The sequence below is a fragment of the Cyanistes caeruleus genome, chromosome 13 (assembly GCF_971803275.1).
Source record: "Cyanistes caeruleus chromosome 13, bCyaCae1.hap1.1, whole genome shotgun sequence".
NCBI classification, from domain to species: Eukaryota; Metazoa; Chordata; class Aves; order Passeriformes; family Paridae; genus Cyanistes; species Cyanistes caeruleus.
In genome coordinates this window covers 4,767,174-4,904,308 of record NC_141713.1, presented here as the reverse complement: position 1 = coordinate 4,904,308, position 137,135 = coordinate 4,767,174, and the positions used below count along the sequence as shown (strand labels likewise).

The window sequence follows — 137,135 nt, the reverse complement described above, 5'->3', positions numbered from 1 at the left end:
TTTCCATATTTAGTTTATACTTTATTTTCAATATTAAATATGGATTTACTCACACACTGATTTACTCACAAGATACAGAGAGACTAATATGATTGTAGCCCCATACTCTTTCTTCCCCATTAGCCCATTAAATCCTGTGCCATGTTTGCCTCTAACCATATCCTAGATCTCAGATGTGCATCTCTCCTCTCTCCTCAGCACAGTCGTGGATCCAGTCCATGTAGGTGGAAATGCATTAGCTGACAAGCAACTATGAATGCCAGAAAGAAAACATCCTTCAATTTCCTTCATATTCCTTGCTCTGGGAAGGAATAGCCCTGCTTTGGTGCACCTTGCTCTCCCCTCATCAGGGATTTTAGGAGACACAGATTCCTGGCTGTCAAAATTGGCTCTCTAACAGCACATCACCCTCTCACATGAGTTTGCCCTAACTCCCCCCACTCAAACTGATCTGTCTTAGCCAAGAGAGTCCATTAAAACTGTTCTGCAATTTTTTCTCACCATTTCCGATTCAGTTCCCTGTGTAAAGGCATGATCCTGCAAACATTTATGTTTAAGCATTAATTACCCAAATAATCTCCTTAAAGTCAATTGCATGGCAAAGAGGGGATTCTCAACACAACGTGCTGGAGCCCCTTTTCATGATTATGGGCACTACATCATTCCCTTTCACCACATAACACCTGCGTTGTTTTGTGCACACATGCCATATATGTGTTTTGGACTTTTCCCAAACTTTAGGTTTTTTTCCTCCACAAGTTTTAACCTTTCCACTGGAACACCCTTGATACATCCCTAATTTGCTCTGAATAGTAAACAGGGTGGGATACAGGTAGCTCCTCCCAGCCTTGCAGGCAATCTAGTGGCAAGAGGACCACTGCTCTGGATATCTTTAAAGCACCAGGTCTGTAAGTCTTCACTGCTGTTGTAACACCATAAAGCTCTTTTCTTTTGTTCTCTTCTTGAGACTGGTTCCTAGTACCCTTCAGACATTTTATTGATCTTTCTCCCCCTCTAGCTCATACATGCTAATTGTACCTCTGTAGCAAAACAATCTTATTATCATGTTAATTAGTGGGAGGGTTGTTGAGGGTTTCCAGTTCATTACCTGCTAATTTCAAGATAAATGAATCCACAGGTTACTAAGTAAATAAGGTCACCTATCAAGTACTTGTAAACGTGTTTGTAAACAAGGAGGGGAGATGGGGAGCGAGAGAAAGGGAAGCATGTTTAGCGTGGATGGTGGGAAGTAGCTTTGGATACGGATTTGGCATCCCATGCTGGGGTGACTCCATTTCCCTTGAACTCATTTGTAATGGAAAGCGAATGTTTGCTGTCCACCTGGTTCCCCAGTGGGACGTTTCCTCCTGCAACTACTTTGTGAGCTCAAAGGGCTCTTTGTGAGCAGATTACTCACTCGGAGGTTTGGTTGATTGTTGCTGCCTTTTGTGGTGAGAGCCAGGAGTGAGGACATGCACTAGGAAATACAGCACCAAAGGGGGAAGAAAAAAGCATGGTAGTGTGAGTCACAGAAACCTCCCCCTCCACATGGCTCAGGGTTATTCATATTGCCTTTATACACAGGGCACCAGCACAAAGGAATTCAATGGGAGAGGGGAAATAAACAGTCAGATCCTCTGCTGGGGTAAAGTGACATGTGGCTTTGAAATCTGTGCCTTTCCACCACACCCCAAATCTCCAGGAAAATTACTCTCCAAGAGGGGCAAGTGGATGAAAGGACCATGTAGAAAAGCATGTCTGAAGCACGGGGATTGCAGATGTAATGTATCAGGGGTCAAAATGAAAAGTGATACTGAGCAGGGTCCCCCTGGGCTCTGTCCTCGGACCGTGTTCCTTAGTTGGTGAAATAAAGAATATGTGTATTAAATGCTCAGAGCACACAGAGCTGGGGAGGGCAGCAAGCTCACTGGGAAGAAGGAGAGAAATTCAAAGAGTTATTGATAAATTGCGGGGGGAGAAATGGTGTGCCAGTCCCTATGGGCAATTTCAGAGTCCAGGTCTGAGTCGGAACAAGGTACACAAATAGAGAGTGAGACAAGTGGTGATTCCTCATTACAGTTTGTGAGGAATTGAGCAGATCCCAAGTTAAAAAGAACACTGTTATGATGCTGTGGACAATACAAAAGTGACTTTAGCATACATAAGTGAGAGTTCTGCTTGCCAGACTCCTGGGTGACCTCCAGCCCATGCAGCCCTGGCTGGAGACTGGTTTAGAGAGAGAGCAGAGCTCTGACCTGTAGAAAGAGACCAAATGAACACAGTTGTTTGAACTGAGGGTATTCAGAAATTTAAAATATGAAACATGGAAAATATCTGCCCTCCAGAGCTCTACTGGCTAGGCTAGAAAGTAAAGTGTAGCAAGGATTCAGATTAGGGGGAATACTCAGGTGCTTGCATATAAATATTTATTGTCAGTTTAGGGACCCAAGGACATCCAAGTCAGGCTGGCAAATATAGTAAAGGACATGTGGGAGGCTTACTCCCATTGAGATGAGGCTCTAGATTTGGTGAAGTCTCATAAGAGGTTTTAGATAGCAGTGGAGACCCCTATTTTGATATCTGAGTCATTCCCCAGGTAAAACTTTTAGCTATGGGTAATGAAACACTGGAGCAGCAGCTGGCTCTAAAGTCTTCCTCTCTGGAAGCAGACAGGACAGCCTGCCAGCCTTGGTGCACTGGGATTCCCATCAAAACCACCTCAAGAACTTCTTATTTTGTACTGAGGTGAGGATTCACCAGCAAACCCCTTTTTCTGGCTGGGATGATCCTGGATTCAGCTTTCTACTTGACCCAGGTCTGAGTCTGCTTCAGTCTCACAATGGTTCACAGAGGATTGTCCAGTGGGTTGGACCTGCAGGGACAGGAGATCTGGGAAAATTGCAGTGACTAATTTATCCCACCCATTTTCTCCAAGGGAGAAATCTGCAAACACTGTTTGTTAGATTTGATTCAAATTCCATGTAGAAGATACACTTGTGGTAAATTTCCTTTTCCCTAGTTGCCTTTAAAATTTGTTATTTGTGCCAGGAGCTCTGCCATTTGAGTCACCTGATCTTCTTCCACCAGCTGGGTGAGCATATAGCAATTTATATCATCAGCTTCCAAGGGCGAATGATCATGAAAAACAAATTTAAAGTTGCTTTTTGTGAGCATGCAAGATAGAAATAACCATATGAATGTTTGCTAAAAACAAGTGCAAAAGCACCAGAAAAACAGTCCAGGCAAATCCATTTAGTCTTTTATTTTTTCTCCCACTGCCACTGTATTTGGAGAGCTAAGGATTTTTCTACTTTACACAAATTACAAATTAGAAATAGCATTTTTTTTTCTTTTTTAAGTAGTGGTTGTTATCAAATGCCTGTGAAACATAGAAAGCCCTTCATGGAACTCTGAATTGCTTGTGCATTTATTTGGATACCAGGAAGTCAAGGATTTTAAATTTCAAGAACAGCAGTTATGAGGAATATTCAGCATGATCTTATTATTGTAACTAAGCAGCTAAAATATATGCATGAAACATAATCAAAGGGGGTTCCATGTATGTGTTTATTTCGTTTTCACCTGCTTCACACAGGATCAGAACAGACTTTGCAAAGAGATGTTTTCTGTGTTCATTTTTTTAGTGTGCTTGGGAATTTTGGGGGTTTTTTTCTGTGGTTAACTGCATGATTAAAACAATGTTTATTAAGATAGGCTGCAATGCTCGTATCATCTGGTTTTGGCTTCCCTTTCAGAACACCTTTAAAGTTTCTGATTGTGTAAAATGTAGATACTCCAGAGGCATCTGGTTTAGCAGTCCAACTGGCTTCTGAAACACTGAATTCTCCCTTCTTCTTATTTTTAATTAAGATAATAAATTGGTCTTAAATTATCCCTGAAATCAGACCAGTGTTGATTACAATGGGTTTCATGCTGTGACAGCTCAAGATGATGTTATTTTTATTCCTTTTCAACGAGATCTTAATCTCTCCCTGCGTGTAAACAAATTGTCACAGTAACCTTGTTCTTTAATCTCCCAGCTGAAGACCTTTAAAGCATTGGGAGATAACAGATCTAACTGAGATTTCATCAGCTTTCAGGCTTTTACAGATATGCCGCATGCCTCTCCCACTGCTGCAGTCTTTAAATGTTGAAGGAGAGAAGTGCACATTACACTCGAAAGCTTTCCTTAAACGTTTGAAAATAGTATCCGCCTAGCAACACGCGATCCAGGGCTCAAATCCACCGACAAAATTTGGATGCAGGCACAGCAAGCCAAATTGGTACCTGTTGTACCAGGTGCAGAACTTTCCCCCTGCCTTCCCTGAGTCTCTCCGGCTTGCACCAGCCAACCTTGCTCCAAAGGTCAGCGCATTTTAATGCTCAGAGGAACATTGTATGTCAGGAGGGAACAGCAGCTTGCATTTCTTAATCTCCTCCTAGCAAAGGAAAGCAATTTCAAGGGGCAGTTGGTAAAAAGAGGAGTGAAAAGACCAGAGGTAACTTGCTCATTTTTTTTCCCTCCCTCCGCCTGCTTTGCAAATATGAACTAATTTATCTTCTAAAGCAACAGATACATAATTATACCCAGTCAGCTCTTACAAATGGGGTAAAAGAGGCAACAGGCAGCAAAGTTATTTGCCTAAGGCCCTGCAGCCTGTCTCACAGGCAGTGAGCAATTGCCCACCCTGGGGAATCCAAATCTTCAGCTTTGCTGCTCTCCCCTGAGTGCTTTAGAGCCAACCTTGACAACTGGTTTTCTGCTAAGTTCCCAAAACTCTTCCTTCCACTGGCACATGGCTGGGATAATGCCATCAACTCCACAAGTGAATACTTCTTTAAAAAATAATGTCAACAATCTGTATGTCAGGCTATTTCACTGCATTCAGATGAGCATTTTTCATGTCTGAGGGCATGTAAGCATCATTATTCATAGTGGTAGGACTGGGAATACTCAATAGCATCCATAAACCTGGTGTGCATTTCCTTACAGGTGAACATTATTTGTGAGTAGACATATGGGTACATTTTCCAAACACTATACAGGAGCCACTGCACACACACAAAAAAAATCTGTTCCTGTTAAAATAGCTTTTGCCCAGGCATCTATTGATGTTTGGAAAATGTGCTCCATTTATTTACTGGCATGCCAGTTATTTGTCTATATAACAATGTTTTCTGTCAAGTCAAAAAATTTACTGTTGCTGTAGTTTAAATTCTTTCATTGAAAATTCAGCCAGAACTCCTCTGACAGAAAGGCTTCTCTGCAAAAAACAGAGATATCTGCATCAGGTTTGCAATAATGTTGTCCCAGATTTACTACTGACTTTCATTTGTTTTAATATGCTTCCACATCAAATTTAAAAGCACTTCATATATTTCAGAGTATTTTAAAGTTCTAACAGATATGTGTTAACAACATATAAGTATTTATTTATAAGTATATGAATAAATATATATACATAAATAGATTTACAATGTAAATTAGGTTTTATTTATTAACATTATCATCAACTGAGAGCTATTTATTTGCTTCTGAGTGTTTGGCTTCCTGAGAAATCTGAGTAAATAAGAAACTTTGTGAAGGAAAAGAGGCAAAGCTCAGGCAAAGAATCTTAAGCTGACAAGGCATATTAGATCCAAAAATTCCTCATCAGGAATAACAAAATTAGTCAACAGTGATAGCAAAAAATAATCAAGTTTCTCCATATAAATTATTCTGCAAATGTCTCTCAGATTTGTCAAACTAATGATCAAGAGCAGAAAGAACCACAGAAAAAATTAATCTGAGGAAAAGTTCCACTCAAAATATTTTAAACACCTACTTTTTGTTCAGGGGGATTTTTTTATTATTATTCTGAAATTCCTTTATTTTTATCATCTTCTGCAATGGAAAATGCAGGTAAATGGATATAATCACCTCAGGAATGCTTCCATGGAATCACTTACAAGTAGTTTTCTGAAAATATTTTAAGTAAATAGAAAATATTTCTTATTTGTTTGACGAGAAGCTGATAAAGTGACCACATGCAGAAAGGATTTTGGGCACACTTACTAATTAATTTGAAAGCAACATGAGGGGGAAAATCATTACTCCCTAGTTTTAAATTTCACAATTTCAGTAGGTTTAAAAAAAACCCCAAAAAACAAAAAAGCAAATGAAATACACGTCTGAAAGAGGTGTGATTGCTCTAGAGGGACATTGTCCCTGTGACTGTGAACCTCTGAGCGTGTTCCAAACTCGAGTACTGAGCCTCCCCGTTCTCTCCACCCTCGCCAGTGACCAGAGGAGGGACAGCCAAAAGCAAAGCCTGCTCCATGGGCTGGGACAGGAGTCTGGCCTTTGACAGCTCTAAGAGAAGAATATCAAGTTGTCCCACTGCAGCAGAGCAAACTGCACCTCCCTCAGCTGCTTCACCGTGGATAATTCCTACCTGTCCTAGGCACATGGCAGAGTACCCAGGATACTGCTGTCACCACCTGAGTTGGCCTCATCACTTCTGTCCTGACAGCATCCACAAGTTGTAGTGCAAGGGAACAAAAATACAGTTTTCTCCCCTCCTCTGAAAGTATCTCCCATCCTTTCTCCTTTTAATCTTTCCAGAAAGAGGAACTCCCTATTAAAACATTACTGAAAATGAAGAGTGGTTTTAAGAGCTAAAGGGAAGGCTTTTAATGTAAATACCAGTGAGAGTCCCAGTTTCTGCAGCTGCAGTTCAAGTCTATATACTCAGTACCAACTACATCTCATCCTAGCACAGGCTAGCAAAATACCACAGCCTGAAGTAAGCATAACTTGTCCTGCAACTTCTGTAAGAGTGAAGATCAATTTTCTCCCTGAGCAACAGACTAATTCATCAGCAGAGACTAAGATGTGGCAAGAACAAATAGCAGAGAGCAGAGAAGAGAAACAGAGGGAAAGGAAGAGAAGATACTGGAGGGAAAATAAAGTAATTTTCTAACTAATGTGACTCGATGGAGCCCCCAGTTCTGTGTCCCCTGGAAGGGAGGAGGATACACCTGTGAGCAGCCCCACGTTACTATTTGCATAGCATAAGCCCCAGAGGCAGAGTAAGTGCCAGGAATTGGGATCTGTCATTCACTAAACCCTTGGCATTGCTTTGCTTTCCTCATATAAACACATTCTTCTCTCTCATCAGTGTATTTTGAGCCCTCTGAAATGAGGAGAGCCGGATATCTCCATCCACCATGCTGAACTGACTTTCCCCGTGGTGCTGCCAACACAGTTTTAAAGCAGATAGTGTAGATGATTACTTAAGTGAATTTACACATGATGGCAAATAACTATGCTTAATAAAACTGAGAGAGCCTTAATGATTTCATTTTGGTGATTTAATTTATAAAAGAAAAGCTTAATCATTTAATAGCATCATTAAGAAAACACCACAGGAAGTTTAGAAATAAAGAATCATCCATATCTCCTGAGAAATGAGTTTTCTTCTAACATTCCGCTCATGACAAAATAAAACGGAAAGCTTACAGCTTTCTAAATAATTGCACTTGAAATATAAGCAATCCCTAAAGAATCCATTCAGCCTCATCTTCTGCAACACAGGAGAATTGCATTTCTGTTCACCACAGTGTGAAAGAGGCTTCAAAAGTAAAAGGCACCATCGGTGATGGGATCACTTATATATTTCTTTTTGTTAAAGACTGCCTTGTGAACAAAATGCAAATGTCAGAGCAATTAAAATTGTTTGTTTCAAAAGCAGTAGTTTATAATAAAATCATATTATGCCACCCCATTTGACAATGGAAGCATCCCTTACCAGCACGTGCACCCTGTGTGTGTCTGTGCATACCTGTGCACACACAAGTGCTCCCAAGGTCCAGGTGGAAATCTCCAAGGACTGGATTAACCAAGAGTTTGCATTGGGGTAATGGAAAATATGACCTCATTAGCACCAGGTTTGTCATTTGCTCCATAATACAAAAGTAAATTACAATGTATTAATGCAGTTAGTGTTGTTTTTAATGTGCGCTGGGATACAATAAAAGTTTTTATTGGGGAAGTGTGATGGCATGTTTTCACTATGGCATTAGCACTGGTCTTCTGATAGGGCGGCCAGTCATATTACCCAGTGGAACACTCCTATAATGATGTAGTAAAATTTGACTCTGATATAGTAAAATCTGTTTATGGTAAAACTGCTTTTTCACACAATTGGGCTGGGGCAGGGAGCAGAGGGGATGGAGCTAAAGGAATTATTTTCCAGCTGTATTTTCATAGAAATTGTTCAAAGCCAAACAAACAGATATTCCTAGGCTTCAGACTGACCAAAGGAATTACCATGCCATCTTCTCTGTTTTCCTTTGCCTAGCTCCTTCTCTTCTTCAATCCATCCCTAGGTTTGTGATCCAGCAGCTGCCATAAATTAGTGCCCACATCTTGGTGAAAGAGCCTAAACAGGAGCATTGCAATTTAACACACTTTTAATAGGCTTGTCGTGGAGTTTTGCATGTACAACCCGGCCCATGTAAAACAACCTCAGGCACATTTGTGGCTTCAGAGCAGGAGGGTGATGGTGGAGAGCAGGGCTGGGGTGGGATCCTGTCCCTGCTGAGTACAGAGCTTGCTTGTGTGTGCAACCTGCACCCTCCTGCCCCTGCTCCTTTATTGTGTTACCAAGAACAGGTTTGTGCTACTAATGAAGGTTTGCAGGTGCTACGTTTCAGCCGTGATTTTGTCTTTCATTCCTAACTGGACAAAGAGAGTTTCATGCATTTAAACTCATTTTCATTAGGTTTAAGCCCTGGCTACCAATGGCCAGCTCATTGTCGTGCCCCAACCAGACTGCAAGTAACACCAGTCAAGGTTGCCAATCCAGCTGCCCACCCCAACAAACCATGGTCCACAATTCCTTCATTTCCAAACTCTTGGTTCTCAGCTTGTTTCAAAACTGAGGATGAATCTGGGCTTCTGTAAGCTCAGTACAGGCTGAGCCTGAGCAAATGTGCCACCTGCACCATGGCTGATGGGTGCTGTGCCCTCAGAGCCCCAGAAAACAAGGTTCACTGATGATGTGACATAGGCAGCAGTTGCTATCAAGGGTGGAAAACATCATGGGGATAAAAGGGGCTCATTGCAACAGCAGTGTTTCCATCCCTCCCTGAAAAAACACCAAGAGATTCAAGCCAACAGCCCAGCTCCCATTCACTGCCTCTCTGCTCCTTCTCCTTCTCCCTACCCTCAACAAGACCCAACAACTTTGTGGGGAAATTAGCCTGAATTTTCTTTTGTTTCTGAGGTGTCTTGAAGTGGGTTGAATATCGCTTTGGAAGGATAGATGAAAATAAGAGCTGGAAAGGAATATTTGCTAGGACAAAACTGTGAGAGGCATTCATTAAAATAAAAATAAAAAGATATCTGTGAACTCATGGATAAGGCTTTGTAATGAATGGACCCAACTAGCCTGTGCCTGTGGCTCTCTCGCTAGACTAGTGACAGTAGTTGAAAGTTATTTATTTGTTTGTAATATACTTTTCCACCGAAACACTTTAGTAATAAAGAGACATGAGGGGAGACACATTAGAAAGTGTGCCATACATCAAAATGAAAAGTACCACATAAGCTACATGATAAACGTAGGATAAAATGTACTTTGTTTTCCACAAGACAAAGCAATAAGGAAAATGCTGTGTCTGGAGTAATTCTTAGCTTGGAACTTCTGCTGGTTATTTATTTTTATTAAGCAAATACACAACCCTGTAAATGTACCTGGTGCTAACTAAACAAGAACAGCACACAGTCCCAGGTCTGAGAAGTTCACAGCCCATAATGGAGAAGACACAACAAAAGCCGCCGATTCAGGGAAGCACCGAGATATTTTCAGTGAAAACAAGCAGAATTTATAAAAGAAGAAAATAATACGGCTCTTGAAACTCCACATAATCATTAACAGGTATAAACATATCTCCTCTCCTTTCCATTTATTGATTTATTCCCCGGTGGCATATTGTCTAAATCCTGCACGGCGAGTCCCGAGGCAAGGACAGCCTTTGTGTTATTTGTACAGTGCTTAGCACCGCTGGGCCCCGATCTTTCACGGGCTCTTTTCTATTTCTTTTGCCAGCATAGCTAATATAATGAGCAGATCTGAGGATGAGGGAGGGAGGAAAAGCATCTGCAAGACCAGAGTCAACAGAATCTGTGAGTGACACCAGGGGATTCTGATTGTGAAGTAAGAGAGGGGGAAGAGAGAGTTAAAGCTGGGGCAGAGACACTGGTTACCTGATTTTCTTACTTATTTACTTGAGAGCTCTTGCTGTTTAACTTGAAAATGTACAAGGAGACAAGGCAAAAAAAAAGTTATTTTGACTTACAAAAGCGTGGAAAGGTCATTAGGAAGACTTGAGAACCAATAAAGCTCTTTAAATCCTTCCTACTTGTAATGCATAGAGCAAAGCTTACAGGAAAGCTGCAGCTAAGAAAATTACAAATGGTAATGCTATTATTTGGCATATAGTTGCCAAAGGCATTCAATATAAAGATTTTACAGAGGTGTCAACTGATATATAGCAAACACACAAACAGTCTCCAGCTCTGTAACATGCAAGGAGAGCTGAGACTAAATATTAAGCATATGAATTATATATTCTTGCAATGTAAGGCTGAGAAAATGCTTGCTGTGCACCACAGTTAAAATGAGCAATAAATACCAGGGTTAATGCTGGCAATGTCTTGTTGGGGAAGGTTTCCCTAAGCCCCCCTCTCCCAAGTTTGGGTTTGAAACCATTTTCTGCTGTGTTGGATAATGAAGTGATTAGACTGCTCCTTTCCGAGACTGTTACATATTTAAAACAGGTTCCACCGCTGCCTCATTTTAAACATCAGAACCTGTTTTGGGCGCCAGAAATGTGAAACATGAACATCAATAGCTTTCTCCTGCCAAGATAAGAGCTTGCTGCAGAGGCCAAACATATGTCTCTCCTTCTTCCCCTGAGGAGGTTTCTGGATAAGGAAGAGGTGTGTCGGTACCTGAGCTGCTTAAAATGACTCAGACACATATGGGCCTTTTGTAAACTTCCCTTTGCTCTTTCTCTGTGGGGCAGCAAGAGATTTCAGTCCCAAAGTTGTTGCCATCTGGGTTTGAAAGGCCAGGGCTCAAGCAGAGTGGCCTCCCCAGCAAAAGTGGCTTTACCTGCCAGAGTCTGATGTCCTTGGTGGGTGCAAGCCCTTATGGAGGCAGCAGTGTGGGCTCCTTTGCTTCCTTGGGAAGGGTTATCCCAAGGTTCCTTCCACACTGAAAGGGGCAGTTTTATCTCACCATAAAACACTCTGTGCTTCATTGGTACCTGCCTTGGCACCGGCAAAATTCAGGTGAGGGAGCAAACGTGAAGTGCTGCTGTCTTCCAGACAAAAGCTCTCAGAGTGGGCCAGGAAAATCAGGACCTTGCTTTGCACAGCAGTCAAAGCATGGCCTTTGCCAGCTCCGAGGTGCCGGATGCGCTGGGCGAGCGCCCGCACAGACACGTCGTGCGAGCGGGACAAGGCACAGCTTTGTGTTCAGCAACCTTGCCCAAAAGGCAAATTAGTTCTTGCAGCTCAGGTTTAATGAACAAAAAGTGCTCGTAGTAACCAGACTCTTGCCTTCCTCAAACAAGGTGGGGTAGTGTCAGGGCAAACCCAGCTGGGGACCTGGAGAAAGATTTTCCTTGTGTTTTGCTCTGCTTGACCGACTCTGTGCAACTGAATGTCGATGTGAGCCACCCTGGCTGCCTTCCCTGCTGTCTCTGCAGAGAGGAGAGACACCTGAGACAGCCTCTCTGCTGCTGGACTGGGATGTGTGCCCTCCCACAGTGGCTGCCACTGTGTTTTCCTCCTCTCGGGCACAGAAAGAATCCATTTCATGTCATGCCCTCACAAGACAAGAGTGACACAACTTAGCAGCTCCCCACCCCAAGCTGCTGGCTCCCAGCCCTGGGACACTATCTAGAGACAGAATTGCAACCCTCAACTGCTGTTTCCCAGCCAAGTCAGCAGCTGAGATTCCTCCTGATCCGCTCTAGTGTACCACTGTGTGTGGGGAGCTCTGCCCTTTCCAGAGCCATCTCTGTATTCTAGGCACTTGCTCATGCCTTGAAAGCACAGCCCAAAAAAAACAAAAGAAAATATGTCAGGCAAACCCAAGCACTCCGTCTGAGTGTAAAAAGTGTCAGTATTTAATTTTTACTTCTTTAAACATATGTCATCAAAATCAGCACTTCATCAGGCCACCCTTACTGTGGGGACTCGTGGGGACTCACACCTGGGCTGAGGGATGGTGGACATGAAGCCGCAGGGCAACTTCAGCTTCTCCATTTCTTTAATATTTAAAAAGCCTTAAGCATGGTCTGGCCACGTGTAAACAGCAAATCCTTCCCAGGCACTAAAATACAGCTGCCTTTAAAGTGGAAACAGCAGTAAAAGACCTGGACAGACACAGCAAACAGCCCCCAAAATATAGGGAGTTTTGGACAGGGAAAATGATGGTTGCTTCATGGGATTTTGGCTCTGGTGAAGAGCCAGGGCTCCTAAATCTTCAGAGTCAGCACCATCCAATTTTTAAGCAGTTAGGCAGTGACAAATAAATGCACCATTTAACTGCCTCTTATTGAAATTAATAGAAATGAATCATCCTGGCATTTTTGAAAAATCTTTCTGAAGCAGCTTAGGTGCCTAAATATCTTTAGCAGCATAGACCTAAGCAACTTTTCAAGTACTAGTTAGCTTCTGCTTCCTAATGTGTCTCATAGCACTAAATCACACAGAATAAATGGGGTTTTTAATTAATGTGAGAGGACAGGCCTTCAGCTGCCAAATTCCTCTTAGCCTTGAGCAAAGAGTGGCAGTAGCTGTGAAGCTGGCCCTCCCTCAGCCAGCTGAAAGTCGGGCAAAAATGTTGCACCCTAATTCTCCCAGCCTGCTGGAAGCACATGCATCAGTTTTACTGCAGTGCTGCTCTTGCTGCTCTTATTTCATGAGGTTTCCTGATGCTTTTTCCATTTTTTTCCTGGGATCCTGGGCATGCAACAACCTCACCTGCCTCTGAGGAGGGTGGCACCAATGTCTGACATGCTCTGTCCCACAGCACAGCAGCACAGAGCAAACCACAGCCTGGGCCCTAAAACCCTGCCAGACAAGGTGCTTCTTCACACAGGCCTCCTCACATTCACCCCTTAAGCTTCTGATGGACCTGAAATAGCTAAAAAATAAATCCAAGCTGCAGCAAACACATTGGCGAGAGATGGAGAAAGGCTGCTGGAGTGAGAAAGAGCAGCCAAATCACTGCTGTGGCCATAAGTTTGTTCTCAGTCAAAGGCTTTAGTCCACTGGAGTTGCTGTGAGAAGAGAAGTGAAGGGAAGGCATTTGGGAATGCTTTGCATCCTTTTGTGTTTGATTTTGGATGGTTTGGGAGGCACAGCACATTCAGATCCCAATGTCATTGTTTAAGGGATTGTTTGTTTTCATTCCTCTCCTCCCTACACTGAAAATTAAATTTGGCACACAGAGACCAGTCACTGATGACTCTTCAGGGATAGATTTTTATTACATTTAGGAGACATACAAAATAGTTTTTGACATTATTTTATGCTAGGAATTATAACTGAGACCCCAAGGGATGGAGACATGCAAAGCCCACAGTAAAGCAGTGGGAGATGCTGATTGCCCAAGGCTCCTTTGAAATCCCAGATTATGTTATGGATATAGTCACAGAATTGAAAGTGATCCCTTTGCCACAATTTAACCAGTTGCTGCCTGCCAGATGAGGCAGGGGAACCACGGCCATGGTCTAAGAAAACGTGTCAGGTCCCAGGCTGGGCTTGCTGTGGCTCAGTCCGTGGGAGGTTGCTGGTGGAGCAGAGTCATCCCCAGCCCTCTCAGCCATGCGCCTGTCCCTCGTGGAAAGGACACATTTCACATTTCTTCACAGAGCTGCTGTCAAATGTGTGGTGGGCTCAGTGTCTGCTGTGTCTCCTGCTTGTGCAGCTCATGGTGCCGAGAGCAAGGGCAGCAGGGGGAATGGACAAACCAGTGGGTGAAGGGCAGAAGGCAGTAATGGTACTGGGTAGAAAGAATAATAGGTAAAAAAATATTTTCTACAACTGCTGGATGCTCAGTCTTGTGATTCTTTACTAAATTTGAGGAAGAACCACTCCACCCACTATGGGCATACAAATATATTGTAGGATTGCTCCTTCAGACTCACTCCAGTTTTGTTTTGGGGAGCAAAATCTTTGCCTCTTTTTGCTCATAATTGCAACTCTGCCTGTATGAAAAGGATTTCCACATGTAAAAATTTTTTAAAACTGAAAACATTAAGTTATATTTTTGGAGAAACTTGCATTACTTAATCTAACATTTGGAATATCTAAACCAAACTCTCCATATTTTTGGACCAGAAACTTCAGCTGGCTACTTGAATTAAACTGGACAGCTACATCTTTTCCACAGATCTGTATTCAGTTAATAATAGTAGTACTTTGAAGTTAGCCAATTCCTTTCCTCTAGCAGTCTCACAGTGTTTTTGAAATGGATCTAGATGTTATTATTCCCATGTATTGGCTCAGAATGAACTGTGAAATAAATGATTTGCTGAAGGCCACAGAGTAAGCTAGTGGCAGAGCCTTGCTTTTTCATGTCTTAGTCTATTCCTGTAGGCCAATGAGATCCAGTTTGGGGGTCCTAAAATGCCATATATTCCTTTGTCACGTGGATACTATGGGGCTGAACTGGAGGTATCCCCATCTGATAGGGCCAGGTGGCAGATGTGTGTCCCACATCATGTGAGGGAGTAACTGCTGTGGAACTCAGGGCTAAAAAAAAGAAACAAAGGTAGGAATTGACCTGATCATCACAAAACCTGGCCAACAACTTGCTCCCTGACCAAAACAAAATGTCAGGCAGAAATGAGGGCTGCAGAAAGCATGGTCTGAGAGGGATAAATTGTTGTGATGGGCTGGAAGCAATAGATATGACATTTCTGTTTTTACTAATACACCTGCCATCATTCACTGTGTTCATTATCACAACGGTTCTTGTATTTTTATTCATCAGTGAGAGCAAAATGACCGAGCTCCTTGATGCCTTTGTCTGTGAAACACCTTTGTCTGCTGTTTTTGTATCACCTTTGCCATCACAGCTATAACAAATCACCTTGTTAATGTTACAGTGCTTGTTCTTGTGGCCCAGGGTGATCCCGTGTAGACTGGTGGGCAATGTGCACATAATTATAATCCACCGCGTTTTCGTGCAATTAGTATGCGGCAGAATTGTTCTCAGATACTCACAGACATACAAAAAGATTAAATAAAACCCATTTAATGTCATGAATTGTCCTGTTAGGAGTTAATGAGGTCTGGTAGGTTGCCAAAGTCCAGCACACAGAAAGCTCAGGCAGGCCAGGAGGGAGAAAGGGAGGAGTTGCTGGGTTCAGCCAGATAGACCTTGAAGTGCAACAGCTGTGCCTTGTCTTTGAGGAGAGGATCAAGTAGAGAATATGAGATAGGCAAACGTTGGCTTAAACTTTCTTCTCTCTTTGATTGTCCTTGGACATCTGCCTCATCTCCTGTCAAGAATGTTTGGCAGCTGTGAGCCCAGAATAACAGTGCCGCTCAGCCAGGGCGCTATCGCAGGCGTCTAATACTTTAAGCCAACTACTCTGTGCTGTGTGCCTTGCCCGATCCTGAACTATGCTAATGCCTTGAGCTAACTGGGCTTTCTATCAGCCCGGGAAACACATAGAAGCGGGCTCTGCGGTTTATTTTCCTCACGTGCTAATTGGCTTTAATTGTTGGCCAATTGGATTTCAAGTTTAGAAAAGGGTGCCCCAGACAAAAGGAAAAGTGTTAACTTAAGACCGTGGGAGAGACGGGCCATTCTGTTCAGTTTCTAATGTAGCAGACTTTATGCAGATGCATAAGTCTCAGGGCAATGGCTGTCCTAGAAAGATTTCTCAAGCATAACCAATGTGGTTTCCTATAAAATATATGCTTCCATACGTGCTGAATGTCATTAATGTTCAGCTATTTCCTGGAGTGCAAATTCCCAGCTTTCACAACCAAAGTGCTTGTGCTCATTTTGCCTCAAGAACAGAGGGGTAGGTAAGAGGAATACCAGGTTCATTTTGGTATTTAAACTGGTTTACATAGTGGCTTTAGAAGTGTTTCTGCAAAATCCAGCCTTGATTTGTCTCCACAGTCATGTCAAAAGAGAAGAAGGAAGAAGGGGTTCCATCCTCGTGTACCTCAACACTTGTCCAACAGAAAAAAGCCCTCTCTGAATAAGAGGTCCCTCAGGATCTGCACCCATTTCTCCTCTGATCATCATATCACATCATAACATTCATTTTCTGGTGACACCAGTTTTATGACCACTGCATTTCCATTTATTTCAAAAGAGTTCATGGGAAGAGAATTAAGCCATGTAAATACAGCTGTGAGATCAAGCAGCCTAAATTATTTCTGTGTCATCTTTAATGTACATGTCCTGCCAGCATCCCTGGTAGTTAGGATTGTGCTATTATCCATCTTTTCCTGAAGACACAGAGGGGCAAGTCCTCTGAGGTAGCTGGGATCATAAATACCTATGAAAATATGTGTTAGAGAGACTAAAGGCCAGCTTTTCAAAACTAAATTAATAGGATTTGGGCACTTAACCTGCTTAAGCGCTTATAAGAACTTGCTGAAGAACTACTGAAAACCTGATCAGAAGTGATTTGCCTAGGTCATATTGGCTGGTTTTTGCAGAGGAGGAATACGTGTCCTAAAATCCTGATGGGACTTTAGTGCCATTAGGACCCAACCAAGCTCCCAAGAAAAACACCAAACAAATCCTCATCATTATTACCACATAAAACATCTAGAAACAGGAACAGATTATGGCATTGTAAAGATCTGCTGATCAGCAGTGAAGTTTTCTGCCATCCTTTATTTTTCTTGTTTTCTAAAGTGAATCCTGTACACAAAGCTCAGCTCAAACAATTTTCATTTACCCATCCAGAAGAAGGCAGAATGATGCTGTTACAAAGAGACAGCAACTTCTTTTAAGAGCAATGCAACATCCATTACAGGATGCTGATAAATCAGGCTTCAAACTTTCTCTTTGACATGATTTTTCAAATTGTTAAGAGATCATTTTGTAGTAAAGGCCCAGATTTTTTCCATTACTTCATGTTAATGAATACTACCCAGGCAGCATAAAAAGATGGTGTTTGGCTCTGAGAAATTACTGGAGAATCCTTGCCAGGGAGAGATTTTAACAGAGGGATTTTAACATTGGAGATGGTCTTGGTAGAATAACATATGATATTCCAATTTACAAGTAGTCTTTGAAGGGCTGTAGCTAATGGCACCACATTTGTCAGACTGCCTAATTTAGATCTGTAAATTGAGGTTAATGCACATGCATAACAAGAATTAAGAAAAGCAACTCTTCTGTGGAAGATCCATGCATTTTTGTGCAAGCTACACTTGTTTAAGGATAGAAAATAAAGGTACAATTCAGGCACATGCTCATTCTTATGCAAAACTTTATCAAGATTTCTCTGTCCTTTGAATTCTAGGGTAGTCACTATGTCTCCTCTGTGCCTGTATCCTGGTAGTCCAGGACTGCCTTTATTGGAGCAAATAAGAGATTGTTCTTGAGAACCCTTAGGACTCAGTCTCTGGTGTTGTGGTTCAGTGTTCTGAAAAGTTCAGTAAAATTTTTTCCCACTCAGGTGTGTTTTACTCACTCACTCACTCACTCACTCACTCACTCACTCACTCCAGATGGGATCAGAGCTGACTATGCCAGACCCACACACAAAAATCTTCCAGTGGTAGTTCCAGCTGGGAGGGAAAATAGACATGTTATAAATCTCCTGACTCATTGTCCTAACAGAAGCAGATGTAATTTGGATAAATTCAGACAGTGGGCTGCTTTATCCAAATCAAGCTTGAGCTATGAACATCTTGTGCCCTTCCCTTGTAAAAAGGTTTTCAACAACAAAAATAAAAAGGGGATTTCAGTTCCATCCTATCTCCTTACTCTATGTAAACTGCTATAACAAAACCAAACCATAAGAACTACGCAGGGGAGTGACAAATTCACCAAATTCCTCTTCGTTAAAACTAATGCCTAGTGATAATATCATGCTCTTCTCCGTGACACACGATATTCTCTCCTGGTTTACAAAGCACCAGGGGGGAACATCCTTGGAAAAACTTCCAGCCATGGTGAATCTGACTTGAAGCATCTGTCTTTAGGGGCCAGATTTAAGATCAGTCTCCTTGGGAGTTCAGAGACACCGTGGGATTAGCACGAAGGGGCTCCCCTGGCTTCTTCCATGCAAAATCCTGAGGCAGCACTCCTCCCTGCTGCCTGTAGGAACACATTGCCCAAACTAAAATATCTGCTCCAAGAGCATCTCAGCATCCACAACATGAGGAAAAAGTGGTTGATATCAACCCTGGAGATGGGAATTTCACACCGTGCTTCCCCTGCCTACTTTGTTTTCACTTGGGATCGTCCCAATTTCTCTTCCTTTGTGTTTTTACACTGCAAGACATCCTACGGCCATCCCTGAGGAAAGCTGGACACTAGACACCTTCTGCAGCTAGTCATCACATCCCTGGGCTTTGTCACAGAGGTTAGCTGCAGGCTGATGCCAGTCACCTGCTTTTGAGGCAGTGAAGTGTTGTGCTTGCCAGGGCTCAGCGGCTCCCGGGAAGCTGCAAGTGGATGCGAGTGGCAGATGCTAACAGACACCAGAGAGCCTGGATTGCCAGCCTCGCCTCTCCCTGACAAATTGCACCTTCCTCGCAAACATTTCAGCGTGTAACTTATCTCCCAATCGGAGCACTGGCCGCCCCTCCTCGCCAAGGCACTGTCCTTCCAGGTGGATTATTTTCCACTCAGAGACTGATGCCTACAACAGCAATCTTGAAAGTCTCCTGCTATCTGCTTCTCACTCTTCACAAGACAAGACAAGACCACCCAGGGATTCGCCTGGAGAAATATTACACCAGCCTGTGGGCCGGCGTGCCTGAAATTGGCCCGGGGAGCATATCGACACCAGTTACCCAGCTTAGGGAACACAAGGGGATTAATAACTTGGACAGTGTGCAGGATAAAACTAACCTCAGAAACAATTCCCCATCCAAACCCCATCAGAATTTTAATCTTTACAGACTTTTAGCTCCATAGCCCAATAAATCCTTTCCATAGTGACTCATTGTTACCCTGATCTTCCTTATAAAACACACGGTGCAAACAGTGTAACATTTTCCTTTCTTATTGCTCTCCTTTGTAAAACCATCTCTCCTTGTATCTCACTGCCATTTGCCTGTTAGTCATGGGCTTCACTCCTGAAAGAGCCACTTAAGAAATGTTACACTGATGTCAAATTGATACATGTCTTGTGAATACTTTATACTTTCTCTTTATTTAATGTGAAAGGACAGTGTTCAGCGCTGATCAAAAACTGGGGCCAAAGTTTCAGCAAAAATACAATTTTTCTATTTAAAAAAAATAACCTTTAACAGAAATTAGAATATAAGAGCAACCAAAGCCATTAATAATTCACATTTCGGATTTTTCTCTTTTTTTTTTTTTTTTTACCCTCTTGAAAAAAATTTAAATTCCCCATAGAGGACATTATTTACATTTCTTAAGGAGCCCTCAAAACACATTTTCAAAATAACTCTGTTGCCAGGTCTTGAAAGCTGCAACTGCAAATCCTTTTGCCTGTGAACTCTAGCCTGGCAAAGTGTTTTCCCAGATATTTCAATTCTGAGAGTCTGGAGTGACCAAAATTTACACCAGTTCTGAGCAGGCACAGCGGCAGCACCAGTGAGGAAGAACAAAAAGAATATTGTTCTATGAACCAGTTACCTATCTCAGGCTGCTCCCTTCCATAGCACAGCAACAGGAACAGCACAGAGGACTTCATGAATTCCCTTTCCCCAAGTATACAAGTTGCCTTTTCAGGATCAATGTGTATGGTGAGGTCACAGTAAGTGAATCTTAAACTCATTCAAATTTCTAACATTTGAATTGAGTGAGAAGATGAGGACACCATTAGAGAGCCCCAGGAGCAATGCAGGGAGGACACTGAGGTCCTTGTTGAAGCAGTGCAGCAAGGTGTGCAGTGCCTTATAAACCACCGTGTCATTCCCCAAAAGCTTAAAGCAGCTTAGATTTTGAAATTCAGCCTTCAACACATAACAGAGTCCTTGACCACCCTCCTATAGAAAACAAAATCCTGCTTATTTTGGCAGATGTTCATTTTTTTTTTCCTTTCAAGCACTCCATTCTGTCTTCATTCTGTCTTTTTAGGGTCTTTTCCCTAAGTACAACGTTATTGTGGGTTTAGCCTGAGACGTGAGTCAATCTCCTCCTTTAAAGCAAACTGATTTCTTCACTTCTTTCCCTGTGATATCTATTTTGGAGGCTCTCAACTCCCTGGTGGGCCAGTGGGACATCCCGCAGCCTCTTTATGGCTGGTGGTCTGCGGGAGGGAATGGGATTACATCTCTCAGCGGCCAATGGTGCTGCCTGTAGGTTCAATAAACAGGCTTTAAAAAAAAAAGACACACACACACACAGCGTGTCCTTCTTACTCTGTTTTGCATGGTGTGACTGAACCTGCAGAGCCAGTGGGAGCGGGTTCTATAGTGATAACAGTAACCATTGACTTTCCCTTCCCTGATTTCACCTCTTTCTTTATGTTGGACAGCTTTGTTCCAGACTAGGAGATTATGCAACGGGCTGAGGAGGAGATGTGACTTCAGTGAGATATAGCACACAAAAAAGTGTGACAAATTGCAATGACAGGGGCTCCGATGGTAGCTTGTGATGGAGTGAAATTAAATCCCTAACCCAACAATGCAGCATTATGCTATATTCTATAGGCACCCTTGTTGAGGGTAGATTGAGAGAAAAAGAGATGAGCAGAAAGAAAGATGCACACATATTTCCCCATCCATGTTCCCAGCTAGCCCTTTCCCTCAGTGTTAGCTTGGGGGTAAATAAAAAAAAAAAAAAAAAGTCCTTAATGCTTGGTCCTCAGTGTAAGAGATGTGTGACATGGGGAGAAGTGGAACGGATTGAGGGGTGCCCACAAACACCCACAGCTTGCAGTGCCATCCCCTGCTCTGTCCCCCGGGGAGATGGGGCTGGGACAGCCTGTCTCCATACCTCCACACACAGCAGCCCAAGTCATTTGCCCTCCTTCCTAATTAAAGTGCTCCCTGAGGGGCGCTGGAGGAGGATGTGTGTACACCTTTGTACTCAGCTGCTCCAAACTTCCTAGGGCAATACCGAGGGGTGATCCTGATGGCTTTTTTCATGCTAAATAACTGACCTAGACGCCCTTACTGCCCCATTCATCTCTTCTACATAAACAAACTATTCATTCCCCAAGGAATAGGTGCATCTGTTCGCTCAGGCCCAGCTCCTGAGGGAAGCCAACCAGAGACTTGAAACTATTTCAGGAAGAAGGGAGCACAACACACTGTTAGAGTATCTTTGTTGTCCCGGGGCCATCCAGGTGTTAAATCACTCAGTGGCCTCTGAAAGGTCCAGAGCCAAACACTGAGACAAAAGGCAAAGATGGGGAAGGAGAGTGCCAGATATCACAGCTCACACTCCTTGAGTTTCTCTGTTGCTTGCTGAGGTTTTCGGGAGCCGTGTATTGACGAGACAGAAAATGAAGTTGACTGTAGGAGGCTTGGAGCACTCAACACTGCTGCAAACTTTATGAGCTGGTCAGCATTACTAATGTTCTCAGAGTAACACTCTTGTGGGACTCCTGAGCTTAGTTTTCACTGGAAAGAAACAATAGTTTTAGCTGTGAAATGTTTTAAATTCAACTTCCACCTCTCCCCCCTCCCATCTTCAGCGGAGTTGCCATGAGCCCAGACTTTAAAAACATTTCAGACTTAAAAGGTTAAGATTTAAGTGCTGCTGATTTTATCTGGGCTTTTAACTAACATAGGCAGGTGGATTAGAGATATGTGTACAATCTCCACTCTAGACACTTGGGTAAATATGCACAAGTGCTGAGTGAGCCAAGGAAGGAATCTGATGTTATTGTCTATTAATTTGAAAGCAGAGATTAAAGAAAGTGCAGAAATCAGTAGTGTAAATATCAAAAAGGATTTCCATTTATATGTAAGAACATTACTCTAGCAGTCTGGCTATTTCAAATAACATGAAAGCTTTTTTTTCTGAGGAAAAAGAATTGTGAATTTGTTTAAATTTACATATTTTCCTCTCTCTTTGTTTGCAGGAATGGTCACCATGCTTGCAGCTAGGAAGCAGTTTGCTCAAGAGGGCTGGGTTTTGTTCAGGGCCTGCATTTGGCTGGAGGACCTAAAAAGAGAAAAAGTATTTCACAAAGTTATATGACAGGCAACCAGGCTGGGATTTCCTCCTCCTTGCCTTCCTTTTTCACAGTAATATCTGTGACTATTTTTTCCTTTCATATTTCCACCAAAAAAATCAGCTTAAAAAGAGCTTCTGATTTTCTGCAAGTGTTTTTGTTATTCTGAAAGGTTCATGGAAACTTGGTAGAAATTATTTGCAGGTGATGGGGCATTCCAAACCATTTTGGCTGTGGCTATTGATCAAGTCAGGGATGTGACTGCTTATCCAGTTCCTATGCATCACTTCCGCCTCCTCCTTAGATGCCTGCTGTCAATTTTTAAATTAATTGTGACAACAAACAGTAAACATCCTCAAAACAAATTAAGCCCTTGCACTTTCTCCTAGAAAAGAGCAAAAAAATATAAATTGTATCTGCTCTGATAATATAGCCTGTGATTTTAATACTGCAAGCAACAATATTTTCTCTACAATTGGAATTAAGTTGTGTCCGTATGAGATTGGTGCTCTTTAAAAGCGTACTTGGGGCTAAAATATCAAGAAATTTTCTACTTTTATGAAAGCTTTACAAATTCCTGGAGGTCATCTGAATACTCAAAAATAATGCATAATATGACCCCATGAATCAAATAGGCCAAGCTCAGCACTTTTTATTAGCAGAAATATTCATGAATCTTTTATCCTCCTCCTTAGTCCACCAGCTCTTATTTTCACCCTGTTCTCTCCTTAATGCAACATTTCATAGGAATGCCAAGAAAAAGGAACCCAGCTTCAGGTTTAATTGCTAATATTTCTAAATTTAGTCAGCATAAAATCCATCTGAGGCTCCAAAGATTTTCCTGGTAATCTGCAGAACCTGAGTTTGAATCTAGCCCAGGAGAGCACCACAGAAAATAAATACCATCTGATCTCTACAGAAATCTGACAAGAGTTCAACTGTTTTCCACCTTGCTTCGAGTATATCAGAGCTGATTTCCCAATGCAACGCTGTAAGGGAAAAAGTCAATTAAAATGCAACTGTCCCAATTTCAGTGAAAGTTACTGATCAGCAGGAATCTCTATACATGTGGTTATTTTTTTTTTCTTTTGAATTAAGCAGGCCAATATATTCTGTGATATTATGTTCTTATGCTGGCTTGCTTTCTGACTCATGTAACCCTGGACAAGCAGCAGTGATTGGGAGCCAAATGACCCCAGTTTTCCACACAACAATATGGGAATTGCTGGACTCAGCTCATTCCTCCCATCTTTCTCACCTGCTTCTGTGACCATTAGAGATACCACAGTGAATGAAACTCTGCAATATTTGGCTGGAAGGACATGGCTGGGACTGCCAGTTTTGTTATACACCAGCACTTTCCCTATCAGTGCAACCTAAATGGGATTAGGCTAGACAGAAAGGAACCAATTCTGGATGCTGGAAACCATCCAGATTCGGTTATCATTTCATTCTTTATTTTGGTCCATGTCAGTGTCTTATGGAAGATTTCAAGTTTTAACAACCAAAGGGAAACATTTCCAGCTCTCTTTCTCTAGTATCACAGGTCTGACTTCAGGTTATCAGCCTCAGCAACTTGTCCCAACTCCTGCTAGCATCATGGAAACATAGACATTATCTGATTGAAGACTGAATTTGCACATTTTTTATGCTGCAGCTATTAGCTTTAAATAGAAAGTTTTCAATATTTCAGTGAGAAAGCCTCAGATCCAACAATGATTCCGTTTGGAGTGGCTTTTGCTCAAGATTACAAATTTTTGTTTGTCAGATCATTTTGCATTTAGAAAATTTTAACATGGAAAAAACATCTAATTTCCATTCAGTTCTGACATTAAACGTCCATAAAACACAGAGGAATCTCCTCAGTGAAGCACTTAAGGTATCAGGTTTTCACAATCCAGTAAGATTAATTATCATGTATAAGTAAATAGGAATTGGTTTTTATTCATTTCCCATTTCCAGATGTAGGATGATTAGGCCTCCAAATTAGTTTGCTCCAATGTTGAATATTGAGACTGCATCAATAATTACTGAATAAAAAGTTGAGCCCTGGGGTTTGGGCTCCCCTTAGCAGTTTGGATCAGGAGTTCACCCACATTATGTTACAGATAACAGCTCTGCACAACATTTGGCTCAGGTTCAGTTGCTCTGAGTCGAAGGCCAGGACAGACCCTCAGTTCATCTCCTTCTACTCTCTTTCTAGCCCACACAATTATATTTCACTCACATATTTCTAGGCTGAGCCCGGTGACATTAATTAAATGGGAACATTTCAGAAATCAAGAGACAGAACTGTTGCCTGCTCTAGGCAGAGAGCGGGAGGGAGAGGCAAACCCAGCCCTTTTCATGGCAAAGAGCTGATCGAGGTGAGCACGCCTGGGATTTGTCTCCTGGAGCTTTACATGTCTATAAGGTGGATGTCTACATCTGATCTCATCGTGCTCACACCCCGCTGCAGGAGAAAAGGGCATTTCTAGAGCTCAGCTCATCTGCTCTGCCTGTGTCAGGGTGAGACTCTGTGCTCCCTTTCCACTGAAGGGTGACCACCTCAGGTGTGGACAGCTGTGTCCAGGTATCTGGCAGCCATGCCAGGACACCCTCAGCTTTCACGGTCACACCACAAACCCTACAAAACAGAGCAGCTCTCAGGCCATTAAAAACCCCTTTTGGTTTAACCAAGCAAAGTTTCAGATTGTCGTTCCCTCCTGAAGCAGGAGAGCAATAAAGGTTGGGATTTCTAGTTTGGGTTTGCATCTACTACAAAGGAGAGCTGTCTGTCATGCAACATTATCTTCAAGGTTAAGATGGGGCTGACTGCATTCTCTTCCTTTATGAAAGTGAGAATTGGTATTGTTGTCCTTTCATTCTCATGAGAGACACTTAATTTGAAAAGAGGCCTTGAATTTTGTTAAACATTATCAGTTCCTATTTTATTCTAGATTGATATGTAGATTAGGCAAAGCCTGACACTCAAAATTAAATATGAATAACACAAAATAAGAATAAATTAAAAGACTGCAAGACGTCCTGGCTACCCTAGCTTTTGTCATATATATTCCTAGTAATACATGACTGTATTTATTGGTGTTGGTTAGGAGAATTCAGTTTGATCCCTATGGAAACATGCTGCGGAGGAAAATAAACTATAGAAAATGTGAATTTAGGAATTAAAAGTCCTACAAACCATTGTCTTGTGCTCATCTAGACAAGATTAGAAAACACCCACTACAGCAGTGCAGTCTTTTCCAACATTTCATCCCAGCCATCATGTGTTTCAACTCTCTCCTGAAAGAATAGCCTCTAGGAAGAGGCTGAGTGCAAAATTCACAGCACATAAATTAGCCTCTTTCTCCAGCTAGTGGGTTATTGAGAGGAGATTGGAATTGCTTTGTTACTCAAATGCATTTGACATACTCTTTTGCCATTTTTTCAGATTCTCTTGGCTACTCAATGTTTTGCCCTGAGTAGTTGTGATCCCTATTTAAAGGTGAATTGCTTTCCTTAAATCTAATAAATGAGCAACTTGGCTTGTGTGAGCAAATGTAGCAGTTTTCAGAAGAACTTGCATCCACAGTGGTGATATTGCCATTTGAGAGCCAGAGCATGAACAATCACACAAAATTAATGGAAAATTGGAACAAAAGAGGGGCAGGCAGGGTGAAAACGAATTCTTTAGAAAATCTGAATGTCTGTGGATTACTTAAGCTTAACTCTACACCCTAACATAGGCACAAGACATCCTGCAGCCCACAGGAGAGTTTCAACACGTTACACATTCAGCATGCAAGACACATTAAGAAATTCGATATTAGGTTTCCCACTGATTTCTGAGTGACTGGATGTGCAGTTGACTGTCTGCCTTTTCCCTTTTCCCAGCACGCCTGGATACCTAGTTTTGCTGTCATCAGTCCAAACACATGCTCTATTTTCCCCTCTTCCTAAGCAAAACCCTCTTTCCCTCTCCCCCTCTCCATACATTACTCTTTCCTGTCTCTTGTTTCTCCGAAGCGGTGGTGCCTGCCAGGAATCAGAGAGATTCAGTGTGTGTGTATAGAACGACCTGGGAAAGGGGCACTTAGGACAGAATTGCCTGTTTTGGGCCCAAAACATGAGATTTTCAAACTCTGTGTTAGTCCCATGAAAAACCAGGAATTAGGAGGAGCAGCAGAAAGCATCTCGCGAGTGTCAGTGTCTGTGTGTGTGTGCATGCTCTAACCTGGAGTTTTACTGGTGATTAAATGGTCTTTAAATCAAAGCTGATAGATAAATAAGGGAACTATTCCAAAACCAAGGGGGTGAAAAAACACTCCACATGCACCTGCTGGAGACGCTGTGCTGCTGGCTCTACATTTCAACTCTAACCTGTATTTGATATGGTGTTGTTGCAGCTGTGGGTTGGGGTGGTTTATTTAAGTGGCTCCAAATGCTTGTCAGTGTGGCAACCAGCTGAATACATAAAACAGGCTCTCCAAACCCTTTATGGCCCAGGGTCAGAGTAAATGGAATAATAAAATCCAAATGCTTTTGTCTCATTTTCCATCACCCAAGCCTTCCGCATAAATCTACAGCTTTGCAATGACCTTCGCATTCAGTGTCGGGGATGAGGCCGCAGGTCTGAGATACATTTGGTCTTCATCTTAGGTCTTTAAAAGCTTTTTCCAATTAATTTTAACTGACTTCCATAAGGATCAAGTACAGTTTCCTCCTCCCAGCCCCCTCACTCCACATCCCACCCCCTTTCTCTCCTTACTGGCATCTTCAACCAGTCAGTTGGGGGAACACTAGAGAATAAGACTATTGATCATATTAAATGTAGTAGCACCAACAGCAAAGACATTTACAAAACGAGTGATTTAACAAATAGGAAGTGAAAGATTTCTTGAAAGAGTTTTAATTTGATGTCTTCCTCACTGCAGGGTGTCTGGTTTTCTTTATTTCTCCAGAGCCACATTATCCCTGTTCAGAAGACATTGTGGGGACCCACGTGCTTGCAAAGTGTAGGTCACATGAAACTATGAAACTAAAAGATACAGGTTTGGGTTTACTGAATCAAAAATCACCTTGTCTGGAACTTCTGAGGGCTACCCATTGCACCCTCCCCATCTGATCTAAATTAGATGTAAAGTCACTCATAGGTGTTTCAATTACAGTGAAGAGCAAATCAAACCTCTGTCAAAAGAAATCCTCAGGACACCCCTGAACATTCTCACCCTAAGAACCCACAGATTCTTCTCTCCAAATTCCCAACCAGGTTTTTAACAGCCAGCTAATAAACTGGTGCCTAAAAAAGTGCTCATTCCTAGTTTTGCACTCAGTAAAGCTGGGCCAGTCTTTGAGAGCTGTAGTGGGCGTTAGGGGACACATTCGCAGCAGAGTTTCCACGTTTATTGTGGCTCCGTTGACTTCTGTACAGCTGAACAGCTCTACAGGACTGGAAGGCTCTGCCCATACTGTGCAGATGTGGTCCATAAAACCAACAGTCAGCTACCTCTACTGGGGGCTTGGGCTCAATTAACTTTAGAAAAAACAAAGGAACAAAAACATCCATAAGATAAGTACTTTCCCACGACCTGCCGAAAGGAAAACAACTAAATGGAATCTCCAAGGCAAATCCTTATTTCTTGAGTTTGCCATCCAAAATTTTAAACATTTTAAAAATCAAGGAAGTTCTGATTGTGTTGGCACAGCACTGGAAGTCTTGTCTCCCTAATCAAACCAAGCACTCCTACCTGAAGCTTTTAGATTTACCCATCATCAGTAATGTAAACTTCTCTTTCAGCTCTAACAGGAACATCAGCAAAGATTTAAAACACAAGGCTCAAAGTAGTAAAATGCTACTAAAAATAGTTTTTTATCAAATTTGAAGTATTTAAAATGTTTTCTCTTTTAAACCAGCCTGAAATTTCCTGACAGATTCAAAATTACCAAGAATGGACTGGCAGAGGAGCAGAAATGCTCATCCAACCATGCAGGCACTGGGAGATCAGGTAAAAGTCGCTCCTGTAGGAAATCAGGCTAAAAATGAAAGTTGTACTGTCCTTTTTTTCTCCAAAAATGAGAAGAAATCATACACCTGACCCTGGAAGTTAGATAAGGAAGGGCAGAACCATTCCTTCCTGGAGACTATGGGATTAAATGCATACTACTAAAGGTTTGCTTCTGTCCCCTGAAAACAGGATCTTTGTGTTAATTAATATGAATGTATGAATTAGAGACCCTAATCTCTGTCTTATCTTTCCATCCCAACTCATGTAAAGTGAGCCCACAAATACCCAGCTTTCTATTTGCTATGCACGAAAACTATTTGTGGCCCTATCAAAAAAGTTGTGAATAGATTTAAATTTTATATATATATATATATATATATATATATATACCCAAACCATAACAGGAATGAAACAAACACAGAGCAAGTGTTTAGCCACTTAATTAATTTCCATGTCTTCTGGCATGGCACAGGGCATTAGCACCCCCCAGCAGGGTGCCAGGGTGTGTGGCTGGGAGCTGGGCAGGCAGCAAGACATACTGTGAATTTCCTCCCCAAGCAACACGATTACAGAAACAACTGCAAATAACTTTGTGCTGATCCCCAGCAATGCATTCAGCAGCCCCTAATCTTCCAAATGTCTGCCTGTGTGATGGTATGAAAACTATGGCATTCATGCAGCCCTCACCTATGGAGACACATCTGGGCTTTTCTATTGATTATTTATGGTTTGCTGTTTGAAAAGTGAATTAAATGAAGATCACTAATACAACCCTGAGAATTCATGAAGACACTGAAATACTGTCAAAACGTACAAGCAAAAGACACAATACACATATTTCCACCTAGATTTCTCAAAAGTGCCTTTTGGGCGTGCACATTTATAAGAAAAGGAAACTGAGGCATGAGGTGAAACAATATGCCCATTCCTTGTAGCAAGGGCAGAAATTGAACTCATATCTCTTGCCTCAGTCCTCCACATGAGCTCCAGGATCCCCCACGCCTCGGTTTCACATGTGAAACTCTAAAAGCTTTAATTGAGAGGCTGCATTTCCCCTGGAGTGGAATCAAATGAAACAAGCTAGACACTCAAGTAGGCTTACTGGTTTAATTTAAAAGCGAGGGGGACTGGTAGCAGGGAGCTCCCGGTCAGGGGTCATTTGTTGGGGAATATACTTCTCACCTTTGTGTTCCTCAGAGCTGGGCTCTGGCAAACTTAATGACATTTGGCATCTCCACCTGCTCTATCAGTTTATCCTTGAATTAGACAGCTCGGCCTAGAGTAGCTTGAGAGCCTTTTTGGGGCGTGAGATTTATTATTTTTTAGGGGCTTTAAAGAAGAAATCTTTAGCTTTTAATGTCAGATTAGTAGTAACAGTAGTAGCAGTAGGAGGAAGAAGACCCCACAAGTATAAGGGCGGAAAAAAAATGTAATGGATGATGTAGTTTGCCTGGAGGAATGATGTTAATTTGGACTACTCAGCTTTACCTTGGCATTTGCTTTGTGATTATACAAAAATAGGAATTTCACAGGATCTTGATCCAGGACATGAAGCTGACTTCATTCCTGTTTAAGTCTGAGGATTTCAGACCAAACATCTGTTTGAAACTTGAGATGAAATTCACATGATTTAGACACAAAGCCATGAGTCAATTAGATGTCCAGCATGCTTTGTCAATATCCTTGGCTTGGGTCCTCTGAAAAATTAGCACATAAGTAATTTTATACACAGAAGAAGGCCCAGTACATTCAATGGGATTAGTCTGGGTTATTCAGCTTTTTCCCAGGGCGGGGTTTTCAGCTGGAACCAAACCTCAAACCACATCAAGCTCATAGAGTTCTCATAGAGATATTTTGCACTTCTGAAACCAGAATAATTTTCTCTTCAAGGCTCTGACATCACCACTCAGCTACAGGGATGCTCTTGATGGACACTATCAGAAGCAAAGATGGGCTGAGAGGCCAAACATCCCAACCAGCACTACCCTGTTTGCACCCCACATAAACCCTTAATAAAATCCCCAATAAGGGACACCTAAAGCACATCGCTGTTAAAGCTGAATTTTTTCCAAAATTAATGTTGTTTTCCCCAAAAGCCTTTAAGTATTGTCAATATATGTAATATATAGCCTTTTCCATGGCACGGAAGGCTTTTCACAGAGTGATTTCTTCCCCTTTGCCCCTTCTGATATCAGGAAAAGCAGTCCCATTTGGTTTCCAGAGGGTGACCTGATCATCTCCATGAGCTATGGGCATGTTGGGAGAGGAGGACCGCCCTCTTAAATTACAAATTCTTGTCAGACTCAGTGGGTGAGAGACCCACGTGCCCTCATCTGGTCACAGAGCACAGCACACTGGCACATTAGCTTCTGAAGCTGCCTTTTCAGTGCTGACCTTTATATTAATGCTAATAGGGTTTGGAGAAATAAAATGTAAATTTGTCTCTAAATGGATTAGTCTAGGCTGGGGGTGGGAAAGAAGGGTGCAGGAGGGGGTATTGCTTGGAGCATTCGCACTAAAATTAAAACATTTATGTTCCAACACTTAATTTTATTAGTGGCACATTGAAGTTGCCTGAATGCATAATAACATCTTTCAAGTCCACTCTGCTCTAGTTCAGAGTCTAAGTGTGTGTGCTTGCACACGGTGCCTCCCCAGTTATACATTGTATTTACCTGTTTATTATTTATCATCCACAGCCTTTTCCTCTCCCATTTTGTCATCAGAGATGTTTGTTGGTTGTTGCATCCCAAATTCACCATGGAAGGAAATAAGCAGTCTTGCTTATTGGGAAAGAAGGTTAATTGGTGCTTACCAGTGCTTTACATAAGAGCAGATCTTCAGAAAAATGAGTAAGCAGCTGTGTTTGCACCTTTTACTTAGTGAAATTTGCCCAAAATGAGCAAAGATTGGTTGTAATGTCTCTGAAGGAAGAGTGAAAAGGGAAATATTAACCCAACAAAGCACAGTTTAGCATTTGTTGAACCATTAAAGCACCTTCCTGTTCTGCATGAACCCCAAGAAGTGACTCTCCACAAGCAAATATGGGAGGGTTAGGAGCTTTTTTAGATATTGGTGATAAATCCCTCTTCAGCAGGAAAAGTTTGTGGCTCTCCCACATGGTGTAATTAGTTTTTCTCCTTTTTACAAAATAATTATCAGTGGGAACTATACAGTTTCATCAAAATCAAAACATTTCCATAGGAATAGATCAGCTGGGGCAAAAAAACTTTTTGAGAAGTTATGATATCTCATTTTACCAACATCAAAACATTTCTGTCAATTTCACTTAAATGTTTATATTAAAATATGAATTTTCATGTTCTGTGTTTACATATTTTCCTTAAATTGGCACCTAACTGGTTTTTAACATTTTAATACTGTGCACATTTTTCAGAGCACCTTTTTTTTTTTTTTGGCTTGGAAAAGATAAAAATTTCAGCTATTCGTTCTGACAGGGACCCAGGTTTTCCGAAATGTCAGCATTTCTTTGGAATAGAACCTCTGGGTCGTAGCCAGGTCTAAGTCCTTCTTATTGTAAATGAGGCCATATTCATTAGACATCCAGCCATGGCACACATATCTTACAGGAATATATATCTCCAGCACGGTGGCTGGGCCAAGGCAGGGATCAGAATTGGCACGTGGGGCTGACGTGGATTCATTCCTAATGAAACACTTCTAATGTAAAAGTGACTAAGCCAGCAGCGTGCCAGAAAAACAGCTCTAAAATCTTATTGTTTTCAAGATCTGATCTCTGGAGTTGTGTCTAAAGCCACTTGTAGGATTCTATATGCTGACAAAATCCTATAGAATGACAAGAAGCCTTTCTCTTTATAAGGGAGTGCTGTAGGATTTTTCCATAACTAGGTAACCCCCAGGTTAAATGAACCAAGTGATTCAGCACAGAAACAAAAAGTCAGGCTGGGGAAGTGGGAGGAGAAAGGAAAGCAGCAGTGATTTGGGCTCCTTGAGGCTGCCTGAGCTGAGGGTGGTAGCTGTGCATTAGATTCGGTTCAAAACATGATGCAGATGTGGAGCACCGAGGTACTGTATATACACACAGGGTCCTGTAAGGTGAAAAAAGGGGGGCAAACAGCAGATCATTCAGTAGTTGAAAAGTATCTGATTGCCTAATGTAAACTGTGATTAGTGGCTCGGTGCCTGGACAGTGAGTACTTCGCGGGCCCCCAAATACAGTCCCCAAATCAGCGTGTGTGCTGCCAATCTGTCAGGCAGCCCAGCTGTAACACTTTCTGGCATTGCAATGTCCTCAGCTGGTTTGTGTCAGAGCTGGCCAGTGCGGGGGGAGGCTTTCCAGAAGTTGGCTATTGAGTGTCTGTCTGCCTGGATCAAGGGTGTTGCCAGTTTGACATCCCAGCGAGGGGCCGCCACATCTGGCCGCAGAGCCATTAGGAGAAGGGAGAGCTGGGGGTGCCTGGGAGGGGGCAGCCCTGCAGGGTTCAGAGCTGGGAGACACCCCCAACAGCAGCAAAGGCCTGAAAACACGGGACTTCTGGAGAAAGCTGAGACCACTGCATGGAGAAAGGTTTTGAAGTGCTCGGAGCACAGCCTAAAATTCACAAGTGGCATTAAACTCCCGAATCAAATTGGGTCTCAAAGCCCTAAGCATGCAGACCTCTCGCTGAGCCTTTTCCTCCCTGTTACAAATTGATATTTTATTAGCTCAAAGCCAGATGCTTCCCCTTAAAACAGATTAATCTCCAGTTCATCATATCACCAGAGACTGAGTGAGGCAAGGGGTAGCAGCCGTGCCAAACACATGTGAAGAGAACAAGACCCCCAGGTACTGCGGGAGGAGAAACAAAGAGAGGAAACAAATATTTTCTTTTTTTTTTTTTTCTTCTTTTTTTTTAATAAAGCACTAGTCTGTTTTATGTGATACCTTCAATTTTCCTCAGTGAAGATGGGGTTGGCCCAAAACCCACACAGCTGCCCTCCCAGGTACACAGAAGTGGTTACTGCTGCACAAACCCCAGTGTTCCCAAAGGATAAAGCTGTTCCCATGTAAGGGACAAGGCAAGGACGAAATGGGCCACAGCAGAGAAGAGCCTGGAAAAGGATTCTTTAAGAGGATCTTGAATCAAGGGTTAATTGTTTCCAAATGATCACTGTGAGGGAGACTATTATGGGATGGGACCCATTCAGGATTGGTTTAAAGCTGCTGGTTAGGTACCTTAAAAGAGGGCTAAGCAGCAGCAGCTGTTTTACATTTAAAGTGACTGAAGTGAGTAGTGAATTACTGTGGGAGACAAATGAGCCCATGACATGATTGGACCTGGGACGGCTCTCCCAAGTGGCCACTTGTTTCATGAGAACTCCCACCCCCAGGCCCTGCATTTGAGTATCAAAGGCACAAATAGCACCAATTAATTCAGATTAGCCCAAGAGAGAGCAAGCAGCCAGGTTAGCTGCCTCTTTAAGGATGCAAGAACCTCTCTTGCTGTCATCTCTCCCATCTTTGGGGTGCCCCTCTCCACTCACAGGTTCTTGTCTTATTCCAGATTGTTTCTTGAGGAACTCAGTGGTGTTAAAAGAGAAGCCAGCAAGGCAAGAGGAACTGTCTTGGTGTAAACTCTCCCTGAGCAATGAGTTATTAACGAGGCAGTGTGCAGGGGCCTTGTGTTTTCTGTCCAGGAGTTCAGGGCCCTGGCACTTTAGTTCATCCTAATAAATACACAGAAAGGTTCAACTTTTCTCAGGATTCAAGAAAAATAAGATTAGAATTAGGTGTCTACAGCTGGGGTAAACTGTCTGGTCTATGTTTACCAAACCAAAATCCAGTTTCTGCCAGACATGTTGGACTAGCCACCTGCTGTTTTCTCCTTTTTTATTTTTCTTCATTATTATTCTATAAAACCCCAAATCTGTCATATAAAAACCTTTACTCTAACAGCTAAATGCAGCTTCAAAGTGCCCAGAGCCATCTGAGCCCCTGCTTTGGGATTGAACATTGAGTTTTGGTGACTTCCTGGCCATACCAAGGGTTTGCGTCAGCCTTCCCAGAATCAAGAGGAAGAAACAGTCCTGCCTGCTATTTACCAACCTGCATTAGTCAAAATACTGCATTTTAAAGCCCCTTAAGTTGTTATACATCATCATATAAGTCATCACAAAATAGTGAGTATGAATTCCTAAGAATTATGTTGACATGGAAATTGTCAGCAGAAGTGCTGGAAATTTACATCTCCTCATATATCTGTGCTCCTATCCTCCATAGAAATTAACATATTATAACACTAATATTTCAAGGTAATGTTTTCTCATGAGGATGCCATATTTTATCAGTTAATATCATCTGTGTAAAAACTATTCAATTACAGTATCAAGCAACGTGTGATTAATACTAATATCACTAATGTAATGGCAACTTTGTAAGGTGTCATCATAGCTGTTCAGGCAGCTGGAAATGGCAGGAGGAGGAAAAAAAAAATCATTCTTTTTAATTAAAAAAAGAAAAGTTCAATATCCATGAAAATGAATGGCCAGTGATATCTGGAGTGTTGTTCTACCCTGCCTAGAGTGGAAGTTGGGCCACAGATCTTAGTGGAACAAGGATTAGACTCCACAACCTTCATGCTGATGTGCTCAATCTTGAGCTTCATTCCTTGTATCCCTATATTATTAACTGTAAGCACGGCAGGAACTCAAGTCTTTTACACAAGAAGCAAGAAAACCATGGCTGAAATTCTTATTGTATTATGATTATTCCAGAGGTGCTGCTGAAAAGTCCTTGGATGCTCTTTTTTCTCTGCTTTTACCTACACACAGAAAAGCACACTGCAGGAATGAGGGACCTGGGGCAGAAAATTGTACAAGGATTATCAAGGTGTGAGGAAACCTGAGCTGGAATCTGTCTTTCCTAGGAAACACAATATTTTTTTTTAAACAGCAATAACCCTGCTTTGTCCCTCTGGATCCTGAGTCCTGTGAAGGACAGGGTTCTCAAGAGGAAGAATCTTAGTGGAGCTCCCAAAAGGCACAGAAATTAAGAAAGAGCCAGGATATCATCAACTGTTCACAAAGCTAAAGCTTCTAAAACAGAGAATGCTTGTAACACACCATTGCAGAGAGAATAGCTCCCCTTCTCCCTTAACCTGCAGGTTTGTTGCCAAAACTGAGTAGTTTTGCAATGAATAATTTATTCCAAATAATTTCCCTCTTCAGGAATTGTCAGAAGGGGATCATGAACCTTTTTCATGTGTGTGTTGTACATACCACTGACACTGTCCAAGGGAGTCATAGGAAAGCTGTAGGATTTGTATCTCACATGAGCCAAGTTTTCCAAACCTTCTCCCAGCCTTTTGCCCAAGGGTGAATTCCAGGCTATTCACATAGATGTGAGCCCTTTTGGTCTGTAGCTCATCCACATGCATATTCACAATTTAAAATTCAAGCTGTCTTGACAAGATGCTTAGGTCACATGGGCCATATCTGTTCCCAAATTGGAAATGGGTGATTTGGAACCAGCTTCCCAAACCCGCCCCCACATACAAAATCCTCTTCCCACAGAAAAATCTCTATCACACTCCTGAAGCTCACTTTTTCAGTCATGTTCCTGTTCATGTACATCTAAGAGAAGATTCATGGGAAATGCTGAAAAACCTGGCCCAAGTGAATTGGTTTGAATGTTAGGATAGTACAAAACCCAGTTTTGGCAGCATTCCCCTAATTTATTTCACCAATTTAGGCAGATTTTACAAAGGCAGCTGAGCAAAAAATGAAAAGGGGACTCTAACAATTCTGAATCGTAAACACATTTTGAGCAGATTGTGCAAAGCAATTCAACTAAAATTAGATTATGAAAAGTACACTAAGTAAAACTGTATTATGGAAATGTTATGAAATTAATTAATCTAAGAAGCAGCATTGCCACCAGCATGTGCTGGCCCTGTAAACTCCTGAGTGCATTTGTTCCACTCTCAGCCTTCATTCCAGCTGAAGTTAACACGAGTCAGAGACGTGACATTTCTGGGTCTGTGACCCCAGTGAATATTGTGACCCATTAGAGTTTTCCATTTGAGCCTTAATTTGAGCCTGGTCAGTGACACTTGCATCCACTAAGAATTTCTCAGGTGACCACAGGGTGACAGCTAGTTACAACCAGTTCAGCATTTCTTTAATGGGTTTAGTTACCAGTGTGGGTTGTTGCTCAGCTAAACCAATAAATAATGTATTTTCAATTAATAGACAAATCTTAGAAGGATTTGTACAATATGTAGGGCTAAATGAAGAAACACATTATAATTATATGGTAATTTGTTAAAATGATCATTAATACTTCTGATGTTAATTATCTAATGGCAGAAAATTACTGAGGGTAAAAGTAATTTGCCCTTTGTAATTGCTTATTAGGTTGTAGGATAATCATTTTGTTTTCTTTGCATAGCACTATTTATTGCCTTTTTCTTCTGACAGTAGCTGAAGTGTATATGAGGTCAGAAGTTATTGGATAACTTTCCAAAGAAACAAGACCACATTTTTGGTTGAAGGTCAACAGAGGGCATCAACCACAATTTCTACATACAGTCCTCATTTTAAAAAAAAATTTGGAAAGAACACAATACAAAGTGAAAATCATACTTTTGGTTATAGACTATCTGCACATAATTATACAAAACAACCATTTATGAGTGGTTCCTGCAGAGAGCAGGGAGCCACACATGGTGCCCTTGTACTCCTGGCTCTGCCAGGGATTTGCTGTATGACTTTGGGTGAGATGCATGACATTATCTGCAGTTCATCACAGCTGTGTACGTGACTGCCCAAAAAGGAGCTTCTGTGCCAAAAATTATTATGGATTTCACCTCTGTTCATTTTTCCCACCTTAAGGGTGAGTAAATGATTCCTCAAATGCAGGGGCTCTGATTCAGCTCTTCCCTCAAGTTAATCAAGAGTAGATTTTAAAGGCATTTTTTTTTTCTGAGAAACATGTTCCCAGAATATGTGTTAAACTCTGAATAACTTATTGGGACCACAGAAAGAAAAAGTCAGAATCTTTTGGTTTAATATTCTTGAAACAAATAATTTCTTTTTCCTTTTTTTTTTTTTTTTTTTTTTTTTTTGTTGCAGAAGGATATTTTATATTTTTAGAACAAGGTCAAACTTACATTTTAAAAGTTTAACATAATAATTAATAACTTTCAACTAAAAATAAATGAAGCATTTCATGTAATGCATGGGTTTTTTTCCAGATTCAATTTCAGTCAGAAAACTGAAACTTCTCTTCAATTTTTTTTCCTTTTATTTTTCAGAGAGCAAACAGAAAAAGAAAGAAATAAATAGAAAAAAAAATAGGGAAAAATAAAAAAACAGTTTGCTTGCTCTTTTGCATATATTGAGTATTCCTTAAAAAGCATTGACATTTGAAAATGCATCCCCAGATGGCTTCTCACAAACCACACAGAAACAGAGGTGAAGAGGGCAGGGTAGAACCCAAAGTAGGGAGGACTCTGCAGCAGTGGGACTTGGGGGTCAAGGAAGCAAAAGCAGGAATTAGAGGCAATGGGACTACTGGGAAAGAGGGGGCCCCAGAGCAAACTTCCCCTCACATAACTTACATATGCCTGTAAACCACACTGCTGAGGAATCACAGTTTTTATAGATAATCTGTGGGTGATACATAGGACAATATGGTATTCATCAAATTCCTATCAGGAGCAATCCTGCTGAAGTACCAGGGGCTGCACAGGCAGGAGCCAGATGTGAGGAGTCAGGATCAGGCCCACTGCACATGCACACAGGCTGCCAAGAATGCAGTGTTTTGATACCAGTTTGGGAAAGGATCCTCCATTTAAACCTGGAGTTCAGGCTGACTTTATTAAGACCTGTAAATATGGAAGTTGTCATCAGCAGAGCTCGGTTAGCATGTTCCCAGGTGAAAACTGATGTCTTGTGAGGGTTAGGGGTGAATCTCTATCCAGCAAAGCATCACACACGTTTGCCATCGTGACAGCAGATTTTCTTGCAGAATGATGCCCAAATGCAAGTGATTACGTGGGGTGTAGTGAGAAGCACTAGGGCCATTCACACATAATCACAGAGTAGATGTAGCAGAGATGGGTGTCAGCCAGCCTCCGGATCCAAGCACATTTGGATGGGAGAGAAGTTCAGATCTTGATCCAAACTTTGTTGTTCAGACCTGCCTCTCGCTGTCAGGAGGTGGCTTCTGGCCAACTCCATCTTCCTTGAGTGATCTCACTTCACCAAACAACAGGTGGGATGTCCATTTAACTTAACTGGCGGGAAAAAAAAAAACCCTCATCCTTAAGCAGATGCTATTTTTGGTGGTCTTTAATAGGCGCGCGAGGGGAATAGGAAGATAATTAGCCCTTTTACGCCACTTCTCCCCATACGCCTCAATTTTCCAGCTTGCTCCCTTTTTCCGTGGCGATCCCCCCACTCAGTGTTCAGGGGGATGCTGACAGTCTCCTTTTTGGATGCTCAGCCTTCTGGAAGGCTTTGCTCTCTGCAGGCGGAGCTGTCTGGCACACAGCCACCGACAGCGAGCTGGAGTTTGCTCTGAAGTCCCAGTGCAATCATGCACTGTCTGCTGCCTGCTGCTCCACAGTGCTGCAGGAGCTTAAAAAAGACTCCTCCAGCCCTGTCAGAAAGACAACCGAATTATTAAAGCAGCAGCTCTTCAGGTCTTCAGAAGGACTGTGGGAACCAGGGGCAGAAACTGATGGCAAAGAATTATCTGCCCCTTGCTCTAAAATGCAGTGGAGTAGGAGGGATGTGGATGTTGCAGGAGAAACAATGCCAAACATTGCTGTCTGAATGGTGTCACTGTAATGCTTGAGTGGTTCCAGGTCCCTTCTATCCCTTGCTGTGGTGGCTTTGGACTGTCCAAGTTTTAAAAATATCCACTCCTGGCCTCTGTTTAGCCTCTCTCTTTCCCACAGACCCAGGAAAGTGTGGTAATCCTTGGAGAAATCCACATTAAATTAAAACAGCGTGCAAGAATCTGTTTTCCCAGTTCTACCCCTTGAGATGGAAGCAATGGCAGCATCCATAAACAGCAACCTGAAAATCATCTGACACCTATGGATCCCCAAGGCTCTTTGGTGAGGTACAGAGCCTCGTGCGAGAGCAAAGTTAATGTGTGACTTGTTAAAGGCAGAGCGAGGAGAAGGACAAAGGTCTCTTGGCCATGTGCCTGTCCCACTCTCTCCCCCTGTTTCACTATAACTCAAAACTTAATAATATTTGCTTGTTATTAAGCATTAACATCTTAACCTTAGCAACCTCATTCCCTACTCACTTCTGAATGCTCTGCACTATATTATATTCCTATACTAATTCTGTATTTTTTTGAAATACCACCAATTTCAAGTGATTGTCTTTTTAACTAGCCAGTTTCTGAACACTGAGACTTTTTATGTGGAAGACAGCCAACATCCATCTTTGCAGAAGTCAGGCCCTAAACTAAGAACCAAAACCACAAACCAGCCCTGAAATCTTTGGCTTACTCCATCCCTAGGCATGTCGTTGCCTAGAAAAGGCTTAGTCACAGCAATTTCTAGATTGCTAAGCTTCCCACTGTCTAGTTTCTTGGCTAAGGCACCAGAATTCTCGTGTTAACAACTTATGGAACACTTCTCTGTCTATACAGGAGCATCCTCTTTAAGGTGGTGACATAACCATACACTCAGCTGGTTTTTGTTGTGTTTTTATTTTTCTTTTTGGGAGGAGAGGGATGTGTGGAGAGGGCTCTTTTCATGTCTGCTCTTCACAAATGCTTTCCTTCAACCCTTGCAGCTTCCACAGCCCCCCTGCACTGCCCTGCTTGACTCTGAGCATCCTATTAACCCAGCAGCTTGGCTTAAAAAACAGCAAGTCAGCATTTTGCTGGCAAGATGTATTATTTTATTAATAAGAAATATAAACTCTTGCAAGCCTGCAGTAGGAAAGAGGGTAGAGAAAGCCAACTAAGTCAACGAGAAGCACTTTTTCCCCATCTCCGGGCAAGCTCACTAGGACACAAGACATCATATCCCACATTATCCAGCAGCCCTCTGAATGAACACTTCCCTCCCTGTGACAGAACGTAAACTGCTTTAGCCTCACTCTCCTCCTGACAGACCTTCTAATTATCTCAGCTGTTTACAGCGCTCAGGCCCTCTGCTACCAATTTCTCCATTATTCTGACAGTCAACAAACTAGACCTATTAGAGCACAGCACAATTCTTGCCCAAGGCAGGAACTTTGTGAGACCACAAATCGTCTCGGTATTAAAAGTCGGTGCATAAGAACTGCCCTCAGCTTTAGCACTAAATTGCTGGTTTGGAGACATTCATTGCTGTATATTGTATTTCCACTATATTCTGCTTTAATAGACTTCGTGCTGAAGTGTGTAAGAAGAGTTTTAAAGCCTGAGGTGGCAAGTAGAGCTTTTTTTATTTTTTTTATTTTTTTTTTACCATTTTATATATTTTTCCATCTTTTTTGTTTGTCACCTTATATTGCGAGGTTGGCTCACATACATAAAACAACACTGCAGTCATGCAGGAATATCTAACAGTTAGTGGAAGGCAGAGATTTTACCATTAGAAGTTCAACAACAGGGTTTGGGCAATACAAGATTTGTTATTCTTTGATTTCTACAGGGCCTCAGATTTAAGATTATTTCTTTCGTGCTTTGGAATATTTTATTTTCCTATTTGGCAAAGCTAACTTGGTTTTGTTCTTCTAATCTTCTGGTATCAAAGTAGTTAGGGCCCAGTAAGAATAATAGGTAGAGAGGGAGATTACAGTTTCTATTAATAATTTGCATCCATTTGTTTAAGCAATGTTTATTCAGCAAGCTCTTAGAAAATTGTGTTTATTAATTAGTGTACACAACACTCTATAAAGTATTTATGTATGGCCTATCTCCAGATTTCTCTTAGTTTGAGTTAGTACAGACCCAGGATTTATCGTGACTAAACACATAGGAACCATCTGATTCAGATATGCATGTATCTGAAATCTGGAATAATTTTCAGTATTGTCCTAAATTCAAGGTGTCTGCAGGTTCCAATCTCCCAGGTTACCTACCAAGGTGTAGAAATAATTCCAGATGTCTAAGATGTACATTATTATCAAGCTGATATCAATGACTAATACCACCAATTAGCCCAAACCACAAAAGCTCCAACTATATTTTCCTGAGCAATTTGATTGACCCTAACACAGCTAGGAATACTCTTACAGTAAATTTCATTCAGCCTTCTATTTGCCAAGCAAAAGTGGTTACATTTATGAAAAATTAAAGCTTGTAAATTGAAAAAAATCTTTTAAAGACCAAACCAAAGAGAAAATACATAAAATGTACATACACACCACTTCATTTAAATGGTGTGTTGGAAGAAACGTGTGCTTTCACTGAACTATGTTACTTCTGCCTGCTGGAATGCTGGAATATAAAATTACATGTTATATTAGATTCTACTGAATGTGAATTCTTCCTTCGAGGCATTTATAGCAAAATAAAATATTTTCCAATGAAGACTCTTTGAAAAGTGACATTTCTTTCAGCAAAAACTTCCTGAAGACAACTTCCAGTTTAGAGATGCAGGGCTGGGTGAGTTGTCACCTAGTCAATCACATGAAGTCGTGTCCTGGACATGGACATCATGGAACAACAGAGGGAAAGCCTTAGCACAGGATTTGTGGTAAAGACTGCTGCATTCCTGTGAGATCAGTGTCAGTACTAAGGCAAATCTAACTCAAAAGCTGACCATTTAATAGCTTTAAAGTGTTCAAAGTTCTTAAGTTCTTCCAAACACGGCTTTGAAAGAGAAATGTGTCTGTGTTGTGCCGTGGTTTCACGTTTCATCTTGCAGGATGTACTAATTTGGGCTAAATACTTCTGTGACTTAGTCAAACAAAGCTTAAACCAAATTGTGGAGCCACATTGCTCTAAACACAGGTAACTCTGGGAGAACTGTGTGAGATTTGAAGTTTTGCTACTGGGATTAGGAGCAGCTCTAATGATTTCCACAGAACTTGTGTGAAATGTAAATTAGCAGAGTCTAGAGTCATTTGTCATCCTTTTAAATCTGTTTCCAAAACTTGATTTCCTGTTCAGAAGAAGGGCATGTCCCTGGGTCAAAGCCAAGCTGGGAGCAATCAGGCCCTAGATGGCATTTCTACTTGGCTTTGGATCAGATTCTCCAGTGGGATACCCTGGATTTCTGCCTGCCAAAGAACTTCTTCTATGCACAGAAGACTCATGTCCACAGTCATAACCATGTCTGGAGTATCTGTAATGTAGCAATGTTATTTTTCTCTACCCTGACAGAAAATACAGGTTTCTGCTCTCAGAAACAAGAAGGAATCAGAGTAAAAAATGAAAATGCCAGAACTCCTTGGACCATGATGGATGGAACTGGTGTCATGCAATGGGAAATAAACAGAATCATTGAATTTTAAGATGAAAGCAAGAAAGATTGGTTAATATTAGTTTTAGGGGGCCTGTATATAAATAAATGTATTAAAATATTATTTAAAATAGTCTAATCAGATATTGCACTTTAATGGTTACTTATTTTTTAATCTGAAAAAGAAAACATGTTGACAGGGCATACAAGCCCTTTTCTAAGTTGACCTTAGTGAATTAATTTACTGGTAACTATTTTCAAAGTATGTCTTAAGTAAATAACACATGAAGTAATTGAAAGAGAATTTCAGGCTTGCAACCACAACTATTTGTAGTGTAGACCTTAGTCTAAGCTTTGGGTTCATCCAATTATGGTATCAAATCGTTGCCATGTATACGATCAGCCCCAAGCGTGTGGGATGACAGTCAACACATCAGCCAGAATATTTGTAGGCAAGTCATTATGCACTGCAATCTTTTCAGCTCTCAAAAAACTAAGCAGGAATTGTTCTCAAATCTTGGCAAAACAGGCAAGCTGCTTAGTAACATGGTTTGGATATCAAGGATATAATGAGCCTTCTTCTGAGACCTTGCAGAGCACCAGGGAAGTGCTGGCATTGGAGGCTGTTTCAGACACAGCCTGTTTTAACTGCTGGTCAAGCCTCTGTGGCACTTTTCACAGCTAAAATATTAATTTTGGTCACCTAGCCAGTACTATATTCAGAAAATGGTAGTTTTTCTATCTAAAATTGCTGCTCCAAAATATAACTGGAAAATATATTTATTCCTCCCTCTTTCATGCCCTAGACCACTGAGAGACAGTTTTGGCTTTATGATTTCTGGTCTGAACCCCTTTCTAGCTCCAAAATTAATTAAACCAAACCTGTGGTATAGACTTAAATTGATATTGGCTTCTGGAAAAAAAAAAGTAACCCTTGTCTATTATGGGAGGCTGGCAGCAACAGATTACATATTTAGGGAGCCTTGTTCCTGGTCGTTTCTGCAGCTTTCATTAAAAAGATATGCATGCTAATCGTGGAAATGGGAGGCAACCTAGAAAAAAGATGTATTATTATGAGAGGCTGGGACATTGTATTTGTGCATACAGCAGGGAAAACTATATTGAAATGAGTGCTAAAAACAGCCCAAGAGCGATGTGGGGAACGACGAGGAGGAAAATCCAGAGCCGGAGCATCGTAAGGGGAGCAGCGGAGTTGGAGTCAGAGATGCAGAAAGGAGAACAGGTGAGGGTCAGAAAGATAGAAAGGAGAGAGAGCAGCACTGGGAGAAGACATGAGAAATTAGATCAGAATCTAAAAGCACTCAGGAGAGCAGGGAAAAAGGCAGAAATTAGAACAGGAGCTAAGAGGAGAGCCGAAGAGGCAATAAAAACTCAAGGAGGAGAAAGAAAAACTGCAAGATGAAGAGAGGAGGACAGGAAAAAAAGGGCAGGAGATAAATATGAGGCAACATAAAAGGGCCTTGATCTCCAGTTTGTAAAGATGATGTGATCTGTGGTGTGAAAGAAAAGAAATACTTTGCATTTTTTGAAATGGCCACGAAGAGAGGACCAGGCTACATCTCCGAAATCAATATCACATTTTATGCCTGCTGCACCCTTCACGAAGAATCAAGACAACATTGATTCAAGTAAGTAATATTTCATTGAAAACTGATCTTTGATTGCACAGCTGCAAGGGACTGGCTCTGAAAGTCCCTCGGTGGTGGCTGTGCTGAACAGGTGTCGTTCTCGGGATTGTGTCAGAAGTGATGTGGCTTCATTCCCGGTCCGTGGAACACGTGGAGAGCAGAGGACACGTCACTTTAGTCTTTGAGAGCAGAGGATGCTGCATCAGAAGGGCTGGCCTGCTCTCTAGGGTCATTAGTCTGTGTCTGTCAGTGTGTGGTGAGCAGCCTGGAAGGTTTGCTTTGTCACTCTATTCATTTCAAGCGGTGAAACGATTATTTTAAGATAATTAGAAAAGCCTTAGACCGATATTTTAAATCTGCTTTCCTGATCAATTGTAGCAGTGTTAGAGCTGGTGTGCAGTCATGAGGCACAGGACCATCTCCCCAGACTGCAAGGCCAGGCTCTTGTAATGGAATTAACTGTTTCTGAGACATTTTTTCCCAGTATTTGAGAATGTAAATTCTCCCCTTGATTTTATTTCCCTGGCCACTAATTCTCTTGGGAAAACAGATTCACTGTTTTGCTAGCTAGTCTTGATGTGTTTCAGCTTCTTTATACCACAAAGGGTGACAGTGAAACAGTTTATAGCAAAATCTGTGTTGAAATTCCCTTTTGGAAATTTACTTTCTTATCTTGATAAAAATCAAAACCTGTGGGTAAAAGGCTATGTTGATGGGGAGGGGGGCACAGAAGATTTTCAGACATAAACCTCAATGTAGCTCTTGAAAACTGGTTTGTCCCAGTCAGGATATTTACATCTGAATTTAGCTGGAGCACTAATGCTTTATATACTCCCACTGAGGAGTGTCACACAACTCAGGGACACTGCAGATTTATTTCTGCCATTTTTCTTGGTCCTTTTGGAGAAATGTAGCCTCAAGCCCTGCACTTACAAATTCTGGTGATTATTTACCACCAGGAAAGCTGCAGTGCAGGATTTTATTGTCACAAAATGAAATTATTTGGGCCATCTCAGAAAAGTCAAACTTGGAATTCTGTTTCAACAAGGTAAAAATATTTTGTTTCAAATGGCAATGCATAAACAAAATATCTCCACAACATTTCAAACTGCCAATGAGGAAACAAGGACTCCACATTCCATGTGGGGATGAAGGCAAGTGTTGAGATGCTGACTGTGACTCCATAAATCAGTTCCTGTGTTAACTCAATTCTCCACTGGTACAGCATCTCAGAACTGCAACTGAAAATTCATTTTGAGAATTAAGTAAACAAAAACACATCTGAGGGAATGATAGGTGAGGCCTGTGAACCTGATCTCCAGGATAAGCCTAATTTCAGGAGTGTGTGGTGGTCCTACCTCCAAAAAAGCTGGTCTAATGGAAGAGCTGAGTCTTGGCCTTTGCAGGAAACCTTGAGACTTATTTTGGGAAGCTTTTAGGAATGCAGCCCTCAAGCAAAGCTGAGGCAGTGTGTTACAGCAGGGCCACAGGAATCACTGGCAATTTCAACTCTGAACATTTATCCCCATGGTCAAGAGAGAAATACGATCTTGGAGAGCATGTTATTGTGAATAACAGCAGTTTGGCTCTGGTGGTGCCAGTGAGGATGATGGGGAAGGTTCTCTGCAGTCAGTGGTGATCCCAAGCCAGGGGCTTGGCAAAGGAAAGCTCCTGGTGTTTGTGCAGTTTTGGTCAGCAAAGGCTGCAAAGAGCTTCCAGTGGAGCAGTTCTGGTGTCTCAGCAGACAGTGGTGACCACTCTGAGGAAACCTGGCTTCTCAGCAGCAGGGAACCCTGAATCAGCACCTCCTTGGAATAAACATTTTCTCCCAGGCCTGGAATACCCAAGAACTCTTTGAGTTTGTGTACAATCAGGAGCTGGTCTGTCAGAGTGCAGTGTCTCTCTTTAAATATATCACCCCACAGGACAGGCAATTTTCTTTTCAAGTGAAATCCTGAGCATCACACAACTTCTCTCAAATTAAAGACAGAATGATAGTAATATATACACATATTTTTACAAATAGTGCATTTTTTTTCTCATATATGCATGCCCATTCTTCCACTCTTTCCACACAAAGACAAAAAAAGAAATATTTTGGGTGTTTTCCTGCTATTGAGTGACAGTGCAACTACTCAGATACAGATACAGTGAATGAGTTCAAATTTCACAGTAGCACTGTAATAGAAGCAGAACAAAATATAGTAATATCCTGGTTATTATGGATTTCTGACACATATAACTCTAAGCCATCTAACTTGCTCCAGAACTTGAAAATTGTTCAGCAAGCAGAATTGATAACTCTTAAAAAAATGAATAATAATATCCAGTCAGATCCTTTGAGCACAGTTAAAAGACAATGTCAAAAACTAACGTACAGTTATTGTTCAATAATAATTCAAAAAATAGCTGTAGAACTATTTTGAAAGAAGGGGAATTAGGAAGACAGTTTGCAGTGTTGAAAACAATATGAAAGACTTGTGGCCTAACAAAATACCAGATAAAATGATGCTGCATAGGTGTGCACATACACTTGTGTTGTGTATATGTTAAAGAGACAAAAAATTAACAACAATTGCAAAATTTATTCAGCAAATAGTGGGGGAAGATGCAATGGCTATTTGTCATGAATATAGGGTACTGATGAAAAGTGTTTGTCATATTTCTGATTTCCCTAAGCCTAATACAAATGTGGAGAAAGTGGCATGACCTGCTGAGCTGACATTAAAAGCTTTAAATTGAATTAAATTGGCAGAAACCTTCAAAAATTATCCTGGGAGGGGAAAAAAATTTCATGACAGAACATAACAGATGTATGAAATTAAGAGCATTTAGGATACATTATCTTTGCTGTATGATGGGAAATGTTTCTAATTGTGCTCACAGGGTGCCTTTAAGATGTGTTTTTGCTTAAAAAGTACTCTTTATTATCTGTTATGGATTTTCAGCAGAAATATATAGGCAAAAGAATAAAATGCATATTAAGATATATGTTTTTTGCAACAATCAACACATTTGTTGTCATTGTTCAGTGAAGCAAACTGTAAAAGCAGTTACTGAATCTACAGGAGTGGAACAAAAAGAAAAAATCTTATTGGGCAATGAGGAACTTGTACTGTAATGATGGATATGTACTCAGGTGCTTATGGGTGGTCTTGTACTTCAGATCAGCATTGAAATGTTTGGATTTCCAGGTACATCTGCACCTTACTTCCTGTAAAGTTATTGCTCTTCTTGTCCTGTATTCTGGATGCTCACTAAATCTGGTGATTGAGAAGCAATAGGAAATACTGCACGTGGATTTCACCATTGTTAATAATGTCTGTGCTGCCGGGCATCCCCAGCCAGCACTCAGTGTTCAAAGTCCTGCTCAGCACATAGTGAATACTGGATAAAAATGCAATGGGATTTCTCTTCTTGTTCTATAGAGCAGAATCTCAATTAGTTCTTCCTGTGTCATTTACTCACACAGATTTAAAACGTATTGAAACAAATTTCAATCAGAGGTATCTTCTAAAATTACAGCACTTCCTTTGGTGTTCACCAAGAGGTTCACAAATGGAGTTTTTCTAGCTAATGAATATGGTGTTGCAGGGTTTTTACTGCTTTTGATGCCTTCAATAGAAGTCATAATTTTAAGGCCAAGTATGACTGTCTAAACAATTCTGCTCATTTGCAGCATTGATTCTGGACCTTTCCAGATTTTTTCTCCATTTATGCTGATTTTCCATTTCCATTTCCTGATTTCCAATCCTGATGGGACTCCTTTGCTTACATTTTTTCTAGACAGAAGGAAAATTTCATCCTTGCACAGAAGACCTAGAGGTGTTTCTGGTCTGGGCTGCTACACTTGGGTTTAAGCTCCAGTGCCTCACATCCAGCCAGAGCTTTTTGTCTCGTTTTGTCAGGTCTTGTCATGCACAGCTTTTCTATGCTACATCAAATTTCTTTGCTTTGTCCCAAAATATAGAGTGTCATAGAATCATTTAGGTTGGACCAGACCTTTTAGGTCACTGAGTTAAAGCATTATTCTGACACTGCCAAGCCCACCACTAAACCACATCCCCTGTGAACACATCTCCATTGTCTCTTCTTGGCATCCTTGCCTTAGATGTGGAAAAAATCTAGAATGTGGTGATTTTCTGGTGACCTCACAGATTTTCTCCTTATCACAGTTCATGAGTTGGGAGTTACAGCTGTAAAAGCCATGTCAATCCACTTAGAGTAAATATTCAAAACCACATGGCATCTGCTAATCTTGGATGGAAATAGAATAAACTCTTTCTTTGTTGTAACCACAAGAACATCGAATGTTTACTAATATCAGAACTGGTTCAGCCCCTTAATAGTGAAAAGTGACAAGACATAGATTATTATCTCTGACATAAATTTGAGCAGGAAAAGATTCTTTGCAATGGAAACAAACACTAATGGAATAAAAATGACCCACGTTGTCCAATGGATGTCAGACCTAGGGAGTCCAGGATGACTTAGAACCATTCGGTTTCCATCACAGAAAGCAAATTGGCTGAATGAAATAACCTCTCATTCAGTTCTATATTTTTGTCACCAGCAGTAAAAATAAATAAATAAAACGATACAAAACCACTTTCCTAACTTTCTCCAAATGAAATCACCCAACTGTGTGATCATGTTTCAGGTCCATTGCTCAAAATCAGAAAGAAGAAAATAAATCAATTAAAAAAAGAAAATTACATGATCTAACTCCAAATTAGGATTATTCTGTTGCAGCCACATAACCTGCATTGTAAAGTCTGTGTTTTAATTCTCTTAGAGAATTTCCACGAGTAAAAGGAATATGCAATGAGTAAATAATCTATGAAATATTGTACATGTAAAAGATGAAGAAGACAAATATTTTTTAGAGTGAAAAATTGGTTTCAAAAGCAACACTAGAAAGAAACTGCTAAAAATCTAGTCAGAAAGTGGAACAGTTAAACAGATAAAAGGCTGCTAGCTGGGAACAGAGATCCAATTGCTAATTCTATTGAACAATGCACATAGCTCTGAGCTGATCTGTGAGAAGCCATCAGAAAAAACAGAGGAAGAGGAAAGTCATGGGCCAGAAAAATCATCCCAGAGTGTTGCAAATGGCCCAGAGGCTGTAGGTTGTGGAATGCAGTATTAGTTTAAAACTTAATGGCTTCATGAAGCCTACATGTGCAGGTAATGCATTAGACCCAGGAGATCTAGGCCCAAACTTTCCTCTTATTAAGACTTACCCAGAATTGCTTTGTATTTAAAATGATTTAAGAGTACAGTTTTTCAAACTGGATATTCATTAAAAAAAAAAAAAAAAAAAAGAAAAGAAAAGAAAAAGTCAGGACTGATTATTTTGAATTAAATAGTTTTATATTTGAACCAGTGAGATTATGTGATCTGTTGAGGGAAAAAATGCTATGCAGTGTAATCATATATAATATATACATTAGAGCAAATAGTTGTTTTGCTCTAATAAAACATGAATGAATCAGTGTTAACATGTAGCAAATTAAATCCTTCTCCTTCCTTGAAAAAAATCCCTTTCAAAGCTGTTATTTCTATAAGCCATTAATTTCTGGGTTAGGCTATGTGTTAAAGTGCCAAAAGAACTCATTGAAAAGGATATATTTCATTCAAAACAAGTAAACTTAGAAGAAAAAAAAAAAAAAGAAAGAAAACTAAAGAAAGCACAGAATGCTAACTTTAGCCTGAAGAAACCTTTTGATTTGGAAATCCCTTTAGATTGGAAACCCTTTAGTTAAAAAGTATACATCAATATTATTTTACCCAGCATGTTGCTTTTTAGTAGAGAGCAGACAAACCCACTGAGAATATTTCCATCATCTACTTGAGTGGGTTCAGAAAACTCTCTGAATATAAGAAAAATTATAAATTCATGGAATCATGGATTGGTTTGGGTTGGAAAGGGCCTTAAAGATCATCTCATCCCACCCCCTGCCATGGGCAGGGACTCCTTCCACTTGCCCAGGTGGCTTCAAACTCTGTCCAACCTGGCCTTGGACACTCCCAGGGCTGGGGCAGCCACAGCTGCTTTGGGCAGAGCATCCAAACCTTTATTTGCAGCAAATCTTTTGGGAAGTGCTCAGTGCTGACAATGAGCCCAGTGGTTACAGCAGGTCCCCTGCAGCGTGCTCAGCCCTGTTGTGTTGCTGGAAACTGAGGCACAAGGGTTGAGGGATGAGGGGGCAATTCAAGAGCAATGACATCTCACAGAGAACAAGTAAATTGATCCTGGTTATCCATCGAGTTCAGCAGGATTCTCCCTTGCAGTGCAATCCTGATGCCTCTGGGACAAGTAGGAAAAAGCCCAGAGTTTTGGAGAAGAGTGTCAGACCACAAGTCAAGGGATAATGTACTCTTCCTAAGCACATAAACAGGCACCAGCCACTGAAAGGGATAGTTTAGAGCATTACAAAGTATTTATTTTTATCAGTCTTTCTGTACTACTGAAATGTGGAGAGAATTCTTTCAGTAACCATTTCCCCAGATTGCACACACATACATTTGACACTAATGTAAAGTGCAGTGTGTTACTTGGTATGTCTCCCTTTAAAATACAAAGCACTCACCTCCTGCAGAGAAGTCTCCTGGGGAGCTGGCAGCTAATGAAGCCAAAAAATATCGGGGTTCATTAGGCATGCAAGCATTCTGGTAAAATCAAAGATCACTCTGGAACCCACTTGAACATATTATAGTTACCATTAAAATCATCATCATAGGATTTGATGTTAGTAAAACATATTGCTTAGGCTATAAAACATTCTAAACTAGTATCCCAAATGTCTTGCCTCAAGCAAGCACTTAAATTAAAGTTTCAGACAGCTGGCACTAGAATCAAAATAACAGTTTTGCACAAAGAGATTGGATAAACATGATTATTGTTTTCATAATTTATTTTGTCAACGTGCAGTATTGTGCCTTGATCCCTGCATTGTGCTTGGGCACAATTTCTTTCACTTTTCAACAGGTAACTATATTTCACTGAGAGGTTTTTTTTGTGTGTGTGGTTTGTTTTTTTTTTTTTTATAGAAAGCAATCCTAATTGATCTGCTGCTCTTGAATAATCTAATCCCTAATTAGTTGAGCCTGAACGTTGAGAAAGGCAGCATTGTGTGCTTTAATTAATTTCCATAATCTGGAATTTCTGTTTGCTTGCCTCATAAGATCTTTTGGTTTTCAAGGAGAGGGTAGCAGAACAATATCACTACTTAGCGTATGAAAAAGGGGGCAGTGTTCTGGATATTTGATACAGAGCAATTGCAACAGCTACAAACACGTAGTTCTTAATTAAGACTAAACCCATTTCCTGTTTACCTTGAGTAACAATTTTAAGATGTTCTTCCTGCATTTATTCCAGTTCAGCTGCTCCCTGCCTCTCAGGTGAAGTGAGGATGATATTCTTTCCTTTAATTTCAATTTAGTCCAGACATTCCAAACCAAGTAACTGTTGAAATGTAGAGAAATAAAGTGCCAGAAATGTGCTGCAGCAATCTCTTAAGCAAATACACATTTTCATAGACATATACCAAAATATTTTGCGTTTCAATCCCTCTTTCAAACACAAAATGTGGCTTCTTGAACAAATCTCAGCCATTTCTACATTCTTTCACTCAGGTGGTGAGACAAGAAAAGATCTTCCCCCAAAATGCAAACCTCCATCCAGCACTGAGGCACACAATTAGAAAGGAAGAACCAGGGTTAAATGAATCTCCTGCTTTGCAGACACAGGGAAGTGCCTGGACATTGCTGGAGAGTGCAAAGCAGTTTCATAATCCACAGTGCTCTTTTGTACTGTTTTGTAGCCAGTTCTTAAATATTTCTCAACATTAAAAAAAAAAAAAATCCTTCTTTTGGTAAATAGTTTTCTTGTGGGCTCCTTTGAATATTATCAGTACAGATTTTTCTCTCAAATGGGAAGATAAATGATGACTTTGTGAGGAGCTGAGCTCTCCTGCCTCAGTTTACACACTGCATATTGGAAATACATATACCTATTTTGTATATGCAGCATTCTACATATATTCTAGATATATATCTGCCTCATAAGGACGTTACAGAGTTTACAAAGAGCTGCAAATGACGTCAAGTCATTCTGTTGGAAGTATTTCTTGGACAAAATGCAACCCTCTCACAAATACAAATTAGAAATTACCCCCATTGCATTTACTAAGATCAGTGTAAATTTGCTGCACATGTGGGACTGAGAGCAAAACTCACCTCTGTTTATGCAAACTAACTGTGTGGTGTTTGCTAGCGTGAAAAATGGTCAGTCACTCTCACATTTGTGAAAAAGATTTATCAATCCAGCACAGACCAAGCAGGTGCTGTTCAAGGCTGCCCTTTGCTTTCCACACCTGCAGTAAAATAAACTTTGCTTCTCTGATGGGAAGTCCACATGGAAGTTTGACCACCAGGGCACCAAAAGATATAAGCACCCTTTCAGCTCTGGCAGGCCACCCATTTACCATCAGCTGGGGCCTTGGCTGGACTCAGGTCTCCAGAGGTCAGTGTGTTAAGGCACTGCATCAATGCATGCAAAATTTTGGGCACTGATCAAGGAAAGACTGAGAATTGAAAATCTGAGTTGCCTATACTGCTGTTCAGCCCTTTTTCTTTCCTTCCTTGGTCATGTCTTTGTTGCTTTTAATTAAGCTCTCAGATTCATAGCTTGGAGATCTTTAATAACTACAGAAAGTGCTTGCAAGGCAAATTTTTCACTTCTAAGAAGGATCCTTAGGATAAATGTTACCTTCTAATTTATAGGTAAACTTAACCCAGTTTCACCTTTACAGTAATACATTGTGTGGCCATTTGTGTGCAACAGACTGGTGACATGAAAGATTTTAACTTTTACTAAATGGTGAAAATGTTGGATCACACACCTCCAAGACACTGTAAGCACAGTGCCTGCTGATGAATTAATCTAATTAACAAAGGTGAAGGTTTATAATTGGGGTTAACTAGAATTTAACTGGTCATTGTTCATACCCCCCCACTGCACTGTCCCCTAAGTAACTCATTCTGGTAGCCCTCCACGGTCCCTCGACCCCAGCATCAAGCTCAGGGATAAACCAGCTTCAAGCAAAAGTAGATACAATCATATTTCCAAGACTGTAATAACAGCAGAATTTAATGGTGTGATATTTTTATACTGTTTGGGAAAGAGACCCTATTTTTTCTTACTCATAAGCCCAGAGTATTTTTAAATAGTTCAAGTCCCTGTAGTACTTCACAGTTTGCAGTGCAGTTTAAAAAGTAATACATCTTTTCTTAGATGTACCCCAGATTCTGCCTTTTAATAGACATGATAATGAGATTCTGTGTCTTCATTTCCCAGTGTGCAGAAAGCTCAAATAAATCTTTGATTGTTCACAACCCTGGAGAAGGCTCCCAAGCCCAGGAATGTAATGATATTTCTCTAAACAATCATTGCTAATGAAATTTAAGTGTATTTAAAATATATAGATGCGTGATTGTTTATATATTAGTAGTATCAAAATTGGGCTTTATTCATTTTGCTTTGTAAATCTGAATCTGATTGCAGTAAATTGAGCTCTCAAGAGATTCATTTCTAGGTGAAGGAATGTCCTGAGTTATTTCTATGACCTGCAAGACACACGTTGAGCTTCTGCCTTGGAGTGAACTCCCTCTAATAAGGAAATCAAGGGATGTTTGAAAGACCCATTCAGTGACTTCCTCATAAGATTAGGGACCATGTCCCCAGACCACTGCTGAAGGCATCACACAGCTGACTGCAATCAAATTGCTGTAATAACTTTGAAAGGACAGGGTGTCCAAGTAACTTGAAGGAGCAGCAAAGGGCAAAACAGGCAGAGGGGACACAGGGATCCCTCATAAAGGGTTAAAAGGGGGGTGATTCAGAATGAAAACAATGGTATTTTTAACAATTTTTAATATCTGACCAGTACTCTAACATTTTTAGAAGGAGACTCAATCAAAACAACCCTTCCATATATTAAAAAATGTTAAAAAATAGTTATTATATAATAATAAATTATATAATTTTTTTACATGTATATAAAATGATCCACAGACTGACACCTCGTTGTGTCCAGTCTCCTGGCCAGCTCCTCTGCCAGGGTGTTACACACATACCCAGACTTGTGCAGAGTCCCTTGCACTCAGGGTGCTGCTGAAGGGAATTCCTTCACAGCAAAACCATGGGAAACCCAAACTGATAATTATCAGCCCAAAGAAAACATTCCCAAGACAATATTGAGAAGATATGGCTCTCAAGACCAAGCTGTGGCAGGCAGGCTTGCTTTGGTGGCTTATTACAAATCCAGAATTGGCAAAGTTTAGTGAAATGTTAATATCAGACAAAAGCATGAATAAACCTGGGGTTTGTTTAATGTGAACTGGACACCTCCAAACCCCTTTCATGTCCAAAGGCATGAAACTCTGTGGCTTCCTTTGGGTGCTGTCAGACTTGTGGATAATTCCAAGATAAAACCCAAGGAGATCCAGTTTATAGGAAGCTGAAGATCCATCACTTTTCACCTGTTGTGTCACTGCTCTGCACAGTTTGATGCAGACTGTTGAATACCATTATCCATGTTCAAGACATGCATATCATACTTTTCCTGAGGAAAAATACAAATGACATATCCCCTCTGTAGCTGTTAAATTTGCTTTAATGGGAATTCAGTCCAAATGCATCTCTTCTTCTGTTCCAGGTCTCAAATTTAGAAATTAACTTCCAGTTAATTTCCATTCCCTTTATATCCATGTGTATCCCAGCCATTTTAGTGACCCAAATGATCATTCACATTCCTGATTTTTACCAAATCCTGGTGGTCTTCAGAAACACTACAGGAAAAGCATTTTGGTTGTAATTCTCTCTATTTCATAAAGCCTGTTAGGGCTTTGGATATCATTGACTTCTAAAGCTTATAGCATAGAGAGGCTTACAGAAGAGAGCACCTCACAAAGCCATGGACAGGATAAAAATCTCACACCTAAGAGGAAGAGCCACTTGAGTGTGAAGGGTAGGAGAAAAAAGTGATAGGAGAGCTGCCTTCCCTTCCCCTGAGATTTATGTAAATCCCACAAAGTACCCACCTGCACCACTCTACCTGCTCTTGGATGCTCAGAGGTTCTTGTGGAGATTAGTAGCCTAAAATAATTAAATATCCTCATTGCCATTCAGATTTTACCTGTTTTATTTTCCCCCCTCCCCTTTCCGCTTTGACCATAATCTTTTAAAATCTTACCAGCAAACATTTCAGTAGCTGGGGAAGAATTCCCTCTGCCATGGAGATCTAAGCACATGTTCTATGGCAGCACCAGTATTCTCTCATAAATATTTTTTCTTTCTAAGAAAAAAACAATATTTTTTCCCTCACTACAGTATGGAGTGCTGAGTAGTCAGTTCTTGGTCTGATAGGAAAAAAAGGAGAGTTAGACCCATAAAGGTGGTAGGCAAGCATTTTATCTGTAATAATGTTTGGTTTGGCCCACTATGAAGTCTTTCGGATAATTTTGGCATAAATTGTGTCTCCTACTAACACTGGCAGATACCATCAGAGAAGGTGATATCTTTCAAAGACAAGATTCAACAGGATCAAATCAAGGTCAATTTTATTGCAAAATTGATAAGGAATAGTGGGGTTATCTATGTAAGCAGAAAACTGAATAGTGACATGATGCATTCCTCCATCTTGGTGAAGATTTCTCTCAATTCTCAATTTCTTCTGCATATGGTCTGAAAGCACATCAGAGAAAGGCAAGCAGAAATGAGAAAGGGAAGGGGAAAAAAAGCACCAAAAAAGCCAGTTAGTTATTGGAATGGTGCTGGATAATCAGAAGATTTGGCTGACTATTGTTTACAAAGCCAAGAGAGTCTCAAACCCAGATACAAAGTTCAGACCTGGCTCTATCTGGTAAACAGCTGCAGCCTCTTTTTAATTAACAGCATATTCCTGATTCTGTTCAGCCTGCATGGATGGAAAGGTGTTTCCCAAGGAAATCAGAGTAAGGACAGCATAGGGAAAAAGGGGTGGGAAAAAAAGAGAGGGGGAGGGAAAAGGTGAGTTCAGGAGGGCAATGAGGTGGGGGTTAACAACGCTGCTGAAGATCAAGGGCTGAAGTGCTGAGATGCTGCCAGACTTGAAAACTTTAATTTACTGTCACTGTTAGCCCCCTTTGAGGTTTATGGTGGTATTTATACACACAGCATCAATCACATGAAACAAGGAGGGGATTTATAGTTTGTTTTAAAGACTGTAAATGCAATGTAATGCAAATAGCATGCCTCATGGGCATTTACATTTAATGGGAAAATTACAGATGCAAAAGATTGGTAGAACAAATTTTAAATTGACTTTATTACATCTAGTGCTTTTCAGAGAATACTATTAAAAAAAAGCGAGGAGATATGGTAATGGAGTTCTACAGTGTAGCTTGACAGCTTAAATTCCACTTAACTGACTTTGCTTGCATCTTTCTGTTTACATTACTTCTTCCAATAAGTTTGGTTGGCAAAATCTCTGGATCATAAACTGATTAGAAGCTTTGATTCTGTTTTGTTTCCTTTTTGGGGTTGGAATATTTAATGTGTAAAGCTGATTGTATCTCGATAACAGTTTTTAACTAAGGTTCATCATCAGAATTGCTTCATCTAGACACAGTCAGGAACAGCTCTCTGAATCTATTATCGCCTTAATATGTGACCACACATTCATTCTCCTTAATTTGTATAATCCTCTGGTATCTCCCCCATATCTCTGTAGATACAATAGAAAAAGATGTCTGCATTACTGTGCTCACTGATGGGGTGAACATTCAGAACTAATCACAGCTACTTGTGGAAAGCCCATTCTTTCTCAAAACAGCTTTATTTCCCAGTATTCCCGTGTGGCTCTCTGAGCACTTCTGGAATGTGGATTGTTTGCTGGTGGGGTTGAAGGTTGTTATCATCTGTTGTTGACTTATGGTAGATCCATCTGAAAGGTGTTGGTGGGCCTCAAACTCACCTTCAACAGACCAGATGAAGCCCTGATTGAAACAGGTGCAGCTCTACTTGCTTCAGGGGAGTTGTGCCCTATTACATGAGGGCTGATTTGTTTTATAATAATTGATGGATTTCTCTCCCATACAAGCCTCAAACAAGCAAAAAAATTTAAGGGTTTTTTTTAAGCCATTGAAGTACACATGTTGGGTTTCAGTCTGTTTTAAAGCCACCAGCACAGCAGCCTCTTGATGTGTTGAAGTCTGCATCTATCTGACAGGAGCCTTCTGCCCTTTGTTTCTTCAGATTTCCAAATCTTTGCTGTCAACATAACACCCTTGAAACATCTTTCCAGTCCTTCTCATTGCATTGTATTTTAGCCATAGTATAAGTAAGTGATGTCCTGACCTTTGTAGGACATAAAGCAGCATGATCAAAGATTACTAAATCTTAGCCTATTAGAATTGTGTCTTTCCAGGATTTCAAATCTCCCTGAAACCCCATCCTCCTTTTTGTTTCCATGCATCATGACACATACACCCTTTTACCTGTTATCACCAAAAACCCATGAAGGAGATGGTTTGTTATTCATTAGTGATTGAACAAAGTCTGTTCAACTCAGTGGAACAGTTATCATCATGTACAAATATCCCTGCAGAATTTCTGCTGTGTCCCTGTTTGCAGACCCCTTTCATCTACCAGGATCTACCTTGTGAGCAGACTAATTACAAACCCTGTGGCATCTCAGTGCATTTATTAGCATGGAACTGAGTCAGACCCGTGTTTATTCTTCACCCAGTCCTGAAAGATACATTCTCCAGGTGTTGTCACCCATAACAAATACATAATGGCAGAGAGCAGCCTATATTAACATTTGAGCTAATACAAACACGCACTGTTTAAGCAATCCACCTGAGATTGAGTGCCTTGCTGCTGTGACTTTTGTTTAAGGTTGTAATCCCATGTGATGACATTCTCTGGTGCAGAAGAACTACGTTAGCACCACACTTGGCAATGTCACGATGATGAGGAAACCATAGACTCAGGAAGCAAGAGCAGAAGGGAAACAAACTTTCACACTCAGGAATTGTTAATGAGGTAAACACACTTCAGCACTGACAGGTAACTCACAAAGCCACCTACCAGTCCTGTGCCAAACTGAAACAACAGAGAGAAAAAATGCAAACCTAAGTGTAAGCACAATTTAGAGTCATTCTAAAGTTAGCTTATGCTGTGATGGCCAAGTAAATAATGCCCCAGCAGACACAGCAACTTCTAAATAGAGCAGGAAAAGGCGTCTTTTCCTCCTGTGTGGAAGGCTGCTCTTCCATTTTGTGTCTGTTTCTGATGATCCATAAAAAAACTAAATTTACTGCAAGGGTGAACATCATAATCCAGAATCCTAATCCTACACACTCCTGAATGTTGTTACCTTACCTTTAGGCACCGTAAGTATCACTGTTTTCAATAAGCTACTCAGCAATTTTAACTGTACTTGGAAGAATTTGGAGTGCTGAAGCATGCTGTGGTTCTTGGGAACACCCACACACATGTAATGATGGGTAAATCCATGTGCTCATGTGTGATCACTTATCAGAGTTGCACAGAACTAGTGCATTGCTTCTTTTTGGGAAAGGCTATCTAGATCATGCACAAATCACAATATTTGGATCAGTTTCACAAGCCACAAATGAGACATTTCTACAAAATTTATGGAAATAGTAAACTAAATCCCCTCCAGCCCCAAATCATCTTTCAATGAGAATTAACATTTCTTCTGAAGCTAAAATTTACACTGACAAAATCTGCAGCAGGAACAAAATATTAAATGCCTTAAATTTCAAGTACTTTTATCTTTCTTGGTAAACACTTTCCACATCTCCAGGAACAAACACTATTCAGAGTTTAGCCAAAGCTTCTAAAAGACACCGATTACACTGTGGAATTTTAGGACTGTCATGTGAATTTAAAGACAAATACTGTCCAGACAGCACATACCAGCTGCCAGTTACTGCGTGGTGGGATATTCCCTCACCTTCTGTTTTAGTTTTATGAAAGATTGTTTTCTTTTAAAATGGCAGGTCCCCTCCATTCCTTCTCCTCTGCTCACAGTGAGACGTGTCATCTGATACTAATTTGTACTTGCTTTGTGTTTTGACTTAATTTGATTAATAACTATATCCTTTAATGGCAGTGTGACTTAACAATATGCTATTATGTTGGTGCACTGCACTCCAGCATTGAGGAGCAATTCGTCTGCATCACAGCAAGGTTTTGAAACTAATTCAAAGAGGCATTATTCTGTACCTCCTTACCACAGGGTAGAGGTCTGGTCTTCTACTGGAATTGCCAGCTCAGACCTGGAGGCCAAATCTGTGTTGAATTTGTCCAAAGACTTTTCTTAGCGCTCACATTCCAGTCCGAATTTCTATGGAATTGTTTTACCCCTTTTTTCACTCTCATATTATTGATTGTGCTTTGTGTCTTTTTTTTTTTAGGTTTTTTTTTTTTAAATTTCCCTTATGGATTCATATTTTAGATATTTTAAAGAGTGTAAATGGTACCATACTCCAGGCAATGACAAAAATGTATCAGAATTGTAAAAAATAATTAAAATTTTATCAAAGACTTAACAAACACACACACCCCCAAAAAATACTGTGAGAAAAAGAAAGGAAAGAAAAAGAGAAACAAGCAAGCAAGAAAGAATTTATCACACCCAAAATTAAAAGTATAACTGAACTTTATGGTGTCTAAAGAGATAACACATGCTTTCTGTTATATAGGATGAAACTAGTAAATAAGGTTTAGCATGCCTGCAGGGACACAGGGAAATCCAGTAAATTCCCTGCAGCTCCAGATAAATTCAGGAAAAGGAGTAATTGCACATGACCAAATGTATTTTATCATCATCAACACCAAAGAAAAACCTCACAGAAAAAAAAGGAGAGAGCCAAAGCTTAGTCTATGGCAGCGGTAGGTTTATTTTTTTATGTTGTAAAGACTCTGTTCCCCAATAAGAATAGTTGGGAGGAAAAAAAAAAGAAGAAAAAGGGAGAGGTTTCTTAAAAGATTTTAGTTCTAAGGGAATGGACAACTCAAATCATGCCAGAGAAGCCAGCAACTGGGAGAAAGAGGAGGAGAAAGTCAGGACAGAAAGGATGTATCTGAGTTCAATTTTCCTGTTGCTGACCTAGTCAGTAAATGCTGGTCAGAATTCTTGCTTCTGTAAAAGAAAGATTTAAACCTATATCCATGGTACCACAAAGCAAACCTGAGTATTGGACAATTAAACACTTTAAAAAAATAAAAATATTAAGGCAATTTCCCTTAGAGTGGAAACAATGGCACTAAAACTTACACACCATGGTTTCCTTTGTATCAGACCAGTGCTTGCCACATGCCAAAACATAAACCAGATTGCATAATATGTAGGTTTTTCATAATTTCCTCAGATTAGGTTTTTATTAATGCCTGTCAACAGCAAATGACAGGCATGTGTTGCATTAACAGCTGCTCTGAGCTGTGCCAGTGCTGACTTCTCTGCAAATCTCAAGCCTGGAGGAAGCTTAAAAGCCCATTGATTGAAGAGGAATCAATCCCATTTGCATTAAATATCTGAGGTTTTTACCTTCTGGGGTTTTTTTAAACCAACTATTAGTTTCTTTCATATTTTCATGGGGAAAAAATGATTTTTTAAAATTAATAGTCAATTTTTATTAATTTTTATTAATGGTCAATAATTAAAATTAACAATCATCTAGTATGAACTGATCTGATTCTCTTCTCCAATGTGTTTCATCCACTTTTGGTTATTTTTAAACTTCCTGACTTAAATCTTCCTGAGAAACTATTTTCTTTTTTATTTCTCTGTGTGACTTAGAGAAACATTCTGCCTATCCCCATGCCCCCAGCATCTACCCATCCTCATCATGAAAATCTGTAACATACACTCATAATAAAACAAAAAGGCAAAAAGAAAATAGATTCCATATAAGTAACTGGTATCAGCTAGACCTGAGACCTGTGTGCTGTCCAGTTCTAAAGTCTACACCAGCACACATTTTATAGATTGGAAAAACACACAAAGCTTTTAATGTTTCAGTTTCTGGAACAGCAAGAAAAAAACATGATTTACAGACCCTTAAAAGGAAATCATGACCAAAATTTTTAAATGAGAAGTGACTTGTAAAACACTAAGGTCTCACTGGTGAAGTAAGAGTTCAGAATTGTTTTACCTATTAGGTAACAATCCCACTGTAAAAATTATGTAAAAATTTGCAAAATTCTTAAATTAAAAATGGACACACTGTTCTCCCATGTTTTTTTTCGTACTACCAGATAACCCCTCGAGTCTATAAAACTTAAGCATTTATCAGAATGCTTAATAAATTATTTTTTAAAAATAAATAAATTTTAATTTAATTAAAATTAAACATTAACTAATAAAAAAATAGTAGGAGGAATATCTGGGGTTAGAAGAACATCATGAACATTGATAACATGGTATTCAGGGAATTTATTAGCAAGGTCTACAGCTGTTGGCCTGCTATTCAGCTGAGCTGTGTATCACTCATATACATTTCATGGCAGGAGCATTTCATTTTGATGAGTGTAAAGTCCATGAGAGTTTGGCCCAGACTGCACAAATGGAAAACAGAACTCCTCTGTGTTGGGCTGCATATTTCTGGATTCAGATTAATTAATGATGCTGACACAAACACAAGTTTTCTGTGAATGTCCATCAATCAGATGAATTCTATCCAAGGACAAGAAAAGAATTAAGGCATGGGTCAGCTTTAGGAAAGATCCATTATTTGTGCATGTACCACTCTTTGTCTGATAGAACATATTTAACAAAAGAAAGATTTTATTTTTTTTTTTTCCATTCTGGCCAAACTGAAATCAAAGTCAGTATTCTGATTGGCTTCAGTATGGGTAGGAGTTGTGTTTCTGTGATTTTAAGTTTTTATGGTTATTTTCTTTAAGTACTTCCTCTCTGGCTGTGGAGAGCTCCGGGCACTTCTCCCCAGCTCTGCCCATCACAGATTACTCTCTCCAGCACAGCTCCTGTGGGCAAAGGAGCAGACCTGGGGCAAAAGTACAATTACAACATGGGTTAAAATTCAAAAAAAAAATTGATCCTGCCCCCTCTGTATCAGAGCACTCCAATAGAGTACAATAGGCCCTGTAGTTACATTCATAAAATCAGAGGGGTGGTACAACCACCATCAGCAAAGAAAGAAAATAAAACCGTGTGCAGAAAAGCCATCTCCATTTTATGTTCAAGGCAAAATTCTTGAACCTACAACAGGCAATAATTGATGTGATGAGAAATTTCCTAAAAGCCCACTTTTTCCTGATTTACCTTACAATGTCTGCTATTTTATTATAATTTAAAAATTAATCCAGCTGCCTTAGCGAGTTGCCCATTTTACCTTATGTGCAATCAAGACCTGCACATTTTTTATGGTGCTCCACGACCCACACAGCGAGGAAAGAACTTTCCAAAAGAAAAGCTGACAGCTCACTTGGGAAAAGACTGGGTAAATAGATACGACGTGAACGGTGCCTGAAGGTCAGCAAACAGGCTCCTGAATTAACGGCAGATGCAAATTCCATCCTGAAAATCCCGCTCTGACAGCTCCCCTCTGACTCCCATCCCAATTAAAATGGCCAAGCTGGTTCACCACCCCTGCAGCTCTCCTGACCAAACAGAGCACCCCTTAACCCAGACCCAACCACCTTAGAGATGTGCCCAGGTGATGAGCTGGGCATTCCTTTTACCCCAAAACCTCCACCAGGCTGGCACTGCAGGAATCCAGTTCTGGGAAATCAGGATTCCAGTATAAGACATTAAGACCTTTGTGCCAGTGGTTGTCACTGCCATTGGAAGACTGTTGGGCCATTATTAAGAAATAGTGACCTGCATTTCAAACAAACCCAACTAATCAGTGGCTAAGATTTTGCACCAGCTGTTTAATAATAGTTTGTCTAATAAAATATTCATATTATCATATATTTTCCATCTTAGAGGATGATCAGAATGTCATTTTAATATTTTCCCCCTACTAAAATAAAATTTTAATTAAGGCTAAAGATATATTGCCTACGGAAAGCTAAACTGTTTAAAATTATTAACTGCTTGAATACTTGTTGCTATACTACAAGCTGCCATAAAAGAAAAGAAATTAAGTACATGGGGGATTAACGCAATTTTGAAAGCTGTGTTCCCCTCCCTCCTCCTTTTAGATACGCCTAACTGAGCCATAACTATTTTTCTCCACTCAGCCAGACTCCAGCTTTGTGGCTTTTTTAATAACCTGGCTTTTCAAGCTTGTGCCCCCGAGAGCCTTTTCATTTCTGCCGCACTACCTACAAGCAAATTTCTTCCAGTTGCTCAACAGCCTAATGCCTCCCTTTCTTCGTTGTTGAAGCATTTCATTGCAGTTTCATTGACGGGGAGGTGTTCTGTTACAGTGGAATCAATAGCTCAGGGCTTCCCAGCACACCGATTAGCTTGTCAGTCAGAGCCTGGGGGAGGTAGTGTAAATCCCAGAATACCAGGGGCCACCAGTTTGAAAAGTAAGGAATGCAAGGAGCCCGCATGGGTTTTTCTACCACCTGTTGCTCTGCAACATGTGCAAAGTGTATTAACTTCTTTGCTGCTACATGCCTTAAAGGTCAACTGTGATAGAAGCTTTAAGCTTTTGGAATATTTTAATTCATTACAGGAATCAACTTTTACTGATTTGCGACAAAGAGCGCCTTACAAAAGGCGTGTTTTTTCGGTGGTTGGGCTTTTTGTTGGGGTTTTTTTTTTTGGGTAGGTTTGCGTTTGGCAACATGTTGGTTCCTCTTACAGCTTTTTTTTTTTCTTTTTTAAATCAGTAGTTCATCTGCTTGTTAATTGTGTGCCAATAGAAACCAGTTTCTATAGCAAATGTGGCTCCTTCCTGCGCCCTCCCTTCCACCATAACAATAGTATTACTTTAGATGAACCAGGCTGTCACAAGGGGATATTTCTTCATTCACCAGTTTAGATTTGAGGAGGAGGGAATTATGAAATGCAAAGTTGGAAAACTTCTGCTGTACATATGCTTCCAGTGTGGGGGACAGGTCCCTCATGTCCTGGGGGGCAGCAGAGCAGGGCCAGCTCCTTTCAGCCCTTTTAGGCACTCCTAGTATTAATCAGGAAAAACTAGAAAAGCTCAAAATTGCTTTTCACTGCACATTCAAAGGGCCATCAAGCCACCTCATGTTTATTCCCCTTCACCTACCTCTTTTGGATACTTCTGCTGGATAGAATCATGTCCTAATAACTGGCCAAGGTAATACAGAGGAATATTGTCAGCACCCACGGTCTGAAGTTGTGAGTGAGCAATGTGTCCCTGGATCAGCCTCTAAGTCATTAAATGCTGTCTCTAAGAAGTGCTCAAATTCTAAGAAAATATATGTAACCAAAACCCTTCTGAAGACAGCCATTAAAAACAGAGGCTCAGGCCCTGTGAGCCAACCTAAGGAAACCTTATTACAGACATTTATTATCCAAAAACCACGTCACACATGACCACAAAAGGAAATTCTGTGCTTAGATCATGAAAGTCTGTGCTTTGGAAAGGTTTCGCTGTCACCACATTTGGGTTTGCTCACAAAACCTCTACAAACTCACCACAAACCACAAAGTAAACCTGCACAGTGCAAATTGTACTTATTAACATAATTCTACAAAATTAACTCAATAGAGCTTTTTTTGTTAATTTTGTTTTAAAAGCATGGCACTTGGATTTTCTAACTAATAGCATAAACAACAGCTGGAAGCTTTGGGCTGTCAAAGTGGATTTCAAAGTTTGGATTGAAAATATTAATCTTTTCAATAGAGATTAATCTTAGATTTCTGTCTTTCCAAATGTGAGGAATAAGAAAAAGTTTACTTTAATTTGAGGACTCTTAGTGAAATGCCCTCTGCATTAGAAGGAAGGAGGAATCCAAGCTGTTCTAAAATTTCCTTTTTGCCACTAAGTGTGAACCTGCTTTAATATTAAAATATAAATATGCACCTTGATTTTTTACTTGTGTTACTCCAGATATTTAGTTGCTGAATCAACACACCAAACTTTTTCTTATACTGTAGACCAGGTAACTTTCCTATCACCTGGCAATTAATAGGCTGGGAATGCCCATAACAGATCTCTCTTCTCTATTTTTTTCTCTCTTCCCCTCCACCCACTACTAGTCATGCTGTTAATTCAGCAAAATTAGTAGTCTTGTGTTGTCAGAACAAATCACTCCCACTCGGTTATGAATGTGGTTACTCAGCAAGACTGCATGTTGAGAATTTAGGGGATGTTTTTTTCTCTCTGTTTCCATCTTTCATTTCTTTTCCTCCCCCTTCATGCATTGTAGTTGTGAACATCTGATACGGGTAAAATTGCACTGGGTGATTACTTAAATTCAACCTTTGCAGAAAAATACTCTGTGTCTTGACACTTCACCAAAAACCCTCCCCGTGCTGAATCAAAGCCCTTGCAATAAAAGCTCGTGTTCATATATCATTTCCCCCATTTTAACCAGTGATTGTCATTAATTATTTCTTTACCTCGCACCTTATAGACAGTTACCTCAGGCACCTGAAAAACAGGTCTGCTACTTGTAACCACTTGAAGCTTCTGTCATCAGAAGGGGATTACCCTTATTACACACACACACACAGGGACACACAGACATTTTATTCCAAACGGGAATGCCAGACCGCCCAGCCACGAGCTATCAACGCCAGGCTGGGCCTGGGGAGCAGCAAACCCCCAGGCAAGGCAGGACCCAGCCAGCACTGAGGCCTGAGGTTTGCACTGACCAGCAGATTTGCCAGGCAGAGATCAGGTTTCAGCGCAATTAAAGGGCTCTTGTTAGCTGTAGGCTGGAAAAGATGGAACTGTGCACAGTGAGTAGGTGTGTGTGTATGTTCAGCCTCATGCTGTTAATGCCCCAAGGTTTAAAAAGAGTGGATAGACCAGTAAACACTTTCACAGACTGCTTGGGAGAACATATCCAAACTAGGGGGGGAGAAAAAAAGAGAAAGAAAAAGAGGTCATTCATAGGTAAAGTGGTATTGCCTTTCAGACATATTATTTTTGCAAATTATCACTATTTATAAAACTCATTAATGGATTCATGAACAAAAGCTATAAAATATTCATGAGCTTTCTACAGACATGGAAGTTTTGTCTGAACATGAAAATACACGTGCAGAATATACACACACAAATAAAAACATGCATACAAAGAGGTATAAATGTCACTCACATCCAGCTGAGAAACCCGCTAGATGAACCCACAAATATGGTAAATTGGAATAGACTCTAAGGGCATGATGTCCAAATGATTATGTATGTGGGTGTCCAAATGCATTTTAATAGAAAATACTTCTGCACATCAAATTGTTTGTTAACAGAGTAATATCCTGTCTTGAGCTCATTCTCTCTGTCCCTACACCTACAGTCCTCTTTGAACTGTACACTGAAAACTTGTCTCTGCTAATTGGTGCTGCATAAGCTAGGTTATACATTTAATATCCAAATCAACACCTACAGCCATCATGACTTCATGTGTTTGGATTCTGTCCTAACTGGCAGTAAAAGCTGTCATTAGGAGCAGGAAACAGTATGAAAGACCTTTCACGGCCTCTTTCAGCATGCAATGTCATCTGTTACCATGGGTTGTATAGTACTGATGGCTATAAATGCCACTATGAATGATGCAATCTCCTATGTGATGATGAACTTGAAAAAACCTTTGTTGGATTTGTGCTTAAGGTGCTCATATTCCGGTTATTCATGAGCATCCAAAATGTTGATCAGCAGCCGGGTGTTCGAGCAGCCCCAGCAGCAGCACTACAGAACTCACACACAGCCCTTCCTGTAAAAGATGGCACAAATAAACTCACTTTACACATTCCGTGAGAGTTATTTGTCAGGCATGTCAGCTGTGGCTCATTTCCCTAAATTTCGCAACCTTTCCTAGTGGAAAGGTTTAGAAATAAAATTTGCGGTTTCCTTTCCTTTTTTAATTATTTTTTCTTTAATGATACCACTTCTCTGTCCAGCCTTCCAGCAATAGTTTCATTCAGACCTTCCTATAAATCAATTTTGGATACCCAATCGTGCCTGTATGTAAACTACCTTATCTACCAGGGGCAAAGAAATTTATTTCTGGAATTTTAGGTGTGAGGCAAAGGACTGGGTGAACTCCAAAGCAGGGATGAGGAAGGTTCCCAGTGCTCTGGGATACAGTGGGCAAGTCCCCATCACCGACTGCCATCCCAGCAGCTGCAGCCTTTCCTGCACTGCCAATCATGCTGCATTGTGTGGAGATTTTGTGCTGCCACAAAACATCCCCACCACGGGCTGTGGGGAGCTCCTCACACGTGTCCTTCCCTGTAAATTAATGGAGCCTGAACCTCAGCCTCCAAGGGCAATGATGTCAAAGCTTTAACCCATGAGAAACTAAAGTTCAGGTGTTGAATTTGCTTTGTTGAGAGTCAGATTTTGCCACTCCAGGGTGGTTACTTGTTGTTGTTGGTCCTCCATCCTGGATGACTGCTGCTGGGGCTTTCCACGAGGGAGAAAAGTCATCTGGCACTTGCAGTCTTCTCAATAACCTCAGGCTTTCCTTCTGAGGGATAAGGTTGTATGCTGCTACCCCTGGAAGATTTTGACATAAAAGGTGAAAAAGTGTAATTAAGAAGACTGGAAATGAGCAAGAAATATAAACACAGCTTAAAAAGCCTAACTGCTGCAGAGAACAGGGAAATAAAGAACATTTAGCTAACAGAAACACTGAAGAAAGTAAAAATTCAGACACTTTTCACTACCTAACACCCAACATTGTGAAGCTAAGGATCATGGCCATAGTCTGTAAGGTCCAGAGTCAAATCAGACTTTCAGCACTGACTTTGGAATTCCACAGTCCTATTATCTGTTAGATGGAAAAAAATCTTCATGGAAGATATTGTGATAAATATAGAACTTTATAATCTAATTTTATTTTGTGCATACAATATGGGATATAACATTTAGGAATTTCCACTGAGGCATTTTCTAAATATCCTTAATTTTTTTATAAGAATGACTGGCAGTGTGTCACCATTCACTAACATTAACTATATATGAGAGTAATAACTTGGACTAGCAGAGAATCTTGAATGTGTGGGAATTTGTAAGAAGGAAAACACATGGAAAAGAAAACCTAGAAAAGAAATAACACGGAAAAAAAATGAAATGTAAAGTGAGAAGCTGCATGAGACAGATGTACTCTATTAATCAATGTTGAAGCATTAAAAAATGGGAGAGATGAGTGGGGCACTGAGATGCAAGCAGCCTTTTCCATGACCCAAAAGCACAGAGCTAAACATGGGAAGGGCTTGAAAGCTGGGGGATTATATCATACCCATGGCCTCCAGGACCTTCCACTGGTGCTTTGGAACAGTGGATGTGATTTCAATCCCTCTGAAGTCAAATGTGAAAGTCTCAAGGCTGCACACAGACTAGGCAGGCACACCTTCACCTGTCCCTGTGTGCTGCATATGACAGCACAGTGTTCAGAACCTTTTTGCTGTTTAAGACACACTTGCCTCTAGTTGCCTAACCTTAGAAATATCCCTTTCTCTTCTTTCTTAGCCAAATCAGCAGAGATGCTCACCATCCTCTTACAAGGAGACCATGAAAAAGGCAGGTCCACAGAATTTTTCAGATGGGCTGAATACGCTTGGCCAGAAAGACCAGAGATTTCCCTGTCAAAACCTGGGGCTACACAGAGAAAAATAATAAAAAAAAGATTAGGGGAAAGGGGGTTTTCAGGTCTAGAACCAGAGCCTTGTAACAAGGATAGCCCCTTTTGTTCTCATCTCTTTTAACTTTCTTTTTCCCTCGTAACAGTTGCCCAGTGGTTATGAAGAGCTTCAGTCCTGCATTTCAACTAAGGGGCCCTTCTTTATTCTCTCAGAAGAGGGCTGTCTCAAGAGCACCATGCTAAAGTGCTAAGTTATCATCAGGCTGGGGCTTTCGTGCAACTGTTTGTGTGTGTGTGAAACAAGCTCTCAACATGTTAGTAAGAAGCCTTTAACCCAGATTACGCCACCTCTCTTTCTATAGTGTTCTTTTAGGGCAGAGTGTGAAAGGTCACCCTCTCAGGCTGGATAGCAGCACTCAACCAATTACAGTGCACCAGTGTTTCCACAAAAGAGAGTTTTGAGCCCACAGCTACAAAAGATTTTACGTGTCTGATTTTCAAAAACACAATTACAAAAGGAGGAGGCTTGCTTATGTCTATTTTCGGGCCCTGAATGATTTTTTTGTTTCAAAAAAACAAGGAAAAAAAGAAATCAATTCTACTTCTCCAAAGAGGTCTGAAAAATTGCGGCCAGCCCAGCACCTATGCTATTTAAAAAGCAAAACCTCTAATCCCTCAGGTTCAAGTAGGTGTGATTCAGGAGTCCTGGAGCTGAGAAAATAATAGGATGGGTTATCTGAGTATATGATTAGTCTGGCTTTATGAAAACAATATTTACAGCAAGTGATATATAATGACTTTGAATTACACCTCTCGTCCCTGACACTTTGAAAATTGTCTATTTTTGTTTGCACAGATGCATTTTCCGGCCTATTACACTGACTAAAGTTTTGCCATTATCCTAAATGTAAGTTCTTCAGAAGTCTGCATGAGAATGAGCCAGCAGCCAATGTCCTTCCAACAGTGATGCTGAAGCCAATGCAATGACAGTCCATGTTGTGCATTGTGTGTATCTACAGGCAGCTCACTGTAAATGGAGTTAGAAGAAAATCTTTCTGGGCATTAACCGTCTTAAATGTCCTAAGGCAGATAGTTCTCCCCTTAATGTGGAGACTCAGTGTCTTCCTTCACTCTCTGTAGCTAAAGGTCTCTCATTACTTAGGGGGGAAAAGACTCTCAAATGCTTTAAAATTGTGTGGCTGAGTATTCAAAAGACAGAGGATTTAGGCCATCAGCCCTTCCTAGTTAGTTCCCAGGGAACGCTCCATGCTTTCAGCTTAATTGTTAAAAACATTACAATGAATATTTCAAAGCTATCTTGGAGTGTTGAGTACCTGCTGCAATCAAATCAAATAGGCAACCTTGAGAATTGCAACCTGGAAATCTTATTTCTAGTAAGTCCATCACAATGGCACCTCAGTACCTATTTAGATATTTTTGTATTTCTCCCTAAGAAAGAAGTGTATTCCCTAGTCTCTTTCTTCTGGACCCCTGAAAACCCATTGAAAGCACAGAAATTAAGTGTCTTTTGTGGACAAAATTGAGAACTAGAGGAACTGAAAAAAGCATGATAGAATTGGCAGTAAAATATTCCTGGGATCACAAACCATAGATAGATTGCTACAACAGCATTTATTTAAAAAAAAAAATAGGACAGGAAAGGCAAAGTTTTATTGTATGTCATGTAGAAGACTTACAAAGTCAGAGTAAAAAAAAAAACCTAAAGACTGGTGCTATTTATGTCAGGGCAGAAAACAAAGTCTATGAGATTCCTGTGAAGCTCCTTGGAGATAAGAACCACCCAAGCTACAAACTCCTCTGGTGGTTCTGGGAAAACTGGTTAAAATTCTTGTACCTCGTTGTATGTATCTGCAAAATGATTACTGATGTAATTCTAAAATGTGTTGTGAGGTTTACTTGCCAAGTTTTGGGGATTCTTGAAAGAGAAGAGCCAAGTGAAGTTTCACACCATCTCACAGAAGATATATGCAAGATTTTATACGAGCCTATCTACGTGCTCCAGTATGGATTCCCCACAGATAAAATATAACAGTGCTTGCTGCACATTTCCAGCAATGGTCCCATGTCGTTTTCTCCTCTTCCTCCATTCAACGAACTGTTAAAAGGCCGAGAAGAACTGTTGTGCAGATGATACGAAACTAAAGAACTTGTGGTAGGTGTTACACATTTTGGTACCATCTGTGCTATCTAATCCCAGCCAAAACAGTCTCCTGTTCCTATGTAACTCTGAATCTCACTGGGAAAGGGGGGGAGTAGTGTGACTGGCTCAAACCTTCCTGTGTAGGAGTATTATTATCAGTGTTTGCAAATTTTTTCCCTCTTTATAACTACCATAACTCTTCTTTAAAACCCCTCATCTGGCTGCTGGCCTACTACAGAAACTGATCTCTCTACAGAAAAATGGCTCGTTTTGGTTGGTTCACTTCTGGTGTGTTGGAGGGAATCTTCACCCAAGAGAAATTCGTCAATTCGCACCAAAAAAAATAGCTTGTTTTATGTCCTTACTTTCTCAAATTTTGCCTTCCTTTGGGTCAGGAACACAGACAACATCCTGTTGACACATTTTCTAGCACAACTCAAGACAAGTATTTCCTGGAAATTGCTCAGGATTGAAACCACTTGTGGTAGATGTTTCCAGACACTGGTGCCATTACATCTTCTCGTAAGACCTGAAATTAGTTTGGGGTTTGTTTCACTCTTCATTTTGCTTTTAGATTCAGTCCATGCTCTGATCTGCTCACAGGGAGCTCGCTCTTCCCTAACAGTTTATGGGAAAAACCTTTTTGTGCAAGGGCTTCACACATGTACACACATTAGTCATCCTGTATGTGACACACACACCATCTTGTCATCGCTGTCAAACATGATAAAAGTAAGGCTAAAACACTTAGACACATATTGATCTGCTTCTGCACCTCCTGTAGTATCCCCAGTTTGATAGGGTCTTTCCACAGAGCTTTAACCTGGCCAGCAGCCTGCTTCCTGGAAGCATTTCCTTTGGAAAAAATAGAGGAAGCATCTCGTCTCAAACTTGTCCATTGTTCTGCTCCTCTGCTGCTGCCATATAACCCTTGGGAACCTGTGGCCTTCACCAGAAACCCAAAGAGGAATGATTGGGCTCCCATGACTCTTCACAAGGCTGCTGTGTCTCAGAGGTGTTTCTCTATGAGAGAAACATTTGAAATGACCCTGCTAACAGGGAAAAAAGAGAGGAGTGATAAAATGAAGAAGCTCTAAATCCACTCAGCCATGAAGCCCACGTCTTGCCCAGTGTGGAATGATGCTGTATTCCTCATTTTGTAGTTCTGTGGCAACTCCTAGCAAAGGAGCATTCCTTCATGGATAGAGGAGGAATAACCCTCTTTCCCAGAACTCTACTTTTCTGTGTTGTCATTATGTATTTCCACTTTAGCCCAAAACACCTGTTTATGCTGAAAGCCCGTGCAAAGTATTCTGTGCAATTTCATTCATCTACTGATTTTTTTAAAACAATTGCTACGGAAAGACTGGAACTCTGGCAAATTACATAAACTTGATTACTGTAATTGCTGTCAAGACAAACAAAGTTTGCCTTGTAATGAAGCAATAGATGTAGCACTGTAGCCTTTCATTGTGCTTCCGAGCAACACTTTTTTTGTGTTTTATTGCCCTTGGAAGCTGACATTGGCAGAATGATCTTTTTCACAAACAATCAGCATGTTTGAAACAGATGAATATACAACAACATCTCTAAAAGAATAACTTCCAGCATCTGCTTACTGATTCCTTACCTTCAGCCTACCCTCTTCCCTTTAGTGGTTTTTTTTTTTCATCTCTGCACTTACCACATCACCTGCAGCAGATAAATGCATGCTCTATTTAATCTTATTAAAGAAAAATCCACTCAACTATCTTATAGTTAAGTACAAAATCTTAGCTCCAGAACATCGGTTTTGCCCAGGGATATGGAAGAGATAGAAGTGCTTTATTCAAGGATAGATTGGTCTCATTGAGACATATGGTCCACCTCCTAGTAAGTTTGTACAGTGCAGTCCAACTTCAGGGGAAAAGTTGAAGCTTTTTATTCTTTTTTCCAGGTTTTTTTTTAACGTAATCACCCAGTTTGCAGGAAGAGAGGTATTTACTGCTCTACCTTTGAATTTTTTTCTCCCTTTGGTGAGTTATGGGAAATATCTTGTTTTTCATCACATCCATCTTCTCAAAAAATAGGTGAAAAAGACATAAACTCTTAATCAAGGATTTTAGAAAGTTATCTCTCCTTTGGTTCAGTCATCAGTAATCCTTTGTATAATAACAGCAGATCAGGTACCTTTAACAAAACAGTATTTGTAAATTACCCCCGGGTAATTCAGAATGGTAGGTATTTTAATCTCTACAATCCCTAGTATGTATCTATTTATTTTCACTGGCTTTTGGCACCCACCTGGCAAGAATCCAGTCCCCACAGCAAGAGAACTATCAGAAACAATGGGAACTTCAGAGAGGAACACAGACAGTGAAAGAATGATCAAATTAACTTTTTTTAAAATTTTATTTCTGCTGGCATCTAGCTGGCATGGACACACACAACAGATACACACACCCAACAGATACACACACAACAAGTAATACAAGGGAAGAGGAAGAGGGAGTGAAACTGGAACACGATACCTGTGGAGAAATCCCAAGAGACCCACTACATTTTATTCAAGTTTGCTTGTTTTCCCAAGCCTCTCTAACTGGCTTTACACCACTGCAGAGAAGCACAGAAGATAAGAAAAGCTGAATGAGAACAGCAGTGATTCCACCATGCTCTGTCTGTTTAGGAGTTGCTTTGCCACCCTTTTGCCAAGTACTGTGTGTGTGTGTCTGCAGGAGTGAGAGAGTTCACAATTATCCAGCATCAGAGACATCAGAGATTTCTTCAGTTGTTTACAAATCTCAACAAATCTTTCAGGATTTTGTATTGTGTCTGTGAAGTCAGTCAAATCCCCAAAACTTAACAAATAATGTTTTAATGGTATAGTTAATGTTCAACTATTAGAGGATTCCAAACCAGAAGCACTGGCAGACAGACTGGGAAGTAACATTAAATACAAAGTGACCTTGGTTACTTTGGTTAATTGGAGGAATGGTCTTAAATAAACCAAGTGGTTCAGGAGGGGCTGGCTTTAACTGCTGCATCCTGAAGGAAAGCCAGGGAGTATTTCCATGAAAAATGATTAGGGAGATTCCACTAGTGACAGATTGAACTTGAATGAACAATGTTAGGATATTGGAGAGGAAAAATGGAAAATGTCCCATTGGAATGATGTCCAATCTGTAGAACATCTGATGCTTCTCAGCACCAGTTCCCAGCTGTAGGACTGGGATCCATCTTTGGTACTGCAATGCAAGAAAAGCTTGCACCAAATAGAAGGAGTCCACTTTTCAGCATGGAAATATTGAGAACTTATGTTTGCTCAAATCTCAATAAGAGAAGGAAAGTAATGGCAGCAAAATTATAGAACTAGAAGTAAAGGTGGAAAGAATAAACTATCTCACATGTTAATTCAAGCTAATAATATTTGGGGTAGATCTCAAGAAGAATTTAAGGAAATTGAATATAGTTGAGTGCTAGAACAGACCACTAAGGTACAGTGAGGCACTAGAGGCTTTCAGGAAGAAGGACAGGTAAACTTTGTCCAGAGTATTTCTTGTTCCCATCCTAGCTCAGAAGAGGACTAGATAATCTCCTGAGGTCCTTTCTTGACTTACTCCTGATGGTTCCATGGTAAGGCTTAGGAAATATCAAAATTACACGTGTCCATTCCTCATTGTCCTCCACACAGCATGAGCTCCAGCTGGGAGGAATTAAGCAGCAAGAAAATTATCTCTGCTCTCAGTCCTGGCAGCGGCTCTCAGGAAGGAGGAGGGCTCAATTCCAGTAGAAGTGAGGCTCAGTCCTTCCTATCCCAGGCACGAAAGGCTCCTGCTCCTCTTGGTCGTGGTGCAATCTGGTTATACACACAAAAACTGGCACATAGTCAGTGCATGCACTACCTGGAAATTTGGCTACCAACCTCCAGTGAGTTTCTGCTGGCCATGAGTCAACTGCCTTTTTTTTTTTTTCTCAGAATCTCAGAATCTGGATAAAAAGTGGGGCAAATTTTCCATAGGGCAGCAAATTGCACAAAGAGAGCCACCCTGCCAAGTTTCATTCCCACCCTTAAGAGATGGAAATACTAAATCTTTTCCATTAATTTGGTCTGCAATGCATGAGAAAAACAACAAGTTTTTCCCCTAACATGAACAGATAATTTCACTATAAAAAAAATTAGGGGGGGAAGAAAGTGCTAATTTCCATGCTAGAAATGCAAAATTTCGACAAAAATATTTGAAGTTTGGGTAAGTTAGAAGAGAAAACTGAAAAAAGGTCATGCTGAAGGTTAGTTCTAAGCAATAATTAGAAGGAATAATGTAATGTAAGACTGGAGAGAACTTCCAAGGTCACTTAACCCAGCTCTCTGCTATGCATCTACATTGTGTAATCCCACTTATATATTCATTGAACTCCAAGTTAAAACTAGTTCCATTATTTGACTTAACTGCACCTATTAAAAGGCTTTTCAAGAATGTCAGTCTCTGACTAGAAATCTTCTTCTAATTTCCAATTTAGATTTATTCACCATCAGTTTATCCCATTTGTTTGTGTGCCAGAACTGTTTACTAATTTAAATAACTCTTTTTTCTCACTTCTTTACTTCTCTGATGTATTTCTAAGGAGAATCATACCCCATATTCAGCAGTACTTGACCTGTTAATGATGTTTAGCTCATATGATGTTTGATGTCTGGTTTGAACCCCAAGAAACAAATAATGCCTAAATTTATTTGTGTATCTGTTCAGGTGCAGCTACTGCAAACTGAGTGCAAAGGGACAAACCTACAGAAAGCAACTTTTATATAGGCAAGTTATTTCAGAGCTGACCCCTGCAGACCATTTTTCTGAAGGTTTAAGTATTGGTTATTGCACCTGGCTGAGCCTCCTGTGATCTTCCCATTTTTCTGTTCCTACAACAGTGCTGGCACTTTGTGATGGCAGAACTGCTTTTAGTTAAAGGAACCAAAGGTGAGCCCTTTAGCAAACAGCTTCTGGGAGCAGGAAAAGGACATCAGGAGCTTATCATAAACCTCATTAAAAGCAATTCTGCTCTGCAAGGCTATGGAGAGGGAATTCTGTATGAGAGAAAACAGACAGGAGGGAGTAAATGGGTACGAGGCATGGCTCAGTGCTCCCAGCTCTGTCACTGTGTGGTCCAGTCAGGATAGATGCTCCTGCACTCCCTTACAGATAACAGAGGCTCTGTATAGCACAGATGAGAACAATCCTTGAAACACAAAGAGGAAAGAGTTCAAAGAGACTGAATTTCTTGGAGTACCGAATCCAAACTCCAGCTAAGAGCAAAAGACGGGCCTGGGGAATCTGGGGATTTTGCAATGATAGTTTAATTAGACGAGCCTTATCTGTACAACAAATGTGGCAGCTCTCTGAAAAACTCAGCTTTTTGTTCCTCACTTAAAACTCTATCACTTTCCCCAGCACTGGAATTGCCTTTTGCCTAGTAACAGGCACACTGCCTATGATCCAGACAACATCCATGCACTGAAACTTGAAGCATTGACCCCTAAACGTGCAGCATTTTTCATGTAAAACTAGAAAATGTTCTAGCATTTAGCCACTAAATAAAGGGATCCTTTCCAAAAATGCTTGGGAAATGCTGCATTTAGCACATGTATTTATAGCTTATTATTTTACATATTTGGTACCTATCTGTCTGGACTTTCTTTTAAAGAATGCCTTATCACTATTAGTCTAAATAAAGTCTCTCAGATTACTTCCCATCATCTCTATTTTGTTATTCAAACTGAGTGCTGCTATCTGTGCATTTCAAATGTTTGTTTTAAATTATCAAGATTTCTTTGTAAAGTTTCCAGGGAAAAAGGAGAAAAGCCTAAACTCTAGTTTCTCATAGCACGAGAACAAGGGCAGAACCAGTAATACTAACAACAAAAAGAATTACTTTTTTATTCAAATAATTTTGTAATTTTACCAATAAAGTATATCACTGAGGTCCAAATTAAAAAAAAAGTCAGGTAGGAATGTGCATCCTTCAGGGATTAATGGGAAGAATGAAGGACTGCTAGGTTTTGTATAGTCTATATATTGAGGTCTTCAAGAAGGGTTCAATCAGAGAATCACGGAATCATGGAATGGTTTGGGTTGGAAAGGACCTTAAAAATCATCCAGCCATGGGCAGGGACAACTTCCACTGTCCCAAGTTGCTCCAAGCCCCATCCAGCCTGGCCTTGGACACTTCCAGAGATCCAGGGGCAGCCACAGCTTCTCTGGGCACCCAGTGCCAGGGCCTCACCACCTTGACAGGGAAGAATTTCTTTCTGCTTTCTAATCTAACCCTATTCCCTGTCAGTTTGAAGCCATTCCCCCTTGTCCTACATGACCTTGTAAAAACTCCCTCTCCATCTTTCTTGTAGCTCCTTTAGGTACTGGAAGTCCTCAACAAGGTCACCCCAGAGCCTTCTCATTTCCAGACTGAACAATCCTAATTCTCTTAGCCTTTTGATCAGTCAATTTGCTGCTATTTAGCTGTAGACATGTAATTCCAAAGTATAGAATGCAGATTTACCTAGCATAGGATTATCTCCGTTTTTGTCACATCATGATCAATGACATCAGCCTTAACCTCCAGAGTTATCAAAAGTGTCAGAATCAGTTACCCTGGAAACATCCTAGGTGAACCTGTGTGGCAGATAATGCTTTAGAAGTGAAGTTTAGATACTTTAGGCAAAAGTAAGAATGTTTTATTTTCCTGAGTATAATTCAGAAAAGGAAGAAGCAGATAGCTCTTAAATTGGAGGGGGAGATCGTGCTCAGATTTGGGGAGGGAGATTACTCCCAAGTTTGCCCATCTTGTCTGAAAGGAGAAGAGGAACCCAGGCTCAGAAACTTTCCTTCTGTCCACAAACCAACCAGAAAACCCAGGAAGATCAGATGTATTTTGACTAGGCAAGAGAACTCTTTGGGGGGAAGCAGGAGGTCCCGCGTAGACAAGAACACGTTACAAGGTTAAGAGAGAAAAACCCTCTCGCTCTCAAGTAGCAGCTTCCCATTCCTGGCTGCATCTGGAGGAGGGAGAGGCCCCAGAAGCTCTCTGCACTGCCCAGCCTGACACACTTCCACAGGGCGAGGCACTAAAGGCGGCCAGCGGCTGCCAAGGGCCGGCAGCCCAGCCCACCCTTTTCGGAGACCAGGTGAAAGCCGCCTGCCAAGGTCAGGCATTCAGTCACCAGGTGGTGTATTTAATTTAAAAGGAGCGTTAACCTTGTTTACACAAAAATAACACCAATATGCGGAGGAGCAGTAAATCCATTGTCGTTAAGCAGCGGGGAGGCCGGGCTGAGCTGGCAGCCTGCCCGCCCGGAGCTGCTCTGCCACCACTGCCAGCCCCTGCCTTCCCCAGCCCTTCCCCTGGCTCTTCACCTTCTTGTCAAATATATTTAGAACGAGAGGTGTCCACTTGAAGGGAAACATTTGTTAATCGCTTAAATGCAGGAGCCTGGCAGCGCTCCAAGTTTACATTTATAAATATGTAGTATCTGTTTCCAGCTAAACAAGGAGCTCCTGACCCCCCCCTCACCCGCAATCCCGCAAATATATATATATATATATATATATATATATTTATATTATATTATATTATATTATATTATATTATATTATATTATATTATATTATATTATATTATATTATATTATATTATATTATATTATATTATATTATATTATATTATATTATATAATATATAATATATAATATATATTATAATTATAATTATATTATATAATATATATATTATATACATAATATATATAATATATATAATATAATATATTATATATTATATATTATAATTATAATTATATTAGAATATATATAATATATATAATATAATATATATTATATATATTATATATTATAATTATATAATATATATATATATAATTATATATATATATATAATTATATATAATTATATATATATATATCTACGGGAGGGGAACTCGCGAGGACTGGAAATGATGAACAGAACCAGCCTGAGGTTGAGGCAGGAGCGGTCCAGCCTCTCTCCCCGCTGTCAATTTGTTCTCCGCCTTTGTCTGCGAGTGATGTAGATAACAGCGCAGAAAGAGGATGATGTATCTTTAAGTAATGAACAGATTAAAGTTAAATTCCTGTTGACCGAGACAGTTGTGTTGACATTCCTGTTGTTTACAGGCAGCTGTCTCTACTAATGACACTTTGATAACTGGAGTGAGGCTGCTGTTGGGCAGGGGGATGGGGGCAGGCAGAGTCAGCCGGGTTAAAGAATGCTCTGTTTAAAACCCGGTCATCCAATTAAACATTAAAGCTGGATCAGAGACCGTCGGCAGCGGTGCTATTCGGGAACGGGAAAATTCTGGGCTTCTTTTTTAACTTATGCTCAGATTATGTGGCTTAGAGGTCAGCCTGCCCCAGTTTGCTAGAGGATGCGGAAGATTCCAAGAGTACTTAAAATAAGGCAGAAAGCTGTAAACTCTGTCAAGCCATCCGTGCACTGCCATGACATGGGCAAGCACACACAGAGCTGCCGGCGGCTGCTTGGGACCGGGGTCACACAGAGGTCCTGTGGGGCAGCCTCCCTCTCCCACAGCTCTCCAGACAGCCGAGAGAAAGGATCTGTGAGCATCCCACGGCGGCAGCACCGCTCCTGGCATCCCCTGCCATCCGCTCCCCTGAAATAAGTTGCTTTGCGGGGCGCTGGCTGCTGCTGGAGCTTTGCTTGCTGCTTCCTCTCGAATTAATATGTTTAGCATTAACAGCTCCCCTGTTTGGCTGCGGGCTTCTCACCAGCAAGGGCTACACTGAAATCCTGGAGCCTGCTGCTCAAGTCCTTGCTCAGGTCAAATTCCCAAGGGGAACCTGTAAAGCCCAAGATCTGCCAGGTGATAAACTTTAGACGTGTAAATAGTCTACCAGATATCGTCCTCTGGTGAAAATTAAACAGATGCTGAGGCACTCTCCCTAATCAATGCCCAGCAAAGATAGCACAGCCCATCCCTCCGGGTCAGTTCAGCCCCACAGCCTTTGTATCAGCAAAGTCTGGCCCTGCTCAGAGCTAGAAAGCAGCTTTTGAGCTGCTGAATGCACCTGACATTATGGTACTGCCTCAAAGTTGCCAGCGCTCCAGAGATCCACTTAAAATGCAGATGCTTCTTCCCCATCTTTTTGTTAATGAAGCCTAAATTTAAGGCCTTTAAAACAATGTGACAATGCCTCTTTAATTCTAAATCAAATGCCACATGGTCATTAACTATAAGCATTCATAGAAATAAATGGATTTATTTTTGAATTTATGAAGTCACTTTAATGGACTTCAAACTCCAAATAAAAGTACTGAATAGGCAGCATTTCCTGCCATCACTAAAAACATCACTGCTGCTGTAGTGGAAGCACATTTCATGCAGCAAGAATGCTTACAGTAAACACAAGTTAATTTAAGTGAGTATCAATTAGAGGGAATGTACCCTGCTAAGAAATATTATCTACAGATTGATTAATCCAGACAACTAGAAATCCAGACAATTGATCTTTTATTGATCCAGACAATTAGAAATTGAATCTTTGTAAAGGCAAAAGCATCAGTTGGTTTGACTTTTTTTTTTCCTCAAACCTGTAATTTGGAGTGGGAGGAATCTAGCTGTATTTGAAATATTTTGTAAATGTAAAGGCACAGATATTTCAGCATGAGAGGTAGAATCCCAAATTTTTAACAGCACAGAAAATCACCATTGATCTCCAGAAATAAAAGTCTGACTTTAAGAAGTGTCATTTGCACACATGCCTGACTTAAGTTTAATCCTCTGCAAACAGCAGCCTGGGGGCCCTCCCCAAGCCAGGTCGTAGCCAATTTCACCTTTACCAGGGGAGCAGGGTCACACAGCCCCATTTCCAGCAGGAGAGCATCCAAATACCACTGGAGCTGCTGCGAGGAACCACTCTGGGGGTGAGGCAGCCTGGGCTGAGCCTGAGCCTGAGCCTGAGCCTGAGCCTGAGCCTGAGCCTGGGCTGAGCCTGAGCCTGAGCCTGGGCTGAGCCTGAGCCTGAGCCTGGGCTGGGGCTGAGCCTGAGCCTGGGCTGAGCCTGAGCCTGAGCCTGAGCCTGAGCCTGAGCCTGAGCCTGAGCCTGAGCCTGGGCTGAGCCTGAGCCTGAGCCTGGGCTGAGCCTGAGCCTGAGCCTGAGCCTGAGCTGAGCCTGAGCCTGAGCCTGAGCCTGAGCCTGAGCCTGAGCCTGAGCCTGAGCCTGAGCCTGAGCCTGAGCCTGAGCCCGAGCTGAGCCTGAGCTGAGCCTGAGCCTGAGCTGAGCTGAGCCTGGGCTGAGCTGTACCGAGCTCCCGATGGGCTCCAGCCCCAGCTCTGCCCTTGGTCACTTAGGAACATTGCAGGAACAGGGCTGTCAGCAGAGCCCGCAGGAGCCGGGATCTCACATCTCCGGAGCTTTCGGGCATCCTGCACCATGGAAGCTTCATTAGCAATTGCAAGTTAATATTAGCATAATAATCGGTCGTAGTTCTTCTGGTAAAACCTGCTCGAGAGATCCCACTCTGCAGGCTCCCATTTCCCCAGAGCAGAATTATACATTTGCACATTTATGTATTTATACATTTGTACCTATAGACATTTGTACATTTATACATTTGTACACATGTACATTTATACATTTGTACATATACGCATTTGTACATTTAAAAATTTATATATTTATATTTTATACATTATATATATTTTATATATATACATTGATACATTTGCACATTTATACATTTATCCATTGATACATTTATGCATGCATACATTTATACATAGTTATGTTGATACATTTGTACATTTCTACATTGATACATTGATAATTTACACATTTTTACATTTGTACATTGATACTTTGATACATTGATACATTTATACATTTATACTCCTTTCCCAACCTAGGACCAGCAGAGTCCTGCCAGAGTTTTCCATTTGAATTATTTTCCAATAGGAAATGTGGGTCTTTTTAAAGCAGGATACTTTGGGTAAAAGGGGAAAGTTAACTGAGCTCCAAATTTCTGGTTTTCCCTTTTTTTTATTTCTTTGTTCTGAAATCACATATCAATTTGCTGAAATTACTGCAAGGTAAATCCTGTATAGTCAAGGCCTTTTAGGAAGAAAATTCACAAAATACAATTTTATTATAAGAGGGGGATTTAATAGGAATACATACACTCTAGGAAATAATCAATACACTTACCATGGAAAAAATGCAAAAATAGTAAGTCTGATTTTCTAGATTAAATGTTTCAGTATTTCTTTTTCAAATACCATTTTTCTTTTGGAATTCAATTCTACTTAGAAAATACTAAATAATGCAAATGCTCAGAGAGCCACATAGTTTCAGGTCAAGGTAAATTTTTTGCATTGATTCAAAACAAAAAATTTCCTTTGTCAAAGCCCCAAAAAACCCATCCTTCAGTGTTCCTAACATATAAAAGTGATGTTAGCTCTTATTTTCTACTATTTTCTATTATTTTCTATTATTTGCATCCCATGCTTTTGTCAGGACCAAACATAGAATTTCCATGGCCATCTATGTGATTTTTACTTTTTTTCTAGCATGGAGTGAATTAATACTCACAGTATTGAAATGAACTGGTGTTTGATCAAGTGTTTTTATCTCTTGAAGTCTGTTCAGCAGAGTTTGAATAAGAAAATGAGTTATTTTACTTTGCAAGAAGCTCCAGTGGAAGAAACTCATTTACCCACACTCTTCCACTGCTGGGTTTGTCACGCTGCCCAGAGAGGTACTGTCAGTAACATCATCAGTCTCCTTAATGAGCACTTTTTTTCCAGCAAGAGAAAAATAAAGCTGAGCCTTTTAGGGGGGAAAAAAAATCCTGCAGATAATCCACAGGGTGGATTTTTAATCCTGTGTTCTTGTTTTCGTTTGCTGAGGTTGTTGGGGTTTTTATGTCTTGGAAACTTAGACTTCAAAGGCAAGTCAGAATAGCTGGACACTTAACTAATTAATTAGCTTTGGTCTAAACTGCAAAAATATAGACAGCAAATTTATTTCACTTTGAAACCAAAGGCAACACTGAAAAACATGAGTGGCCAATTGAAATAAACAGACAGGGCATTAGCACTTAAATAAAAATTCAAGTTCTGGAGGAAAAAGCAATTTTCAAATTTATTAGCAGGGTGAGATTCTATAGCAGTGGAGGCAGAACCTGAATTCCAAAACACACCTGGAATGGGAAACACAGCAAATTTTGTAAATATTGTACAAGTATGTTTTTAGTTTCCATAATGCAGACATTGGTAAAAAAAAATAATTCTCCAAACATCATTTGTTGGAATTATTTCAGTCATTCAAGAATTAGTCACAAGTTTGATGTTCACTTTTGCTGATGAGTTAAATTTCAAGGGCTGAGGAGGAACCAGACAACAGCAATTTCATCTTAATTCAACTGTCAACCTTCCTAGTGAACCTTGTACATTAGTTGGGGTGTTTGTTAGATTTATTGTGCTACAAGACAGACTTTTCACACAAGAAAATGGTGTCTTGATTAGTACTGAATGTGCATCATGAGAGATTCCTTGGATTACAAAATAATGACCAGTTTCTAACCAGCACTCCTGTGTCTTTTACCTTTACAACACTATCAACCAACTCAGTTGACACAAATTACCTCATTTTGCCTCTGACGCATCATTTTATTTCCATTTACCACTGACTTAAGCACACATAATTACTAACTTAGGTCACAAACAAATGTGATGGACAAGTTTCACACTGAGCAAAATGTTTTATTACACGGCATTACTATCCACCTAAGTTAATTAATTAAAATTAACATAAGCTGTTGGCTAATTGCAGCCCAGGAGAAATTCTACTGCACCCGATGGTATAACATTGGAAAATTATCTCAATATTTTAGAGCTTGACAAGTTCCAGTGAAAAGCTGAGCATTATTAGAAGCAGGTTATCATGGTAAATAGACCAGTGCTGACTTTCAGCATGGAAAATAGATACCTTCAGCTTTGCAGTTGGTGCAGAAGCAGCAGCAGCAGCAATGCTGTCCTGAACATTTTTGTGTTTACATTGCAATACAAATGTTCTCCAAATAAAACAGATCCTTTCTCAGCAGTCTTCTGACTACAGCTGCATGCAATAAAACCTTCCTGATGTCAAAGGCCGAAGAAATTATATCAACGCCAAAGAAAAAAATTATGCAAAACTCTTTTTGTGGGGAAGTGAAGAAGGGGAAAGCCAATCAGAGTATTTAATGGATGGGACTATAAGGCCCAGGGGAGACAGGTTTAGTGTCACTGCCTAAACAGAAAGTGGCAGGTATTTAGGAACCTAATTCTTACCTTGGTGCCTACCTGCTCTTTAAGTGGATGGAAATTTAAATTCTTCTGTGGCCTGCTTCCATGTGCCTCCTTGGTGATGGTGGCATCTGCAAAAAATGAGTTTTTTTCCCATTTACCAGAAGTTTTTATAAGGAATAATTTAGCAAGAGATGGATCCACTTATGGTATTTTGAACACCCAAAATTAAAGAGGCCAGTGAGAATCCCATGATCACCAAAGCCACAGAGGAGGTGCAATGGAAGTGGAAGATCCTGAAATAGCAGCACCTTTGATGGTCATGAGACACCACAGCAGGTGGATAGAGAATAAAAGCTGTATTTTGAGTTTCCCATCCCAGGCAGTCTGAACAGTCTCCCCCCATGCTGTGGTGCTGCTCCAGACAGGAATAATGGGCCTACAAAGATAGTTTGGGGGCTGTAATGAAAGGCAGTGAGTACAAACAGAGGAATTACATCTTTACCTCCTGAACAGGTGTCTGTGACATTTCTCTCTCCTGCAGGCAAAGTGAGCTGCCAGAAACACTGGCATGGCCAGCCCCAAACTCTCAAAAGCAAAAGGATTGTTTTGTTTCATTGCCAACAGAAAATCTTAGAATAACTCCATTTAGAAAGGGTCTCTGGAGTCATGTGGCTCACTCCAGGCTGGTCAGGATTCGGAGTTAGATCCGAAGCACCAAGCTGCAGCCCCTGCCTGGGGATGTGCAGGATGTAGCCACAGGTTTCACTAAAGATTCCAAGGCCTTTTTGCTGGAAGCAGCTCCTGTTTTAAGAAAGGCACTACATTTTTGTTCTGCTAATGCAATCTTTTAGTTATCTGCTGTCAAACATATAATAATTCTGGCTGTTTATATAGCTGCTTAAAACTAGCACATAAATTTCAATTAAACTGAAAAATGCAGAGGAGGGGGAGGCTGTGAGGTTACCAAGTTTATGGGAATGTATTAATCATTGACCTGGGCAGTATTTAATGCAGTTCTTTCTCATGTTCACTCACTGACCAGTACACTTCTATCTAAATGTGTGCTCCTGCTCACCCCAAAGTCACACAGCAAACAAAGCAAACTTCTGTCCCTTTGGCTTTATTTGTAAGCAAAAAAATACCCAGTATCGATATCCTTTCTGTAATTTTATTTGCTGTTTTACAACCTTATAAAAGTCTCTTTTTCTACCTAGTACTGCTTTTTAAATGAGTTAATGCTAGAAGAAATCAGAATGCATTACCTATATCATCTTTATTGCCTCCTGGTGTTTTGGTATTCCTGGGATGATTTCGCTTCCTAATGAACCTCCAAGCCTGAGACAGTTGAGCCATCTAAGAAATATATCTTGCTTTGGTCTCCTACCCCTTTTGGCAGGCTGTAACTTGTGGCAGCACTGAAGCACAGCAACAGTTTGGGAGGTTACCATCAGCTGATTCTGCTCACACTTTTTTTTTCCCTTATTTGTGTCCCTGCCTTCTTTCTCTTTGTCCTCAGAAAACACCAAATTTTATATGTATTTTGTTAAGTCATTTTTTCAGGGTAATGCTAATAATGCAGAGGGGAAAGGTCTGGCTTCCACAGACCCCACAGCTGTAGGACTGGCTGGCAGCTCCCAAGCTTTCCCCTAACCTGGCATCACTCCTGCAGGCTGACACCAAAGCTCTCACAGCAGATCTCCATCCTGCCCATGGAAACAGGGCAATGCCAGCTGCTTCCTAGAACAGGTGAAATAACCAGGCCTTTTAACAATGAAAAATTCAGGAGCAATCCGTTAACAACAGAGAATTTGTATTCATCAGGGTCCCTGGCATCCTCATTGCCCTTTTTTCACTGTACCTTGGCAGAAATTCCAGGTTCAACAAGGCTGATGGTCAAATGTCCACTGCCCAGATATTTTCTTTCACTTATATTGCATGGCAGAAGGTTAAATTCACGTTGGTGCTGTTTTTTCCAGAAGTGAAAAATGCCATGAGAGAGATGTCATATAACAGCTCCTTGAATTAGCTATTACCCCTACAAATCTCCTGTGCAATGAAGGTTCCTGGGCCAGTTGAGAAGGGTAGGGTGAGTGTGTCAGACCACACCTGAGTGTGTCAGACCATTCCTGAGTGTGTCAGACCATGTCTGAGTGTGTCAGACCATGCCTGAGTATGTCAGACCATGTCTGAGTGTGTCAGACCATTCCTGAGTGTGTCAGACCATGCCTGAGTGTGTCAGACCATTCTTGAGTGTGTCAGACCATTCCTGAGTGTGTCAGACCCCTCCTGGGTGTGTCAGACCATTCCTGAGTGTGTCAGACCATGTCTGAGTGTGTCAGACCATGCCTGAGTGTGTCAGACCATGTCTGAGTGTGTCAGACCATTCCTGAGTGTGTCAGACCATGTCTGAGTGTGTCAGACCATGCCTGAGTGTGTCAGACCATTCCTGAGTGTGTCATACCCCTCCTGAGTGTGTCAGACCATGCCTGAGTGTGTCAGACCACTCCTGAGTGTGTCAGACCATGCCTGAGTGTGTCATACCCCTCCTGAGTGTGTCAGACCATGCCTGGGTGTGTCAGACCCCTCCTGAGTGTGTCAGACCATTCCTGAGTGTGTCAGACCACACCTGAGTGTGTCAGACCACTCCTGAGTGTGTCAGACCCCTCCTGAGTGTGTCAGACCATTCCTGAGTGTGTCAGACCATGTCTGAGTGTGTCAGACAGTGTTTGGGCTGGCAGATGCAGAGGCTTGTTGCTGAAATCTATTATTGAATTTTCCACTTAGCACTGAAGATTTGCACCAAGCCTGTTTACTCTCCCCAAACCCCCTAGATTAGCCTGCTGCCATGAGCTCAGGTGCAATATGAGGATGTAAAGCTGAGGAGGAAAGACTCAAGCACAGAAATGAGAAGCAGGTTGTCTTTTCTAATCTATTCCCAATTCTACTTTTTGTTCCTATTTGATTTGGTAAACCCCAAAGAAAGCTAAGCATGAAAAGAAATGATAGATAGATAGATAGATAGATAGATAGATAGATAGATAGATAGATAGATCAAATAAACAAACAAATCCCACCCTGTTTGGTTATTTTCCTCACAACAAAAAATCTGAAATATTTAATTCTAAATGTTGGCGTATCATGATATTTCTTTTCTGCTCTCTCTGACTATTGACAAAAGCAGCCCTGCATGTTGTTGGTTGATAAAGTAATTTTCTTTGTCCTTCTGACAAAGGTGTTAGTCCTACAATGTTGGGTCAAAGGGTTGCACACTGACCTGTGAAGGGAAAAAAAAAAAAATCTCCCATAAAATTAATGTCTTTCAGAGTTACAATTATTTGCAATTATCTAATTCAGCATAAAAGGCAAACATGATGTCACAGGGCCTTTGATACTATAAAAGGTTCTTTTTGTGAAAGGCCTTTGACCCCTTCTAATCCACACGCCAGGTATTGCTGATTTAATTGCCTGAAATGTAAATATAAATTGCTGAAGGTGTCTTTCTGTTAATTTTATTTACTGCAATTGTTTTTTTTAATACTTGTTTTTGCACTCTGAAGTGTTCTTGTAGTGTTTCTGTAGTATTTTAATGAGCTCTGCATAGATACTTGTAGCTAGAAAAAGTCAGAACTATTGTGAATTTGCTCACATTTGCACAGAAACAGACACATGATGGAGGGAACAGTGCTGCCTTCATCACGTGCTCTGTGTGTATATATGCATGTGTGTTCTGCAGGAAAATGAATTATATCTTCCTGAATATGTCTCAGGAGTAAAATTTTTCACATTTAAAACATATGCAGGCTTCAAACTTTTAATCCCTGTTGAGAAAATGAGGTAGTTTATGCTATTGGTACAATTCTTTCTCTTAGACCTTCTGTCCTTTCAGTCCTTTTAGTTCTTTGTCATCTTATTTAGTTTGGAGCCAATAACATCCCTGTATTTCCAGGCAAGTGTAGCTTTAAGAGAAATTGAAGCTGATTTTCTATGATAAAAAATATAAAACTGAGCTAGTGAAATAGCTAATTTAGGGCTAAATGTGTAAAAGGGCAAAAAGAGAAAGAGAATCCTGAAAATCAGTGAACTAAAGTTTCTCAGATTTGTTTTTTTTCCAAGCAGTCCTGTGCAAGTTCCCCTGCAGCCTATGGGTGTATCTGCCCTCTGCTATAAAATGCAAGCTTTGCTGCTGTGAATATTTCCTCATCCACATCAGGATTTCTTGGTAGTCCTGGTGAAATAAAACAAAGGGATACTTGCTGCAGAAAGCTTTGATGCCTATTAATTTTACATGGTATTTTAGTGCTGCCAATTAATATGCATTCTTCTCACAGGAGTCTAAAAAATGAGCAGGAAGCAATAAGAATGATTTTACCACCCTAAAAAAACTGAGCACAGATTCACACTAAAATGACAATCTCAGCCTAAACAATGACAGGCATTGTCTTGCAATAACATCTGAAAATTGAGAAGTTGCTGGCCTGAGGTGAATCTCAGGGCAGTGAAGACAACCAACTTTCAAAACATTATTAGCTAACATCAATAACTCTATCTTATTAAAATCTCCAATGATAGCACACATGAAATCACCTTTGTTAATGGAATACAAATACAATTGCTGAAATCAGGCTGGCTCTTGCTTCAGAGCACATCAAGTAGGGGGTTTGGAAGAGGGGGCACTCAAATATTAACACTGGTCAATGACACAAGTGTTAGAAAAGAAAGGAACAGAAAGAAGGAAAAAGAAAGGGCTGGGGGAAGAAAGGAAAAAGAAAACTCCAATTAGAAGTATCCTGGGGTTATTAGAGATAACACTGCTCATATCCAATTAAGATGAAAACCATTTTACCAGTTTAATGTGCCACCTCTGGCAGTTTTGGTTTATTAGTTTTATCAGACTTCAGAACTGAAACTCACAGTGATATGTATGCTGTGTACTGGAGAGATAAATGCTAAGGCTTGGAGATTAATTAGTATAGAATAAGATGCTTGAAACGTCGTCCCTGAACCATGGGCAAGCTACACTTTCTTGGGGGAAAATGCTCATTTTTGAGGCATTCCTTTCAAAGGGTTACTTTGGATATTGCAGCAGGAAATTGCCTGCCTGGAATAAGATGTGTTACCCTGTTTTGCTGCCCATACCTGCAGGTGTGCCAGGTGCACAGCCAGCCCAGCCAAAACACCTCTCCCTGCTGGGGAGGAGATGCTGATCTCAGGCCAGCAGCTGAGAGCTGGGTGCTCTGGAGAGCAGACAATCTTAGAACGGGTAAAACTGAAAAGATCTTGAGTGCAACAGGTGAATCAGAGGTCTGTCTCCTCTGGGAGCTCTGGGGGATCAAGAAGGCAAAAAAACAAAAAATCAAACACATAATTTCTTTAATATCTGGTGTTTCATCAGCCAAAATTATGAGAGAATATTCATGTTAAATCTAGGAGGCAAAAAGCAACTCTCGTATGCAATATGAACCTGGACCCAAGAATAGAGATTAAATGGATGGAAAAAAAACACAGTTTGGTTATTGTGGAGGTGAAAACTCATGATTGCTTTCATAGAGAATAATCACCAGAATAATTGTGAAACCACCAGAGTAACATCTGTGCTCTACAGGCCTCTCAAGACTAAGAAGTTGGGGCAGCTTATTTTCACAAAACAAATTCTTCCTCTAAGAGTACAAAACTCTCCTATAGCATTTCCACAACTTCCTCCTCTGGGTGGATCAAAAGTAGCTTTTATTAATCCCACTTCCTAACCAGGACAAAATTAGCAAGTTTGAATGAAATATGGAAATTTAGAACAGAAGATTTTTCCTTTTTTTTCTTTTTGTCTAACTGAATTTTAAGCCAGAGAAAGCACTGAAAATTGTTTGAGGTCTCGTTAACTTAAAATATGAAACTCAGCTCAGTTCTTAATTATGTTCAAAACAAATGTCCAAAAATGTAATTATGTGAAAAGCAACTGAAGAAGTTGAGAAGCAAGTGGTCTTTTTCAGTGTCTGTTTGCAGACACTATCATGCCCTTGATTCATTTAGGTTGCAAATCTCAATTTAACAACAAAAAAGGAGAGGAGTTTGTGGCAGTTCTCAGGAAATAACTGAGAAATGGATTTTGGCTTCTTGATCAGGTGGCTACTTTCAAAATTTTAATTGGCTTAGTAGAGGTGAGCTATAACAATGGGATTGCAATCTCTCAATAAATAATCAATTTAAATCAAGGCTGTTTATATTATGGAAAAACCTGCTCCTAAATATCAAGGAAGTCTCAGCACAGAGTTGACACAAGCAGTGTTTATGCACAAGCTGAACTATAAGAAACTTCACTGGGTTTCCAGCAGTGAAACCTTACATTTGATTAGAAGAAATCACAAGCAGTGAGGTTTCTCTTAGACCATTGCAGCTTCAGAAGTAAACACCTTTACACAGGTGAATATGTATTTATATATGCAAACAGAGATTTATGTATTCTTACTACATTTCTTTATCCATGCCTCTATTTCATGTATTAATTCACACTCTACTTCAAACATTTCAAAAGAATTTTAAAAATCAACCACAGGACTAGAGACTGGGTACAGAGCAAGTCTAATCCCACTAGTGCCACCAATTTTATCTATTAGCTGGAAAAATGGAACCCAGAACAATAAAACTCAGGTAACATACAGTGATACAATCTAATGGCAACTATTACACAGTACTTTAAAAACATTTCCATTATGAGCATTGACACTATATATTTTATGAATTACTTTCTATGTTCTGGTGGTTGATGCTCTTACATTTTCTACTTTTAGGTTACCACAGGCCCAAAGTTTGAGGAACATTTCCAGGAGTGCATTTTCTTTCCTTGTTAGGAAAAAAACATACCAAAAGCTTATAATTTCACTGCATTGTTAATCAATAATATTGATTATTATATTAAATTGTTAATATAATATATTATTATATTAAATTGTTAATAACTTATATTGGCCCTCCGATATCAGATTAACAAATTCTAGGGTCACTTATATATATTCTTTAAGTGCCTAATGAATTAATTGTGGGATTGAGCCCATCACACTTATTTTCCCCATCTTCAGCATTTGTTGCACTGTAGAACAGGCTGCCCCTTCTCCAGAGCCACATGAGAGAAAAAAAGACCCTGAAAAATATCTCTGCTTGTTTAGTCACTGTGATTAATCTAGCTGAAGGTACATGAACAAAAAGAGAAGGGTCTTGAAGTCAAAAGGCCCACAGAGTAGCTGAATCTCTGATTGACTTCAAGCAATGTATCCAATTAATGTCCCCCTTCTGCTAAAATCCCTACAATAGTTTCCCTATTTCTCAATCTATTTCTCTCTGAAAGAGTTTCATGTCCACCCACATATAAGGCCCATAATTTGTGGCTAAATGGCAGCTGCAGCTCAGTGCTGGAGGCCTTTCCTCAAATTGGTCTTTAATTGGTATAATCAGGAGCTTGAATTATTGGTTCAACCAAAGGAAAAGTATTCATTCGAACCAACAGGATCGCTCTCTCTTTTTCTTTTAAATTAGCAATAAATTAATGACTTTTCAAGATGTTAAAGAGAAACTAAAACCTATGCACAAAAGATGGGATTCATTAATAAAAGCCAGTCGGTTTCATTCTCATTAAGGAGAAGAGCATTTAGGCAGCGACTTAAAGTCTTAAAAAAAAAATAGCTAGGGAGAAGGAGTACAGACTTGGGTGGGTACAATTGAAAATCAAGATAACTTGAACCGTGACCTGAAGAGATCATCAACCTAAGAGGACTTTGGGCTGGCTTCCTTTATCCCATACAGCCTCTTTTCTTTTGCAAATTCTGCTGAATTGTGACAGGTTTTTTTGTTTGGGTTTTGGGGTTTTCTGGTTTGTTCCAAAATGTCAGGCTCCATCTTTTAATCCTTAAACGTAGCTTGATAAATTAATTCCAGAAACTGAAAGCAGTTGACGGGCAGGAATTGGATCAGCCATTCCTATTATCCTGAAATGGACTCTGCCTCAAAAGCAAGTTCCTGCAAGGCCTCAGGTTGTGTCCTTCCCTCTGTTTATTTAGTGCCTGGTTTTAACCAAAGAACTCATCTTGGTCAAAGCCTTTGGTCTTTAAAAATCTTTATAAATATTCAATGTGTCAAAATCATCTGCTTTCCTCAGAAAGCCAGAGTGTATAAGTTATAATCCCAGGATTTCTGAGAGCTGTATCCTTTTCTAATAACTGTGACTTGAGACAGTTAAAATTATAAATAAAGATACTTATAAAAGGCCCATCCCCTCCTCTAAGGATTTGTAAGCAAGGTCACTCCTGGCCATTGATTTGGGAAGGAAATATTCCCTAATAAATGCAGAGATATGGCTGTGGACAGCAGAACATCGGCCTTGATCTCCTTTGTCAACACCTACCTATGCAGGGAGATCAAAACTGAGCAAGTGGGGGAACAGCAGCATTTCCCTTCTCCCCGTGATCAGCACAGAGGGAATAGTGCAGCTGCAAGCTCCCTTTCTGAAGGGCTCACAAGGAGGGATGAAATCCTTTTCAGACACTTTTTCCAAGCAAAATCTCAAGTCTAGAAACACAAGAACTTTGTTTGACTGCACTGTAAATAGGCAAGACTTTACTATTCCATGTCCAGAATTTTGCAACATCTGAAGAGTTAACAGACATCTACAGCATTAACATTTTCTGCCTCTTGACACAGTGCAGCTTCCCACACTTCCAGGTAGGTTTGGATCAAGGATGCAGACTCAAGAGGAAATCCCCATAAAAGGTCCCATGGACTCGAATTCACTTCCCCTCAAGTATCATCTCCTCCAAGCTAGCTTAACACAGGGCCAACTCAATTCCTTTAATGTATTTGATGAAAAGAAGGGAGCTGTGCTCCAGTTTTGCAAAGGGGTGGAAATCCTAAAATCCTGGGATGGAAGGGACCTTCAAGGGTCACCCAGTCCAACCCCTCTGCAGTGAGCACAGACCTTGAGCTAGAGGCAGGGTTTGCTCTTCTCCTGTGCAGATGTGATCTTACTCCTGCCAAGAGCTCTGTTACAGTAAGGAGAAGCTGAGACCTTGTGTCTGGAAGTCTTCAGCTGCTGTTGCTGCAGACTTCAGCAGCGAATTGGAGCTACCATGCGTTTGCTGATTATATGGGACAAAAGAAGCAAAATTACTATCTACAGCTGAGTCATGTGCTCTTTTAGCTTCCCCCTCTGGAAGAGCAATTTTTCAACCACTTCTTGCCAGGTCTCAATCAGAGCCCTTCTTAGCTGGAATTACAGCAAATAGGAAAATAACGGTGCTTACAGCATTTAATTATCATGGCTGAAATATTATTGTTGTCTCTCTTGGCCCTGACGTGGGGCTAGAATTCCTTAAGGTGACATTTCCAAGGCACAATGAAACATGTTTTACATGAGATTCCTTAAAACCCATCAATTATGCATGCTACAAAACTTGTTATTGTACTCCAAGGACATGATCCAAACACCAATTGTGGTTATTGGAGATCCACAGGACTTGGATCATATCCTAAATCAACTCTATGGCCAGCTATCAAAGTAATAGCTTTTTTCTTTTCATTTCTGACTAGGCTCTTTAAAGGTTGGATCTTTTTCCTTTGCTGTCTTAAAAACACAGATAAAGTCTCTTACTTTATGAGTTTTTCCCCTTTTTTTCTACTTGGGTAAGTTAGCAAAATTTAATAATTTCTATAGTACAGAGTGATTGACTACATGCCAATCTACATGACTACATGTGTGTGCACCTGTGCAAGTCATCCCCAAATGTTTGTAAGGTCTCAAAAAAATCCTGTATTCTTACATTCCACTTATCTTTTCATTAATTAAAAACAGGATATTCAGTACTTAAAATAAGTAAAAGCCAGGTTTTAAGAATATTAGCCACATAAGTAGCATGAAGCATCTTGATACACGTGCTTTTTACCCCCATGTTTTATTACAAGTCTGTGTCCTGTTCAGAGTGAAGGGATGCTGTAATGTCCTTTCCTTCAGTGAAATTTGACCAATGTGCTTCAGGTTTTCTCCACTCATATGTTACCACCAGAAAATTATTTACAAGCCTCTTATCAAAAGTTCTTTTGACACCTGAGAGAGTTGTGAGTTTTGTAGATATACCCCTTCCACATTTACCACTTTGTCATAAAAGTTAGAAAGACTGGCAAAAAATACCCAGTAAGGGAGAAATTTAGTTAATGCAGTGGATTAGCCATTGCTTTTTTTTTTTTTCCCCTCCCCTTCCCCTCCCTTTTTAAATTTGAATATTTAACACCAAGAGAGAAACCCGTCCTGTTTTTCAGCTGGAATAACAGCAGTTTCTGTTTCTAACCTGGGAAGAATGTGATGGGGATTGAAAAGCACCCCTGTCCTATTGTTAGACTCCCCCAGCACTGATCCTTGCTTTTAACATCATAATGAAGGATGCTCTTTAGTGGATTATCTTGAGAAGGGATTAACTCCTTCAAGACTTCTTAGGAGGCAAGGTGTTTTGAGCCCTAAATACACACCAATTGCCTGCTTAACTTTTCATCTTATTTTGAAAACTGCCCAGCTGGAATTCAAATTCTTTTCCATAGAGCTGAATTTTCTTAGTAGCAAAGTTTGAGTCAGGGGCAGCAGATGCTAAAAATAAATACTGTTCATTTAATCGCGTGCAGCCAAATGTTTCAGATACTTTGCCGAGACAGGCATGGCAGGGTAAGACTCAATCAAAACTTTTGCTGCAAATTCAGCAAAGCTTTAAATTCTGTCTCTGTGGCCCATGCACATGAAATAAGCCTCCATGGCCTAACCTCTCTTACAAGGTTTTTTTTTAACACGACAGAGAGACATAATATAGTCAGATAGATAGATATAGTACAGCCCATGACACTCATATAGATTTCATTTTTAATTTGTATTCATCTATTACTTCAGTGAGGAATGATTAGGACTGTACATGGATGTGCCTTGTGATATTTATGCTGTTGTCAGACATCCATGAGCACTCACAGGAATGTGCACACATAGAGGTACATACACATGTATAGGTACACACCCTGTATGTCACTCACAACCCTGTTAATAAAACATATATATACATATATATATTTGGGATTTGGCCACCCTGCCTTGGCTTTCAATATCATTATCAGCATTGTTTCATGACGTATTTGCTGTAGAATACAAAATGCCTAGTTAAAAAAAAAAAGCACAGTAAAGAGGACTAATTGCTCTATAATTTATAATCAAGTGACTTCTTCAACCTATGCTTTTTTATCTTAATAACCATTCATTTGTGTCTGCCTAATTCATTGGAAGCAAAATCTTGTATTTGTTCCCTCCAACCTTGTCTCCATTATTAACCTGCTCCTTTGTTTCAGACTCTGCTTGGCAAGGAAGAAGGGAGAGTAGCCCTAAGTTTTTGTTTCTTTCTTTCTTTCTTGTTATTTTTTACTTTACTGAAAACTTGTGTTCTGCTTGGTGTGGAGAATTAAAAATCTTACTTTTATTTATAAGGTATTTTTCAATTTCTGTAGGGTTGGCTGAAGGGGTGGGGATTTGGAGAATATTGGTCACAGAAAAACAGAATAAACTTTTACTTTGGAGAAGTTTTTCCTCTTTTAAAAGAGGGAAGTTCTCATCTTGCCTGTTTTTTCTCTCCCTGTTTTTTGTCCTTTCCTTCTACACCTTCTGTAGCTGCAACACAGATAATTTGAAACCTCATAAACAAGGTTTTTCAACTGGATTACCCAGACTGGGACTTGAGAAAGAGTTTGCTAAAAGTGACCAAAGAGATGATTCTGAGGGCAAGTGAGTTTTCTCCAGTTTTAACAAATGGGGAAGACCCAGGTGCACTCTTATTGTGAGCTAAATGAAATACCCTCTTATTCATTTTTGTAATAATAACTGTATTCCACAGACTACGCTTTAATTGTAAATAATCCCCCACATTCTTTCAGTGTAAACTCTTTAAGGAGTCATGAATTTTATTTATACTCTCTCACTCTTTGAGAGTCTTTTGTTTATTTGCTGTTTAGTTCTTTGTGAAATAACACTCCCAGAAGAAAATCCCCCTCTCTGCTTAAGGAATTAGCCCAGAGACAAAAGCAGGGAATTCTTTAAGCCTTGTTTTGTGCTAAGAGAAATGTTTGACATTTCTGTGGAGAGGTGTTTAGTTTGGATTCATTAGGTCTTAGGGACTCTTTTCTCTTTTTTGGCCTTTCAGTTTCTGTCACTGTTTTTTTTCTGTGTTTGGTAGACTGAAGAGAATTTACCAATGTGTAATTAGGTTTCCTACATTTGAATAGCAAAATCCAGTTGTGTTTTAAATAGGCAAGCTAAGCATTCCCCTCAACCAGCAGGCCCAAACCTGAAACCTGCTTTGTGAGCGGACGAAAGGACGGCAGAAGGAAGAAAAAGGCTTCCCCAAGGTTACTTAAAGCTTGAAACAAACACCAATAAGGCTCCACTGGTGCAATGCCATTGCTTATAGCAAAGGGGGAAGCTGTGGTCTTGGAAAACACAGTTTCCCTTAAAACTGGCCCTCACAATGGTAAAAACATGTGTGTCACATGTAACACACTGCTGCTTCTTCCTCGAGTTTGTGCAGCTGGGAATTTATCAGCACCAATTGGTATTGTGTAATATTACTTTTAATGGAATATAACAGCTTTGTAAAAACCTTCCATCAAATTAGAATCATTAGCTCAGCAGAGTGTATTTAAACATTTTATTAAAAGCAGCAAAATAGTTGAGCCAAGGACAAAAATATGAGGCAAATGAACCTAAAGTTGCATAACACAAAGCTTTTATTTTGGTTATGGAACACAGGTAAGGCTGTTAGGAGGGAAATGGGACTGCAAATCTAAAACACTAATATAAAGCATGGGTTTGCAATAAGAGATTAAGAGGAAGCCAGCCACTGAAACAGCTGTTTTGACCATTTTGAACTGTTTGTGTAGGTACTAGCACTGGTCTGCTTTTCTTTTGAAAATGGCAGAAAGGAATGTGCTGGCAATTTCAAATTTTTTCTCCCCAGATTCTTATCGAAGTGGGAAAATCATCCAAACTAATCGTTCCTAAAACAGTTTCCATTTTCAATCAGTCAGCAAATTTCTAGTGAATAAGGAATTTTCTTTAAAAATAAAATCCCAGCAGACTACAATTTGAAACCTTGTTCTTAGCCAAAGCTGTACTTGTAGGTAAAATCAGCCTGAAGTTTTCCATTGGGACTGTGCAACATAGTGGAAAATCAGAAGGTTAAAGACCAAGCAGAATACAAAAAAAATCCAGCCCTAGAGTACACACACACACACACACACCCCATCTCTGACATTAAAATGGTTGTTTTACCAGATTTATCTTTGTACAGAAGCTTTACCTCATTTCTCAGTCTTCTTTAAATGTGAAGGGCCTGTTAAAGGATATTTTTAATAATGGGTCCCCCTACTTATTTAACCATTTCATTCAACATTGCCCAGATTTATTTGACTGTCAGGGCTTTCTTCCTTTTCTGTTTTCTCTGGGACTTCCATTCTGGGTGAGGAATGTCACTGTTGAAAAACAATGTTATTTAGCTGGCTTTTTAAAGCTACAATAGTTATGAACTCCAGATCATTCTTTATTTACTAACTGACTGCTGCCAAGTACACCCAATTCATCTGGTGGAAAGACTTTGTGCAATAGCTGACAAATCTGGAATATTCTTCATTGGTAGATCTGGCAGGGACCACCTGTTGCGATGCCAAACGTGCGGTGTGAAACATATCTGGATGTTGACAGACTTCAGCTCCATTGCAGAGCATCACTGCTAGAACATAAAAGTTTGCTTTTCTGCCTTTCAAATATTCTGAACACCTGCTCCTCTCATTGTTTTCCCACTTATTATTGCTTTTTTATCTTTAATTCAAGTCGTAGTTGTGCTTTCTGGCGGGTAGAAGAGCTCTCTGGAGTCTTTTCATCTACTACAGTGGTTTGGATGCTGGTCCCAGAGGTATAGGTTCACATCCTTTTCAATAAAGCTGGGTATTCTTTGCCTGTATGCACCAAAATGCCATTTCAGACACCACAGCTTCTCCTGTAACACAAGCAGGGCTGACCTACAGCCCACGACTCCTCTCCTTGAGGAGCAAAAGAAGCTGAAGGAAGCTGTTGAAAAATATCAACCTGTTGCTGTGAGGCTGGGTTTCACCACAAATGCCTTCTTTTCCACTTAAAACTTTCAGCTGCACACAAAGTGAGAGCCTGGGGTGTTTATTTAGGATTTTCAAACCTTTCACAGCTCTAGAGCATTTGGCAGTGGCAGCCAGTGCAAGTGTTGTGCTGTTGTGCCATGTGCAGGCACAGCTAATCTGAGACCTTTTGAATGGATGGCTCAGATTTAATGCACATGCTCAGGTCTTCTGAGAGCAAGTGTGCAGGAATCTTCAAACAAGTGCTTCTCAAGAGGCTACAGCTTCCAAAAAAAGTAAGAGGATGACAAAAATGTAAGAGGATGTGGAGTTCTTTTCCCTTTTCCAACAAGAAGATCTTAAAAGGGAGGCTCAGGAAGAGACATGACACATTCCCTGTGCCGTACCCAGAGCTCCACAGAGAATTCAGAGGACTTATTGCATGTGTTCCTGATGAAGGAACTACTATCATAGGGAAAAAAACAGCCTAAATATTGTTTGTTTATTTGCTTTTCCGTTCTAAGACAATTTGATGCTGAAAATATTTTGCTCCTGAAATAGGTCAAGGGCAATTCAATCCCATCCAATGTATTCTTTCCACTTCTGTAGGCTGTGCTCTATCTTATTTGATCCTACAAGACCCTCCACTTTGGCTGGGAGAATAAGGAACAAGGGAAAATCTTAAGAATCTGGTCCTGATGATATAATGTCTTTATGCAAATAGGTGTGACATCAGTTAAAGCCATGTCCTTAGTTCCTTGTACTATTTTTAAAAGAAAATATCTGAACAACAGATGATATTCAATTCTTATACTGAAGGAGGCAGGGGTCTGCTTCAGAAGCTTCAATAAGTCTTAGATTAATTTTTCATTTCTCATTCTCTTTTTTTTTTAAGAGTAGGCTGTAATAATTACTATTAAGGTGGGAAAAAACAAGATGTTACCTTTAAACATAAAAGAAATCATAATTCCATTATTTTTTCCTGTATTTCCTGTGTCCCAACATTTCCTGTAAGGCAGTATCCCATTCATGACAGTGCTCATAGTAGAACTTTTAGAAAAGGTGCATAAAACCCTGGATAATTATGGAGTGAATTTCCTCCTTAACTCTATTAGTCAGTAGTTGGCTTCTATCCTGAAGCATAATTGTTTATATCCCTAATGTATGGTTTCATCCTGTGTAATGTAGCTGCGGATGGTCTCATTATCCATATAAGTGTTTAATAAATCCCTTTAATCCCGCTAAACTCATGCCTCAAAGATACTGTATTTTGTGGCAGTGAGTTCCACATGTTAATTAACTACTATAAAAGAATGATCCTAAGTGTAATTTTTGGATAATTTTTTTTTTTCTTAGAAGGTTCACATAAATTCACGTTGGCACCAGTCTTTGCTGTTTCTTCTGCGTTGCTGACAATACCCCAGCCCATCAATCAACCAGTAAAAAACTGGTGTTTTCCAAACAGTTAATTTTAACAGAGTATTTTAAAGTATTCACAGAAAATGTATGCCTGCTCTGTCTTCAGCAGGGATATCATCAGAGACCAGATTTTTTTCTTATCTGCTTGGTGTGCTGAAACTGAAACACGACCTGTGAGCCCAGTTCAGGTGGGCTCACAGATGGTGCCCCAGGAGAGGGGACATCCTGTCTTTTTGAAGGGCAGCATCTCCCAGTTCCTTGGCAAGTTTTGTTTCCAATTTGGGATACAAGAGCTCAGCCCAGGAGACCATCCTGGACAGGCTGTTAACCAATCTCCTGCCCCGTAAAGGACATCTCCTGCATCACCTCAAACCAGCACACCCTGTTCTGGCAGGGACCATTCACCTCCAAGGAGCAGCACAATGCTCTCCATCCTCTGAAAGGAGATCACAGATCCCAAAATATAAATTATTTAAGGTCTATCAACATCAAATACAGCAGATCTGACACCACTGGACAAATATTTAGGACACTGGCCAGGTTTTGGGAAGCAAAGTGTTTCAGGGTGCTGGGCTCCAGTGCTGAGCCCTGCTCTGTCACTCTCCACCTCTCCCTCTTTTCCCAAAATACCATTTTCATTTCTAATCCAAGCCTTACCCCTCCCATGAAACTAAATTATTTGAAAGTCTAAATCTTATGTGTAAGCTTTAAAAGGTGAAGGGTGTGATATCTAAAGTACTCAGAGGTACCAGAAAGAATATAGAGTGATTTCTAAAAGAGGAGTGCAGCCAGAAAAAAAGGCTAAAGTAGTTTGGATATTTGCACAAAGAAGTAAAGATTCCTCAGAAGCTCCCAAAACATACAGATTGCTCCTTTATTGTTATTGAATGCAGTTTATTTATACCTTACATTGCAGCATGGGCCATAGCTTTTTTATGGGAAATAATTAAATTTAATGTTATATTTTCTAACAATTTAAAATGCTGATCCTGCTTTTCTCCATATATCAGCTCTTATTACTCAATAAAATTTTGGGGTTCTGTTTCTTCTGAGGTGGACAACATAAAAAAAAAAATCAAATATTTTATTTACAAGATGAACTAGAGAGGATCTCTGGGTACTGTTAACAAAACTTATCCCACTTTTACATAATGAAAGTCGGATCTGAGAAGACTTTAAGTTTTCATTTGAGGATATTGTTTCCATTGTCATTTGTTGGTTTTCTTTTGTTGCAAAATGGACTATTTTGTGAAGGTGGCTGTCACTTTTGAAATGGAAATCATGATGAATTATGGCCCATTTTCCTTACTATGCTTTATCAAGCTCATTAGAGATGATGCATGGTCTGAAGTTAACGAAACAAAAGACAAAAAGCAGCATAGGAAGTTTCTCTTTCTTGCAGATATTGTTCACATATGAAGTTAAATCATCCTGTTGCACTTGTTGCACTTAATGGCCACCTCTTATGGGCATATTGAACTCTCTCTCTGTGGCTGCAGCTCTCCTGCATTTAGAACATAAAAACCCCTGCTGCAAAATTTTAAGGGCATAAGTTATCCCAAAACTTCTGTTCCTCATTGTCACTATCTCATTCTAGATTCATTTTGACAAGGAAGGAATATGCCAAGAAGCTTTTCATATTTTTACATTGTTAAATGCGGAGAAATGTGAATTTGTTCTGGAAAATAAGGGTTTGGAGAATGTATTTCCACTGAAATAACCGTGTAACAAAAGATGTTTCCTAAATCTCATAGATGGTGATGCATCTTATCCAACAAGCCAAGACTTTCATCCAAAACTAAACAGCTGTGGTGTAGTTTTCAGGCACTTAATATTTGCATAAACACATTTTTTCCCATCCAACTTGAATTAATCTTTATATCAATAACAGAGCAAACCTCCAAACAATTGTTTGAAGGGAAGAATTCAGTGAGTCTTTTCAATATTGGAAGGAATTCTGCTTACATATTCTAAAGGAAATCACACTCCTGTGAAAGCTGGACACTATTTGAACTAGCTGGAAATGTTTGGTAGACACGCTGCCTTATATGGGCCCTGGTTCAGAAAAGCACTTAAGCACACGCTTAACTGTTATCACGTGTTAAAGTGCTTTTCTGGATAGGGATCCATTCCTAAATCTTGGGCAACAGGGCTAATCCAGCACTTCTGAAGAGGCCAGTGAAATGATGCACTTTGATTTCACTGGACCTTGTCTGACCACTCCACTCAATCAATAGCCTGATGCTAAAATATGATACTGGAAAAATGGGGAGAAACATTAAATAGGAGTGTGGAAAGGCAAGTGTGCTGTCAAAGGAAGAATGGCTGTTACTGGCAATGTAACTTTTAATTTGAAAGGTAAAGCCCCTTTTATTACGTCTAAAGTGCATTAATTGGTACAGTGCCCCACGACTATCTGTTGTTATTGTCCACAGGCTGACAAACTGACATTTAATCCAGGAAAAACAGGATTTAATTGCTAAAACATGCTGGAAATTGTAAAGCAAGAACATACATCTGGCAACATTGAGGTGGGGGTGTTTAGCAAGCCATCTTCCAGCTTGTTCCTAGAGTAGATGGGCTCAAAAAAGACTCTGCTACCTGTGGCCTTTCCTTAAAGCTGCCAGGAGGAAGGACTGAGTGTGTTACACTTTTCTACTAATTTAGGTTGCATTGACATTTTCCAAGCTCTGCTCCAAAATGAAGTGAGGTTATTGTTCTGTGCAGTTACTGCCGTGGTTTTCATTTGAATTGTGCATTTGCCTTTGTAGACCTCTGGAAATGAAACATCTCGAAGTTGATGAAAATGGGGGAAAGGCCCTTGTTTGCATTGGACTTGTTAAATGTGCAAAACCAGTGTGGTCATCTCGATGGTTAAATAATGGGAGGAATTGTGTGAGGAGGAAGCCAAGAAAATTTTTTTTCTCTACTCCCACATTTAATGCAGAATCACCACGAGCCTTCAGATCCATTATGCTGCCTTGGTTTTGTCTAGACTGTGGGGTTAAGGCTTTGCAATGCAGCCTACAGCCTGACAACACCCAGCCCTGCTTGCCAGCCCTCCCCACACCAGCACTCAGGACTCCTTCCTATAGAAACCAAGGTCCTCAGGGAGAAAGAGCCTGGCTTTTGCCCCAGCACAGATTTGGGATGCTGCCAGGGCACACACCTGGAACCTGGATGCTGGGAAGTATCTGCAAATCTCACAATTCAGATACACCCTTAGCTCCTCGACCTGTAAAATGGGCACCCCGCCTCTCATCAGAGGTCAGCAGCTCTCATCACCTGTCAGAAGCATTGAGAGGTTTATTTAATTAATGTTTTTAATGCTGATTCAAGATGCCAGATGCTACAGTGCTGAGCTCTCTCTCTGTAGCTACATCAATAGCTAAGGAGGAGGGAAGGCACTAAAAACATGCAAAGCATTCTTAGCTCCTTGCTGATGCAAATTGCTGCAGGTAATTAAGAAAAGCACTACAAAAGAAAGCAGTAGAAGTGAAAGCTTAAACATGAAGAAATAATGACTTTTTTAGAATTTAAGTGAAAAATTAATCAACTAATAAAAAGAACTTAGCATATTATAAGCTAACTCATTCTTCTATAATTGAAACACGTGGGTTCACCTCTAAATTGCTATGAGAAATAACCAATAATATTTCAATGGTTTTATTTCTTTAGACTTATCGTGGGGTATAATCATCTTTGCATATGAAGAGTGGAACTTGCTAAATACAGATTTGGAGACTCAAGCTATCAAAGTGCCTCCTTACTCAGCTGAGACGCAGATTTTGTCTGGGCTGGGAGGCGTCATCTGAAATGTTCAGAGCCAGAAACTCTGCCAGCATCAGGACTCAGCTTTTCCTATTGATTGTTGCACAGCATCCTACAAACACATTCTGCAGACATAAGGGATCCCATGAGGACATACATATATGTAATGTAGATAGTAAAAAAAACAACAAGGAAGCACAGCGTCAGGTGAATATCTTGCAGCAAGGCATCAATGCCTCCAACTTCTCTCAAGCCCTGCTCAGCCTTCCCCTCATCACAGTGTCAGGCCTTCTTCACACAGACCAGTAAATCACCATTTTTCTCTGTAATTCTCCACTCAGGCATAGCCCTGTGCAGACTTGTGACATGTCCTAATTGTGCTGAGCGATATCACACCTTAATGACTGGCAATAACCTTTGTTTTATGTCCAGGCTGTTAATCCCTTTATAAGGGCCGTAGCAGCTGTCAGATGAGGTCAGGCATGAGTTCTGATTTTCCACTGCTGCTTTTTTGAGCAATAGTTTTTAAAACTCTTGAGCAATTCTCTTTTAGCAAACAGCAAAGTCCAGATATTTCCCCACTATCACTCCATCACATAGCTGTAGAGGTAAGTAAAGAAGGAGTGTGTTTTCAAATACTAATTTAGCTTGTATAATTACACAGGGATATGTACATTGCAAATCTATACACACTATAGGAATAAGGCCAGAAGGGGCTTTAAGAAGTTGTTTGTCCTAAGCAGTGCTTTGAAGCAGATCTGAAACATCCCTTACAAAGTTTGTTCAAGTCATTTTTATAAACTGTCAATACCCAGGGAAGCTGTGGAAAATGCAAATGTGCTCCAGTGCCATCAGAAAGCTTTAGAACTGGAATCCTTCTCTTGCAAATTAAAGACATTCCTAATTTCTTGTCCAATTCTTAGTGGAGATGAATAATTGATCCCCTTCCTCTTTATAACAACCGTTTAAATATTTGAAGTCTCTTATCATGTACCTCCTCAGTCTTCTCTTTTCTAGACTAAACAAACCAAGTTCTTTCAACCTTTCCTCATAGGTCACTTTTTCTAAACCTCTCATCTTTTTGGTTGCTGTCCTGTGGACTCTCTCAGATTTGTCTGTGCCTTGAAGTGAGGGTCCCTAATGCCAGACTCAAAATTGCAGCCAAAATCTCACCAGAGGCTCAGGAATATTTGCCTCACTCCTATTTCATCCTGGGGTGGAGCAGCATCTATTATTGGCTTACAGTCTGTGGTCCAGCTCTAACCTTCCAATTTACTTCTGCAGAACACCAGGTGAATCTTTCAATTTCCCACTCTTTGTTGTAGCACTTTTAAGATGTCTCTATTGAGTTCCAGGCCGCTTCTCAAATTTACTGGAACCTTTCTGGATTCTAATCCTGCTCCAGAGGCACTCGTACCCTGGCAGCTCAGTGCCACCTGCAAACTTGACAAGGCCATGTTTTATTGCACAGTCCTAGAGGCTGGTGAAAGCTGAACAAACCAGGCCTAGGATAAGGCTTTGAAAGGTCCCTAACTACATGACCACCCAGTTTGATAGCAAAGAATCAGCACATACTCCAAGAAAGGTTTTCCAGTTAGAAAGTGGTTACACTTCCCAGCAATCAGAGCTAGGGAGGGGACGAAATATTCAGATACAGCAAAGAGTAAAAGATAAAACTTTGGAGCAAGGATGCTATAAGATCTTAAAAATAGTAAATTATCTTGCATCTAAATGACTATAATATGTCTTTCTTATTGTGTCTACTGCTGCGCAAGCAAAGCTTAATGTGATGCTTAGATTACTTTAATAGCTTTTGTTAATAAGGCAGTTTTCCCTGCATTTTTTATTTCATTTTAGAGTGAAAGCAGTCCAACCAGTGCAGAGGGGATAAAATCATCTCATGGTTGTATCTCTTATGTCTTTTATGTAACTTAGATATCTGTTAAGTAGTAAATTGTGGAACATTTGTGCACGGAGCCGTAGATGGAACCTTAGAGAGTGAAGTGCTTTAGCCTGACCTGGGCTAAAGGAGGATGCTTCCCAAAAGGCAAGCTTCAGTCTAGCCTGGATTGCATGGCCTGTAGCAGGGAGACCTTATTCTAGCCTTTGCTTTACAGATCCTTGTCTCAGTTTATGGGGTTTTGCTGAATGTTTAATGTTCCAGACACTAGTTACTTAAGTCTGCAAGGGAAACAGTCTGCGGCTGCTGGCTGAGATGTCAAGAGTGAAACCTGTATGAAATGAGATGATGAGCACCACTTAAAGATGCTTACAGACTTTCAGTCACCTGAAAGGAAGTGTATCTTCCCCCTTCTCCTTGAATATTCTATTGACTTGGCCCTTTTTTTCCTTGTCAGTATCAGGCTTAATAGAAGAGCTGATTTTTCACCCAACCACGGTCAATTTGTTTCAGCAGCTTTGATTACATTCAGAAACCTTCCTCCTGGAAATTCACAGCACCCAGTGAGTTTCAGTAAAGCACACCCAGAACTGCATTTATAGCATGCCACAGTTTGATTCTGGATTTAAAGCCCCAGAGGCATTTTCAGACAGGCAAAAACAACAAGGGTTTGTTCATCTACTCAAAGTGCCTGATGGAGGAAGGTGTCTAGTAAAAATAACATCTGATGTTCTGCAAACATGGAGACTGGGAATTGCCTTAGGAAACAGAAGTTCAGGTGTCTATGTCTAGTCTGGAAGTCAGTGAAAGACCCTTTGCTGAAGCTTCCAGTAGGATGTGTATTTCCCTGTGGTTTCCCTGCCTGCAAGGGGAGTCAGCAGGTGCTCACCCTTGTCCTACCTGCTTTTGGGGCTCAGGATGGGAACTGGGAACTGTTAGATAACAGACACCACATAATGGCTTAAACAGGTATGAAACCCAGCTTAGGAAAGCCACCACATAGTCATAGAAACTGAGGTGGAGGTTAACTTCTTCCATCACATGGCTGTACCAGGTCATCTGAACAGAAAAGTAGGTGATCAATCCAGGCACAGGTGTATCATTAATATCAAGTGTACATTAAATTATTTCTTTTCTCAAAAAAAATAAGGAATTATAGATTTGTCTGGGAAGAGAGGATAATGGGAGACATTATCGAGATAGTTTGACATTGCTCTAATGTCTCTTTAGGTAAGCAAAAGTATCTTTTCTTTATTTTCTCTTTATTACAGAAATTAAAATCAGGCTTTCTAAAGTAGTCTGGAGTTTACAAACAAGGACTAATTGGTTAATATCCTGAAAATGTAAGCAACACTATAAAGAGGGATTGTAAGGAGCCTGAAAATGTTACCAAACAAACGTGTTATATCTAAGAAGAAGAAGTGGCTGAAGCAGTGAACTTCCAGAGACATTTTCTGAGCTCCTTTTCTTTGAGCAACACGAACACAATCTTCCTAATCCACTGCTCCTGCTCGACATTCCAGCCTCATGCATAGCCATTGGCAAACTTGGAACGTGCATCCTGTGCATTTTTTTTGGTTGAAATGCTACATCTGGCTTAGCTGGCAAGTGTTACTATGCCTCTAGAAAGTAAGCCAAAGTGAAAAAAAAAAAAGGAAAAAAAAAAAAAAAAAAGGAATCTTAACTACATGCAGGAAAAGATTACTGAAATATACTGTCCTCTTTGTTTCCTGGAAAACTGAAACTCCATTTATGGCCTCTGACCTTTGGAAAGATGGCCCCAGAGGAAAACCAGCTACCTAAGAGTTAATGTATGCAGTGTACTGTAAGTATTTCATTAATTTGCTTATTAAAAACATGAAAAGCTTTTGCCTCCTTGACACCCAAACAAAAGGCAAGCAATTGGGAGACTTTTGACCCGAGCTTATCAGATGACTGGTGTAATGCTGTCAAACCTTCCCCACTGGATGCAAGTAGGGTCACATTTTAGAGGTGTTTATGACATCCTAAGGTTCATAACGCCTATCTTTGTCAACACGAGAATGATGCAGGTCAACTGGATGGGTTAATGAGGCTGAGCATGTAAGGAAAAACATACAAGAGAGATGGATGTCTAAATTAAAAATCACAATTTAAATAACCTGTAATGCAAACACGTTCTACCCAAAGATAGAAATATCACAATTTGCTTATACTTACCATAAACTTTGGTGCCCACTGGTATAAGTAGACTTAGGAGTTGGCTATTTTCATTGTAAGGCAGTAGACAGCTTTGAAAACCCGAAGATAAAAGTGTTGTGATAGAGTTCTTATAGTTCTCACAATTTCCTTTCATCCTTTTTGAGAGCATCAATGTATATCATCCTCTTAAATATCTCCATAAAAAGCAATTTCAGTGAAAATGAGGGGAAAAATCTGCCCAAATAGTTTCACAGTGCAGCATGATCTTTGGGAGAAGAAAAAAAAAAAAGCTAGGTTGATCTTAAATTTTGCAACAAAAGAAACGGGCACAGGCTCAGATCATTTAAAATTCATTTAAGAATATTTGCACCAGATCCAAGGAAAAGAGAAGCAAAAAACAACTAGCACAGAAAACATTTTTAAAATCTGGAATGCTTTCAAGATGTCATAGGCTACATCTACTTTCTCAAGGCAGCTGTGGCCACAGGAGCAGATCAATAGATTGGAGGGGTTGGAGCTGAGGGTTTTTATCTGTGCTCTGGGGGAGATAGAAACAGGATTCCTTTAAAGCTGATTTAGCCCAAATCCCCAAACTGAAATATCTCAGAGTGTGATTCCAAGCTTTCAGGAGGTCTGGTCATTGGTTTGGCCTCTTGTTCCTGTAATAGGAGTTGGAGAACATTTGGCGCATGCCTGGATCAAAGCCTCCAGTTCAGTTTTGTCCAAACAGAATCCAGATTATGGGCTGCAAAACCACTCTGGGAAGTGAACTACTGCACACTAAATGGGACAGTCTGGGGGATGTGCTTCAACACAGCATCACTGCTCTGAATCACTGCACTGATGTGGATGCAGTCATAAAAGCCTCCCAAAAGGCAATTTAAAAACAAGCATCCCAGAGGAGACATTACTGGCAATTCCTGATTCAGTGATAAGCCTCTTTTTCAGGATGGAGAATTTTACTCTAATAGCTTGATCCTCTGAATGCACATATTCTAAAGCACTGGACAATGTGTCATTAGGATCTAGGCTAAGTGAAACATCTAAAGTCGTTTGACTTTTCATTCCAAATTTCAGTCCACTGGCTGTTTTGGGGTTTTTTTTCCCCTCCCAGTGAGCACCAGCTAAAATGCACAGGAAATAACAATATTCTTTGTGCAAACATTTTAGGGATTTTCCATGTATTCAGCACAGAAGTGTTACATGTGAGTATACAGCAGAATGACACCACAACATTTTCCCTGCTGGGAAAATGTAATGGAATAGGCATAAACTGGGAGTTTTCCTGTTCTTCTACATCAGTACTTCTGAACATTAATGAGAAGACCCCAGATTTTAAACTCCTAACAACACCAATATTTTGTTCAACCCAAACGTGTCTTCAACTCATTTTGACAGAGGAGTGAGACTTTTCAGGGAGCACAAGTAAAGGGTCTAAGCTAGGAGAAAAGTAACATGAAAAACAAGATGTTGTGATAATATGATAACATGAAAACATGTATTCCTGTTATATTTTTTTTTTAACCTTAGAAAACACCAGTGCTTTAAGACAACTGAAAATTCAAGGGGATTATTTTAGTCACAGGTTCAATAGTGGTTGCTTGGTTGATAATTTTTTTTTTTTCCTCAAGATAAAGCTATTATTATGATGGTATTATTATAATGATTGTCTTAAAAGCTTTCTTATTCCCACCTAGCACTTTCACAAATTCCTTCCCTCTCCCCCTCCCCAGCATTAGAGCTTCTTGGAATTTTTAGTATTATTTCAATTATTTGTAAGAAAAACACAATGTCATTATATTCAAGTTTTGCCTTACAGAGATTTTGGGCTACAATCTTTGTTTAGCTAAAGAAATGCCAAAAATAAAAAGATCACATCTTAAAAAAATAATAATGATAGCTTCTAGTTAGTCTGATTATATATATGGGAACTATTTTTCAACATCTTTTTGATGGTGTCTATGTGATATCTTCTGAGATGACAATAGATCCACAGAGAGAGAAATTTAGCTTTGCATTTAGGATTAGCACACACTCCTCCATCTACATTTAGAAATTGTACAAGTGTAGAAAAGCCCCAGAAAAGGATGAAGACTCTTCCCTGCTTCAGATACTCCAGCAGGTCCCCAAAGCCATGTGAGGAGTGAAAAAATTGAAGTATAACCCAAATCAAGAGCTGTGTTTGATGATTCTCCTGGGTCCTTTTCAAGACAGGATATTCTGTGATACTCTGAGTTTAGAAGGACTAAAAATAAGATTTTATTTTATCACCCTTAACTGGCTCTATGATCCCCATCTTGAGATTCATCATAAGCCTCTCTACATCTGTATTTTCCTAGCAATTACCAGCATCCCAGTGTTATCTTTGGGATCACAACCAATGACTCTGATGGATCTTCACACACCAAACAAATTGGTACCAGTATGCTACACTACATTACAAAGGCATACTAACAATGTTTTCTAGTCAGGAAACAGGGTCAAGTAGGTATCCATACAGATAAAACTATGTATTCATGCCTATATTAATCAATTTTTGTCTTGATTACTGAATTTTTTTCTGTTTGACCCAAATTTTCTTTTTTTAATTTCTGCTTTGCAAAGAGCAAGTTCAAATAGGTGATTTTTAGTTATGTACTTCCTTGAATTTCACATGTGCAATTAGGCATTTTCAGAGCAAAACCAAAATTATATCAAACAAATCTGAGCATCACACAAAGTGACTTAATACAGAGCAGTGGAAAGTTATGGAAATTCACAGAGTTAATGGTGAAAGAGACCATATGTCCTCTGACACCTTGACTTGATGGAATGCCTGTCCATAAATGCTTCCTTAATGCATCCCGTTGTGCCTAGGTGTGGGATGACGTATGGTCTGCCTCCGTCCTTTCATGAGCTTTCATCCCTTTCATTTACAAGCTGTGTGTTCTTATATAATGAAGATTTTGCTGTTAATTATTTGAATATTAGAACAGAGCAATTAGGGCTAATTGTTCAAAACCTTTCTTCGATGCAGTTGCAATCCTATGGGTAATATTTGGATATTGGCAACTTTGGGAGTGATTTTGTCAGAACTCTCTGTAAATCAAAATATAACTTTTGTCCTTTCCCTTTTCTGAACACCAAGGTTCAAAGCATTTGCAAAGGTGATTCCTACCCTACAAGCAATTTTAAGCACCCTACTATCTGATATGTTCTGATAACAAGAGTTGTACATTTCTTTATCAGGACAAAAGAATTCCTAGCAGAATTATTTTTATTGTTACAATCACTCCCAGTCAGTTCCACACCCATAACAGCAGGGCCTTAATAGAGCAGAATACACAGGAAGACGTGGTCCCTGACTCAAAATGTTTATGATCTAATTTAAGACAAGACACAACAAGTGAGTATAACAAATGTTCAACACAGGTTCCAAATGTAAACATACGGTAGATAGGAAAATGGCCATAAATTCCTCTATCAAAGATAACACCTCTCAAAGTCTCTCACACAGACTCTGTAACATGAAACATGCCAAGAGAAACAAGTAGGGAGGGGATTGCACATGTTGGTGCTGCTGCTGAGGATTCAAGTGAAAAGTAATGCAAACTTCAAACTTTTTTTTGTGTTATTTAGGAAATGCGCTCAGTCATAGGAAAATAAAATATCCACATGGTTGTGATTCAAACAGTTGGGATTTTTCTAGTGTGGACACTCCTACAGAAATATTTTCTAGCTGTTACTAAAACAATAAATAGAAAACTGTGTGTGTTTGTGGCTGTTCTCTGGTTTTATGTTATCTAACATAGGAATGACATCTGGAGTGTTGGGTTTACGGTTTGTTTATTGCTTTATTGTTTTTGTTTAAAAAGGTGATCTTGTCTCCTTTGGAGCTGGTAGTGACTATGAGCACAGCAGACTGTGGTCCTGTGAGCAGAGCAGGGGAGCTGGATGTATGTGGCATCCAGGGAGGGACAATCCTGAGCTTGCCTGTGTTCAGAGCTGTTTTGGGGCCGTGCTCTGAGTGAGAACCATGGGCAATTCCAGGAGCAGGCAGCTAGGCTCTCTCCATTCCAAGATTTAGCACCCAATACATTCAGTCACTCTACAAACAGGTTCCTCTTCCAGCCATGGCCTCTGAAAATGAACATGACACACGTTACAAACATTTCTAGCTACACCTCGAGTCATTCACTCCAACTCAAAGGTTGCATCCTAAATTGGCCCCAGTAAATGAGAAGGTGCAGGATTTTTGCTCCAGCAGATTATTTGGGCTGTGTGATTTTGTTCAAGTGACCTTCAAAGGTCTTGGAATAGCTGGTTGTTGTGTGACTATCCATCCCTCTCCCCCTTCCCCTTGTCTAGAGAACAATCATAAGCCTCAAAATCAATAATTACAGAGTCAGCTGTACCAACAGGTAATATTCAGACACACAGGTTCAAAATGTAAACATAATATAGGAAGCAAAGCAGCTGTAAATTTATCTCCTGAAGATAACGCCTCTCAAAGTCCCCTTTGCAGACTTAATGAAATAAAACAGACTAAGCACCAAAGGGGCTGCACAGCAATCTCAGGAGCAGGTAGGAAATATCCAGGCTGCGTGGGTTTAGCTCTGCCAACCAGCAGGTTTTCCTTGGACCTTCCCACTTCCAAATTACCCCACATGAGCCCCAGGACATTTCCAGTGAGAGCTCACTTAGCTGAGCCCCAAGGTCCATGGTCTTTGTTGGGCTGGATATTGAGATTACAGATTCTGCAGCTTTTTTACTGCAGGGATTACTTCTGCTCTTGGCTAGGACTAAATTCCCCCTCTGCTGTTTCTCAGGCTCTCTGCTGTGAGGCAATTCTCTGCTCAGCTTCCCTCACCTGCCTCTAGCAGCCTCTGCCACTCCATGTTTCATATATAGATATAAAACCCCACTGTGCAAAATACTCTATTCACCCAGGCACTTGCATGCTATTTGTTATTGATAAATATCAATATTATCATCATTAGCAGAGCAGAAAAATTACCATTATTATCTACTTAACTGGCTGCACATACAAAGGGATTTGGTTTGTTGATTTGGGTTTGTTTTGTTGTTGTTTTTTTTCTTGCTTTAAACTCTATTATGGAAAGACTGTGAAGGAAATAAGGGAAAAAAGGAGAGACCTACCATATGAAAAACTACATTCAGTATCTATAAAAAGATTAAAATCACATATGGAAAAAGTAGCTTCCACAAGAGGGAATTAATGAACAAGCACAGTGGCCCAAGTATTGCCCTTAGGTGAAGTCAATGAAAAAAAGTAAGTGTGTATTTTTGGCCCATTATATCCTTTCTTACAATGTTTTCTTAATATAAATCCAAATCTAGGGACCTGATCAACTCCAAAGTTTCTCAAGTTTTCTCTTGAGCAATATGAAATCTTATGGAAAATGATTTCTAATATCACAGAAAACAGAACACGTTCAGTACAACTGGGAACACACTTATTTCACACAAATGAAAGAAATAATCCCGCTCATTCTAATTGGAGAATATTTTTCTGGGGCAGTGATTTTGTCAGCTGTAAAAATGATTAATGCTGCAATTCAGCAGGATACTTAAGCACATGTTCAGTCAATTCCTATTCAGCAAAGCATTTAAGTACTTAACTTTACTCACATGCTCAGGAATTTCAGTGTGTGCTCATGGGCTGGATACTGGCGTGGGGAGCATCAAATGACACAGTGGCACTGAGGAGGATTCCAGCCACTGCCCAGCAGACCTGGGGTACAACACACTGACCTTCCTCTTGCCATGGGCTGCTCTCAGTGCTCTGTTAAACGAGTTTTGAATAGGAAATGGAGCCTAAGGCAATATTTTTGTTATAATCCTAATAAATACATGGCATTTCCAACACCAGTGGCCACAGACCCAGCCCAGTCCCGCTGCTCAGGGAATATTTTCATGCTCTGCCCCAAAACAGCTTCAATGTGGACACAGAGGCAACCACACTGCACCTCCTGAACTCCCCCAGGACAGCTCAGCTCCCCACTTGCACACTCCCATCTCCTCTCCCCTCCTGGGAGCTGCTGAGGTGGAAGCAGCCCTGGTTGGAGTCCCAGCAGGCAGGATGTGTCCTGGAGAGAGCAGAGCGGGTCACACGCACTGCAAGCACAGGCACGAGGAAACACGCTTCCCTCTCTTGCTCGGGGACAAGTGCAGACACATGCCTGTGGCTGCAATGACAATATGATGTAAAACAACAGGATTTGTGCATGCCCTGTGGGAAAACACTATTTGAGGAGAGCACAGGGAGCAGGGAGAGCAGTAGAGCTGCTTCTGGCTCTGGAGGAGAGGAATATCCCCGCTAGTGGTGAAGAAAACAGGGGGCAGAAAGAAGTATGGCCAAGCACATCATTAGGCAAAAAATCCCTCTGATCCATCCATAGAAGGCTTGAGCAGGGAAAAATCTACTACTTGCCAAACTGTTTGGTGGTAGTTACCATCTTACCCAGATGTTCAGATGATCATAACATTCCCACATCTAACCAGATGGATCCAAATGTTTCACTGTATTTTTTTCCCCCAGTTCCCTTAAACATGGGGGTTCAAAAACAGGTGTCCACAATGTGAAAAAAAGTCTTCAACCTTCAAGAGAAAATCAGTCAATACACAGAGGGCATCTCTGCATGAGGGGTAAAGAATCCTTTTTTTAAAAGAAAGTAGCTTTTATAAAAGCAGAAGAGAAAAGTACATGTGTTTTACCATTGACCACCATAAAAACTTCAGCATGGGAAATCTGGAAGCAGATGATGTTTTGTTACAGGGTGGGGGTTATTTTTCCCCTGTTGTTCAGACATCTGTTGAAATCAGAGCTGGATAAATACTTTCAATTAAAGTTATACAGTCTAAGAATTTCACAACATCTTTATGAATTTTTGAGGAACAATAATTTCAAACAGTACCCAGTTTTTTTCTTAAATTGTGTATATCCACTTGTATAGAATTGGAAGCCATCTAATACCTTCAGACACGTAGGAAAACTGGTCTTTGGTGGTGTATCTAAACATTTATCTGAGCAGAAGTTGTAGAAATCTGTAAATATACAAATATATGTCAAGCCAGCAATCAATAAGCAGCTAGAAGCTCTGGTGGCAAATTTCTTACTATTGAAACCACAGCCATTTAGTGAAGATAAAACAGGACTTCTCCCACATGATGAACTTAGAGTAGCTCACACGTTCTTTAAACGAATGCTTTTGATTTAGAATAAAATTCAGTTTGAGCTTTTTAATAAAAACAACAAAAAAATAGCACCTTTAAGTAACTAACCCACAGAAAATGCAGCATGAAATTTAGTGCAGGGGACTTTTGGCATGAAAAGCTGAGCTACATATTCAGGATGGGTGGCCCAAATACAGATGCACATAGAAATATTTGTCTTTGACATGCCTGATGGAACACCAGGAATGAACAATTTCCCAGTACCTGAGGAAAAAAAAAAAAAGATATGCAAAGGGCCTGGTTTTAAGGGAGCAGCTACAGATTAATAAAGATAAATGTGTCTTTATGACGGAAATTTTATGAAGTACCAAATTCTACCCTACAGATGGTCTCTCATCTAAACCATGAAGAGGCTCAGTTTTCTTTTCTTTCTCCCAACACTGAAAATAAAAATACTATTTCACAAGGGACAAAAGGGGCATAACAATATTTTTTGTTCTGTTCAAACTTTGCAAATAACTTCAGGAAATATTTTTAACTTCAATTGCAAAAAAACATTTCAATAACTTATTTAGAAACCTTATATCATCAAGATATATATCTAAAAATCTATCATGATGATGATCATATAAATCAGAAAACATTTTAAATGTGTAAAATCAGTCTCTCTAGGGCAGTTTTTCATCCTTTCCCTAAGGAAAAAAATGTAATTTGGCACAAAAAAAATTCCTAAATATTTGCTAAAGTCAATCATTAAGCAGGAAAAAAAATGAAGTTTTATTAAACAGAGTAAGAATAAATAAAACAGGAAAAGACAGACATCTGAGGTATTTCAGATGGGATGAGATGATCAGGGAAGCAAGTACAAGCTTTTGGGTATGAGAAAGCAGTAAATGAGAGAGATGGGAAGGAGGTGTGTGGGACAAGAGTGGAGGGGATGGAGTATGATTTCCTGCAGGGGATGTGGATAAAACACAACAGAACTTCTTTGTTTCGATTTTATTTTAAAACCACCATCCTGTCTGGGTCACAAGTTAGCACACCCTTACAACTCAAACTGGCTCTGCAAGTTTTTCACTCCTTTCGATTGTGTTACTGTGTTGTACTTTAAAACCTGTTTTTCCTGTGGTCAACAAAAAGTCAATGAAAAAGAACAATACAGCTCCAAGTGCATTTTTGGCCTACAGTTGATAACATTGCTTGAATATATTTGCACAAAATTATTTCTAGTGTTGTTCTATGGTCATACTCAGATTCAAGTTAGTGATGGGAAACTGCATCATTAAGAGGACTACTAGCAGTACTCTAGTTGCAGCATTATTATTATTATTATTATTATTATTATTATTATTATTATTATCATCATTATTATTATTATTATCATCATCATCATCATCATCATCATTATTATTATTATTATTTTCCTAATTTTAATTTGGATTAATTTGGTTCCTTTTGGAAATCACGTCAGGTCAATTTTAAGTGCATCCAGAAACTATTTTACCCACAGATACCTGTCTGTAGTCACATAGGCAAGAGGATTGTTAAAAACAGATTTCAGCAGCAGAACAACTCCTATCAGAGATTCAGGCTGAATTAATTTTCATTTTCATGATGTTGACTGTACTTACAGCTAACTAATTTCTTAAGAAGACCAATAATTCTTCTTGTCCCGTTCCATCCTGCAGGTTGACCCAGGTGAACCAGCTTGAGGAGTTTGCACAGATTGTTTGCAGAAGTGTTTGTTTAATAGACTGATTAATATAGACAGGAACTTTCCAGAGTCCACAAAAACACGTAAGTCTATAGTAAATTCCATTAAAACTTGAGAAACTTTTCTCCTCCCCTTATCCTGGCTACCCCTGTGTGTACATCATCCATTTCCTTCTTGCCCAGTGCTGGCAGTGCCTTCCACACCCTCTCTGCCTCTGCACCTTGTGACTGTGCCAAAGTTACAGGGCCTCATACAACACTTCTATTTTTAGCACTTAACTGCTCATTCTCATCGCATTTTCTGAGCAAGATAACATGTTTTTCTGGAGTTTTCACATTTGTTATTATTTCCAAGCTGATGAGCCTGGCTGGCATTGGTGGAATCACCTGTGGGTAGCATGGACTGTAATTTTTGGCATTTGCTGTAACTGAGCAGTTATTTACAGATATTTTTTCCATTATGAGCTAGCTGAGAGTACACCTGCAGCATTAGCAGATATATGGTTTACTTGCTGTGCCAGTTACAGGAGGTAGCAGTTACACAGCAAAACACAGCGGGTTCAGCTCCTCTGTACTTATTTCCCACTTATTTTCCACCAGTCCCAACTGGTGTAGTGCCCCTCTCATATTTAATATTCCTACAATGAATTCTTTTGCAGTAAGTTACCCTTAAAAAGCCACTGTCAAGGATCATTATCCTACCTCTCTATATTTATATACACATCGAGAACCAAATAGAAAAATTTAGGTTTTTGTGTGAATTCTCAGTATATAAGGCCTGTTTGAAATACCAGACTGACCCTAAGGGGTCCCCAAGGAGCTTCCCAAAAATTCCCATGAGAGTCCCACCATGGCAGAGTGCCTCCAGCATGGGCAGGTCCAGCACCTCAGTGGTGGGAGCAGAGAGGAGGCTCTTTCTTTTCTTTTCATCTTTTTCATGGGCTTGTTCACATCCAGCCCAGTGCACAAACAAAGCTGACTGATGCATGAACCCACTCCTATCCCCAGACTTAGGATCAGGCCACAGAGCCCTGTAGGATTCTGCCCTCTGAGAGAATTGGTTTGCTCAATAATATTTGAATTTCTCCTTTCCCCACTCCAAAGTCTGAAGGGCCCTGTAGCCCTCCTGAATGCTATTCCTCCTTCCTACACATTAAAACTCAGGAGCCACCTCTCCTCCCTGCCCCCTCAGCTGTCACCATCCAAAACAATCTCCTGGAGGATAAATTCTTCAGCCATAGTAGACTTTCAAAAGGCCATGAAGATAAAACTTTGTAAAGAAGGAAGGAAAACCAACAATGGGGCACTGCCCTATCTAGGTTAAATACATATTTTGGTATATATACTATTTACGCAATCGAGCCTAATGGCTTCTTCAAAAGCCATTAAGGTGTATTAAGTAAATACATAATTTGGTACAGGAGCTAATTTTGAAAGCACATTATTCTGTTTACAATACATTCTTTCAGGTCTGAAATCTACTCTTCTGAAGTGCCTGAAGAGTGACTCACAAATGGATCCTTAATCCACAGCAAGGAAATCACCTCCTAAAACCAGACTGGCTGTCTTAAAGTTTACATAGATGGTTGGAAAGAGAAAAGAATCCATATGAAATATTAACCAGCTGAGTGCTCTCCAGTGGGCTGAGTCCATGGGATAAAACACACCACCAGTGATACTCTATCCACCTAATTCACAACATGCCATCTGAAATACCACGGCATGTGAGATCCACATGTGAGGGCACACACTCAGCTACGGCAGGAGAAGGGTTAGAGGAGCTCTGCCTTTCACTGTGAAGTAAAATAAATGAAATGAAAAGTGATGTTTCAGGAAAGATCTATTTTGTGTAGCACAGTACGTGAATTGATGTAATAAATGGCAACAGTAATCCCTTTTTTAGAGATTCATCCAAGCTAAGACTGCAGATCCAAATGCTCAGACTTTCCAAAAGTTTGGTTCTGGGTTTGAATTTTTCAGTTTAAGTCACCTGTAACAGTAGCAAACATGATGTTTGTCTCTTATATAGGAGATTGTGTGCCAATGTTGAGACCTCCATGAACCTCCTAAGTATTTTTGAAGGGAAGACACAAATATCCTTTCTTTTTACGGTGTGCATTCTGCAGCAGGAATTCTCATTTTATGATTACAAATGCACAGCTTGGCCCAATCCCCAGCTGTGCCTAACGATTTAAATGTCAAATCAAAATAAGGATAATCCATAGGCATTTTCTGAGGAAGGCTGTGGACTTCCACTGCTGGCAGCACACATGGAAGTAGATTGTAGACTGAAGAATGACTAGCTAATTTTTGTATGTAGTTTATGACTGAGGGGAGCAGAATTTGGTTTTGAAATTCATGATGTGGTCTAAGAGATATAAAACTTTAACCCAATCTGTCTGAGCACAAGTTTGGGAGGCAGAAAGTTCTTTGCTCCAAAGCCAATTATCCATAAATATTGACCTGTGCTCTTATCCAGAGGACTCTGGCTATTTATCCTAAATCCAAATCACATGGGAAACTGTATTAGAGGGTCTGTGGACCAAATTATCTCAATTTTGCCCTAATACCTTGTTGCAGGGCATTCCTCAGAAAGGCCTTGCTGGTTAAAACAGTGTATTAAATCAGATGTGATTAAACTCAATATAAATGATAGATACTAATAAAACAGATTTCTTTGTCCGAAAAACAGGAGAAATTTAAGACAAGGAATGGGGTAGGAGGACTAGACTGAAGGAATAGTGTTAAGAAAATGAAGCCATAAAATCTTTGTCAAGCATTGCTCAACTCTTCAAACCATATGGAGCATGACTGCTGGGCTTCATATAATGCCCCAAATGTTTTTCATTTTCTATTCCACCGTTCACAGCAAAGGCACAGTGCTGTAATCCCGTCCTTCCGTTAACTACCAATTGTTTCTTTTGCCAACCTTTTTGCTTTAAAATATCATTTTTTATGAAGGATAATGTTATATAGTGGAAAACTGTAAAAATTTTATGGATAGCCTTGGTGCTGAGAAAATGCATTCTTTCAACAGTTTTATTATATATATATTTTTTTGTCCATTACACATTTACAGGGTTTTCTCCATTGTATATATGTGTGTTTTATAGTTCATTCTAGACAAAAGGCATTATGTTAACAGTCCTATCATTTAGAACTTTAATTCACTATTATATTTTTACCTTTTCATGGAAAGAATATTATTTTTTTTTTCTTTCTCCTTGGTAGTGCTCGCTGTTGTTAATAAGAGTAATGGGTAATCCTAGAAAGGGTTAGGTGTGAATAACCACTCCGTGGTTCTGTGAGCCACAAGAAGGAGTGTGTAGATCCAGCTCCCAGCACATCAGAGGGGATGATTTAGTTGCAATATAAGGCTGGCTTACACGTTGTGTGCCCTCAGTCAAATGTTAACCAGTTCCCCAATTTCTGTGCTTCCCCATGTCCTTTCAAGCATCTGTTAACCAGCTCTAGCTCTCCTGACATCCATCCACAGGTAAATCAGGAAGAAACGTGCTCGTAACAAAGGAATGAAATACATTTGCTTCAGCTTTAAGAGATTCCTATAAACTCTCTTTTGACATTCCTTCCTACTAACCAGCCCAGTCCTCTCTTTTAAAGATTGACATTTCTTTGCTCTACAGCAGGCCTCAAGCCTTTAAATGTCAGCCTGCCCTCCAAAGGTGCAGTTATAATCTCTGCTGGTTCACAACCACCCCACTGCAGCCCTGCCTTTCTTTGAAGCTGAACTCTTAAGGCAGGGCTGAGCCTCTGGTGCTATTTCTCTCCCTTCTGTGCTGTCCTGAGCAGCCCAGTCCCCAGGAGCAAGAGCCCAGGGAGGATTTCACACTGCTATCCACAGCCCAGCCTGGAGACAGCCAGGTTAGCACAGCCAGACCAAAGCCAGAGCAGAAACTGAGACAGCAGAGGGTCAAGGATGCCAATCAGAGAGCATGACCTCCTGAAAACCTCCTGTTATCCCAGTTCTTCAGCCAAGTGGTTTTGAAACTTTTACAGTGATTAATGGGATCTAATTTGAGAAGAAATTTAAGAGCAAGGGTTTTTTTTATGCTATGGATTTTGATAGGATATGGTCCTTACACTTTCAAGCAGCTAATCACATTTGCAAGTAATTAAATACTGCAACTTGTCTTCCTTCTTTTTCACTATAAATTGATATTTGCAGCAACCCAGAACAACTGCTATAGTTATAAGGTTGGGAGATATTTTTAGCTCCATTGTTCATTGTCTTTCATATACAACATTTTATGGGCAGTCCCTGAGCATCTTCTTTCCTCCCCTAGCAGAAAGGGGTTTCAGGAAGGTTCTACCACAACTAGAATAAGTTGGACTCAAACTCAGAGGTGGAAGGGAAACACAAATCAGATTTCCTACCTAGAGGTGGCTAGATCATCAAAAAAAAAAAAAAAAAATTTAAGTAAAAGTAGCAGTACATTTGCAAAAATAAAAATCTAAGTTTCCACTCACACAAAAATTACTTGCAGTGCTCAAGTCAGACTCTAGTTCTGTGTTTACATCAGTGAAGTAACAGGAGTTATTAATTGTGAATACCTAAAGCAAAGTGTTCTCAAATAACCTGCAGGCCAGATCAGAAATTATTTAACTAATAATATGAAATGATAAACAGAACCAAAAAAAAAAAAAAAAAAAAAAGATCAGCAAATTATTTGCAGACCATTCATAAACAGGAGAAAGAGATTAAATATCAGATAAACAATTAAAAAAGTCATTATGGATTTTTTCATTCAGCCTATGTGTGAACACGTGACCAGAGAAAACCAGCTATATCCATTCCCTGGATTTTTGCTTTAAATGAGCATGCTCAGTACAGGCTATTGTTTAGTTGGATTACAGAAGCATTTTATAAGAAGGGCTTCCCCATTTATCACTCAAAAAAAATTAGAATTAAAAAAAAAAAAAATAGAAAAAGTGAGGACAACGACCCTTCTGGAGTCTGAGTATACATATGTTCAAAGTAACTCTGCTGCATAAGCCAACAGAAAATTGGCCCCCAAAATGACTTATAAAGGGATTTTGTAAGACATGAACAGAACAGCATGGGCTCTGGCTAGGCAAAGTATTCAGAGTTGTAATAGAAAACATTTATTTGGCTACAGCTAAACATCCCAACACATGTTAGCATTTGCTGCCAATATGCTTCCTAATTAAGAACAACATAAAATCATAGGAAATCCTGTATCCCTGTCTTCATGCACTTTCCTTGTATCTTCGGTGTCCTGGCTCTGTTTCTCAAGTAGAGCCTGCACAAGAGAAAGGTTAATTCAAAAGTAATGTTTTGCCAGCCATTAACTGTGTTGTCATTAACAAGATTAATGTACATTCCACTATGCATCACCAAGTGCATTCCCCCTCCCGCCCCCACCCACCCCTTAAACAACTGCTCCTATTAAAACCTAATGAGCAGAGCACAATTTAAAGAATAGCACCATTTCTGTTGGGCAAAGTGTTGTCTGTAAACCATATAAACCTGCAGGATTATTACAGATCTAATTGAAGGGCAGCCAAAAAAAAATCTGTTCTCTCTTGGACTATGAAGTCCTGGCCATGTTTATATATTTTATCACAATGAACAGATTTCAAGACGAAGGACAGACTAGTATCTGTTTTTCTTCCTAGCCCCCTCTTCCTTCAATCTCTACTCTTTCTTCATCTGAAACCATTCAGAGACTCCTGCTGTGCACAGTCCCACACCCAGGTTACCTCCAACTCATCATCCAGTGATTACTGCACAGATAAACAGTTGACTGGATCCTTCCAAACAATCATGAGATACATTTTTTTATAAACTGCTCTTAGAGGGCTCTAATTCATCAGCATGGATGGAGACTGGACTCTCTCATCTGGCCAAATTCGCTCTGTTTTTCCCAGAGGAAGCAGCAAACAAATTGCTGGACAATTATACATAATGCTCCTCCTTAATTTTCATATTGAAAGGGCCACCAGTTTGGAGATCAAAAGATCAGCCATGAGATGCTTCCAATTTTTCATCAGAATCTTGAGAGTTCTCAGAATTATTTCTTTTATTTCCAGAAAATCCATACTCTCTGCCTTGCTCTTTTCCTGCTTGGTTGCTTTACATTTCTGTTCCCTCCACAACCTCTTTTTTTTTTTAAATCTATTTATTGCATGTTTTTCTTGGCTCATTCTCACTTTCCATTTTTCATTATTAGTTCTTTATGATCTTCTGTTTCCTTTTTTTTTTTTTTTTTTCTCTGTCATGGCTGCTCTCCCAGTTGTTCTCCTTTGGGGCCCTGAGTTTCCCTTAGCTAATGAAACTAGAGCTGCCTACCTCCCTTGCTTTTGCAATCCAGCTGTTTCCTTTTTAAAATATAAACTCATCTTTATTCAGTGAAGTTCCTGTGCAGGGTCTGATCCTTTAAGAGGAGATTGCATTTTGTGAGACAGCAAGTGGGAGGGGAAAAAATAAACTTTGCTGGAGGAAAAGCCCTTCGGGTAGAAATCCAACCAGCTTGCTCTTGGAAGGCAGAGCCTTCTCCAGTAAAACTGGGTCATTATTTTACTTTGGCACCTGGACATTGCAAAAGTCTCCTCGTCAGTCTCCCCTCCCTTTTCCTCCTGAAACCTCCCACCTTGAAAGCTTAACGTTTCCTGGCCCCTGTGAGAGTGTAGTCCAACTAACACCACAAACCTGGATTTTATATGATTAGTCAGTGAAAACTTGCCAACTTTAGGTGCTGCCTGCCAAGTCAAGTCAATTTACTGTGATGCTTTGACTGTGCAAGTAGGCCTTAATCCCCCTTTAATCTCCAGTGTACCCTTGACATCATGGAAATTACTTACAAAGCTAATGTCATCAGATGATCCATGTTAGCTATTTCAGTGAATGTTCTTCTGCACAATAGAGCAAGTTTACCTTGCAAGACACAGGCCCCAAAATATTTTCGTTTAATAAGCCCAGCAGATATCATCTTACAAATGGGGAATGAAAACTCCTTCTTCTGCACTGTAACTCCCCAAGCCTCATGTGACTTGGAATTTACATGTTAGCCAAGCATCAGGTCAGTGTATTTTATTTCATGTCTGATTGATTGGATAAAGAGATTTGCATAGTAGCCACAACATCCATGAGTTATTAGGAAGGCAAGTTTTCCTTTTTCAACCCTGCAAGGCCCCTCTTGTGCTGAAAACATTTGTCCAACATAAAAATTTTTAAAAGAATCATTTTTGAAAGCGTGTTCAGCCATCAAGAACATAACGGAAATGGAAAAATCAGGCCATGCTGTGCATGTGGCAACCAAGGTGAAAATCAGCATGTCTGACAGCAAGGAGCCAACTCTGGTGTTATTTATTGACTTAATAATAAGGAATTCCATTTATATAGTCACCTTTATCTCAAAATGACCCATAGTTCCCCGTGTACCCAAAAAAATGATGTGGAACCGATGTAAAGCTGTGGTTTCAGCCATGAGAGGAACAGGACACACAGCCACCTCCTGGACAGCCTGTGTTGAGGCCAGGGTTTAACACAGGAAGTGGGAGGAATGCTATATACCCTCACATCCATAGGATGAGCTCATGATTTGGAGAGGAGCAAGGTCACTGGGGTCAGCTATCTCCTGGAAAAGAAGGAAAGCCTAGAGGGCTCATTTTAAAGGTCTGCAGAGGTGAAGCTTGTCCTTATGTCAGGAGGGCAGTGCTCTGCATAGGCAGTTTGTGATTAAGGACTGACTCATTAGTGTCTTAGAGGGAAGAGGAGCACTTACAAATGCTCCTTCCTGGGTCACTCAAGAGGCTTTTAGGAGTGCCTCATCCCAGCACCAGCCTACCTCTCCCTCATTTAGGTTTGACATTGCCCTTTGAAAGCCAAGGAGATGTCTAACATTCATTTGCTTGGGAACAGGCCCAGATACTTCACTTGTGATACAAGATGAGAAAATAACACACAGCAGAACCTCTGAGACCAGACAGACCCTGAGGAAAAAATTTAAAAAATAAAAATTAAAAAATAAATTAAAAAAAAAAAAAGTATATATGCATCTATCAAAATGAGAGTGCAAAAGATTATACGTGCTCTGTATCTGTGTGCAAAACTCCTTCTTCGATTGCAAAGTGCAAAATTGGATGTGCAGGACCAGTATTTATGTAGGCTCTTGGCGAATTTGAGAATAAAACACCAGTTTTCCTTCAACATATGTCTCCAGTCAACTAAAACTTTGCTCAGGAGGAGATCTCTTTTCTTCCCCAGACGTGTGACCCCTCAGACAACGAACGGTGGCTCCATGTCAAAGGACATTACAACAGTTGAGGGAGAGAGTAAGATACAAATTCAGATTCAGCCTTTACATGGTAAATAGACATCTCCATCGATGGTGCTAATCTGTGTCTGTGAGAGAAAGGGAAAGTAAAAATTAATCTGGGCAACAAAAACCAAAAGAGTGTTTAATTAGGAAGGTAAAGCACAGCCACCCTGTTTGAGATTTCACTAATACACCGAGCTCACAGCCTCCCAAGCTCTCACAGCAATTTTTAACTAACAGATGCAGTCAAGCTTTCCGTTTTATATTGCCCTCATAACTCATGATACACAATCTTGGGCTGCTTTCAGAAGGTCCAGCTTGCGATTTCATTCCGGAGCTGTGGCGCTGCTCCGCTGCCAGCACCTGTGCCCGACATCTGATCTTAGGGCTGGAGCACATCCTCTCCCCCCTCTTCCCTCTGCGGGACTGCCTATGCCAAGCCAGCTAAGAAGCATTCCAGCAGATTATGAAGTACAACTATCTTGGCCCTCGCTGCTCAGAAGAAACTGGACCTAGGAGGAATTTCACACGCCATTCTCATGGATCTAAAGCAAGCTACAGGGGCAGGCCTGCGCGGCGGTTTCTGCCCATGTGCTCATCCGTGACCACGGGACACGCGGATCCCCAAATGCTATGATTAGGTCAAGGATAATGGCAGGGACAACTGCTGCGTTGAAACATGGGATCAATGAAATGAACACATTCTCAGAAAAGGTGGCAAAGACGTAAATGGGAGTCACTGATGCTTCCAGAGAATGGCTTGGATTACTGGATCCGAACGAGGACGGGTGTACCAAACATGAGGGAGAGAGGAAATGGGGAAACGCATCATGTTGAGTGCTGCCCCAGGAATATTAAGGCCCCCTAAACAAAGGCCATTATCTCTGAGCCAGGCATTTGGATAGAAGGAAGTATGAGCCTAACTCTAAGCTTCCACAACTCTAATCCTCCTGGGACAGTGACAGGAATGAAACAGAAATCCCTCAACGCTGTCTCTCTTTTTATAGATCCCAAAGCATTGCGACAAAGAATGGAAAAGCACTTTGGTGTCACAAAGTGCACAGGAGGGGTCACGACAGATCAAATGATTGAAAAGGAAAATATGAAATTCACTTTCTCCTGAATGTAAAAAACAGCGTAAAAAAAAGAAAGTTCAGCATTCTTTCTCTCAACCAAAGGATCCAAAAGGGCTTCCTTTTAGTCAGGACTTCTTTCCAGAATATTAGAATCCCCACAAAAAATCCTGCAGCTGTTTTCACAGGAATCAGTGGGAATTTCCCATCAGTTTTGAAGGTCAGAGTTCTGACTCCTGGCTGTCAGGCAGGTGAGCTAAATGGGGCTAAGGCCAGTCTCACAAGAGGTATTGAGGCACCTCACTCCTATTGAAGTGCCTAAATATCTTTGTGGATATGGCCTTTAATCTTTGCATGAGCTGTGATCCCAGCAAAGAAATCTGAGTCCTCTAGATGAAATCTTCACTTCTGCCTGATCCAGGGTAATTCCAAGGATTACTACTCAGAATATTGGGAGAATCGACTGTCATGCTGTTTCCAGGCAGACAGCACTTTAAAATACCCAGCTAACACTAGATGCACACCGAGCTCCTGTGTCAAGCTAAAGGGGAGGAATTGCAGTGAAATCCTATTAAACAAGGGCATTACAGTCATTAAGTGAAGCACTGAATGCAATTTTGTGTTGAGGAACAAGAGGAACAAGATAAAACAAGAAACTATCTCATGAGGGAAGGGAGTTCCCTGTCCTCTGAGAGGTAAGCTTTGGGCTTTGGAGACATCTAGAAGCTTCAGAAACAAGACATATAACAACTGACACATGTTATTTTTTAAATTTCTTCAGTGCAAGACTTCATGCTTGGTCTTGTTAGCAGCTCTGATACTTTATGTTCCCTTGTGCCTTCTCATGCCAAGGGAACTGATAGGCTTTATAGTCCTGCAAACAGACAGCATTCCACCTGCATCCACCAAAGCATTTAAAGATTTTATTAATCTGATATCTTAATTGTTTTTGAGATTAGGAAACAGCAGGGCCTTTGTTCCGTCAATCTGAGTGCTCTCTGGAGAAGTGGCAGAGGTTGTTTGATTTTTGTATATTGAGGTTGTTGATAGGACAGGGAAAGGAACATGACTCAGTGCAGGTGATTCATAAGGATCACAGACTAGAAGCCAGCTTCTTCAGAAGCTCATGACATTTCACAGATCAGGAATAAAAATGTTCTACTGGGTTGTCCCTGCACAATAGCTCTGTGGCCACAGAGCTCCTGTTCTACCCATCTATCTGCTGTTGTCTGCCAAAAGTACAAATCATGTTTGCTCACATTTCAGGGCTGTTAAATTAGGAGCAAAGGACTTTTCCTCTTGGATTTTATGCCAAGTGAAGTAGGACATTTAGACTGATTATAGCTTTTTCCAAATGTCAAGGTAGGGTCAGAGAGGGATGAAAATGAGATTACCAGAGGGGACAAGAACACAGAGGGATCAAAAGGAGAGAAAGATATAGTGTTGGAAGGAAAATGGAAAGTGGAAAAATCAGGCTACCAAGTCTCTACCAAATGTCTCCACTGGGCTATTGGGGCAAGAAGACCAGACATTATTGAACAAGACAGTCTGTAGCTGTTGGGTAAGTGGTGTCACCATAAATATCCTGATGCAAGCAATAAAAAGAATGGTAAAAGTGTTACACAACCTGGGCAATACCCCACTCAAATCAGAAAAGAATAGGGTGGAGATAAGGAACTCCAAAGGGAAGATCTGAGCATCTGTAAAGCATTTCATGAGAGATATCTACCAGGAAAGCTTGGATGAACCAGCAATGATTTAGCCTTAGGTATGAAGGGAAGTGAAGAAACAAACTTTCCATATATCACCCAGAGAGACCAAACAGTACGAGATCAGATCTGGCTGCTCTATGGACTCCACCTAATTATGCTGTATGGATTCCACCTAAATGTATCTGCGAATTCCAGGGATGGTTCCTGCTTTTTCCATGCAGGATAGTCCAAGCTAACAGCATTTGGAGTGTCCCTTCCCATGTATGCATGAGTTTTGTTGGTAGAAATGCCCCTCAGCCATTACCCAGCCCCACGAGTTTTACAGCAGAGCAGACACTTTATGGAGTGGCGTAGCCTGCTCACCCTGTTGACTTTCTAGTAGCAATAGATTTTTTTTTTTTCTTTGCTTGAGACGCCTATGAGCTTATTTACAGAGTCAATTAACAAAAGATAACCTCCCATTGTGCAATCATCAATAAATCAATTGTGTTAATACTATCTTGGAATGTCCTCCACTATTTACTTTAATATTGTTGACTGTCGGCACTTAAGAAAGGCAGCACCTTCAAGTTTCGCTTGATTATGGGCAAATGGATTTTGTAGTAGCCATTAATAAATATAAATTGTTTTGGAAAATATTTAAGTTTGTCAAATTTAACCCCTTCCTGAGCATTAACAACTACGCCTTGTTGAACGTGTTTGACAACTACTTCAAGAGAGTCAGTCTCAATCTCTAGGACCATCCTCCTGCCCCCGTGTATTTTGGTGGCTTACCATTCTTACAGCTCCTTCTGACTGTGAATTGTAATTATTGATATAAACATATAAGTTAAGACTTAATTAAACCATCCAGCTCAGTGAAGTGCTTTTCTGTCATTAGGCAGATTCCCACTCCAGGTAGTTTACTTATCCATAGGTGATGTGTTGCTGCATTTACTCACAGTGAGTAGCACTTTACTCCATGAGCAGTGCCACTGCTTTATCTCCACGAGGATGGACGATGCCACATCCATTAATGTTCATCAGCACAGAAGGGTCCTTTAGTCACATTGAATTGTGCCTGCTTCCACAGCAGGATGATTTATATCTACAGGGCTGCTCAGCATGAGCAAGGACAGTGGAATGTTTCCATAAATAGAAAATATATAGGCACAGGAATGGGGCAGGGTCATGTTAAGGAAATCCAATGCCCTCTGCTCATTCTGAAAGGACCTCCACCCAAACCTGCAACAAAAATGGTTTTTTTTGGGGCAGAATACAAAGAGTGGCAAAGGGGTAGTTTAGGTTTTGTTGCAGGCTGTTTGCAATCTCAGGCAGAGAAAAAACATGGGTTTTGGTGGGCACGTATTTCAGGTTTTTCTTTGCACCCCTAACATACTAAGGAAGAGGGTGTTTTCACCATATGACTCCAAGACAGCCTTAAAGAACTTCTGCTTTTACAGAGGACTAATACAGAATCCAGAAAGGTGCTTTAAAAGAGACAGTGAACATGGTTAGTGTAATTCTTATGCCATATTACCTTTGAGGTAAGAAATCAATTATTTCACTTATTCTCCTATTGCTCCACAAGCCAGTAGCCTTGGCAGTAAATTGAATATTATGCTGCCACAGACAACATCTTCCTTGTCAAGCATGTATCTCCATTCTTCTCTTGATGATGATTGGTGACTTTAAAACTCACATGACTTCTAGGTAATAAATGAAAACTGTCGTTGTTCTGTTGGGAATTTTTTTTTCCCCCCTTCCCTCTGCTTTGACCTCATCGTGATGTATTGTCTACTTTAGGGTATTTGGAAAAGTAAGGGAAATACGAGGCAAGGATTTTTAAAGAAAAAACAGACCTCTAATTAGTTGCCTCCAAGAGACCCTGCAATGACCCTGTTTAGACAGACATTAATAGATGGGCCTAACTTCAGACATCATCCATGTCTGAAGTGCTGTTCTGGTCAAAACAGACCCAACAGAGGCTCTTTGCTGCTGCCCAAGTGCTGCCAATCTCATTTCATCTTCACGTCCCTGGCGTGCCCATTGTGTGACAATTGTGTGAATGCACACCCAGCCTGGACATTGAACAGTCTGAAAACCAACCTTACTGAGGGCTCAAAGAGACTCAGCTGCTCTCAGTCAGGTTAACCTGGACAAATATTGGGTGTAGATGTGAATTAAATTGCAAGAGTGTGTAACTAAGACCAGAGCTGCCTTCTATCAGCAGCTTGTGGCTAAATCGATCATGTAACCACTCCTGTAACTATCTGCACACCTCTGCTGCTTAAACATTTGATATTCATCCACTCCTTTTGTCAATCAGGAAGAAAATTTCTTTAAGTGGTTTTGTTCAGAGAATACCTTTGACTCAAACTCCTCACTAGACAGTTCCAGAACTTCAGGAAATTTCAGTTCTTATAACTCAGTATAACTTCAAAACCCAAACTGGATTTCACTGCTCAAATGCTTTTTGAATGGCTCATCTGGGATATAAATCAGAATTAGGTTTCTGGAAGAAAGAAAATATTTTGTGTTTTTAGAGGCCTGTAGTGGAGCTGGAACTGAACCAGCTGACTATGGGGAGGCATGAGCAGAACATGACAGAGGACTGAGAACTTGCTGACAGGGCAGTTTCTTTGAAGAAAGGGGCTGTGAGAGAAAGGGATTGCAGAGCAGGATGAAATGCACCATGTGGAAAAAAGTAATTCTACAGTTTAGCTGTCCTGCAGTTCAGCCATCATCACGTGTAGGTGAAAAATGCAGTCATACCATGCAACATCCTTGGTTAACCTCTTAGATGAAGAAAATAATATACACCAAATGTGGTGCCTTCCTCTGCTTCTATGGCTGCATACCAACATACTGGTTAAAGGAGACACAAACTCTGGAAAAATAAGTTAGAGAAGGGTGTTTCCTGATGGATCATAGCTTTCAGCACAAGAGAAAGTGGTTTGGATATGTTTTGCTCTTAGTTCTGTAGTGGCTGCATTTGACTCTCTGTATTCATTCATTATAAAACCAAATTAAATAAAGAAATTAAGGAAATAATAACCCTAATCAAAAATAAGGGAATATGATGCAGATAAAATGTTTCTTTTAACTATGGAATTAAGAATAGGAGTTAAGAGATATAAAAGGGCATGTAAAATGTGTGTAACTTCCATCATTTAGCATCAGGGAGGCCCAAGCCCATGCCCACTGATTACTCTGGTAGGTTATGTTGTTAATTTTCCTTTCTGGGTGAATCAATCCCAAGGCTTTTGAAAGTCTAAGGCAGCATTGCCCACACATGAGGAAGTCACTGCAGCAGAAACAGCTCCTTTATATCACTAGGAAGTACTTTGAATTATACCATTAGTAAGCGCTTCTGATCATGTATCTCCTCTGCTGCAGTCCTTATGGTATCAAGCACTCCTCTGGCTCTCCAAAAATAAATAACAAAGCAGTGCCTATCCCTGCAGTATGGATTTATGCTCCTGCCTTCTGAGGCCACGCAAAAATAAAGCAGGAAAGTAATAATCACATGGAAATTATTCTTGTGCTTTCTCATATACACACACATCTATACATGTATATAACAAAGTCATGCCCTAACCACTCACCTTGTCAGCATATAGGCATTTAAAATATCTCCCACCTGCACTGCACAGAACACATGGCTGAATAACCTGCTCTCACACTGAGCTGGAGGGAGGAATGAGCGATACATTATAAATAAAATAGTCATGGAAGCAGTCGGTTCTTAATTTCTCCCTATTATCTCTAGATCTGCAACCAGACATTCAGAAGATGATGGGCTGTGTGAGAAAACCCTTTCCCCTTCTACTCACTCACCCAGGTGATCCCCATCCACTTGGGTACAAAATAAGTAATGCAAGCAGAATCTGTATTTAAATAATTGTGGCATAATAGAGGGAGTAAAGGCTAAGAAGGAGCTGTTCTGGTCCATTGGGTAAATATTATGATCTTTATAGTGGAAAATAAATGCCCAGCTATCTATGAAACCAATAGAGCTGTTCCTGTCTATCATATTATACCTTGTGTTTTTAAAAAACAATTTTCAATGGAGTTGCTCTGATCTATAGAGCACATTATATGGTTTGGAAAGACTCTGAATACATATTTATCTGGAAAATTTAAACACCTCCCTATAAATAATAAGCATTGGGGGGGTGGAAACCCTGATTAAATATGTCATTGCTTTGTGCATAAAAGCAGATGAAGAGAGAACACCCCTTCCCACAGGAATATAATATTTGATCCTTGTCTCACAAGCTGTGTTGAGTTAGGTCAGTCTTAGCTGAGATACCTCCAAGGAGGAGGTTTGCTATTGCTTTGGCTATTGCAAAGAGTGGTGCTGACAATTCCAGCCCATGCCCTGTCCTCTGGGTCAGCTCTGGGCTCCTTTTCTGGCCTGAGGATGCTGAGGTGCTCTGAGTTGTTGTCTCTCAACGATGCCTGAAGGAAAAACCTCCCCTGCACAACCATTAACAGCTCATTAAAGTTTCCACGGCACGTTTGGCGAGGCCGGGGTGCCAAAGCCAATGTTCTGAAGAAGTTCCAGCAGAAATAATTAAATTCCCGCTCAGGTCTCCCTGCGGTTCCAATCGGATGCGGGATGGTTCCTCTCGCTCTCCCCTGGTGTGCAGTGTCACTGTGCACCATTAGACAGCTGTTGTGCTTGAACCTGGGGATAGCTCCCTATCAGCGCTGGGCGACGCTAATTCCGTGCAACACTCATCCAACTCACGAGGCTTTTGGTGATTTAATTAAGGTGCTGGTTAAAAACAGTCTCGAGAAAGTATAGGATATTTTTTTCCCCACCCTTTTAGTCATATATAGACATATTTAATAAATAAACCACGTGGTTATCACAACAAAAAGAAGGAACACAGCGTGGATTAATGGCTGCAGCACCACTCGTCCCTATCTCCGGGCTAAGATGGATTTGACCAAGTCCTGCCCCTCAGTCCTTCACACTAATAATGCACATTTTCAAGAATATTTTTCTTTGTTTCCACAGTGCTGTAACTCCAGGTCAAAATGTCAGAAGAGCTTGATATTCTTGCCTTTTTTCAGGTTTTGTCATACCGTTATTTAAACATAGGTTTTTGGATTTAATTTGACAATCTTTATGTAGTTGCTGGCATGGTAATTGAGTCTACTTGTCTTTTTCAGGACACCAGAAGATCTAACTAAGTCAGAATGTCTCAGTTACAGTCCAGATTTCTATTTATTACCTACCTCACCGAGAAAGACAAGGTGAGTTATCATTCAGTACAGAAAACCTGAAAGGCATTTATATGCTTGAAGTACTGTATAACCACCCTGTACAGAAGCACAGGGCTTAAGTAAATGTGTTACAGCACAGACAAACCCCTTTGAAACAATACTATTGAGCCCAAATTGTCTCTGTAACCGAGGGTACAAATCTAGAAAGCTTACCTCCCAGCCAGGACCAAAACAAACCCTTCAGAGATTACTGATACAATGGCTTATGACAGATGGCTCCTCAGCCTTACAACTCACATGCTGTACAATAAATTCAACATAAAGTGACAGTCTCAGCAAGTGTTCAAGGCTGTAAGTAAAAAAAAAAAAAAATAATAAAAGAAACCTAATTTTTACTGAAGTTAGAACTCCAATGAACGAGAAAATGTGAACATATACCTATGTATATATCAAAGCTGCAATCTCTGTAAATGCCATCACCATTACTTATGGCTGGGATGATGCTAATATTTGAAAATATTTCAATAGGAAGCCAATTTCCAACCTGCAAATTGTAATCACAAAGACAATATTTCAAGGCTTTTCTTAGGAAAGGGTGTTAGCGGACCAAGAAAAAAGAAACCTGCCTGTTCCACTTATCTCTGCAGCAGATTGGATAAGCCATCCTAAACCTACATCAGTTTGGGTGGGAAGTGCCCTCATATTCTTTTTCATCCTGGGCTACTGCTTGTCTTTTTAAATTAGGCACATTTAGTGGGAAAAATATACATAGAACTTGCTATCATGGGTAAAAATTTACCACTTTCAGGTTTAATCCAATTGTGTAGCCTTTAGCTAATAGCAGAACACGTGGAAGAGACATCTTACTTGTGTTCAGATTAATACTGAAATTATGAGGGGAAAAAACCACAAAGATTTACCTACAATAATACTTTTAATGAAGCATTTTATTATGTCTGCATGCCAGACCTATGAGTTTTCCTGTTGTAATGTATTTAAAACAAAGCTATAAGCAAAGAATTTAAGTTAAGATTTTTCTTTTTCTCTCACTTTCTTTTACTTTTGCCATTTGACTGAAAAACCCTTACACAGATGTATGTGAATTATAAGTCGTATTTAAATTTTGTTCTTCACATCAGGAAAACTTTAGGTAGATAAGCTATGAAGAGTATTTTTTAGGTTATTAAAAAATGTTGACATTTACTGGCCATGTGCCTGGCATGTAGTTGCAAAGGTCATCAATGAGTAAACAGACATTAATGGTTAGCTGGATAACTGGTACATAAACAGGTCATATTAATAATTAACAGAGGGGAAAACTGGCAGTTTATAGCAAGCTTAGGAAAATAGCTAATAGAAATAACTTTGGAAAGGGCAAGGACCAATACTTTAAAAGCATCAGAAAATCAAACCTAGAAGAGCCTGAATTTTAAGACATTCATTTCTCATTTTTTCTACTCACTCTCATCCTATGAACAAATTATTTTTCAATTCATGGAGAGCAAATTTATTTGAATCACTGAAAAAAGTACTGCACAGCTGTTCATTCTGCAATTGATTCTCAGACTGATGCTGTCCTGTTGACAACCCTGCAGCATATAAAATATTTAAAGAATTTGTTTCATCCCCAAACATATCACTAGTCCCTTTGTTCATTACAAGGAAGATATTAAAATATATGAATATTTGGATTTAACATTCCATCAGCAATTAGATCTGCTTATTAATTCTAAGTATATTCTAACTATAATTTAAATTGCCAATGGTAAAAATTTTACCAACACCTTTTTTTTTTTCCTGAAATATAAATTCTCATCATGTCTCCCCCACATCCTAAAAACTGAGATTTTTTTTTTTTTTTTCTCGATTCCTCCTGGCTTGTCAGCTCAGCAGCAGTTTTCTTAAGCAGTTCTATCTGTTTATTCCAGATGAATATCAAACTCACCATGAAGCCAGACCTCACTCTTAGGCCCACAGTTAGTCCTACTTGACTTGGCTCTAAATAGGCCCCTGGTTGTTCAGGTTGGGAAATAAAGGCAGCCAGATCTGAGACTGATTACATCTCTTCTGCCATGTTTTCATCATGCAGACTTCAGTGGACATGAATCTTTTGGCTTATACCTTTAATTGTTATTTTAACTAGAAATTTTACTGAATGTATAGGACTTTATGGTAGAAGGGAGTGGATCCAGTTTTTCAGCAGTAATCATCATGGTTCTCACACTATGGGAAAATGTAGGAAAATATTTCCATGGATAAATATTGCAGTTTTCTAGTGTTTAAAAAAATGCTGGGTTTGAATATTAAGCAAAGTAGTGCTATATGAGCATTGAGTAAAACTAATCATCTCAAATGTACAGTCAAAAAACAGAGGGCATTTTAGGCATGCCAAAAGAAAAGTAGATGGAATATTTTGTGGTGCAGCTGAAAGGGTTTCTGGCTATGGACTTGGAGAGCCCAGAGTCTGCTGTGGGCCTGCAGATGTAACACACAATTCATTCTATGCTGGCAGGAGAAGAGCCTTTCTTCCTGACTTCTACCAAAATGCAATTTATTAAAGTTTCCTTAATGATATACAGAAGTCACCCTCTCTGTGTGCCAGCATGTGCTGAAGTATTTATGTTTTTATAGAGTTTATAGGCATTCTCAGGCTAAAAATGCAGCTCAGACTAATAGCTTGGCTGAAGAACTGAGAATTAATATTTCTATCTGCTCATGAACATGTGACCATTTTATTTTGTGGTTCCTGTTCCCTGTTTGTCAAAGGAAATCTAACTCATGATTCTGAAAACTAGTTAATGATAGAGAGATATTTATTAATAGGTATTTTTCCCACCAATTAAAATAAAATATTTTAAATATTTTAAAAATATGTCTTGTTACAGCAGAATAAGAGTAAGGCAGCTGTAGATGTTTTTACCTTTGATGTTTTTAACATTCCTCAGCTTTTGGCATCCTGTTTGGTGTCAGAGAAACACAGACTGGTTTGGTTTGGAAGGGAGCACAGAGATTATCTGATTCCAGCCCTCTGCCATGGGCAGGGACACCAGGTTACTCAGAGCCCCATCCCACCTGGCCAGGAACATTTCCAGGTATTCTCTGGGCAGACTGTGCCAGTGTCTCATTACTTTCATAGGGAAGAATTTTTTTTCCTAATATCCAGTCTAAGCCAGCCCTCTTTGAGATTAAAGCCTTTGTCCTATCACTGCATGCCCTTGTATGACCTGAGCTTCAATCCCACCTAAAACACTTCCCTCCCTCCCTTCATCCATCCCATGAACTGGTTCTGTCCAAAGACCTGTACAGGCCTAGAGCTACTAAAGACCTCTAGACTCAATCTAGACTGGAAAGTACATCTTCACACAGCAGAAATCTCTGTGAAGGATGAAGTTCTGTCCGTTTGGTGTGGGTGTCTGATTTGTTAACTGCTTGTTTCTGTGGCTCAGGAGACTCACGATTGCAAAAGGTCAATAGTTATTGATGTTCATTGCAACAAAATTCTGTTTAATGTTTTTAGAAATAGACCATCTTCTATTTGTTCAAATTCCTTATTCAATACAGCTAAGGTTCTCTAAGACATTTAATGGCTACACTTTAGTATACAACCTACTCTTATTCTTGGACAGCTATATTTCTTCACCTTCTTCTTCCTCTACATGTATCTTTTTCTCATAAGTTTACCTTAAAAAATATATCTATAATTAACTCTGCCATTTTTTAATCCTTTTCATGCCACTAAAATACATACTGGTGAACTTTACAGTCTGAGTCAAAAGGGCATTTTGGCAAAAGAGTATTGCAGCTGCATTGCCTGAAACATCTTAGAAGACAGTGTCCACAGGGAGCAGGGGAACTGAGTAAAATACTGACAGATGTAAATAACAGTGTCACA

General features: G+C 40.2%; 2 long non-coding RNA genes across 2 annotated transcripts; one reads left to right on the top strand and one right to left on the bottom strand.

Moving 5' to 3' along the window:
- Nucleotides 1-43,210: 43,210 nt before the first annotated feature.
- Nucleotides 43,211-133,273, top strand: LOC111934017 (uncharacterized). Its single transcript, XR_002866963.2, has 3 exons — nt 43,211-44,388; nt 116,917-117,025; nt 133,190-133,273. It is a non-coding gene; the product is annotated as an uncharacterized LOC111934017 (long non-coding RNA).
- Nucleotides 82,897-108,691, bottom strand: LOC147650661 (uncharacterized). The gene is made up of 2 exons (XR_015275971.1): nt 108,071-108,691; nt 82,897-84,761 (listed from the first exon to the last, which is right to left on the bottom strand). It is a non-coding gene; the product is annotated as an uncharacterized LOC147650661 (long non-coding RNA).
- Nucleotides 133,274-137,135: the final 3,862 nt, after the last annotated feature.